We start from the raw sequence: 120,636 nt of genomic DNA on the forward strand, positions 1-120,636 counted from the left end.
ATTTTTTCTAATTTGGTTTCCTTCCCTTAACCTTTATTGTTTTTTTGTAATATGAAAGCCCAACTGATCCACCACCACTGATCTTTTACGGCTATACCGGGCAATGAGGCCTTCAACTTAAAATACCATTGAATTTAACTGTCTTCAGTAAGGAGCATATTTTTTACAGTGAACCATCAGCATCAAGAATAAGACAGTGCCCCTTAAGTTAATAGATCTTTATTTGATTTCATATCTTATGCATTTTCATTCAAAAGGCATGAAGACAGAAAAGGAGACAAAAAATGAGTCATGGATATAAATGTACAAAGAGAGGCAGAGTCTTTACAATCAGTAACATTACATAAAGGCTTAAGCTAACCATATGGGCATGGAGCACAGCACTTTGGATTACTAAAATGACTTTCACCAAAAGCCACATTGGACACAGGCTACATGGTAGTTAACACTTAACTTCATGCAACTGCCCAACATTCAACCTGTGCCTTACCTTCATCCACAAACAATAGAAAAGTTTGATTTATGTCCATTATCTTCACTCCCCCTTTGGCAATGCTGAATATACAAAACACAGCCCCGGTGTTTCCCAGAACCTGTGTGCATCATTTCACCAGTGGTAACAGAATATGGAACCGAAAATGCAGACAGTATAACCAATGTCTTTAGTCTCACTGTTAAATACAAGACGAGTACCATGACGCAGATCAAAGAACTGTAGACTGGTCCATTAAAAAGAGAAGCACAGTAGTACAGTCAAGTACGAGATGACAGAATAGGCCACATTGGTCAGAACGGAAACCAGTCTACTTCGGCTACTTCAAGTATTCAATTACATTTCAAACCCCATCTAAAATCAACAGCTTTAAGAATCCACATTCACGAACATTACAAATTATTTAAAATTGGCACAAACTCTGAGAAGGTATATACTGAACGTGCAGATAACCAAGAGTTTTTGAGAAGTGCACAGAAGTCACGATGCTAGTGCAATAGTATAATAATAATTAATAACAACATTGATTTCAACATAACATAATAAATAACGGAAAAGACTACTAATATAAAGAAAACATGGTAAGAGAGGAAACAAGAAGCTAAAGCAAACACAAATGAGAACATCCAACAATCAGCAGAAACAATGAGCCACAATCTTCAGCGGTGAACATTAATAAAGGCACACACGCAAACTCACTCACGCACGCATGCACGCTATGTACCAGCCTATATTTGCACATGCTTAGGCACAGACGTTTAGTATGGGATCTGATTTTGGTAATACTGGATCATGTCGTAGGTTCTGCTCCTGTAAGACAGAGAAGAGCAATCGGACAAATGTGAATATTGTTTTCAGGAAACCAATATCAACAAGAATAAAAGAAAAATATGTAAACTACACTGACCTGTTGCTGAGGAAGCAGTTCTGGATGACTTTGATGATGAAGGAAGCTGCATCTTTCTCACTCAAACCAGGGTTGAATCGCTGCCTAGATGTGGCGAAAGAGACTATGAGCAAAAGACGTGAAACTGCCTTTTCACATTGCTTCTTCACATTCACATTGGAAAACATATGCAGACACGTCCACACGCCTGACTCACTTGAGCAATTTGATGGTCTGTCCTCTGAAGCAGGGAAGGCCAGTGTCCAGCATGAGCGTAACTAAGGAGACCACTCCATCCATGTAGGGCCTGGGTCAACAGGGGAACTTGTCTTAATGTTACATGTTAGCCATCTTTAATGTTCAGCGAACGATTTCTTCAGAACTTCTACATGCTCACCTAACGGCCAGGTATCCTCTCACGCACATCTCCATGAACCACTTGAAGGGTGTCGCCTCCATCTTGCCACCCATGATCATCACCATCTCATCTGTTAGCTTAATATCCGGCTCCCAGCCGAGGTTCCCACCAGGAGAACTTTCAAACATGAACCCAAAGTCTGGAGACACACACACACACACACACACACACACACACACACACACACACACACACACACACACACACACACACACAGACACACAGACACACACACAAACCAAATAGCTTAGGATTTTTTTTGAATGCTCCAGTATCATGTTGCAGCATGAGGTTAAAGTCTGGCCCTATCCATACAGATACAATCACTCAAAAAGGGGGACATCAGAAGCACTGCTGTTTGTACCGTTTTTCTTCAGTCACTCAAAAGGGCAGACAAAGACTGCAGTCAGAAAGATGCAAACTAAAGGTTTGTGTTGCAAAGGGTTATAATTTTAATACTGTTTGGATGCACTTTGGGAACGACAAACTGTGGTACCCATCAATTTCCAAAGGATACTAGAAGTGTTTTAGATTTCTGAATGCATTTTCCTGCTTTCCACGCAGCCATTGGTTTCTACTAGTATGAGAGTTAGTCAAGTATAAAAGTCAGGTTGCAGAGGCTTAAAACTTTTACATGATATGAAGTTATCGTTTATGTTATTTTTATTATTTTACTATTATCATGTGGTCATGCAGTTGTGCAAGTGGAGTGATGAAAATAGGTCGAGGCTTGTTGGATGATAGGAAACACATACTGAACCATTTATCTGATTGAGCTTAGACAAAATTAAGTCTGGTACAGCCCTAAATTTACACCAGGGCCAAACATCAACTTCATTAAATGCCCACGGAAATGCGCACGATACACACCAATGTGGATGAGATGGCCCTGGCTATCCAGCATGATGTTGCCATTGTGTCTGTCTTTTATCTGCAGCAGGAAGAGCAGCAAACTGTAAGCTGCCATACTGCGGATGAAGTTGTACCGTGCCTGAAAAGAGAAGTGTGGGAAGGAATATCAGATTAAACTGTTAGTAAATACACTATGTGAGCACTGAGAAAATGGTATATGTAATTGTACAGGTATAAATGACTGATGACTGGAACTGCCTGAACAAGGTTATGAGATTTGGCATTTACCTTCTGGAAAGCTAGTGTGGATTCATCTCCATACTGGTTCCTGAAGTAGTCGTACATGCCGAAGTCTGTCTGTCGGCCCAGCTGGTCACGTGACTTGCAGTCCGGGATGCACTCGATCACTCCACACTGCGGTGAGAAAACAGAAACAGGGAAAATGAGAAAGCGTTTGATTACAGGGAAAGTTTGACTTGTGGTTTCTTCATCCTAGTAGAAAATCTGTTATGAACATTCAGTAGCTCCTGTGAGGAAGTAATAAAGAGAAAGATAGGAAAAGTTTTGTATGAACTTACTCCAGGGGCTGTGGCCACCACTCTGTAAGGAAACACGTAGAGGTCCAGGCCCACCAGCTGGAAGATGTTCTTAAACAGGCTGATGATCTGAAGAGCCAGCATGTCCTGTGAACACAAATGACTAAATGGTAATACATGGAAATTCTAGCTAAAATACTTAAGTTGAGCCAAACAAAGATATGAAATCAACAGCAGTGATAGCGGTGTGGTAAGTAAAAGGTGAGGTGTGTGAGATGGAGACCTGTCGGCAGTCGTCTCCCACTTTAAAGATGGCTGCCTGCCAGCAGATTCTTTTGGCCTCTTCTTCGCTCTTAACTTCATCCACAGAATCTGAGCGACACTGCAGACCTGAGGGGAAGATGACATGATACACTGTTTGTCCGTGCATAATTTGAGAAGTGTAAAATCTACTGTAGGTCCCTTTTAAAGTGACTATACCTTCTTTTTCCAGCTCACTGACTCCACACCTCCTAACTTTGAATTTGGCCAGGTAGGGAGCTTTGGCAGCACTAAACAGTGACATGAGGAGTTAGAAGTGGTTCAGTGAAGCTGTCACATTTCTGTGTGAATTCAGGTAACTGTTAAGCATTACTGTAATTGTTTTTGAGGCCCACCTCTGCATTGGGGTCCCAGACTTGTAGTCTATATCCAAAACTATGGCCTCTGGGTTACTTGGAAGATAACAGCCAGGTTGGACTTTGATCTGTGACATGGCTTCTAGGCAGGCCCTCTTCCTCTCCTCTCCTTTGGGAAAAGGCCTGATGAAGACAATAAAAAACAAAAAGAAAAAAAACAACTTGAACAGTTTCCACACCTCTATGACTGATTTTACTGAGAATAGCATGCATGGGTATCTCACTGGTTGACTCCAGACCACAAGTGACAGTCAGGCTCTGCTGTTATTCACAGAGGACAGTCACTGGGGTAGAAAGTAATTGAGAGTGGAAGCCAGGGGATAGTAGAATCTTCTCTCCTGACATGTTACAATTAGAGCTGTAATGAGGGCAGAGGGGAATCTTGTCAGCCTCTAGTGGGCTGAAAAAACACTCTCTGTGCGAGCTAGCAATAATGGGACCTGACGGAAAACTACTCAGCAGCTGCAGAGTATACACACTGGTGGACAGGTAGTCAGGGGCAGTGGGAACACAGCATATAATGTCTTCCGGACCAGTGCATAATCAGAGAGACAGTACACCAACTTATGGACAAATAAATGAACAACAGGGGGATTTCGGTGGCGGATCAAGCTGGTGCAAGGCAGGGAAAGAACAACACATGTAGGCTCAGGGGAAAGCTCACTCATCACTTCATAAACACCTTAAAGATTACCAAGAGATTAGTGTTATTCAGCAAGTATGACGTCCAAATAACAGAAAAGTTAAAGTGTGGTGCTACTCTGAGGCCTTTCGGCAAAGTTTGGTGTCTTAGATGTACCCCTCAATTTACGATTGTATAATGTAGTATAATGTGTTGACTGATGGAATACTCATTTCAAGCATGTTTCAAGTCTCTTCAAATAGATATATTGAACTGAAGCCAATGCTGCTTGGTAGGTAGGAAATGTGTGGTATCTAGGGAAAAGATGCGTGTGTAGTGTGCATGTATAGCATATGTGATTGTAATTAATGGCCTAAAACGTGCTCAACAGTATGGTTCCTTAGAAAGTGAAAAGCGTGTTCGTACTTGATAATGGCTGACACGTTGGTGATTTTGTTGAAGAAGTCAAACTCTCGCAGGTAGAAGTCTTTGGCCGGGCCGGACAGTGAACCAGTGATCTCCTCCACCATCTGTTCCAACAGCTCACCTATGTCAGCTACAGGGAAAGAGAAGACCAGGGGTTTGTACATCTGTGCATTGATATGCATGCGTGAGTGAGAGAGAGACATTCTGAAACAGAGATATCTTACGGTCTTTTTGGTTTCCTTCCTCATCCAGGTAAATGTTGGTCTTCATGTTCCAGATGAACTGGTGAGCCAGAAGCTGAGACTTCTGAGCTGCCCACAGGATGTACTCTCTCACATAACCCATCTACACCAGGATGTAAGGTGAAAGAAAGATAGGGGACATTAAATTAAGTTATTACTCTTTGGATATGTGGGCTTTAAATGCATTCACTGAGTGAGAAAATCTGATATTCTACCTTGTCGTAACGAAGCGCTTGGACGATTTGAGGAATATAAAACAAAATGGCATCCTAGAAACAGTGGAGAAAAAACGGTTTTACAAGGAAGAAAAAAAATAATACTGTATATGATTAAAACACAGTCCCCTACAAATACTTTGATCATCTCCTGGGCTTATCAGTCACAGTTCCATCAAATTTTATCACTGCTGTCTGAGATACTGTTTCAGCATGTGTTTAAGACTACACTATTAGGCATACAAGTGTGAATTATAGACTCCTGAACACAGAGAAGATAATCTATTTGTCAAAATTTTAGCAAAATCAGTGCTTATGGTATTTAATATTGTATGCTACTTGAGAAAATAATGGTAATTGGGTTAAAAAAAAAATCCATCAAAACAACAACAGCTGATTGTGTATGTATGAACGTACAGGAGGAAAGGAACGGAGCACTTTGACCCCATACTGGGCCGTGAGGGGGTGTGGAGGGTACATGGAGGAGAAGTAGGATAGGCCGGTCGGAGGATCTGCTGGCGCCCAGCACAGGATATGACTCAGCTCTGGAGAGTCGGCATCAATTGTGTGCCATGTCACCAGGAACTGAATAAAAACAAAAAAGAAAGAAAGAAAGATAAAAAAAATATATTAGGTAACATTTACATCAGTGCATAAATAGGTTCTACTCTATGAGCAGCATGTATCACTGGATCCATATTTCCACATCAAATATGGCAGAAATCTGATTCAAGGTTATGACCCCAGGCCTGATGGTGTGATTAACTAGCCTCCAGAAGAAGCTGTGTTTATTAAGTACTAAAGTGACTGGATTAAACAACTATGACATGTCAAGGAGGATTATCTGCTAAATTATGGTGGCCTTTGGGGAAGGCTGTGCTCTGCCTCCCCTGATTTCTTCATTAGGCAGGTAAAAGGCTCATTAAGAGTTCAGTCAGGCAGAACTAAACGAAAAGGACTAACACCACCATCATTTCTCAAGTGACAGTACATGCCTACTTAAAAGCAAAACATCAGGGGACAAAAACTTTTTCTTCTGATTTACTTTTGTTAACTTTACAGACATGCAGTAGTGGGAACTTCAAAAGCCAAGAAATGAACTACTTGAAAAGTCATGGGTGAATTTTTTAAAAGCTTAAAGCCAAAGAGAGTTAACAGACTCAAAGACTCAATGAAACCACAGTATTAACTCTGACAGGCAGAAAAAATCCCTGCCTATTAAGATGAAAGCGTATAACTGAATCTATAGTTGTGGTTATAGATGGTAATGGCTCAATATACTGTATATTCAAATGCAAAATGAGGCCCTGAAAGGATTTAAGTCACAACAAATCCTTAGAATACATAGATAAAAAAAGAAAAGGAAGCCTACTGGATCGCACATGCATGAGCAGAATTTGGTCACAAAATATGAGGGGTTCATTATACTTTAGAGATAGATATTAGAGATATTAGAGATAGAATTTTCTACTTTCCATCTTGTCCAGCCGCTTAAACCTCCACTCAGAACCCATTTACAAAAGGATGGCAGACATAACTACCAGGCTGTTGGGTTGTAGTGGCAGGCGGAGGACCTCACCTTGACTGCTTCAGGAACATCACACACAGCAGCTGGATCCATTCGCACCAGACGGGTCACCTCAGAGACAATAGCCTCTGTGTTTTTAAATCTGAGAAACAAATAAAAAAAACACTGAAAAGGAGCATGCCCAAATAAATAACTTATTCTGTTCAAATAAATTGCCCATGTCGTGTAATGAGCCTCCATGTGTGTATGGATAAAACTGATGTTTCGCAGGTCCAAGTGCCACCTTTCTTTAGTCAAAAACAAAATCACTTAAGTCAAAGGCTTGTAACTAAGTCACACTGTGTATCAGCCATTTTTTGACGAATATCGTAAGTGCACATTAAGTAAAGGGGTAATATAAAGCATTAAGCTGGCCTGTTGAGGATGTTTTCATTCAGCTAGAAACAGTAGCTGTTTACATGCACCAGTAGTATGAGATTATGCCAGTGCAAAGTGCAAAGCTGAATTCTCTCTCATGTTTGTTGTGCTGTTGCTAGAGCATCATTCAATTACTTCTCCCAGAAACAGGACAACAATGGGTAGAGAGTTATGGATTTTGGCTTAAAACTTACCAAATTGTTTGGGATACTATTATTAAATTTTGCCAATTTTTCAAATTTGTCAGACAAAATCTAATACACTGTTGCTTTGACATTGATAAAATGTAATGCATATTGTTTCTCGTTGTACCTGGCAGGCAGCTGCAGGGCAAGGTAAGGTGCTATGCTCCAGGCCAGGTTGACATTGTCCTTCCACTGCTTTTCCGTAAGACTGATGTATTTGGACCTCCAGTTTGCAATGCTGGTCTCCACTGACTGTTCAGTAGCAATAGCAAGCTCCTGAGTGGATAATGGGTTGTACCACGTTGTCAGCCGCTCTATCTCGCTGGCCTAGAGTGAGACGGGCGATTGTTTAACTAAGAAATATTTCAATTTCAGTACTGCGCTCTAAAAGTAGTGGTATAAAGAGCTTTTGCTGATTTGGATGATCAAGCCTTATCTTACTTGTAGGAATCGAAAATGTCTGACACTGGCTAATTCTGCTGCATCAAAAACAGAAACTGCAGCAAAAAGCAATGCAGGCCGCCAACCAAAGCCCCACCCCCATTAGCATTCTTAATCAATACAAAAGTACAAAAAACATTTAACACCAACACTAGTTCAGCAATTCTTTCTTCATTACCATATATATAAATTATATAAATAGTTGAGAATAAGCTGAGAAAAGGTTAATACCAGTAAAGCCAGTAGTAGAGTCCTGCGTTTCATGTAGTATTTGTGCAGCTGAGAGCCTCTATTGCTTTTTTTAGACAGTCCTGAAACAGTACAGGAGCAATACATATATCAGCAACACATCGTGGCAGAGGAAATTTCTTTTAATGAAGACCTATTTCTCAACTAATAAGAGGTATAAGGGGTTCAGTGTCACTGACTGCCTTTGCAGCATACGATGGGTTCCAGCATAGAAAGTTTCACACGCTATGTGTGTTGTCTACCTGATTTCTTGGATATGGTGGACATCCCAGAGGACAGAGGGTAGGTGTTGATCCACCCCTGAGCCACCTGCTGCCTCTGGCCCACCGCTGCATCAAGACTACTCCGGCTATCTGTCACTGCCACTACAGACAGGCTGTTCACAGACATGTCTTGGGGATCTATACAAAGAAAAATGTTATTAATTTTCCCAACAAATCCATCATCCACCTAACAAGGAAATTAGAATGTAAAGACCCAGAACACCAACTTCATTTTGGAAATGATTATGATTAGGGCTTTAAGTGAGTCACTGTGGAGAAAATATGCTTCTTTTCTTGACAAAGAAGCTCTCTGAGGACATTTTGGACTGAATATATACATTCTGACTTCCTTCTCCAACAGAAACAAGAGAGGATGTTTTGCCTGCTCCCTAATCTGTAACCTGGGCCTTCAATGCAAACAAAAAAGCCCAGGTGGTGTAACCACTACACTGCCCTTGTGGGTATAACAAAAGAACAATGTAATCAAGCTCATGTTGATAGGTTGAGAATCTCTGAACATTTCCTTGCAAATTTTACGGTTTCAGATCCAGTTAACACATTAGTATAACATCACAGATTACAAACTTGGGTCTTTGCATTGATCCGGCTGTCATACCCTCAACTACAGAGGCAATAAAAAAGCAATTAACTAAAAAAAAAGGCAGCAAAAGGGATGAAAATTCAGCCCTTAGAAACTTAAAAAAGATCAATCAAATCCACATGTAAAGTGAGATTTCTTGGGTGGTGAGAAGTTGCTCATTTAGTTTTTATTAATGAAAGATAAGGCCACTGTTTCCTAACTGCTGTACCTGGGGGGACCAGCTGGTTGGCAGCCAGATACTTCTTGTCAGATTGAAGGCTGGCATAGAACTTGATCATTATACTGATGTCTTCTCTCAGCCTCTTATCTGTCTGAGTGGGAAATTTGGGAGTGACACTACACAAAGACAGAAATGGCAAAGAAGTCAGCTTTAAATTACACTAAAATAGAGTTTTCTTTTTGTCAACAAAACACATTTAAATTTTTTTTTTTACCTGAAGTAGTCAAAAGCCGTGGAATATATCTTCTCTCGAAGCACATTTCTGATGGTGGAATTTGTCACAACATCAGCATGAAGAAGAGTCAGACCCAGAGTGAGCAGTCTGAAATAAAGCAAAGTGATGATATAATATTCTTATCAAGTTTGGGATTCAGTATTTCTCACAGCTTCTATTACAGCATTTATGATTAAACCCCTTTGCTGTTGTAACATTGAGACACAGTACCTGAATCTTGGTCCAATAGCAGCAACATGTCGGTTCAGGCTGCTTTTGGGTCCTCCGACACCCAGAGACAGAGATCTCTGCAAAATGGCAGTGAAAATCTCCACTTGGTCAGCACTGCTGTACTTGGCTATCTCAAACCTCTGCACCAGAAACTGGAGGGAGAACAGAAAGAGGGAATAAAGAGGTGACAGTTTCTAATCCTTATATCCTTAAAATAATTAGTTCAACTCCATTTCATGAAAAACTTTTTAAGTGAAAATCGGACAAGCTCAGTGTAGTAGTGAACTCCTGAAGCTACAAAAAAGCCAACATATATTCATGTTGGGGAGGTTTGCAAATGATTCTACAGGATGTCCCTTTAGTTTAGTAGCAGAGCACTACAGCCCAGTGTGTTGGTGAACATGTGCATGCTGTATTTTTGTGTATTTTACTAACAAAGGTATGTGATCTCTGGATACTGAAGTTCAAAACAACTTTAACAATAACATAAGTTGGCTATAGAGAGGACAAGAAATCGAAGCAGCAGTTTATGTCTCAGTGTCACTGACCTCTATCCAGAGAAAGTGAGGGATGACGTCTGGTGCACAGGGTGCAGGTTGACTCTCCTCTGAGACAGCAAGAGGGCCGGCCTCTACTTTAGCCTCTGAAAACAAACCCATCTTAAGCTCTACTGTCATCTGCCAAGCTCCCGCCATCTCACGCATGAACTAGACCGACGGAAAAGAGAAGATAAGAATTAAATCTATATATACAATATATGTCGAACCAAGATGGGCATTCACTTTTCATATGATTTTATGAAAAGTTATAAATATACATACTGGCACTTCCAACCCGTTGTGTGCAGCGAGGAGCCATTCCCAGCAGGCGATAGCAGTTTCCATCCCATGTTCTGTAAACATCTTCAGAGGAGACCAACAAAGATGGTGCAGGAGCTGAGGATCGCAGTCTCAAAGACAAAATATAGAAAAATACCATGACTGAATTATAACAAAAAACAAATGGGCACTATTGCTGAAAGACATTCAATATATAAAATTAAATGAGGGCAAAGCTGCTCACTTTTGGTAGTTATAAGCAGGGCGGCCATCTTGAACATGGTCTGGGTGAAGGCCTCTGGGTCTTTTCTGTCCAGAGCACTAGTCATCTGATGGATCATCAACTTGTTGAGGTCTGACTGGCTGTGAGTCGCCTCTGAGAACTGGATCATACCAGCCACCTAGACAGCACGTAAACAGACCAGTATGAACCATACTGTATGCAGAAAGTCCAGGAAAGTCTTATCATCGTAATTTTTATAACATTAAGACACCTCTCCTGTGTAGCGGTTGCGCAGGTTGAGTGATGCCATGAAGTTGGAGTAGTCTTTCTTCACACATGCTGGTCTCTCCGTCAGCTGGGTGGTCTAATAAAAAACAGAGTCAAGGGGCCACTTAGGGCCACTCAGTCACGAGCTTGAAAAGTAAGATACGTAGCTGCACTGTAAAACTTCTGGATATACTGCAAGTTGTCATGCCTGAGGCCTGTCTCTGTATTTAGTGTTGAGACCAACCTGAGGGAAAGCAGCCTATGGTTGGCCACATGGTGGAGGACAGCACCAGCATAACCAGTTAGCCAAATGGGCAACCAGCCAACCAACCCACCCGTCCATTGCAGGTAAGTAACCAGGTAACCAGCAAATCCGTAAACCAGCCAAGCAACCAGGTAGGTAGTTCGGTGCAGTTTAATAAAGACAAAATACAACAAATGAAGCAAATGAAAAGACATATATAGCAGAATGCAAGCCAAAGAACACAAAAGAAATGCATAGCAAGCAAAATAATGTCACACAGACTAGTAAGCATGCACACATGGACATATGGTACTGTAAACAACTAAACAAAAAGACTCCCAGTGTTTACAGTGTTATAGAATACATACAAAATAAAACATATAATAAAACACAAATATGCGATTTGGACAGACAAATGTTAACAAGCATCCATTCAACAAGCCTGTGAGGCCATTTGTAGGTAAACAATCTAGTTTTAAAGTTTGCTTTATGTTCCGAGTACAGTATTTTTAAAAAGTGCCTCTGGCTTCTTGATCTCTCACAAAGTGACAAGGCATTTGTCACTTCCTGAGACATCCTCCACTGCTCTAAAATAATGTGACTTCCCTTACTACAAAAAAACGAATCTTTGGTAAAACTGTAAAAAAAACAAATACTGTGCTGTGTTTTTGTGGCTTTTAATAATGTGCATGTAAACAATGTTTAGAACAATACAGTATTGTTAAGGTGACAGATTGACTTTTGTTCTGCGGTCTTTAAATATGCTTAAAATGCAACTGGTAACAAGCATTAAGACAGTTCATTCTGACCTCGCTATTAATTTGTGACATGTCATTTCCTCTGTCCTCAATCTGGGGTAAATCTGAGATTTGCGAGAGAATAACTGTGGTGATATGAAAGCGTTAGTGTGCAAACATGTATGGATGCCCACTTGTGTGTCTGTGACTCACGCCAAGTGTAGTACTCTGTCTGTTGTAGCCTGCAAAGTGCAGTATGCTCTCTGTGGCCATGGCGAGGCCTGTGTGCTGGGACAGTCCCGACACCCAGTTCTGATGCTTGTTCAGGTACTCCTGCATTATACATAACATTCAGGTAAGACTAGTCAGAAGGGAGAAAGAGGGAAAAGGAAAAGCAACAATAGAACAATAGGGATATGTTTTTATGTATTTGAGATAGACAAATATCCTCTTTTAAGTCAAAATATACAACAATTCTTTTCAAAACACTAAATTATACAGTTCATACTAATCAGGGATCTTAGATCACCAATTCTGGGTATTGTAGCCGATGTGTTGCTAAAATTAGAAAAACGACCAACATAAGGTAAATGTTTAGAATTTGAATATCTCAACTTTCAGAAAGATTCTTAAAGACTTTTCTCAGATATACTTTCAGTACAACCTAATTTTGTTAGATATTTTTTTTTAAAACTACCGTATAAGGAAATAGAGGCTACAATCAAATTTACTGCTTCAATCAAATCTGTCATGCCTCTGTTAAACATAAAGGTAAAGAAACTGACCTGTAGGTGGGACTTTGTGACTGAAGGGGCCCATTTCATTGCCTCTTTAAGGATCTCACCACAGCGAGCAGCAAAGTCCTTTACTATACTCTAAGATGAGATAACGAAATAAGGATACAACACTACTGAATGAATTACAGGAGTGCTAGCGGATATTAAATTTCAATGAAATACATCCTTGCTAAATTAAGCCAGCCCTTTCTTAGTGATGTCTATTATGCATAACATAATATAAAATAACATGTAATATGGCCATCTGCTACACAGTTTATTTTAATTTTCATTTAAATCTTACATCGTTTAATTTAGCTGAAAAATTGATTCCACTAACCAAAAAAATTTCAGACTAAGGAAGACAGAGATCACTACTGTGTTTACAAACAATACTGTGCTGCCCCCTAGTGGTCATAAGTGTAATAACAACTCAAACTCACCTCTCGGGCTTCGTAAGTGTCAGGAACAGTGATCCTGTAGGGGGTGTCTGGAATGTCATAATATGGCTGATCCTTGTGAATGTCCTAAATAAACAGAGAAGAAATTTCTTGCAATTAAAGCTTCTAGTTGCACCTATTTAAACACTTCGCCGGGGTTCGTAAACAATCACTTCAAGTAAAAATGATTTAAACTCTGCTTTTCTTCAACCACAAAAACCCTTGTGTTAAGGTTTTGACTACCGATGTTGAAAAAAGGCTGCACCAGAGGAGAATATTCCACATTATTTCATTTTCCACCTTAAGATGTTCTTGTTCATTATAGGGATTCAAACCAACAACCTGGCACCACACACTGGCTCTCTGCTTATACTTACTGCACTTAGTGACAGAGAGAGTGTCTGCAAAATATCCAACATGGTCTTTAACACACGACCACTCCAAAGCAGATGGGGGAATCTGGTTAAGGTAGAGGGACATAAAAATACAGGTGTAAAGTGATGAAAAAATGGAAGCAGACGAGGCAAATGAATGATTATTACTCACGTCTCAGCCAGACCAGAGAGGTATTTGTCTGCCACTCTGCGGATCCTCTTGTGGGTATGATTAAAGTTGACCAACAAGAATTGGGCGTGTCGCTCTAATTCCTCCTCATGGTCTTTGGTCTTTGGCTACAAAAATGAGAAGTACACTTTAAGGTTTATTCAGTGGTCATGAAGAACGAAATCTGTGATCAGAAAAATGTCCAGACCTTTAGGTATTGCTTGTTATTATTCAAAATCTTAAAAGAAAACATGCTACCTACCTTCTCAGCCATCATCTGGAGAAAGACATCAAATACCTTATCGCCAACACAAATAATGCACTGCATCATGCCTAAGAAGTTAAAGGGGGAATTTTAGAAAATGAATTCTGCAGCTTGAAGAAAAGGATAGCAAGAGGTGTGCAGGCATAAAGCCCTCACCAGATTTGTCTTTCTGGATGGCTTTGTCTTCAAAGTATCGAAACATGATCTGGAACCTGTCGGGATCATTGGATCGCAGCATCCTGAAAATGTGCAAAAGGAAAGAGAGAAATTGGAAAGTTTCACAATCACACCTCACTATATTAAAGGATTGGTTCAGATTTTTCAAGTCTATCTTAAAACAATAGTCAGGCCTATGTATACACTGAAACATACTTTGCTTGCTGTATTCATTCCTTCTGTCCATTCAGACCCTAAGGAGATCCCCTCTTTAAACAATTTCAATGTAAGTGATGGGGGACAAAAATCAACTTCTGTCCAAAAATACATTCCAAACTTGATTTGTCTTACTCAGACTGCTGAAGAGTCATATTAGCTTTAAAAGCCTTTAAACTTTGGAATGTACTTGTCCATAGAACGAGGCCTGTGGATTTTGGCCCCCATCACTTACATTAAAATAGCGTTAGGAAAAGATCTCACAATGGCATGTATGAACAGGAGGAACATTTACAGCAAGCAAACATGACTATTGTTTTAAGACAGACTTGAAAAAGCGTAAATCTACAGTCACAGTATTGACAAAAGCTGGATGTAAGCTGGATTTGTAAGCGCAATGGAGCTGACCTCATGTATTCTAATCTGTAGACTGAGAGCAGGTACGTGGACATGGCAAAGTCTAGCTTGTTAATAAGGGCAGATCCTTCAGGAGGTGGGTCGAGGAGATTGCCGATGGTTGCCCGCAGCTCGCTCAACTCAGCCTGGAGAACAGAAATGAACAATCTAAATATTGGTCCTGGCGTTGCTGTTCTAAGAAGTCCTTGAAGGACCCTAATGCAAGAAAAAAATCTAGATTTTGAACACTGTACCGGTGTTACTGTGTCATTTTTCAGAGCTGAGTTATATTGCAGTTCAGAGCGAAGAGGTTCTCCGCTGGGGAACGTGAGAAGAGGAGACTTGGTGGCAATTTCACACACGCCTTCATACCACTCCTCTGGCCAAAGCCCTGAAAGGACAAAAATACTGAGCTGAACTGCAATTACCGACACTGATATTGGTATGATGGAATGCTAATATCTCCAATTTGGATAGGTTGTTTAAGGTATGAACAACAACTCCTATGTATGTTTTTGGTTATATTTGGATTGATACTGATGATAGATAAAGGCAAACATCCATCTTTTTCTTATTTAATGAAGCTTTTTTCACATTTGGCGTAATTAATTAAAGGTACATACACCACATTATCACCACAACTTATTGTAACTCTTCTTGCGATTGGCTGGTCAAACAAACAACAGGATATGTGACCTACAAATGATGGCAGTGGGAACTTTCATGTTTTGAAACGCCACACAGGTCACAGCTGAATTTCAGAAAATCAACAGTGTACGGGGAAGAGATCTTGTGATTTGGTGAATCTATTCGCCACTAAACCGAAACCAGGCAGTGTACCTTTAAATATCCGCTCCCACTCATTTTATGAGATATAGCGCAGAAGCGCAGAACTTTCTACCTCACATGCAGCATACTGAAAACACTTCATCCCTGGCTCACCTGATCCTTCTACAGCAAAACCCATGACCACAGAGTACAGCCAGAAGTCCCTGAACAGCTTCTGGAGGCGGGGCTTTGCCTCTTTGATTGGCGGAAGTCTCCTGGTCAACTGTGAGTTTAAAAAAGGGACGCAGGAAAAGGGTGAAAAAAGTAAAGCGATTCATGTTATTACACAAGTAATCATATTCAGTTAAAATGATTTAATAGGAAAGGTAAAATGGAAATTCCTTCAAACACAAATAGAAACATACATATATATATAAACAAACAACTGCAAAACATATCTTACCGTACTATTAGCCCTTTAATAGTTAAATAATATTAAATATTCTTAACAGCTGAATTGTGAAGAGTTAAAGGTTTTAGTCAGTCACAGCACTTTTTGGTCTGTTTGATCTGGTCTATTTGTTCAGGAGGAGCCCACATCAAAGTTCAGTTCTGTATTCAATTTTTTGCTCTTAGTCCTACAGACAGAGGCAACACAGCACTTCCCACCAGCACACAGTTAAGGTAAGACATTTTACAGACTGCTATTAAGGTAATTTCACATAAAAAAATTTTAATTTTAGCCAGTGAAGACGTTATTTAATTTCTACAGATTTATTAAAACGTACTTAAATCAAATCTACTAAATGCTGAACACACCATTAACTAGGCTATACTAAATGCCCATTCCCTCTGCCTCAGCCTTCAGGATGTGGGTCATCACCGTCATCTCTGTGGCCTGTCTGTTGGTCAGTCCATCCCTGGCTGGAATCAAAGACCTCAGCTCTCACTTCACTGACTCTAAACCAGACCCCAGAGGCTTTGAACCAGAGAAGGAATTGAATATAGAGGCCCTTCCGTTGGAGTTCCACAAAGAAAACACTGTCACTAATGACCTTGTTTTTGATGGTTTTGAGGATGAAGATTATATTGATTTTGATAAGATCCTTGCTGCAGGCAATGATGATTACAAGTATGTTTTCATGGTTTTACTTCTGTTAGTTTAGATCAGAAATTTCCGCTTGAGAAAAGAACTTCTAATATAAATAATAAAGTAAAACATATTTTCATATAGAAGGCCTAAGCGAGACAGTTTTTAACATTTATACACTTGTGTTGGTGATATTTTTCTTATCAGTGCTGGGGATATATGTCTATATTAGTGCATATGAAGCTACTATATATAGGATGTATACACATAAAAATAGATACATGCTTTTATGTAATGTGCTTGATAAATTGTTTAAAAACTAAATACCAAAACAAATCTAGAGTGATTCAACTTTCGAATGATTGGATGATGAATTTATGATGTTTTTCAGTGAAGGGGATGAGATAGATGAGATTGCCACACCAGCCCCAGACATTGATATCTTTGCTGAAGTGTCCGACCCAAAGATTCGTCGTGCCAGACTCCTACGGCTGTTCCAAGGTCGTTCCCGCCTCCAACGCCTCAACATCATCAATGCCCGTTTTGGTTTTAATCTCTATCGAAGCCTTCGTAACGACGTCAACCAGACTGACAACATCCTGCTAGCACCAGCTGGAATCTCCATCGCTATGGGGATGATGTCTTTAGGGGCAGGATCTGGAACCCATGATCAGATCTACAAAGCTCTGGGATTTGCTGAGTTTGTTGATGCTAGCCACCACTACGTCAACGCAACAGTGCACAAGCTCTTCAGGAAGCTGACACATAGGCTCTTCAGGAGGAATTTTGGTTACACGCTACGCTCTGTAAATGATGTCTACCTAAAGAAGAATGTCTCAGTGAAAGATACTTTCCGTGCAGAGACAAAGGCTTATTATTTTGCAGAGCCGCAGTCGGTGGACTTCAGGGACCCTGCCTTTCTGGGAAAGGCCAACCGTCGCATCCAAAAGCTGACCAAAGGGCTGATCAGAGAACCACTCAAGAGTGTGGACCCAAATATGGTGCTGATGCTGCTCAACTACCTGTACTTCAAAGGTGGGTGAAAACAAAGACACACTGTTGATCTACTTTCAAATGATGCGTGTGATTTCAATGTTGCAGAACTCTGAGGAAAGTAAAATTACAGCACACCTGTCTGCTTTGTTTGGTTATTTGAATCAGAAAGTAAACGTATGATTCTTTGACCTTATTTGTTTGTATAAACAGGTACATGGGAACAGAAATTCCCCAAAGAAATGACTCACTATCGCAACTTCAGAATCAATGAAAAGACAAATGTACGCGTGCCAATGATGACCAACAAGGGGAACTATCTGGCTGCTGCCGACCACGAACTTGAGTGTGACATCCTACAGGTGGGGGGGCCTCAGACCGATTTGAAATTTTAACTTGGCGCCTGAAGAGTGGCAAGCTTTTTCAAAAAAAAACTTCCTGTCAAACATGCATACTGATCCATAAACAAGTCAGCTGAGCTGCATAATAATGATTGACTTGTTTTCAGCTCCCATACACAGGAAACATCAGCATGCTCATTGCCTTGCCTAGGAAGATCACTGGCATGAGGACCTTGGAGCAGGAGATCTCCCCCACCGTTGTCAACAAGTGGCTCACAAACATGACAAACAGGTCGGCAGTGCTCTTTCAACAAACTAATCAGTCGTTGAGGAAGCACACTGTAAATAAGAATATACAATAAACTTTTTAAACGGGTGCTCCTTTATAGTTAATGGCCTGGGGGAAAATAATTAAAATGTTTAAACCTAGTAGAAATTCAAGAGCTATACAATGAGGAAATTTCTCTATGCCTCCCTTCAGGACTCGTGAGGTTGTCTTACCTCGGTTTAAACTGGAGCAGACCTATGACTTGATTGAAAATTTGAAGGAGATGGGTCTCACTGACTTGTTCCAGGAGAGCGGAGATTTCACTGGAATGACCTCTGAAAAGGTTGCCATAAACTGGGTGAGTCAGACTAAATCAGTCATGATGTTACTAAGAAATAACCACACTCATCCTAAAGTCAAACATCAAAACAAAATAGAATCAACTGCAATCAATAATCCCTACTAACTATTTCAAAATGCCTTCTGATCTCTCTCTGCAGCTAAAGCACCAGGGAACCATCACTGTGAATGAAGAGGGGACCGAAGCTGCTGCTCTGACCCAGGTGGGCTTCATGCCCCTCTCCTCTCAGATCCGCTTCACCGTGGATCATCCCTTCCTCTTCCTGATCTACGAGCACCGCACAGACTGCCTTGTGTTCATGGGCCGGGTGGTCAATCCCTCACAGAGCTAAACTTTAACAAACAGCTAAACTATTCACTACAAATTCCATCTTTGGTCAGAACTGCCAACTAAGTCTTAATGAACCTCAGAAATATTACTAATTTCCATTGGTACAATATGTAAAATGTAAAAAGTAATGTGTCTTTATGTGTATTCAGTCTCTTACTGAATACTTACACTTCTCCTTCATATTGCTTAAAGTGCTGAGCTTGAATGACTCAATGAATGCTTGTTATCTGTCTGTTAATGTTTTATCTGTTGCAATGACGATAGTGGAGGAGTGTACTCAAAAAAATGAAATTACATAACGGTCATTACCCTCATGCTGTACTGTAATAATTGCAGAAAGACTATTGATGAACAACACGGGAACGGGGATAATGAAATAATACATAACACTTCTGTACAATCGACAAGAATTTCTGTGATTAAACCTAAACTCGTTACACACATTATTTTTACAAGACGAAAGCTTTGGTGTAGAAAAAAAAACATACCTTGTTATTTAATTACTAGGTTTTTCACTTAAACCCACTTTAAACTATTAATATTTCAATACAATGAAACAAGTCGCCTCAAAATTGATCTCTTAGAGAAAATAGACTGTTAAAAAAAAATCAGCAGTGAACTGGTGATAAAGATATTTGTACTGCAGCTGACAAGGTAAATATTTGTTCATAGAGTTAAAAGCTAACTATCAGCGTGGATTCATCTGTAAGACATCAAATACTCATGTAGATCATTTAACTGCACTCTATGTGGGTATTTTAACACACATCTTGAAGCAAATGAATAGGAATTGTCTCTAAAGGGGCAACAGTTTGCACTTACATCACAGCACATTGCTACTCACCACAGCAATCACTGGGATTAGGACTCCAAGATTTCCAGCACTACTTGATGCCTACAGGAGATAAAGAGTCTTTAGGAATTTATCAACATGGCTGTTATCAGTTTCCTGTTGCTTTTAGAAGTTTGTGCATGTAAGCACGTACCTTCAGTGCTGGTCCCTTGTCCGAGGCCCTCTCACTGGCTCTCTTTCCTTCCAGGCCCAGTTGGACAAACAGTTCTAAAAGGTTCACCATCAGTTCGTCCACCAGCTGCTCCCCCTGCAGGTTGGCTGCGATGTTGGCCAGAGCATTTATCACTGCCAGAGAACAGTGCCTTGGGAGAGAATGACAGCATATATGGGAGGAACAGTTAAACACCGTTATACCCCGTGTAGACATAAATGTACACAAGACCAACAACAAGTATTTACTGCAGATGTTTCTTTTCCAAATATAGAAGAACACACCAGGGAAATGTGCATTAGTGTTAAAGCCTACTACTGCTGAACACTTGGTAGAAGTGAGCCAAGAGCAACAATTAATGACATTCTCCCAAATATATTTTATCCTCCTAAGCCACAACAGTCCCCTGGTGCAACCGGTAACTCTGTAAACAGGGTAAGAGTAGACATTGACCTGTAGCCGTGATCTCTGTAGTCTTTGGTAGCTGAGTAGACCACTGAACTGGCCTTCACGCTGATCTGCTGGAACAGGTTCCACACCTCCTGATAGATGTATTGCTACGGGACAAACAGGCGGGAAGTAACAGGGAGTAAGACTGTGCAGGCACCAATAGGTTAAACTCAAGCTAAAATGCAAAACACTTTTTGTCTTAGCAAGTCTTCTACTTACTTACTACTTATTTACAAATTTACTTTTTTCTCACAATCAAAAATTCCATTGTTAGGGACAACATAAGCAAATACGCAAATTCTGTATCAGAACTGCGCAGAGCGTTTTGAAAGTTATCTGGGTCTGCTACATAAGGTAAGATCCATTTCCAAGCCTTTGTCTAGTAGCCTATTGCACTTTAGGTACACTTGCTGTCAAAAAACAGCCGGTTAGCCTCCAATGGTGTGACAGCTAAAAATATGGGAACATATTCTAGATGCACAATGTAGTGAGCAAGTAAACAGCAACCAGCAGGTTTGGAGTAATTACAGCATGTCAGCCCCTCTGGGTTAAGAAAAAGGGTTACTTTGCTTCTTTTTAAGCCACAGTGATAACAGTTGTAATTCTTCTCAATCTATACCAATAGTTTACACTTTTGAATGATCCCCTGGTAGTTACTTACTTCCCTCTTGTCCCTTCTCAACCACCAGTACATAAAAGAATAGAGGCGAGATGCTATAAATATGTGCCATCATAGTGACTTGGTACTTACATTTCCTGTAATGACCATGCAGCCAAGCTGGTCGATGATAAGTACATCTAGCTGTGATGGAGGCTGGCAGAACTTTTGTTGAAGGATTTGTAGGATGTGCTCCATGACTTTAGGAGTGTCTCTCAGGGCCACTGCAATGTGGCCCAGTGCTCGAATGGTGTGATCTGGGATTAGATGGGCCTCCCTGGCAGAAAGACAAGTGTTATTTCTAGAGTAGCTGGAGGACATGAAAATATTTTAGGTGACTACAAAGGTGACTTCAAAGCACAAAGTTGCTCACTTGTCATTCTCTTGTGAAATGTAAAGACGGTTGGACAGACTAGCCAGAAAGGCCTCCACTATCACATGGTCCATGGTCAGACCAGCTTTCAGACATCTGAGAGAGAGGAAACACACAAAGACGAAAATTGACAGTTTAAATAATAATACATAAAAATCTCCAATCACAGCTGTGCCAGGTGTTTGTGTCTGACCTGCAGATGTTGTCAATGGAAATGTCTCTGAGCTGCTCGTACATAGACGGCTGGTCTTTCCTGTTTGACAGGATGTTGAAGGTGGACTGAGAATGCTCATTGGTCACGTTTATCCTAATTTCTCCTGTGCCTTAAAAAAGAGTGATAACAGCATAGAGGTAGAATCATCAATACAAAGAAAATTCAAAACAAGTATTTTAAAATCTATTACGATTTAAAACATTGTACAAAATCTGATCCTGCACAGAAAAGGGGCGAGTGTAGAGCCAAATCTAAAGAGCATGTTATCTTTTACAATTTAACAGAGTCGCAGCAGATCTATTAAAAGGCAGTAAGTATACTGTGGAGGACAGCACAGGAAAATCAGTAACCTGAATTACATTTCCAATTGTCTGTATCTGCAGCCGCTTGTCAATGAACACTCTGTTCAGATCAATGACGGATGAGAGCCATATGTGACACTGACAATGTTATTGATGTATATTTGTCACTGTATCATCAGCTACAGCACTCTTGTCCCATTAACTGTTGGCTCTAATCTTTTGTGCTTAGGATAAGAAGGCTGCTGCTGGAAGTATTGTAAATTAATTCTAATTTTAAGCAAAATATTTTGGTTTTATTTAAGTGGGGAAATGCAAGCATTTGTTGCAGGTTTTTTCAATTGAATCATAGGACCTGGTGCTGCCATCAATCTCCAACACTGTGAACGGTCTAGCTATGAGGACAACTCTTCAAATTAAACTCAAACCACAATTATTCGCAAATCACCTTGACAAACAAAATCCTTATTATGAGTGATGGTATATTTTTGAACAAAATCATGTATGCTGATAAATAGGGTATTGCTGAATCTCAGTCCAGTGAGGTTGATTTGAAGCTATCAGTATATCTGTACCTGTGCTATACTGGCTGTGATACTTGTAGAGTTTTATAAGAACGGGGGAAGGAACCACCAGGAAATCCCTGAGGGAGGTTGTGGCAGAGTGAGCAACTACTGGAAACCTCTCACACAGATGGCCCAGGCCCTAAGACAGAGGAGATGACAATTACAGAAAACTAAAATTAATGCCCAATAAATAATAGAAAATACTTGAAACACAGCTTCAGCTTCAAAACCCAGAAATCTAAAGTACTCTCATCCCATTATCTACTACCTTGTGTAACATTTCACTTCTTTTTGAGCGAATATCTCAGTACTCCTTCTACCTTATAGTATTATACCTGTAGGCAACAGATGAGCAGGGGCATATGAGCAATGATGACTTTACTAGAGGTTTTTGACTGAAGCTTCTCTGACAGTTTGGTGCACAAATTCTCTGCCCCTGAAAAAAGACACCAGGAAGGAAAAGTGAGACAACCAGTACAAGTAAACACATCCAGTATCCCTCTGATTATAAAAACACTGCTCTGCTCACTCTCCACTACAATTGATTACCTTGCTCATCTTTGACGGCCCACACCATCAGGTCCACGCACGCAGCATTGGCTTGGCAACGAAGCTTGAGGGGGCTCTGTTCCCCCGGCAACCCCCCCGTGTCATGAAGTACCCGCTGCAGCTCTGACTGACTGCTGCTAAATTGCTCAAGTACAAAGTCATGTACTTCCCGTAAAAAAGCTGGCTGCAAGGCTGAGATACATGACGAGAGTTTGAAAGTTTGACAAAGTAACAAAATACAACAATAGCAAACGCAAGACTATGTGGCTTTCACACAAAGTAAATAAGCTCTTTATGACGTTTTACCTTTCATGTAGTATAGTGTGTCCCGCAGCATTTTGAACACACACACATAGAGAGTGTCACTGAAGGCTTTGTAATAGAGGTTGATTCCAGGATTAGACTTAACAACAAACAAAAGAGACAATGAAAGAGATGATTATTTAACTGACAATGGCATACATTTAACTTTGACTTTACCTTTTAATTTTGTACAGACAGTGAGTATACAGTATAGTTACCTCTATAACTTCCATCATAGTGGCGTCCAGAGTTTTCAAAAAAGAGTCAGAAACAAACTTCTTCACCTGTAAATCAACAATACGCACAACCGCTGGTAAAGATGCAAAATACGTATATAGGATGAGAGACAAAAGAAGAAGTATCTGCTGTTACTGTACCATGCCAAGGAGCTGTCGGAGCAGATCAACAGGCACCTCCACCTCGTTTTCTCCTGCCCCCATGAAGAGAGGAGACACTGAAAAACTGGAGCTGACTGTGGAGAAATAGTAGTCAGGGTCCACTGCACTGCTGTCTGGGAAGTAGGCACCTGAAATGAAAAGGACCACATGGCATCAAAATAAAATGTGACAAGTTGGACAACATATGACTGGTTTCCTCTGGGTGCTATGGGTGAGATTACTGTCGATGGGGAAATCAATATCTGTCTCTATAATGGGTGGATATCTGTCTCGCTATGACTGTTGATCATCAGTGCAGAATGGTGACTCTTTTATTACAGAGACTTTTTTATTCTGACACCAAAAACTGATGATGACAGCTAATGTTTTGGGGAGTTGAAATTTGTTTTGCTATCAAAGTCAGCTGAAGGGGACTGGAAATATCTCAATAATATGTCACATAAATCTTAATTTGGCAACTCACAACAATCTGACTGCTCTGCTAACTCTTGTAACAGCATGACTCCAAACCAAGATAAGCAACAGAAAAATTGATGCATGAACTATAACTAAAAACACTGATAGCATGAGACACGGGACAGCAGTTGTCTCAAGCGTGGTAAGATTACTGTACAGTAATTGCTAGGTATAACAGTTTATTTGACAATCTGGTTTGAGAAGTGACTGACCAATACAAGTGTTAGATATGAGTTGCATTATATAGAGTTGACTATACAGCTTGCTATGGTATACAAATATTTTAATTGTCATATAAAGCACACACAGGCCTTAGCACAGACTAGTCGGTACCTTTATGATGAGAAAACTGTGCCATAGCTGAGTGCACATCTAAACTGAGATTACTTCAAGGCAATGGGGTAAACACTGGACGTGCAGTATGTGTTACCAAACAGCACAAGTTTCATCCAAATTAAAATACCTTTATTATATGCATCACTATATTATTAGAGTATGTGAGATATGTCTGCAGTGTACCCTAATTAATATTTTTCATTTAGGATACATAAATGTCCAGATAAAAACACACAAGTAGCTAGCTGTTACATAATGCTGAAGGCTCACAGTGAAAAGCTAGGATGAGTGGACAGAATCCAGGTTTACATTGGCAAACACAAATTCAGTCAAAGCAGCCTGTGTTCCTTGAGTTTTACCGTCAAAGTAATGTGGGCCAGGGGTTGTAGGAGAGCAGGGTGAGTGGCCTCCTGGGTCTGTACACACCTATGAGACAGCACAATACAGAACATTTGTTTAACCACTGACCAAATATAATAAAGTAATCAAAAATTACTCTCTCTCTCTGACTTTTTAGTAAAATAAAACCACAAAGCATGTGAGAATATGACGACTCTGCAGTCACCTCTAATTGTCCTCAACAAACAAAACATGTCTTGAATCCAACCTGCTCTAACACAACATACACACACACCTGTGCAGAGGAATCCAGGTTAGTCCCGGTGCGTCTGCGCAGAGTGTCACTCTGGCACACTGTAAGCAGCGAGGATGGCAGGATAGAACGAAAGTCATTGAAGGATCTGCGCCGCACTCCATCCGTTTCCTCTGTGACGCAGCGGGCCTGGGGTGAATCTCTGGGGAACAACTTGGACAACAGGGCTTCGTCTGTTTTGCTGTAGCGGCCAAATGCTCGCATCATGCCAAGAAGGCTGGGGACAATATATCTGCACAGGTAGACTAGAGATGAGAGAGCATCTATGAAGTTTTTTCATTTTGAAGGACTGATGTTATGGACTTTTTTTTACCTTTTTGTGTGTGGGTGTGTGTGTATACCTTTGTCATGATTATCAGGTGTTTGGCACATTTCCTGAAATGCCTGCATGACCTCCATTATAGTGTTCAAGATCTGGAGGGGAAACAGTAGAAACAAAAACTTAGCACTCACATGCACCCTAACCCAAGAATCACATATTATCAACACTATCTAAGCTGACCTCTTGTCGGGAGTCTGGGTCTCTCTGAGCCACATCTGCCAAAAGAGTCACTAGACAGAAGCTGAAGTTTTCTGCAACCGGGAGAAATTCTGAAGAGCAAGAAATTACAAAAACACAAATACATACAGTTAATTGCCACATTAGTTTGCAGCAAAAAACAGAACGACAAACAGATACATCAAAAAATGAAAAGGCAAACAAAAAGTAAATACTATGTTAAAGAGGATTTACTAGTGGAATGGACAAACTCTACTGTCATATCTGGCCAATATAATTTTGCTCTTAACAAGTGGAAACTACTGTCTAATGGCAATTTACAGGTGGATCAATATGTCTCAATATATCTTGAGATAGTATTGAAAATGAATAAGAATAACTACAAATATTACATAGTGCACTGTTAGAGCAAGTAAATAGAGGCCATTGTAAAACAAAAGGCCCAACTATTACGCTAAGAGGATTGTTCTTACCTTTTCCTTTCTTTCCCAAGCTCTCTTCGATCCATTGGACCCTTGGTAGCCCTCTCAATAGGCTCAGCAAGTAGGAAACAAGTATGTCTTTGTGCTGCCACAGTAAATCAAATAATTACACACCACAAAACACAGCAGTTGTTGACAAAGAACAGCACTTTTGTTCACCTAAAAATCGCTAATAAATCAAAAGTATGAGGAATTGTTAATTCCAACACAAACTCCAATTTGGGTCAAAGAACATATATCAAACATTACTTTGACACTGAAAAGTGAAGCTACCATCTCAACATAATCAGATGGCTGAGAAGCTTTCCACACTGTGTCTCAGTGTGATGAGATTAGAGGTTTATGTGGCAAGCTGCATGCCTAATCTCCATTTTAATTATATTATGGGAATAGAGAGAATAAGCTCATCATGTTGATAAATGTGGAGTCCTGTGAGAGGCTGGTAATGAAAGTGGACTAATAGTACTAATACAATAATACTACTAATAATTTATAAATATATCATCTTACAGCATCCCTATGTAATAAACTGTGCAAACTGTGCAATGTTTGAATCTTAAATCTACCATATTATCCATTAACAGCTAGGACAGCCTAAAGATTAAATGTTTTAAGTGATGATAAAATGCACCCACTGTGATAAAAAGGCTCAACAGCTCGACATTTTTTAATGACCACCACCCACCTGTAAACCAGATTCCACCAGAAAAACAGCCAGTGCAATAACAGCATCTCTCCGACGCACATCTAGAGTGAAGACAGCACGGACTTCCAGCGGACACATACATTGTAGCTTCTGGACCTGAAAGTGCACAAAGTGGTCGTCATATATATGAACTCTGGCATAAACTCTGATAGAAATCAGACAGTCGAGGCTAATGATAAGCTCACCGCAGCTGTCTGAATTAAGTTACAGCAATAGAAAAGATAACAAATTGAATGAAAGACCTGTTTCAATGATTGCATTCTCCAACATTGAGTTCTGTTTTTTGCTAGAGTCATACTGGGAATATCAGGAAACTAGTTTTTGGTTTTGCACATGCATTACATTAATGCAAACTCGCCTAGGATAACATACTGTATATACATTTCTAACAAACCTTTTGTTATTTGTACTTTTTTTTTTCCACTTGTCTGTATTCTTTTCCTACCTTCTACCTTATCTATCTCTTTCCCTCCTGGGGATCAATAGAGTTTATTATATGTTGCTATCAAGGTGGGAACACGCTATTATGTTGCTGCCCACCATAATAATGGTATCATGATACAGGCATTTGTGATATTTGATACACTGCAAGACAGTCACCTGACTGTAGCTCGAAACTGGTCATTCCCACAAAAAACACAGCGAAACCGGACATTACAACCCATACTGGATGCTCCATAAAATATCAATCCTCAGTGCTCAGTGACAGTGTTTGATGACTGCCTCGATATCCTCTCGTATATTTTATTTAATTCCATTATTATTTGATTACTTCGTTGCCCAACACAGCTCTTTTTCCAGAGCAACTGATGTTCCTGTACTGGCCCATACAGGAACCCTTGTCAACCCTTCATCTCTCTCGCTCCTCACTTTGTAAACCTGTTTGACTGGAGTGCTCATCCAGCCTGACCACTCTGCCTGTCTGATGCAGTAGCAGGCACCACACAAGCAGCGACGCCACTTTTTCCTGCATTGCTCTCTTCCTATATTACTGGGAAAACACTGATGAGAGGACCCAGCTCCGGTGATTCACAACCAAAGACACACACACACACACACACACACACACACACACACACACACACACACACACACACACACACACACACACACACACACACACACACACACACACCACACCACACACACCTGTCAAATGTTAGCTCGGCTGTCCTTTTAGTGATCAAAATAAGCCACTGCTGTTGCGGAAGCGAAGCTACACCCTGAGCAAACGTTGACTGTTGCTTCAAGTTAGCTAATTAACAAAAAAATATGTCTTCTGGCGCTCACTCGGTTTTTCTCCTTCCTCACCTTTTCAACCGGTGCGGGACGGTGGGCGGCTAAGGAGCGGGCCAGCGACAGGACTGTGTTGAAATAAAACCCCCTCGTACCACCTCCCATTACAGACATGTTTATCCCGACATCAAACGAGCAAAATTCAGGGGAGAGGAAACAGCCGAGCAGCTGGCGCTGGCACAGCCGCAGTACGGCAACTCAGCAGGGACAAGCCTGACGAGCGCGGGTAGTTACATTAGCGGATCTGTATTTGACCACGCAAATGCTGTTTTAACTAAAGTCACTGTGGGGTAATGTCGTGTTTAAGTTCTTTTTTTCCTGAACAAATAGCAGCAACAGCCCAACAAAGTCAGACGCCGAGAGAGATATTATTCACCACGATGTCATCACAATTGTGGATCATCACAGTGGACAAGAATATTACATAAAAATATTTTTCCCGCAGCGAAATTGTTTTGGTCCTCTGCTCTGGCTGCTATACAGTGGGAGGAGGCTAGCTCTATCCAACATGAATAATGCAGTAGTAATAAAGAAGTGCCCATCGAGGTTTTACATGGAAGAACATCTGGATTATCCTTATGAATTCTGTGATTTTCGATAGAGAAATACTTTTTCTTTTGTTTTTGACTGCGTTCCCTCCTGTTCATTTTGGATCGATATGCAGAATTTTATCAAGAGGAAAGGGGGGTCTAAAGTGCAGATTGTTGTATTTGAAACGATGGTGTAACTTGTGGTCAGTGGGATGGAAGTGAACATTAAACATCTCGGTTGCTGATCAGTCTTTGTAAATTTCACATCCATGAATCTAAATGGGCTGGCTCCAAACCCTGGTTTCAACGTTTTATTGTTGAACTCAAGCAGTATGGCGCCTTAATGTAAGATCAAAACAGCGAAGAAGACTTTCAATATTTTAAATAAATATATTTTAACTTTAAATTAACATCAGGGAATGGACTTACATGGACTCACCTGGCTTGTACACAGTTTCCACAGTTTTGTTTGATTATCGTTGTATCTATTTGTTGTAAATAATACATAACAATGACATCACAGTAAAAAAAACAAACATAAAAAACATAAAATCCACTTCAAATACTAAGAGAGATGGTCTATGACTGACTTACATTTATGGATGTGCGTTTTTGTCAACAAATCAAATTAATAATATAGAATTGAATGGCTTAAACAAAAGAATAATTAGTAAAAACAAAACAAAACAAAAAAAACAGTACATGTTCAAAAGAAAGATACATTTCTGAAAAGATAAAAACAAAGATAGGGGTAATACCGATGAAATCCTAAACGGCGCCTCTTTTATCTTATTAGTAATCAAGAATTTAGACACTAAATTCCAGATTTTCTTCCGGTTAAGACAGGATATGTGAATTCCCCAGTAAGATGATACATGTGAAACGGAAACAGTCCTTCTGGAATACAATACAGTTATTACAGTTATTGGATTTCTGCAAGGAGAAACAGATTTGATCAAAGGAGTTACAGTTGGATCCATCAGTAAATCGATGTCTGAATATTTGCTGTACACCAGAAGGGATTGCGTCAAAAACTACACCAAATTCATGTGGAGGTAGTGGAGTGTTGTATTTAAAAAAAAAAATAAATAAATCATCGGAATAAGACAGAAGAGAACAGTGTGAACGTGTCATGTTTAATTACTTTTTCAGTATCGTCGTATGCGTTTCTGTTGCGCAGGAGTAGCCCTAGAGACGACACGCGGCGACGTCACCCAACGTGATCGGAAGGGGCCCACAGTCAGCTGAGCAACAACAACGTCCGCAGCTCCGACGGTCAAAGGTTTGTTGTTAAGTTCATCATACCTGTGATTTCTACAGTTTCATTTTAGTTATAACCTATTCTACAAAAAGAAAATGCCAATGCTGGCAAGGCGCCATCTTGCCGTTGGCTTATGAGCGCTGGTTATTTGTCTAGCTTTCAATCTTTTTTTCACTAGCTAGCAAGCCGACACCCCTTGAATTGCTTCAACGTTTTAAACATGACGCTAGCCATTGTAAAGTAACACTTAAATTCCGTTAATATACTCACGCGAATTATTAACGGCAAACATAGTGACAGATTGTCAATAATCTTTTTAATGTAGCTACCTGAAGACAGCAATCTACAGATAGCGTTCATATATTTTTTTCTCTGAAAGTTAGGATATCATCTGTCAAATTGGCAAAGGTAGAAGAAGTAGTCAGATCCTTTACTTAGCTCAAAAGTAGCAATACCGTAATATAAAATACTGTTAAAGTAAAAGTTCCGCATTCAGAATTCTGTTTGAGTAAAAGTACGTAGGTATTATCAGCAGAACGTATTAATAGTATCGAAAGTAAAAGTTCTCATTTTGCATAAGATTTTTAAATTATGTAATTGCCCAAAGTTATAATTTTTTATATATTTTTAAATTTTTTTTATTTCAATCTCATGTACAGCTTCAACTAACGATTGTTTTCCTTATCGATCAATCGTTTCCTCTACAAAATGCGAGAAAACCGTGAAAAAAAAATGCCCGTTATAAATTCCCACAGACTAAGATGACATCTTCTAATGTATTGTTTTGTCTGATCAGCAGTCCAAAATCCAAAAATATTCAGTTTACTATCATGTGTGACAAAGCAAGGTATCAAATCCCCATATTTGAGAGGTCTTATGCAAACAAGAGAATATTTTGTATGCAGAGGTTATTATCTTGCAAAACAAGATCAAAAACAGTAATTTTCCAGGAGTTAGCCTGATAGTTTTGTTTATCATTCTTTCTGGTGAGCTCACATAAATCCCAGCAGAGCTTTTCACAACTCCATCTTGAGCTTGTCAAATCAGCCAAAATAACTGAAAACACCTTTGCAGGTATAATAATATAATATAATAATATAATGCTAAATATGTTATAAGATCATATGTTTTGCTTGTAAAACTAACATATCCATTAACAGTAGATAGCAGACAAATGTAATGGAGTAAAAGGTACAGCATTTCCCTCTTAAATGTAGCAGTTTAGAGGTACAAGGTAGCATGAAATGGAAATACTCAAGTAAAGTACAAGTACCTAAAAAATTGTGCTTAAGTACAGTACTTGAGTAAATGTAGTTAGTTAATTTCCAACCACTGTTAACATGTCAACTGATCCTCACATAATTCTTAAACTTTTTATTACAGGTATACATCTAAGCATTGATGTCAGAATAGATTTAAGTATTCTTTATCTTCTATTTCACTAGTTAATCAAATAGTCTACAAAATGTGAAACAATATAAGCTATAAATGCAAGATACCAGAGCCCACAAATATTGTAAGAGGTGAAATTATTAATCTATCTACTCTGTGCAGCAAGCCAAACGCCACACTTTTTCATTTGTAATGATTAAAAAAAGCAACCCTTGACATTTGCGAGGCTGTATTTGAAATGTTGATCAATCAATTTTTAAAGTTAATTGGAATCTATTATTAAATCTTCTGTCAGACAGCTAATAGTTTCATTTTGTTCCAAAAAGATTTTGTTCCCATTTCAAAAAATGTCAGAATCCCCACTGTCCAGCTGCTCACAGGAGCAAAACTCTCTTTTCAGCATGAAAGTTCATTCCTGACCTTGGAAATTGTAGCTTGACAAAGATAAAGATCATGGGATAGAGTTGAGAACTCTAGAAATGGCTAGTAGAACTTGAGTTAAAACTATTTTGTCAACACATTTTGTGTCTGCTCCACAGATGGCTTACCCTAAATCCCACAACCCGTTTGCAGATGAGGACGATGAGGAAGACTTTAAGCCTAAGAGCAGGGGTTTCAGTGACGACCCCAGAGACAGTGGGATGAGTGAAGCAGAGAGGAGACAGCAGTACCTCCAGCAGGAAGTGATGCGTACAGCTCAGTCTGCTGTGGACAGCAGTTACCGCTCACTTGGCCTCATCTATGAATCAGAGAAGATGGGTGTGGAAACTGCAGAGGTATGACAAGCTAATCAGCTTTTCCCTGGAACACAAAGAATTACATTGTGTCTGAGAGGGTGATAATCAACCAGAAATTCTTATAGTTTCTTTCATTCTCCTCTCTCTCTCTCTCTCTCTCTCTCCCTCCCTCTCTCTCTGTAGGAACTGATGCGACAGGGTGAGGTTCTGAAGAGGACAGACAAGATGTTGGACAACATGGATCAGGACCTGAAGACCAGCCAGAAGCACATTAACAGTATAAAAAGTGTGTGGGGCGGCCTTGTTAATTACTTCAAGGGCAAGCCAGAGACAAAGCCACCACCTGAGCAGCCTAGGGCCTACCAGGCCAGTGACAGGTAAGATTCAGTTTGTCGATATGAATCACAACCATGTCAGATAAAACTGGTTTAAGTCAAATTTAGTAATGTATCTTTACATCATCATTTCTTCTTAGTGTCTACTTTTTAATTACTTTCATAAAATGTGTGCTTTTGCCATTTCCAGCTACTTGACATTGACTGTCCTTCACTAAGTGCTTAAACAATGCTTATCGGACTTTTGTTGTGTTCAGGTTACAGAATGCCTTGTCCAGCAGCAGAGAACATGAAGATAAGTACCAAGCCAGCCATCCGAACCTAAGAAAGCTTAATACGGAAGGTAAGAGTTTGCACAGGAACCAGAGCATGGCATAACCGCACCACAAACTGGCTACCCCAAATCTTGATTTCTGTGTTTGCAGGATTTGGAGCTGCTGCTTCAATAGATGACAGCTCATCTAGACAGAACGGGTACCCCCAGAATAGACACCTTAAGGAGGCTCACCAGACCCTTGACAAAAATTTAGGTAAAAATCATTTCTGTTTTGATTCTCTTGTATTTCTATTTGATTACATCACAAAGTTTTATACAGTGCTGTTACAAGAAAGGCACAAGGCCTTTCTTATAAGGCAAAAGACCTCTCCCAGCTTTTGGTAATGACTAAATGATGAGGTTTTATTTGCTACAATTTACCTCACATCAAAACACTGTTACAGTGAAATGGTTTATTCTTTCAAATGTATAACCACAAAATATCCACTGGGGAATCTAAAATAGCTGTGTAGTACTGAATATTCTCAGTCAGGTGTAAAATGCTATGTGTCATAATATTAAAAAAAAAAAAAAAAAAACCTAACCAAATCCCTGTCCTTTTGTGATTTACCTAGATGAGATGTCCGATGGCTTGAGAAGACTAAAGAACCTTGGACTTGGTCTCCAGTCCGAGATTGAGGATCAGGACGACTCCATTGATTCTCTGTTGAATAAAGTGGACAAGATGGATGTCAAGATCCACCGCACAAACCAACAGATTAAAAATCTCAAATAAAACAAACACTTGGACTCATTTCACAGAGACAAAGACTAGTCAACATCCTCTCACTTGGTTTCCATCCTGGCCTTTGTCGAATACACCTGTTCTTTGATTTAGTCTTTTTTTATGTGTTGGAAAATGTAACTCTAGCAGATAAGCAAGTGAATACATTTTTATTCACATTATTTTCTTCTTGAGTTAATTTGCCATTTCTGTTTCAGATTTGTCCAGAGATTGCCTTCTTCCTCCCTCCACAGACTTTTATACTGACACGTTGTATTGAATTTTGTCCTGCCCACACTTGAACATGCCTCTTAGAGTTTTCTCACCTTAAAATGTGATTAATTTACTTGTGTGTATTGGATGCAAGGGACTGTCTCTGTCCAGGCAACATCTCTTTGTTTTCTCCATCAGGCTCGACTGCACTTCTGTCTGAATGCAGTCTGAGTAGGCTGAATTTGCATTGGATGGGTGATTAGAATATCAGTTTGACCAGTTTTTCTCTCGTTCACCAAAGACGTACTGCTGCTAATTCATTCAGGCGAAGCAGATGAATGGTTTGAGAAATTAAGAGCATTCTAAATTAATTATTAATTCAGAAAACAGGCAAGAACACAACATATATCTAAAACTAGAATGTTTTGTGTGTATGATTCATTTCCTAGACCTGCCTCCACATTTGTGAAAAAAGGCTTTGCTAGTCTTGCTCAAGTCACTTTTGCCTTACATGTAATATGTATGTATGGAAGACTAGCTTTTGGTTCTGGGCCATGATTCTGTCTCCACTGGTAAATCTCATCATAATGCTTCATTTTTTTAAAAAATACTTCAGTATGAATTAAAAATGTGTTTTGTTTGAAGTATGTGCATGTCCCTCAGTGCTTTTCGTAGCTTTATATAAATTTGTTTAGATTGATATATACCATGTTGAATGCTGAAGAATGTGATGGAAGGAGTACTGCATAAATAATGTGAACAAGTTAGCTGTGAATATAAAAACTCTAGATACTGAAGGAATATCCCCAATATTCATATAATCACAAATCTTCCCACAATGTCATTACATGTATGTTTTTCAGAAATTAAAACACAAGGTTATATTGATAAAACTATAAAGAATAAGAAAATAAATGAGGATTCGTGTTCATAGTGTTTCATTTTTACCATACATATCATATCACATGTCATGTGTCTCTAATCAAAACCACATACCCAATAAAAACGTTGTCAGGGGAGTCTCAGGTGATTTAAACATTGTGTCTCTGTTAGGATTAGAGCAGGAAGTCAAGAGCACCACAAGGTGACGCCACAGTTCTAGGGTGGAATCTGCATGAAATTCTGTAGCAATATACCACCATTCATCATTTATTAGTTCATATACATTACTACAGGACAAGATTGGTTTGGTTATTCATTGACATTAAAACCTTGAAATTCATCAACTGTGTGATATTTAGAATAATGTCGTTATGGTTATGGTAGCCTACTGTATACATCAAAACTGTCCTCAGTACAGGATCAAAACAGCCAAATTATTAATGAAATGTTATTTCAGCCTATTTAAAAGATAATTATATTTTACTGTAATTGAAACACACAAAAAAAACCCTGAAATATTCTGTCTTACAATGATGCATCATGGTGAAAACAAGACATGAATGATAAGCTTCTTTCAATCGGATCATCTTAGGCGGTGTGAGTGTTTACTATACTGGCTCTGTTGTGTGCCAGCTGTGTTGCTGTGTGTAGCTCAGGTCCTCACGTCAAAGCGTCTACTCATTATCATTCCTCTGTGTTGGACCAGCTGCTCCTACATAGGCAAAAAGCCTTCATTAGGATGACTTGCTAATTACAGTACACACTTCCTAAAATACATATATAAACAACACTGGGGCAGTGCAGATGGAAAACGGGGGTACCAGCTATCCAGGGCCCCAAGCTGAGGGAGGCCCCTGCATGTCTGGACTAAAAGGCGTTTTTGTGATACCTCAAGCATGTATTTGTAAATATTGTATCTTTTTTTTATTTATATATTTGTATTTCTTTTTTTTTTTAAATTTAAAACAAGGCTTAGTTGAATCCTTTACAATCCTCCCGGAGAGAATTGGAATGAGAGACGACTGGTCAGAGCATGTCCCAATTTCCAAGGAAAGGAGAAGCATTTTGTGAAACCATTAAAAATTCTACTTGGAAGGAATACTTTAATAAGTGCAGGGCAGAAAGGACTTAAGTTTGTTAAGTGACATCCCTCGTTTCTCAAAGTTTGACTCCCTTTTTTCCCAAAAGCAGTGACCTTCTCCCATGACTTCAATGTTGTCATCACGTAGTATCAAATGTGTGAACAATTTGATTATATAAGATGATCACACTGGGGCTACAGATAAATGTGCTGAAGAAGGGGACCTCAGATCGAGGTGGCACCGCGCATCCATCGACACCACCAATAAACGGAAGTCACCTCTGGGTTCTTTCCCTTCACGCAATCCATGGGGGCCAGGAGGGCTTTGAACAGCTGTCTTGTCAAAAGCAAACAGTGGCCGTGCTGTGACAAAGGCCGTCGGTGCTGGAATGCCCCCCTTTTCAGCGTACGTAATCCCAGAACACACTGCTGTCGGAGCCCATCAGGCACTGGGCCAGAGATGGGCCTTCCTGCCCTTTGGAAAGCGGGTTAGCAGCAGAGGCAGGGCAGCCAGGGGGGTAAAGCCTGCTTCAGAGAGGATGGACTGTCAGGCTGACAGCACTCTATTGCCACTGTTGTAGTAAGAGAAAATAAAGAGTTGTGCTGACGGAGGGGAGTTTGGTAGGGAGGTGGGGAGAGGGAGGAGGGAGGGAGGGAGGAGGGCAGAGAAAGAGGGGAGGGCGGCAAGAGAGATTAATGGAGGAGGTGAAGTTCAAGTGCCTCCAAGATGAAAAACATGAACGTAGCCGGGAGTATGAGTCCCTCTCCAAGGACCAATTTGGAAAGTCTTGATTCGTTAGAGCTTGGTCATCTCACTTTTTACCATGCCATTTCTCATGTGCTTGTTATCAGTGAGATGAGTAGTGTACCCCTGAGTACACAGTGGTCAAGTGTTTGGCACTTTTCTCTTTTCATTTTCCACTTTCAGACAAAAATGCACTTCATTTATGAAGACAATGAGTGTACTTTAACATTTTCCCAACTTAAGGCCTGAACAAGTGCCCTATGTAATGTTTCAAACTTAAAAGACGTCCTTAATGTTGCTTTACCTCACCCTTCCTTTGCTGAGCTGCTTTACACTCCTGGTTACACCCCTACTTTACTGTGCAGAAAAAAAAAAACTTAGAAAAATAAAATGTAACTATCAGTGGCCGTATAAAGAAGGGTCTGGCTCTGACATTGTGGCTTGATTGGTATTGTTTGTGTGACATGTGATTGGCAAATGAGTAGAAATCTTTCTGCAAGGACAAGAAGCAATAGTTTTATAAACATAGAGAGTAACATCCCCTCCTCCACGTTCAACTAACTAGTACATATATCACATAATGGAGCAGGCAAGCTGGGTCTCAAATTGGGCTTTTTTGGTGGTTTCTCTGTCCAAAACAAATACCAGTAAAAGGTGTACTTACACATGATGTAAGCTGTCCAGTGTCTCAGGCTTCTTGTTTAGTCTGTCAACGGATCATCTCTGGCCGTTACATCACAAAAACAAACCCCAAATTACCAAATTGCCGGAGAATGTAGCTCAAGAACATGATTATACACATTAGCTGTCATTTTGCTTGTCGTCATTCCATTTATACCACAGGTAAAAATGTCAAGAATGCAACAAAAATATGTTGATGGGCACATGTTTGCATTAAGTTACGTATGTTCTCCTTTTAACTGTGAGCTGCTGCATGTAAACACTGGTCAAACTGAGGGATATACTTAGCAGTGCCGTGCTCACAGTAGTAATTGCAGAGGGGAGAAGTCAGAAATGCTTGGTCTTTTATTGCTTAATCTGAATGCAGTGATGCAATGAAATACCCACATCACAAAAATATGACAAGAGGGGGGAGAAATGACGGTATAGTTGTTTATTTTCACTAATGGACAGTGTACAGAGTATGCTGTGCTGCTCTAATAAAATCATCACTTGTTTTATAATAAATAAACACACAAACACAGACACAGACATGGGAGAGAGAGAGAAAGTCACAGCTTTCCAGAAAGACAAGCCCTTTACTGGCACTACACGTGTCCTCATCTTAAATCAGCAGTACAAGAGATGTGGGAAGGCATACAGAGCTAGTTGACTGGCTCCTGCTTTTTAAGTCAAGAAGGTAGCGCTGCGTATCTACAGTTTCTTTGAAAGAAAACACCAAGTCAGTAGAGACAACAAGAGTAGGGAAGAAAAAGAAGTGCAGGTCAAGGAGCTGTGGGGTGCGCTGGGAGGAGATTTTCTGTTCTTCAATAAAATGGGAGTAACATGGCCATATGTGATAGTTATATTGGATGATACCTTGATGGAATAAACTCCCTTGTGAAAATAATAGGATTTCTGAGCAAGGCAGGGAGTCAGAGAAAACATGGTTACGAAGCAATTCCTTTCCGCCTTGGGCACAGAGGACAGAGAAAACCACAGTGAAATTCTCTTGAATGGCTCTTTTTCCTCTCCAACAATATTAGGTCTAAACAGATGGGACTGATCTCAGCTATGAGTCACTTTAAACCACTAAAAACATCAGCGACTTACCATATGAAGAGGCAGACATGAAAGAGGAAGCTTGATGGGAGACAGTGACACAAATCTAAGCACCTGAGAATCAATACCTGATATTCACCTTGACTTGCTGGTATAAATGTGTTGTTGAAAAGAAATAATGATAGGGACAAAACTGTAAAATACAGATATATTGACTCAAGGATTCTAGCAAGGGATACAATTTGGATGAACCAGTTTCAGCATCTCTAGCCTGCAGGTGATTTAGGACCCTTTTGGATTGGGGCTTAAACTGGGTGCAGCAACTTCTGTTTGGTGTTTAAACTGTTGGATACAAATAAGTGTAGCTATATAGACACATATACATTACACATAAACAATCAAAAGTAGAAAATGTATAAAGCAAAATAATATATTTATATATTTATACATTATGCATCAACAAATGCACTTGCATTGATGGAGGTAGATAGCAAAGATTCAGAGGTAAAAAGGTATATAGATGTTGCTGTGCTTTGGAGGAGAAAAAGTACATAACGTGGCTGTATAATCTGAAGTTAAATGGAAGAATTTCTGTGTGCTTAGTAATAGTGTATACAGTACAGAGTATGAGGTGAAAGGAAAAAGTGGCAGGATGCTGCTGATCTCCTTGAGTTACCCATCCAGTAATCTGGATCGGAAGGGTCTGGCTTGGCTGGCAGGGCTCTCCACAGTTAGCAGGAGGTGCTGAGGGAAATCTTGTCCCTGCATACGGATGTCAGGGGTTTGCATGTCGGCTCACACAAAAAGCACAGAGTAGGGAGGACAGCGGCAGCCCTCAGACGATGACTCTCGTACCCAGGAACCATGACAGCCCGGGACTGAAGCTGCTGCCCAGAACGTTCTGGAAATAAAACGACTGTAATCAGGCATGTAACTAGTACAATACAGGAAATGTATTTCAAAAATATTTTCCATTCTTCATTTGAGAGAATCACATGTGATTATAGCATGTTTCAAATTATTCTGATGGCATAAGTTTTTCTTTTTGAGAAACAATGAGACTTCACAGATTGATGCCCAAATTTCGATTTATGATGTAATTTACATCATATACTTAGATTCCATTTATGATGTAATTTACATATTTGCAAATATTTAAATTACAAATTTGCAAATAATTGCACAACAACCAAAAAATAATTCATTAAAACTTTGATTCCACTTCCAGTTTACACCTTACAGGACCTGTGTTGAGGAAGGTGTTTTCGCTTCTTTCAGAAACAATGTCACTATGCCAATTGAGAATATTGTACCTTAAACTGCATGCAGAGACATAAAACATATATTCATTGGTTCCTTTTGGTGCCTAGGTGCTCTTTCACTTAGTAGCTATGAATAAAGGGATATACATTTTTAATTCTCTGTCCCTCTCTGTTTTTTTCCAGCCAGCCTGCAGCTAAGCTACTGTATGTTAAAAGCCACACAGTTCTAACCTAACCTTAGAACTGTCAGGAGTGTAATGGATGAACATATCTTTAGTTTCTTTTGGCTGTTCGGTTTACCTGGTGTTCTTTAGACCGTCCCCTCCACAGCGGTCTGACTTTGACATAGCATCACTCTGACACTCTGCACAGACCAGCCTCTCTCTGACCAGCTGAGCGCTCCACAGTTTGAGTTTACATGCTGCACTGGCCTGTTTCACCCGCAGGTACACACAGTAACTGCAAGCACAGGGAGAGGAGAGGCAAGGAGAGAAAGGAAAAGTAACAAAAAGAATTAACTCGATTTTACATATGTTTGATTCTTAAATCTGGCAGAAATGCAGAGGTCAAAAAAGTCAAATCACACATTTTTGGGTTCAAAAACCATAAACTTAACCCTGTGAGAATTAAACAGTGTGCTGCTCACACAGCTCTGTAGCCAAGAGCTTGGCATCTAGTATTTTGTTTTTGGATCTTTGGACTCTTTTTAATCATTCCCTTACATATGCCTCTCCAACATCAAAAACAAAATGTCCAGATGAAGAAACAGAGACAGAGACAAAGGCCAAGTTCTAACACTCCAACAAAAGCCTCCACCTTCTTCCCTGCCCTTAAAGCAATCCAGCTTGGCTTGACTGATAAAAGCCAAGTGGTTTTCCAACCCAGCTAGCTGATTAAGACTATAACCAGACAAAAGACAAATCAAATTTTCTGATATGGGATTTGTTCCATTTGTGGGTGATCCAGCCGTGTCACGGTCACCTGCTGTATCCTAATATCAACACAGCTCAGTCTGTACACTGGAAACAACAATAAAGTCTTGTCTTTCTGATCACTATGTTCTCTGGCAGGAACTTTAACCTCCTTCAATATTTATTTTGTCTGTGATTCAGCCAGCTGTTACAAAACACCAACCCCAGTGGGCTGGTTTGTTAAAGAAAACATGAAGCTCCGTTTTTTTCCCCCTCAGAATGATTCCTAAAGACATTGTCCGCCAGTAACATTGTATTTTTTTATTTTTTATTTTTTTAAAGATCATGCCATATCATTATTTACGTCTGATTTGGAGTTTTTAAGCTTGCGTTTTGAAGAGGGCTTTGCTAAAAGGTAAACAAGTAAATGTGAATAAAAAGGAGTGAATAAGCAAGATGGACAGGGTAGAACAAAGTGATGATAAAAGTACTAGAAATTTTCATTAGCACAGGCATTTGGGATAATCTTTACATTATGCATAAATAACAAGTGTTATGAAGTTCTACACACATAAACAGTATGTACAGACAAAATTGCTGAAGGGGGATTTCCTTATTTTTTTCCTCCCTTAATTAGGCTTCAACTTGCTGCAAAACCTACCAATGAATGCTGCAAATCCTTGATCATACCACTAAAATGCTGTCCTATAAAAACAAATATCTTAATGTCTTAATGCATGACAGATCTAATGTCTTTCAGGAATTAAGACAGGCCTGTGTTAAGTCTCTACAAGCAAAATAAGAACTGCAGGATAGCATCCATAAATTTCTCTTTGAAATATTACTCCTTCAGATAATTTCACAGAGATAACTAGAGATCCAAATACAACTACAATCATAATTTCATATCATTTTAACCTCATTTCCTGGGTCAATTTCCATTTCAACACTAGGGACCTATCAATGCACCAGATGTCTCTGTGAAACCCTAACTCTGTATCATCCGTGCTGAATTTTCCACATTTATGAGTAATGTGCGTCCAATCCCCTGATGCTTTGTGTTTCAGTCAAAACAAAGGTATCCAATGTCCATTTTAATCACTGTGGAAGGCTGTGGGCTGCCCAGCCATGATTTTATTCCTTGGTATCCAATTTTTCCATCCCTGAGAACATCTACAAATAGGCTCAGATCAAAGATACGATCTATCAAGGAGGAGTTTACCTTTTACATGGATTATGGGTGCCTCATCAGTAAAGGTCAGCTCATGATGCAAATATTCAGTGACAGTGTTGATGTAACACAGTCAAAGTAATTTCAAGGCTCTGCATGCTATGGCAACCTTGGCCTTGGTATTCTCTAATCTTCTGGAGCACAAAGTTGATCTTAATGTGACCTTTGAAACTACGTAAAAACTAAGGAAAAACTGATATGAACCTAGAGTAAAATCCAGCTCTATCAGAGAAGCTGATAGAGCTCCAAGCAGACTTGGAGCTTGGAGCTGGAATTAAAGAGGTTCATGCCAGAATCATTTTCCGACATCTGAAAGTTTTCTTATATATAATAATTGCTGGCAAGAAAACAGAGCATCTTGTTAGTTGGAATTACAGCCATGAGTACAAGTTGTGTTTTTAAAGATCCAAATCAAATATGCTTTTGAAGTATTGAGCTTTAAAATTTCACACAAAATGCATGGATAGTATTTTTTTTGTCTCCACAAAATCTCTGACTCAGTACAGTACCGGACACATGGTCATTCAACACTTCACACAGCTCAGTTGTAATTACTCCCTCTCTGCACTGATTGCACAAGAAAGCCAGTTCTACAAAGGAAATCAAAGTGGGCTGGCTGGGTCAGTAGTTACCAGTCCTGTGTGTTTGTCTGCAGTCTGATAATAGAGGCCTTACCTGGCCTTCTCCTCCTTCATCACCATGTGTGGTCGTCTCCATGGGTCCTTGAAGTTCCTCTTGAAAGAATCCGGCAGGATCTTCGCCACCTCTGAAAGTCAGGTGTGGGGATTGGAAGGTAGAAATGAAAAAAAGCAACAATAATATCAGATAAGTCTACTGAAGAGCATCTCTTCAAATTACTGTAAAGTCATTGGAAGTAGCAGCTCATTCCCTTTGTATGACTCAAAATGATTCAATGAATCGAATGACTCAAACTGGTGTGAAGTGGTACTCAGATTTCTTTTGAAATCTTTTCTTGGAAGAGTGCTTATCTGTGTTCTGGTGTTTTATTATCGCTATGATTCAGTCATAGCGGTGAGTTGGCAGCACATGGCGGTAAGTTGTGCTTCAACAGTAAAGAGCATAACTGAGGAGTTTGAAATAGTGCAGATGGAGATAAGGCTTCAGAACAGTTGTGCAAATGTGTTGCTCACAGTAAAACTATGGCATTCAAGAGAATACTAAAATACCAAATTAATATGTAACAGAGTTCAGAGCAGGAGTCCATGCATGCATAAATGCACGTATACAGGGGTACATGGAAAAGGTCACATTCTCACCTTTGGCAGTGCTGCATACAGCATTGTTTCCAAAGCATCCTCGACGCTGTTTGAGGTCTGGACAGGGCGTGCCTCCGTTTCTAGGGGGAACATATACTTGGCGACTCCTTTCCGTGCTGCCAACACCACATGGAGATGTGCATGATGACCAGGGACCCCATGATCCCACCACACAGTCAATGGCTGCTAGGGAAGCAGGAAAATACAGAGATCAGCTGAGGGTCTTTGATCAACTGCAGTAGAAACACATAAAGATCAAAAAAGAGTAAAAAAAAACGTGAAATCAAAATGTGAAAAATTCACAATTCACAACAGATCATCTGAACCCTCTTCTAGTTGTTTTAGGTTTAGGTTGTTTAGGTTTTTTCAGTGAAGATAAAGTAGTACATGTGGGGTTTTCAATAAAATATTTTTATTAGACTCTGACAAGCTCTTTCAAGCTGTGTAATCTTGATGTCTAATTCTGAAGAATGAATTCACCTTTATCCCAGATAAATTTTCCCCTAATCTGTTCTGCCATGTCTTACTACATGACTGAACTGTGAGCTGCAACACACCCAGATATAGACTTGCATAACATTGCACTGAGCATTACTCAGGTAGGTGGGTGGCAAAAGATTGACTGGGTCATTACCATCTACAAATGTAAGATCAGCCAAACCCCAGACTCAGGAAGTCTGCGACCCAGGTCATATGTGTGGGGGGGCCATTTAAATAAGGGTCTAATTTTGCATCCTGTTCTTTCTGGTTTCCCTCTGCCCCACGCTCGAACAAACACACACAAATGCAACCCAACACATAAACATGGCAGCAGCAGCAATCAGGCTTCCCGTTCAGTGGGCATTACATGGCAATTACATCAGGCTAAGAGGAAGCTGTATTAGTTAGATGGCTGCTCTGATCAAAGCCGGGAGTCTCCAGCGGTAATCAAGCCTTGTCCAACACAGAGATTTAATAGCTGCAGACATTTAACAGCCTTGTTTTAGGGAGGAAGTGCACCCTTCATAAAAACATAAACAAAGAAGGGGAGAGGCACCCAAATGCTCACATACCAATTAATAATGCAAACATATACATTTACAGCACAAGACTGTTGTTCATGAGGTCTGATATTAGTAGTGTGGAACTTCGTATTTTTGTCACTGTAGACAATAAAAGTTTAATACAATGGAAGCAGGTGCACACAGCTTAAAGCTCTGAGATGTCCTTTGTGAAATTATAGGGAGGGAGAGGACAAATATACCATAACTGAATCTAATCCTCCCTCGCTATCTAATCTAGCTCACTGTCTTTATAATCAAACTCACCCCATAGTACAATGCGGCAAGTGAATAAGTATGTGTGTGTGAACAGGAGAAAAGGGGAGAGAGAGAGAGAGCTTTCAAGGCGCCGCCTCTTCGGTTCATTCCCATGGTCCTGTTAGGGTTTCGGAGGGGGGCTGGCTGTCTCAGTGACACAGCCGAACCACAAAGCCACTGTGGAATCTCTGCATTCCTGCACATTAGTGCTGCCCACCTGACACTCGCCTTTCCCAGATCACCACACACACACACACACACACACACACACACACACGCATACGCACACATCGAAAACAATTTCTGTCAGATAGACCCACCCATTTGGGCATGTTCCATCCTCAGTCATCACCCTAAAACACATACACAGACATACACATTTCTCTGTGTAGAGTGACATGAAGTTTCTTGAAAGAATACTGAAGGGCGTGATCGAATCAGACACCACAACCATATCAACTTCCTCCTCTTGCCTCCTCCTCCTCTTCTTATCCTTACTCCTGTCTCCTCGCCTTTCCTTCCCTCTTCTACATCCTCTGACGTTCACAGGAGAAGTTTCTATTTTTCGTGTTTTTTCGTTCTCACAGTGGGAAAAAACACAACCAAGCAAAGAAGAAGGGTGAAGAAGGCTGTTGAGGGTGCGCAATGAAACCTACAGGGTCGACGAGTTCTCGCACCCAAATGGAAACAGGGCTACAATTCCTCTGATTGACACCCACATACACACAAAGGGACTAAGGCCCTGTCTGGAAGTCTCCGCCTGTTGGCCCTCGAGCCACCAGAGGTCAGAAGTTAATTACCAAACTGTGGTGGGCCACAGCTCTGTTTCTGGTACCACCAGTGCGACAGTCCCACCACCCATGTGATAACCCCGCTGACAGTCTGACACAGCCTGACCCACAGGGCTTACAGCCACTGTTGTCCCTCATTTCCATTGTTGACGAGAAAGTCCCCAGTTGGAAAGTACGCCACCACCTCTGACCTCTGACCCCAATGAGGGAAACAAATGGTACTCGTTGTCAGCATGTTAAGCTTTAGTTTTTTCAATGAGCTGATATTTATTTAGTATTTTAAAAAGTTTTATCTTAACTGAGACATTTAAGATGTGTATTCTGTTATCTGTTGGAGCACAAGGTTATTGTTAAAGTGAAACGGGGGTGGGGGTAATTTCTGTGCGTCATTCAGAATTTAACATTTGAAACCAAGTTTTTAGAGGGTATAGAGCATGATGGTTATAGAGAAGATGCTTTACACTGTGTCTGAAATGTTTAAAAATGGGGCTATTTTTAAATAAAACAGTTGAGGTTAATATGAGTTTGCTTGGACAGATATTGTGGGAGTAAGGCAAATTTTCCTGGCAGCTGGCAGGGCTTCAGACAAACACCACCAACTGAAACACAGCACTGAACGTGTGTCCAACATCCACACTTCTATCTCCCGACTTGTCAGCCCATCTCGAGCCACACTTGTTACAGTGAGATAATCTAGCTTTTCAGATTGGCATTCCTTTGCTTTTTCTTTCTATCTCCCTGAATTCCGCTTCCCTTTTAGGGTTTCATAGCAAAAGATCTGATTATCATCCCTCCCCGCCCAATTTGCTTTATCTTCTCTGTTTATTGCTTTGTTCCATACTCTCCCTTGTTCTTTCTCCTCCATCTGTCTCCTTTTTTTCGTCCTCCTGTTCACTTTCCCTACCCTTCCATCTACCCCCCCATCTCCTCTCTGATGGGACCCAGATGTCCAGCTGCTCTGGAGGACCACTGCATCTCAAAACCTCCACAGTCACCCTCCCTCCCATGTAGAGATCTGGGCCTCCGTCCCATCAGACAAGCCTTATAATGTTTGGCAACACAAGGGAGAACCATAAGCCTGTTAATAGGAGTGAAGGACACGGGACTGAGCTCTAATAACAGGTTAAAATATAAATGTTTCCTGTAGACACCTTGAAAGGAAGAGCCAAACAAACCAACTAATTAAAATGATTCATTACAAACACAGCTGAGACAGATTTTCTGTTAAAATAGCAGGGCCTAAGAAGTGTTTGCATTGCATGGCCCCCCAGCAATTTATTGTAGCTTGAGAATTATAACTAAAGACATGATACACAAACTCAATATATCAATTATGAATACTGACTCCACTTAGCAACAATAAAACACAAGGGTAAAAAAAAGAAATTAAACAGAAAATATGCTCTTGTCAGTGGAAGACTCACCTTCATACCTCAAAGACCTCATTCAAAGGCAAAGTGAACTTCATTTCCGAGTAATACACATAGTTGTGGCAACATCTGACAAATGAAAGCAACAACAAAAGTTGGTACTGTAGTGTGGTAGCTTGCATATCTGTACTGCCTCAGGTTCTAGATAAAAACAACTTGAAGAACAAAGAAAACGGCCTTTCTTGGTTGGAATTTTATCTAATGGATAACTTGTTGGTAACAAAATATTATATGAAAATTTTGGACAGACTCATAATGTCCCCCCTTTTAGACAGAGAATAACAAATCAGCATCATAAGTTAGACAGATGCTAAAGGGAATAATAAAGATGACATTTACCACGATAAACCAGGAGCATTTATCATGTTACATGCAGTACGTAATTACCCGGAGAAACTTGATGGTAGGCTGTCTTCAACAGCTGTCCTGTTTCAGTCAAGCTTGGCAAAAACATTCACTACTCATAGAGGTTAAGGTTAAAGAACATGTGGGAAGCGAGGAAGAAAAAGAGGGAGTGAAGGTAGGTGGATAGAAGCAAACATCATGACTTGACAGCATACAGTGCCCTGGAGGAAAGGAAGAGGAGCAGGAATGCCTACAGGACAGACAGATGAATGACGAGCCAATGTCTGAGGCAGAGGCACCAATACGTCTTCCTGCTGAATTGAGATTTACCAGACTCCGCAGCAGGAGAGGAAAGGAGCTGCCCCTTCCATCCTCCGGTGAGTCAGTTTGATCTCTGGAGTCCATGAAGAGGAATTAGCAATTCAAGACTTACTGTAAAGCAGCACTGAAAATGATGTGATATAAAAGAGCTCCCACAATAGGACACACCTCCCCACATGGATTCTAACACTATACATACAGTGTGAGGTAGTGAGGCTTCTGTCAATATAAAACAAATAGGAATCTTGCCTGTCTCCTCAACAATGTATTTGTCCATGTATCTGTATATCTGTATAATTGTGTGCATAGTTTTGCTATGACATGAAATTGGAAGACATCCACAGAGAATCAAGCCAAATAGCTAGAAGACAACCAATTACTAAATTATGCAAAGTGGTTTAGATGATAAAGATGATAAACAGTGTTAACTTGACATATGTGAACTCCTCAACTTCAAAACTAAACTTTGTGGACCTAAAATTCAGCCCTGCTGTGCAACTCCATTATTCAATCCAAGCTTCAAATGTATCCAGGAGCGTTTTTAGCTGGGCTGCTCTGCTGAAATTGGATGTTATCACAAACTCCACCATATTTTCCATATTAAAAAAAAACTACGATATTTTAAACACAAGAACAGCCCAGTTAGTGGTACATACAGCACTTGTCAAACATCTGCAAGCCCACTGATGATGACTTGAAGCCAAGGAAATGTCTACTGAGCCTTGCCAGACCATGATGAGGGAAGCAAGATGGGTACAGAAATGCGTGGCACTCCTGCCAAATACTTAATTTGAACATCATCTCTGGAGGGAACAATATCACACTCTGCAGAGGCTTAGGTGTTTAGGTCCAAGTGGTAACAACTGTCTGCCGGACTTTCTGTCTTTCCTCTGATGTCACCCACTCCGAGCTCTTTGCTTGGCTACAGCTGACACAAGTTAATTACAGACTGTGACAGACAGTACACAGACAAGACCCCTTGATGCGTTACAGACCTGCAGGATCAGGATCAGATAAAGTCTTAGAGTGTGATGTAGGTGAGAAAATATCAGGGCGCTTTGATGGAACGGAGCCAAGCCACAAGATGAATGCTGTGTTTACACTGTAAAGATGCTCAGGTTGCACAGGGAGGAAGTTAAGGGGTTTTTCCCAGCCTCACTCAGTGCTCAATGGTCCACACAGGGTCACTTTCATGGTCAGATTCGGCTCCCTCCATCAAAGACTGCGAAATGATTTTTTTTTAAAAACAAAAAAACACACACATCCTAAAAGTACTTTTCACTGACAAATGCTACTCCGCTGAATTGTAAGGTTTATAAACCTTAACACCTGAATATTCAGCAGACATGTCTTGATTGAGAAATATTCCGTACAGTAACCAAATTTCATCTGGAAAACATTGTCCAAACCTGTAACATCTGCATCGCACCATCAGTGCTAAAAATCCTTGTTTGACACATGAGTGAACCGATGCACATGGCAGCCCTTAGCTGACCTTTGAGAGACCAGCTGCTGTTGAACAGTACAGTGATGACTCAACACTGACCTGGGGTGCTTTCCTGTGCTTATTCTGTTAAGTTTCAGCTTGGCAGACACATGGGATGGATAAGGTGATACCTGGACTCCACTCAGCTGGCTGCTGGATGATAAAGGCTGTCTCTACATGCCTCTTCGACTGATTGGTGGATAAAAATACAAAATGACATTTAATTCTGCAATATTTCTTCCTGAGTGTGTTCATTTTTTACTAAAAAAAGTCTCAATGTTTTAGCCCATTTACCAGTCTAGAAGTCATATTTAATCTAGATTACACACAAATCTTTCCAGCAGTTGGCAACATTTTATTTATATAACCCAAAATCGCAAATTTGCATTGAAGGGCTTTACAATCTGCACAGCAAACAGATTTGTTTTTACTGAAATTCTAATGAGTTTTAACTGAAACTAAGGGATCCTCAAGTGTTAAAAATGGATTCAAACGTAAATTTGATAAAGCTATATGCTACATAAGGTCAGTTGTAACGTGAAGTATCCAAGTATTGAAGTAAATTGTTGAAAATGTGAAAAACACTTGTATGGCTCAGTTAAACAGTGATGTCTAATAAAGCAAATTACTGTTTCCATCATAGTACTTTTGTACACACTTTTAAGTGACTGACTCAAGTCTGCATGAGGCAGCCTGTTCACATCACCACACAGATACAGCACTCAAACAAAGGCTCACTATGTATACACTAAATGTGCCTAAATAGAAGGATCACTGCCGCATTGTAAGTGCTCTCTTACTTGCGGAATTGTCCCTGCAGGTGCTTGTTACTCTGCACTTAAGATGAGGGTCACACTCTGAGTGCACCTACGCACAAATAATCACTCCTTGTGAACTTGGGATGTTTCAACATACTGTAAGAGCAGCCTCAGTTACAGGCCAGAGTGTTTCCTGTGTGTCACTTCTCAGACACAGCTCCACCGTAACCCTGACCATCTTTGGCAGTCTGTTTCCATGGTGTCCATTCCCTCATTTGTCCATATATAGCAGCAGCCGGGATGATGAGGGAAGAGGTTAAACCGGACTTACATTTAAGGATTCTGTAAACAACTTAACTTTAATTTCACGATTCAAAGTGGAGTTTCTGTTTCTTTGTTCTTTGTTATAATCGCCCACTCCACTTTCCAACCACTTCATGGCCAGGTTTTGCAATCTGAAGCTTTGATGTGAAGGCCAAGGGTCAACCCTACAAACTTAAAAAAACCCATACGTACAACAACCACGAAGACAGGAGATACCCCTCCAAGCCCCCCCAAATGGTCACCTCTGGCTGGTCACTCAGAACAAACAGCCATAATCGGTGCCGTAGAGACAGCTATGTGTAGTATGTCTCACTGTCTCCGTGTCACCTCAATGCCAGCCATCACTGGCTCAAACTGGATAACAATGAACAACAGGAGTCTCTGGACGGGGCACGTCAATCCGTACAGTGCCGGTGTTCATTTTCCCCAAGCTGTGAACGTTCAAGTCTCGAAAGCATCAACAATTTCTGAAGTTATTTGATTTCAGATTTCAGTGACCACGACAGAAACAAGCAACTCACCAGATATTTGGCACACACGCTGATAGTCCTCGCAGCAGTCTCCGGTTTTCTGACAGTAGGTATCACAGTAGCACACAGTTTTTCTCTTGGTGTACTCAAAACATTCGTTATTCCGGCCGGTGCAGCAGTTTGGGCTCTCCCTCTCCCTGCAGCCCGCCTCGGCCTGTGGAACCATTTCCCCGCAGAAAAATGCCAAGTATCCACAAACGACAAGGCGCGCTGAGATCCATCCATGCGCTCCCATGACGGAAACTTCTCTGGGTCCACTCGCTCCACACTCACGCACACTCCTGCTGGTGTATGCTGCACTTTGGATGCTGTTTAAAACTGAACTATGTTATTAAGACACAGGTGGTATTTTCTATATAACATCCAAGTGCGACATGGTCCTATTTAGGAAGAAAACGAGGTAACATGTGCACTGACACCTACACGGAAAACTGATAGGTAAAAGTGGAGCCCGTGTGCGCACCAGCTCTCCTCTATCCGGCTGTCGGACACCGCCCCTTAGAGCTACTGTTGGTTATTAGGAGAGACGTACAGTACCAGCCTCTCTCTCTCTCTCCCTCTCTCCCTCTCTCTCTCTCTCTCTCTCACTCTCTCTCACTCTCTTGCATGAGCAATATGTAGAATAAAAAAAGCAAATAAGTTGCATTACGGAATCTATTCTCCCAAAATGTGTAGAAACCACCACTCGTGGCCAAGCAAGAAGACGTTCGTTTTTTGGGGGGATAGACTGGGAGAAGATACAAAATAGGCCCTGACGAAGGCATTTGTGGTGGTCTGCACCGTTGCACAAAAGCTGGAACCACAAACATTTCAAGGAACCCAAAACTGCCACACACAAGCGAAAAAGACAAGTGCATCTCATTGCATACATTCCATTGCAATATATGTAAACAGCATAGGAAAAGTGTTTAAAACCGTTCAGATCAGTTTTAGCTCCCGAATCAGAAAAATCAAATTCAGCACCACGGACAGCGGCGCAGCCACTTTATGAAACGTTAATCAGTAAATAAAAGAGAAGCTTAGATGAAAACCAGATTCAGTCTGCGGCCACTTCGGAGAGTGAAGTGGTCCTTTTTTTTGAGCTGCGGCAACAAAATGGTCTCCACTGATCCCGTAGCACTAAGAGCATCCACCCTATTGAGAGACAGTCCGGAGAACAATAACATTACTTACCCTTCACTGGTTCTGAGTGAATGGAGGCTCTGGAGGAGAAACTGGGCAGTTAGATGGGCTTTACTGTAAAAGAACATCAAGACATCCTCTATTACTGTCAGTGGCGGAGAAAATAGTCAAACCCCCTACTTTTGTTAGAGAAGAAAAAGCTTTAGTGGCAAAATATTACATTAAAGGTAAATTTACGGCTTCACATTGTATTGCATAAGCAAATATTATACAAAACAGCTAACAACAGCTATGAGACAGTGAAATATCGTGTAGAGCAGTGGTTTCTAATCTAGGGGTCTGGGCTCACAAGGCTTTTCTCTAAATTTTGTCCTTTACTCATGAAATACTGTACATTTTGACCTCTTCTGGGCTTTAAAAATCCTTTATATGAGAGGAAAAACGTTTTTAAAATTTATTATTTAATTTCGCATCCAATTTAAGGCCATGACCTGTAATGTGAGGTCACAAGAAGACACTGTTTCCAGCCAAAACGGTTGGGAACCACAGATATAGAGTGTTTCCATCTTTAAGACGCAGAGCACTGTACTTCCTTAAATGCACTTCCACCTCTAAGTATTTGTAGCCCACATGTTGGGCAAAATAAAGTTAGCTATCAAGTCACCAATGGACAGAAAAAACAGGGAAACTTAACTTTTCACATCTGGAATTCAAAGACAACATGTCTGGTCCTGAGCTGCTGTGTGGTTGACGCCTGTGAGACTTAAGATGATGAGAGATTTTTTTTTTGGCAATTTTGAACAACTCCTCTCTCCAGCAGCAGAGATGAGAGAAGGAGGAGGAGGAGGAGGAGGGAGTGATGATGTTAGGATGAAGGGAGGTTGGTGGGTGCTTTGGGCCTCCTCATAAAGCCCTATTGTGTATGAAGAGAGAGGAGGGCCCCTCTCATCACAGATGTGTGTGTGTCAGAGCAGTAAGGAGAGAGAGAGAATCGCTGATGCGTTTGAGGCTCTGGTAACAGCCCCCCCTAGTGTTTAAGATGAAGCTTTTGTCATGTGTTGTATTTGTGTTTCAGTGTAAACAGTGAGTTCACAGTTCATGCGGTCATTCCAGGTTCCCTCCTGGTAAACTGAAACTTATTAACTTAGTGTAGACCGCTATTCGATGCTGCACCACACTGCACTGGTCAACAACTTCATGCACACACCTGTGGTCAAAATAAGTATATACTGTACATTTTGAGGCACTCTACTTGAATATTTCCGATATACGCTATCTCATAATTATATTCATACTTCCACTCCACTACATTTCAGATGCAAATATTGTACTTTTTATTCCACTACATTTATTTTAAAGCTTTAGTAACCAGTTACTTTGCAGATTCTGATTATTAATACTAAATATAATCAACATATAAATGATATTGTAGGTGCACCTAGCTGAAAATAATGCACTATACCATACAGTCTTGTTACTATGCAGTAATGCAAGAAATTCTACCTTCATGATGGTTATAAAGTTCAATTTTTGCTGAAACTGTTTTGACTCTCTAAATTAGTTTCAAAAAATTTAATATTGTTGATTTAACTGTGTGGTCATTTTGGAGGCTGCATCACCCAGTATATCTAAATGGGGGTAGGCTAAATAACAGAAACACTTCTCCGTATAATGCAGAACAATTCAACAGCAGCACAAACTGCAGCCTCCAAAATGATCATAGTTGAATCAACACCTCTCTGACATTATAACCATCTTGAAAGTGTGACTGGTTGTGTGTGTGTGTGTGTGTGTGAATGAGTGAGAAAGAGACGTAGAGAGAGAGAGATAAAGAGAGAAAGAAAGAGAGATGGATTGTTGAATCACTCTGCATGAGTATCAGCCAAACCTGGAACAATGACTTCCCTGTTCAGTTCCTCCCCTCGCTGTCCCCCCATGGTTTGTCCCAACATGATCTGTTGTACCAAACGGACAGAACAACAGACCAACGAGAGAGGGAGGATAAAAACAACAACCACGCTGCATGCTTTCAGGTTTTCAGATGCTTGTTTTAATGAGTTTTCATGATCCCCTCCCACAGCTAAGGGCTTTACATTTAGCACAGACAAAAGAAGAGGACAGCGTTTATTGCACAAGATTCATCATAAAGAACCACACACACACACATTAACACACAGCCTTTGAATACATTGATTTTCAACAATAACATTTTCTCTTGGCTATTTGGCAGTTGGCTCCATAAGCATTTTTTTTTTTGCCAAACAGAAAAATACAAAAAAAAAAAAGGTGACCTTTATTTCAGCAACAGAGAAATAAAATTATCCATCAGTATTTTCATACAATCATTACGGTAAGACATATTGATTACGACTGCTTTCACGTCACTACGAGGAAAAATATTTGTTATTACAATAAATAATATTACTGAACCACAGTAATCTCAAATAGGTTGATAATAGATGAGGATATTTTTCAAGTAGCATTTACCAGCAAACACAACAGCAAAAGGCACATGAGTGAGAAGTAAAAACAAACCCTGAATGAAACATGGCACAAAAACATAACAGCACTTGAGATGGATTTGAACAGACTGTGATTCCCAACCTCTTTGGTGGTTGACCCCGTAAAAGTAAATGAAGCAGTGTTCTCTATTCGCAACCCCTTATCACAGGTTACATATCATGTCTACAAATTGTGGGAAGTTCCACCCGAGAGTGATTTCCTGAAAAACTGAACATAAATATGTACAGCAGAAGAATATTTTTCTTCTCTCCTTTCCAATTAAATGTCTTGCGACCCCTCGGATTTATCTTGTGACCAATTCCAGGGGTCCCAACCCCCAGTTTGGGAAGCACTGGTGTAGGGAACACGTGTCAAAGGGAGAATCACAGAGACTGAAAACTGCTTCTGACGTAAAACGCAGACAAATAACCATCCAGTTGTGGGAACCTGACGTTAAGATATAACCTGATGAACATAATGTTTCCACGGAAGGGGAAAAGTAGGTCTGGGTTTACTTGGCGTATGATTCAGTGTTGTTGGGTCATTTAGACTCACAGTGAAATGCAGCAATAGGATATTTTCCTTACATCTAAAAAACACCTTTACACCCAGACCCGATTACAGAAAAAAACTTACACAGGTGGCTCAAGTTATCAGCAAATAGTCTCTCAACCGTCTAGATATTCACCATTCTATTTCCAATAGATACATTTAAAAAGCATGTCACAATATAAATCAGAAATATTTGCTCTTCTCTAGTTCAGATCTTTACACTTCTAGACATGTTCTTACTCTGAACACACTTTCATAGTATAACAGGTTTGGCATTTGGCACAGGAATAAAATATATATTTTACGATAAAACTATACTGCTGGTAATAAACTAAATTAGAATCTATACTGTATAAAAATAATTGGAATATTATAAATCAAAAATCATTCCGTTAAATGGTTAGTTATGGAAGTTACTGCTTTTTATATGACTGTAAACTGCAACCAGCTGCAATCTGGGTCTTCTGGGTTTAAAAGCATCTTCGGCACAAGAGGAGACAGAGATCAACACAAGCTCAAGAAAATCCAGGATGACACCTGCATACTTGCAGTAAACATCAGCTGTGAATGAGAAACAATGTTCTTCACTGAAGGGAGTTATTTTACAGAGCAGGTTTACAAAGAAAGCGAATCAGATAACTTGAAAAAGGCGCTGAAATATCTGCAAAAACGTTGTTAATAAGCAGTCATGAAGGAATCATGTTAAAGACTCTGATATTCAGGTTTTGTTTCACATTAGAAATTGATGATGTATCTCTACGGTGAAGCATCTTTTTCACAGTTATTTGGCTGACTTTATAATCCCACTTTGTGAAGCTGACCCTTGGTCTTGCCAGATGTCTTGATACTGAGCATCAAGGCTCTGAATACACTCCGGCTGTCCAGATGTTAGCGACACTGAGCCTCTGTCAGGCTTTCTCTCTTCTCTCCTGGTTAGCATAAGACACTGATCCAAGTTCAGCTCTCTGTCCCACCCACAGCTGGTTTTATGATGCAGAAAAAGGTCTGCCTTACTCTGATCTGTGTCTGATGCCTGGGAAGCAGGAAGCCACCGCCCTTTCTATATGTCCAGCAGCTCAGTCCGTCTTCCAGACCACATTCAGGGCCTTCACCACCTCCTCATAGATGATGAAAACTATGGCCACATCCAGACACACACGGCCCAGGCGGGGAACTGTCCCTTTATAGAAACTACAGATGAACAGAGACAGAGAGGGGAGGACATAAGATATCAGTGTTCAGCAAAAAGGCACATTTATTGATAGCGGACACGCACTGTATCTATATGCAGTTTTCAGTACATTAAAATTGATTAACATTTTCCAACATCTTTGAGCATATTCTTTAAAAAAACATGAACAATTATACACATAATACTGTAGATGACCATAAGGTTTCAGGAGGTAAACATGTATAGATTTAATTTATATTCAGTGATTTTTGTTTAAAGTTAATAAATATGTTTGATACAAAGGATGAAGTAATGCCAGTAATTGCTTCTCATGCATTGTTAACAACATAACTATAATTTGAGAAAGCAGTGACGGCTTGTTATTATGAAAGGATTAAAGGGACAAGCCTGCTGTGACACCAAACTAAACAAACTGGAGGCATACTTACGCTGCCAGGCCCTCATATTTCAGGATCTTCACAGCACAGTCTAGCGTGCTTTTATATTTATGTGCTTCCAGACCCTTCAGAAAGAGAAGTAAAGACAATGTCAGCAGTCGGCGACAACTTGAGGTCAAATTAAGACACCAGCAAAACACACAAGGAAGAAACACAAACAGTGAACCTGTGCTTTTTAACAGTCTTCATATTAGGTACCTGCATCCGAGTCTTGATGACATCTAGTGGGGTGTTTCCAAATACACTGGCTGCCCCTGCTGTGGCCCCAAAGAGTCCAGTCACCAAGGGATTAATAGCTTTGTTGGGGTTATCGCCTGGTGAAAGGGCATAACAGAAGAGTCAGTAAGTGTGAGTCAGTCTATGTTTAAGCTCAAAACCAGACCTAGTTTTGAACTACCGGACAGGGTTGGTAGCTGGTTAAACCATGCAGGTGATCTGCCAGCACTTTGGACCACAGACAATAGATGTGTCCCAGTTATACTAATATTATATTAATGCTATGCCCTGTGTGCTAATCCTCATATTATACTGCACCCTTATTCCACAAGATATGCTTTGGAGACTCTATTGTTCTTGAGAGTAATGGACTTTACATATTTCTTACAAAGATTAAAAATAATTTTCTCAAGCCCCTGGCAGATTTGGTCTCTTTTGTTAAATTTGTCTTGTTGTAATAACATACAAATGCACACAGTACACAATGTCTTCATGTACACTGACCTTTATACCAGTTCTTGAGAGAGGTCATCACAAAGAACCGAATAGCCTGGTTGGAGCCTTGTTTGAGGACCGTGGCAGTGAGACCCTGGTATGTCCCTCTTAATCCTGTTCAGGCAAAAGAGGGAGAATACATTCCTCAGGCTTTCTTTCAATTAAAGCTAACAACATCATGGTCTGTACTGTGCAGTATACTTAACACTATGTTTTCGGCTGCACTACCCTGTCTGAGCAGTAGATGTCAGGTGAATTACATGTATTGAAGCCGCTCTTTACCTTGCGCTCTGACAATCTCTCTGACTCCGTGGAAGAAACCCTTGTATTTGGGGTTTGCTGAAGTCTGGTCATGAATGAATTTCACCTTGAGAGATTAAAAAAAGAAAAAAGGAACAGGATGATCACCATCCAGAATAGAAAATTATGCTATTACAGAGAAGGGAGACGCAAAAGACGGTGAAATCAACACACCTGTGTAGTCTAGCTCTCTTCGCAGAGACGTTTCAATGAAACCGTGTTCAGTGAATACATAGGGTCCACTATTGATTCATTAACCAACAGTTTCAGAAAGGCAGTAGCATGATTGCTGGCACCAGCACTTGAATAAACATCTACTAGTTAAGTATTTGCTTTCAGTGCCATATTTATATGCTTTGACCATTGTAACTCTTAAGAGAAGAGTACTTTTGTGTGAAGAAAATACTTCTGATTTATGCTAAGTAGATGCTTATCACTGTAATGTCCTGGGAATTTTTTCAGAAAACAACAGTTATAACAGATGTTACAAGTCAGACTTGGAAAAGCAATTTACTTATTTTGTCCATATTACCTGATCGTCCTGGCGGGGCACCTAGTGTGCATGACTCTAAAAATCAACACAAATGAAATCAGAAATCTGACCACAGATCAGTGAGTAACATACCTTGACAGTTTCCATGGGACAGACCACCAAAACAGCCTCCATCACCCCAGCCCCGAGTCCACACAGCAGGCCTCTGGTGCTGTCCAGTCGACCAGACTCGTCCTTTGCACGGTTACTGAGGAACTCAAACACCCCGAACCTGAGGAGGAGAACAGAGTCAGCATGGAATTATGAGAACAGCAAAAAAATCAAGCAAACAGATTTTTGTGAAAGCAGACGTTAATTCTGTTTATTTTATTACTACAGGGGTCCAACTTTTGAAATTACACAGTCAATTTGAGTACATTTCTGTGAAACAGATCTATGTGACATTTTAAGGAAAATATTCTTATTAAGATCATCTGAGTCTTCAATATTGCAGCCTGGAAGTAACATTTTCAAACTTTCGTGTTTGTACGTTTGTCCCTATTTGTTTGAGATTAATTTCTTTTCTTTAAGGCCGAGATATTAAACTACTCTGTAATTGGATTATGCTGTTTTAATCATCTGAGAGTATATTCGGTTTAATGTGTGTCTAATAAAAACGCTTTAGTAAACAAATAAAGTAAAAACAAATAGATGGTGATATTGCAGGGACATAAAATGAGGTTCCTTGTATTAAGACATTATCACTATACCTATAGCATATAGTCTGTAGTGATAGGTGTATGTGGCAAAAAAGGGCCTCATATCGCAAGATAATTACGCTGCCCCCATCAGCAGAAATCAGAGAGGAGAGGAGGACATTTGAGCAGACATTAAACTAGTTTCCTCTTCATGTCTCACTGAGTACAAATAAAAGCACAACCCGGATGCACCTCAAGGCAAAAGACTTCCTTCTAACTCGGATTTTTGTGGAGAAAAACCGCTGAAAGTGCAGAATGTGCTTAAGGCTTTTACGTTATTGTCCTGCCTACTTCCTCGTTAAAGATTCGCCACTAAAAGTGCAGTGTCTGAGTAACCAATGAGAAACCAGGAACAGCTGCAATGGATGCCAGCCCAGAAAGAGAGAGAGGTGTGGCTTATGTTTCTCTACAATCAGAAAATGTTGTGCCAGAGAGCCCTTTACAAGAAGGGTTATTTATAGATGGAATTGAATTGTGGTGAAGGCAGGACACTGCCCGGTACATTTAGCAAAGGGGTGGGGGAGGACAGACACTTGCTCTTGATGCATGCTTTGTCTTTTCATAGTCTGCTTGAACCATGTACCTGCTATCGCCAAAGGTCTGGCCAGAACAGAACACAAATCATCTCTTATCCTCGGCTCATGTGGTTTTATTTTTCTACGCCATCTGACTTTCCTTTGAAAGAATTTCCTCCCCTCATTAACCTTCCACATTTGCTCCTCTGTCTTCCTCCTCACACAGATTTAGTTTGTTTTGAAAGACAGACGCCACGCAATTAACCTGACTCCGACATGTAAACATAAATCCATTCGCCTCTGTCTTTATGCACACCAATCGCTGACTACAGACGGATTTTTAGCTTTGGAAAGAGTAGAAAATAAAAAAGTGTACTTCCCTACAGCATGCTTAGACTGCACAGAGAAGGCAGTGCACTTAATAACTAACCTTGCGCAACGAATGCTATTCATTAAAAGCTGCTGGAGAGAAATATGCAGCTGTCAGGCCTGCTCCTTTGCCAATTTACTCTCCAGATTCCCCCTATCCATTTAACAAGCAAACTATCACTGTCACATTGTGTTTTGGCCGACATCCATAGTCAGAGATAAGTCATTCTGGACAGTAGAGTGCTGCCCAATCTTCATTAGTGGGTCTTTCTACAAGGTCAATTCTGCAGATGAGAAGAGGAGGTGAAGGAGAGACGAGAAGAGTGGGCTGGATAAGAAAGGAGAGAGAAGAAAAGGAGGCTGGGTAGACAGGAGAGGGGGATGAAGACATGGATGAAGGGTTAAGAGGAGGAAAAGGTCAAACGCTCTCTTGTCTGTCCCTCTCATACTGTCCTGACAACTCTCCAGTAGACTGTATGGTGCATGATGATGCACAGGCAATCAGTTAATGGGAATGGGGAGAAATAGGGTTGGGGAGGCAAAAGAGCGATAGGAAGGGAGGAGGGGAAAAAAGATAGAGGAAGTGAGAAAAGAACGGATCGAACAAGCGACTCAGGGGAAGCGGTGGTCAATGGAAACGTGCCAAGGTATTCTCCATAAATCAAAGCTAACTGTCTAATCTTAACAGCATTCGATCTCTCCATCATGTTTCATTTTTTTTTAATTTTCCTGTTCGTTTTCTGCTATATTCCCTAAGTTATTGGTTTCCAACCTTGGGTTTAGGGACCCCGTCATAGGATCGCAAGATACATGTGAGGATTCAGGAGATGATTAATATGATAGAAAGCAGAAAAAACATATTTCTGCTCTGCAAAAACATGTATATATTTTCAAATTTGCCTCTAATCTTTGCTTTTTTCCTTGTAAATTACTGGATAGTTTTACCTCTTTATGTTTATAGAAAGCATTAAAATAAAAAAAGGGAAAACATGTTTGATTGAACAGGTCACAACCCATAAACACTATGTAAACTGTAATGATGACTCGCAAGTAGACATAGCTTTGTTTTAAGGGATCAGAAGCTGAAATGGTTGGGAACCATCCATCCATCCATCCATCCATCCATCCCTCCAACTCTTCCACTTATTCGACTCCAGATAAGTGGGAGAGTCACAGTGGCAGCAGGTTAAGCAAGGTAGTCAAGACGTCCCCTTGAACATAGACTGACTGGTAAGCCGAAAGCTTTGCCTACCGGCTCTGCTCCCTCTTCACCACAATGGTCCAGTACAATGCACACTTTAATGCTAACACTGCACCAATCCACTTGTCTAACTCACATTCCATTTTACCCTCACTCATGAACAAGATCCCAAGATACTTAAACTCCTCCACTTGAGGCAACAAACTGCTCCCAACCTGAAGGGAGCAAACCACCCTTTTCCAGGAGACAACCATGACCTCCGACTTAGAGATGCTAATTCTCGTCCCAGCCACTTCACACTCGGCTGCAAACCATCCCAGTGCTGGAGGTCAAAGTCTGACAAAGCCAACAGAACCACGTTGTCTGTAAAAAGCAGCAAGGCAATTCTGAGGTCCTGAAACCGGACACACTCCTCCATCTGACTGCACCTTGAAATCCTGTCCATGAAAATCACCATCAGGATTGGTGAGAACGGACAAGCCTGGAGGAGGCCAATACCAACTGGAAACGTGTCTGAGTTCCTGCCATGAACAGAAACACAACTCTCGCTGCAGTTAGATAAGGACTGGATGGTTCATTGTAACAGCCCGTTGCCCCATACTCCCGCAGTGTCCCCAACAATACCCCCTGAGGGACACGTTCATAAGCCTTCTCCAAGTCCACAAAATACGTGTAGACTGGATGAACAAACTCCTACGACCCCTCCAGTAACCTTGCAACGGTAAAGAGTTGGTCCATTTTTCCACGCATTTCTCCTCCTGAATCCGAGGTTGGATGATAGGTCAGAGTGTTCTTTCCAGCACCCTGAAATAAGCTACCCGAATAATTGGAGCACACCCTCCAGTCCCAATTTTTAAATATGGGAACCACCATCCCAGTCTGCCAGTCCAAAGGCACTGTGCCCCGACCTCCATGCGGCACTGAAGAGGCATGTCAGCCAAGACAGTCCAAAAAAGTCCAGAGCATTCAGCATCTCTGAGCAAATGTCATTCACATCTGGCGCCTTGCCACTTAGGAGCTTTTTGAATACCTCAGTGACCACTGCCCGCGATATTAGTGAAGCTTCCCCCAAGTCTTCAGACTCTGCCTCTCCTCAGAGGACACGTTGGCCGTGTTCAGAAGTTCCTCCAAGTGTTTCTTCCACGGCCTAACGATATCCCCAGTCAGAGTCAGCAGTTCTCCTTACCAGTTGAACACAGCCCGCGCCAAGCCCTGCTTTCCCATCCTTAGGGTGTCTGATGATTGTCAGAACTTCCTTAAGGCCAACCAAAAGTCTTTTCTCGATAGCCTCCATAGCATGTCCAAACTCCTCCCACACCCTGGTTTTTGCTTTGGCGGTCGGGAACCACCAGCCTAAATAACTGAATCTAAATGTATATACCCAGCAGACAGCAGATTACATACATTTTTATACACAATGTTGTCACCAAATAAGCAGAAAGAGGACATGGCTTAATCCTCTGTACTCCTCCATGTCATATTTCCCAAGAGAAAACTCTCCTTAGAGCAGAAACAAAACCATTTAGACTCCCTTTGGAAAGGGTGCTGAAGGTTGACTGACATACTCGTATGTGCACACACACAAACACATGGACACACACACACAAACACTGTACATAAACACCAGTACCAACACAAGTCTCCCTCTCTGTACCCCTATTGAGACCCTGCCAGTGTTTGAGTGGCATCTTTGCTCCGCCTGGCTGGGCTTGTCTCTCCATCGAACAGACAGGCTCTACCCTCCAGCATTACACACACACACACACAAACACACACACACACACACACACACACACACACACACACACACACACACACACACACACACACACACACACACACAGAAAGAAAGAGAGGGAAGGAATGAAAGAATGAGAAAGAGAACAAAAACGGTGACAATAAAAGCGTCTGACTTCATTTTGTGCAATGTGTGTGTGTGTGTGTACGTGTGTGCAATGTGCACACTTATCTGGAAATAAATGTCATGGCTGTGAAAGAATAACGTAATTATACTGAAGGCTAGTGTGGCATTTATGCCTTGCACTGTGGGTAATGGACTAGAATAATTGGAGTGTGTGAGTTAGTGGTTCCAGGTAGAAGATCATAATGACTTAGCTAAAAGTGTTCAATTTATTCCAGCCTTTAGTGCACACATATACACGCTTATACAGTTATTTAGTTATTATTATTAGTTAATTATTGGAATATGTACATAACATATAAAAAGTGTTTGTGTGTGTGTGTGTGTGCGTGTGCGTGTGTGCGTGTGCATGTGCGTGTGTGTGTGTGTGTGTGTGTTTGTGTGTGTGTGTGTGTGTTAAGGCACATGTTAATTTGGGGAGGTTGCATAATAACACACTGGTAAAGTGGTGAACAGAAGGATTTTACGTAAAGTTTATGAGTGTGTCTGTGTACAGTGTGCGTCAGCTCTGCTGCTACTATTTATTTTGAAGATCAAACATTATAGATAAATATAATACTCCAAATCACCTGAAAGTCACTGATTAGAGAGAAATACTGAAAAGCTACCCAGAAACTGGTGTTTTTACTGTCTTTATTTAGTCATTTCTAATTTTACTAATTGGGATGAATCAAGCCTGAACTCATCTTGTCCATTAAGAACATGCTTAGAAATCACATGTAACAGTGTAACAAGTTCTTCAATCAATTTCTCTCTAAGTATATTTAAGATTAGCAGCTTTTTATCTTCACATACCTGGAATTTCATATCACAATTTGTAACTGTACTTGAGTAAATGTATTAGTCTTGTACATATACTTAAATATTTCAGAGTCCTTTCAGTTATTTTACTTGCCTGACTGCAGATTTGGGTATGGAGCCATACAGCAGTGAGCTGAGTCCTCTGTACAGTCCTTTGACACCGTGACTCTGTACCGTCTGTTTCACACAGTCACCTGGAGGAACACACACACGCATGCACACAAACACACACAAACACACACAAACACATACACACACACACACACACACACACACACACACACACACACACACACACACATTATAGAATGTCCAAAATGATTGAACACTAGATAATATGTATTACTATACAATTCAGTGTTTTGCAGTTTGACCATACAGCACTCATACTTTCACATTCAATGAATTTTGAAAAAAAAACCACTGGTAATTCTTCTCAACAGCATAATCAATCAATAGTAAACCGTGTTTTTATTCTTTATTCATTTACTTATTTTGCCCAGTGTCATTCAGGATTGAACCACCCTTATGAATAATACATCCAGGAATACACCTAAAACATCTGTCCTTTGCTTTTGGTTCATCAACATCACACAAGGGAAAAGGCAACTCAATACTTTGTTAGTCTAATCATTTATGTCATGGGTAAACTGAACCACGGGCTAATTTCCCCAAAAGTTGTTGTTTTTCTTCAAACTTTCTTCTGGCTCTTGGCGACATCAGCCCAGTAATCCATTTTGTACGAGCTAGCCAAACGCACAAAAGCAACAGCTGTCAGGAGCACTCATTACCGTGGTCTCCGATCCTCAGAGCTCCAGCCAACAGTAACAGATCCTGTGTGTGTGTGTGTATGTGTGCTAGTATGCATGGATGGTGAATGTGCATGTGTGCATTGGTCTGTTCTAAGTCATATAAACAGGCACAGTGACAGCTTGCCAGAATCCCTAATGTACCTGGGGATGATGGGTAATGAGATAATGAGCTCCTGAGAGAGGTAGAGAGAGAGGATGAAGAACAATATATAGAGAGATAGATAGATAGATAGATAGATAGATAGATAGAAGATGGATGGATGGATGGATAGATGGATATATATTCCTTTAATGCCCTCATGTTTATTGGTTTTTAATTGTGTTTACGTTTTTTTTTTGCATGTGTGATTTATGTTGTTTTGCTGCAGAAAGAACTTCAACTTGTAAGACAATAAAGGTCTAAACGGGTCATACCCATGTTTTTTCAAACAACAATTTCCTCTGGTGTGACTTTTGCTGAATTTAAAAAATGAAAAGGAATGAAAAGGATATTATTTTATATTAATGGTGGGTGTCTGAGCTGGCAAATATTTGATATCAAATTAAATCCCACTTTCAGCTCAATATATTGGCAAAATAAAGGAAGACTTTTAAAAAATGTTCTAACAAGTCATACTCACCTACTCCTCTGTATTTAGGTGGATTGGCCTTCTCATCCAGCTGTAACTGGGTCTTGACATACTCTGTGGGAAAGGTGATGCAGATCTCTATGCCACCTGCAATTCCGCCTGAGAAACACAGAAAGCCACCAGTCATTCATATGAACAACATAAAGAATAGGCATAAATCAACCAATTAAAAAGCTGAAAAAAAACTGAGGATGAAAAATAAACAGTTCTCTTACTGGTCAGGCAGCTTTAGTGACATATAGCCTGAACTTAGCATACCATGTCTGCCTGGCTGCAGCCTTAACATAGCCAATGCCCTGTCTCCCTTATGAATTACAAGGAGGTGTTATTACGTCATGGATCATTGCAATGACTCCCCAAATGGCTGTCTCTCATTAACCGTTAAAAGCACTGCTGCTGTTGCAGGAAGGGTAACGAGCCAGGCGAAGATTAATCCATTTCTCCTGCCACAGCTAAACTACACAGTGACTGTGCTTTCAGAGGGATGCCCCTTAAGTGCTGGACTAATTTCTGTACCATACAGTAAGTGTTTGCAGAAAAGAAAATCTGCAGAGAGAAAGCAAGAAATCGAGTCAATGAATGAACATGTGAGTGACTGTTGGAGGGTGCAGCTGGAAATTCGCCACAGTTGATGAGTGGAGTAGATAAGGACAAGTGTCCAAAACCAAGCTAATGCAAAACACAGATGAGTCACGAGGGGAAGGAGGGGGGATGAAGAAAGGGCTGACATTAATTAAATTATCTTCTCAGTCTGCAGGGAGGGGCTCCATTACTCAGGCCAAGACCCTCCATTAACTCAGCGAAACAGACACACACACGCGCACACAAGCGAGGGAGACACACACACGCATCATGCCACGTGTTTCAACAGAAAAACCTCACAGAATTGTAGCTGATTACTGAGTCCTACAATCATATTTTCTTAAAATATGGGAATGAGAATATTTCACCTGTTTCTCTTTCCAATCAACTGTTTTCAAGATTTTTCCAAAATTGCCATTTTTATTATCCAAGCACAGAAATCTCATCACTCTTGGTTCTTGTTCAGATGAAATGAGTCATTTCTATTAAATTCTTGAAATAAGAGAACTGAGGACACAAGTAAAATGTTTCTTTTGTTTAAAGAATAAGAAGTAATAATGGCTGAATATGAAATTAAGCAGCTGTTGCTACTGGTATATTATTGTGCATTTTATATTTCTCAATATATTCTGACTCGTTCCACATACATACATTCACTTATGAATTTACATAACTGTCATTTATTGCTGCAGTTTGGCACCCCTCATATGTCACTGCTGCCAACACAACTTTTATCACCCTCGCACCTTTTCAGCATCACCCCAACCTAAGATAAAAATATATATTTAACCCATAGCATAGAGGGGGGGGGGCTACAAGTGGATGACCTTGCAATGCAAGCTAAATACCTAAAGTTTCGATAGACACTAAGTATACATAACACTAGGAATATCTTTTTGATATTATGTTGTAACCATTTTTGCATAACCCACATCTTATCTGTTTCACAGCCTAAGAAGCCTGTGACTCATCTGCTTCTCTTTAAATACATCTCCTCCTCTGTGATTGCAGCTGATTTAATAAGGAATATAAATAAGGGGCAAAAGTTTTTACTTGAGACTGCACAACTTTTTAAGATACTCATTTGTCATCTCCATATGATTGTATTATGACAAAATTCTAATATTTAAATTTTGTGATCAATATCTTTGGCATTAAATGCATTACAGCACTAGATTTTAAATACCTGAAAATGTATATTTTCTGAAAATTATATTATATTATAGTATTTTGGTCTACCTGAACATTATATCACCATGTATTTTAATCACATGAACGCAATTTCACTTTGTAGCATGTGATTTGGAGTATTTCAGTTAACATCAGTACATCAATAGTGAGATCATTCTGTGACGATTGGCGCAGTATTAATTTAGTGCTTACAAACCCATCATTGATTATACTTGGACTCACCTAATCACCACTGTTCATTAAAACTGTGAGCACCACACAGCGGAATCATGACACTCATGTGATCTCACGCACAATCTCTGTAACACACACACACACACACAAATATAAATCACCGGGCTAGTGAGCTATAAGTCTTCTAATCCTGGTAAAATGGTAAGTAAATGTTGGCCAACTGAAACGTAACAGAAATCACATGCTCCATTCCAGCAACCGTGATCCAGGATCAGTGGGTCAGTGTGTCTGGGAGAAAAAGAGATAATAAACCTCATTCATCTGTTTTCGGCCAAGACTGAGCAGCATGGGAAAACCGACGGGCAGTAACTCTCAAGCAGCGACTCAGCAACAGATATAAACACATGATCAATCCTCATCAGACACACGGCGCATGTGGAGGAGAAGCAGCTTGTTTGTCTTCTAGGCCATTTTGCAGCCTGTGTAGCTGCCAAACGTGGGTTACATGACCAAAAATGGCCATTAATCTTTATCTTCACAGGCTCGCTCTCCTCTCTTGTTCTGAATTTTTCTCTCATCAGCACCTTCCTTCCCCTCTTCTCACCCCCCAACTACTCTTCTCCACACTGTGTCATAAAATCAGCGCATCCACATAGATCTCTGACACTTGATATTACACAAAAAGAAATAGAAATGGCATTGGAGTGATATCAGAGGCAATAAAAAACAGGGTAGTGCCTGCCTCTACAGACCATTAAGAACTTGAAACTTCCACAAGCTAAGCAGCAGTTTAATAAATCAGACATATACTGACTAAGTTGATGTACTGTTTAAGGGTAACACTCACTCTCTGGCCAGACAGGGTAAGTTTATTATAAAACCAACGCCCTAATATATTCAGTTTAAAATCACATAGGACAAAGAAAAGCAGAAAATCCTCACAATTGAGGAGGTGAAATTAGGTAATGTTTAGTATTTGTGCTTGAAAAATGCCCTAAATGGTTAATCGGTTATCAGAATATTTAATTGATTTTCTGTTGAACAACAAACTGTTTCAGCTCCAGTGTACTCATACTTTTGAACACATGTTTAACAACACATGTAGAAAACACAGTATATACTGCATGCACACGTTCGCCCACATATTCATGAATGCAGGATGCTCGAAAACAAATTTGCAGCCCCTTTTTTTTTAATCCAGTACAGCAAGGCACAGAGGAAGCCAGGTGAGCAGGCAGACGGCCAGCTGACGGGGAGGGACAGTCCTGTCTGCTTTGGTGACTCTAATGAGCAACCAACACATCTGGTCTACTTAGAAACGTACTTTTTCTAAGGAAAAACCGACAATCCAACACTGTCTCTGAAGTTGGCAGGTTCTAAACATATTTGAAGCTCCATTTCCTTCAAAAAAAACAAAAACAAACATTTTTGACTTGCAGCATAGCAAGATGCTTTGGCCTGCTACGTTGTTGAGTAGCTGTGGAATAAAGATTCTATTTCAGTGATTCCATCTTCAACTAAGTTCAAATTCAAACAATAAAACTCACACAAAACAGTCAACAATGTGTATCTACATACTGTATGTGGTTGTGCTTGTGTGTATATGTGAATGTTCCTGCAAATTAAGCAGTTTTGCAACAGAATCTATCTATTATTTATCCAGATGTTCCTTATTTAGATTATTATCTCTCAGTTTAAATTCTCTGGAGTCTGAGGGAAAGATGCCATTATGTCCACATCTCCAGTCCAAATGGAGAACATAGCCAGAGGACTGATGTACTTCAAACATGAGGTGTCCTATTAATAGAGCTGTAATATTTCTGTTTGCCTCGCGCAAAACATGAAAAGAATTATTCATCTGACGTCTGGCCTTTTAGGCTTCGTCTGTCCTGAACAACACTCCCCAATGCTGTACTGATGCTTAATTACAGGAGGGATGTTGATTAATTTTACATGGAAACTGTTTTAACTGCTTGGAGCGCTGCAGCGTGCAGATTGTACACTGATTTACATAAACAACTACGCACAGGTTGTTTGACCGTGTGTACAGATGCATACGAGACTGCCAGGCTTTTTACAGTTGAGGGATAAAACCGGAGGGTTTCCATGCTTTAAATTTACATTAATTACATAATTTGTTGATGATTACCTGCCTTGATTGATGACCAGTCAGTTAACTTAACATAACAGCTATTTTTACAACAGAGTACACTACAGAGTGTATACTGAGTCTGCTTTCTGATTTTGCCCAAGTTACGTTATTACGTGTTCGTGCAATTGTGAGAATTTGAAAACTGTTCTTTGTTTGGTGCATGAAGTAAAATCCTACATCTAATATTCAAGCATTAATTGCTATTAAGCAGTGATCAGTATTCACAAACTACACTGTCTAAATTTCAAACCCCCAAAACAAAGAATAAACAGATTTTGTAAAAAGGACTGTGTGAATTTGAAGGTTAGTTTGATTTAAAGTATCCCTCAACTCTGCAGTTCCTCTCAGCTCTACAGAGCATTTTAGCTTCTTTCAGCTCTTTGTCTGGTTTGGCAACTTTACTTTTTTGGTTCTGTCTCTCTTTAGCATGGTTACGAGATGCAGAAAGCAGCTGTTTTCAATGAAAAAGATCTAAAAACTTTCCAGGACCAAAAAGCGGACAGACAAAAGTTAGCTACTAGCTGTAGTGGACCATTTAGCAGCTAAAGAGCCGGATATTTCCCTCGGGACCACACAACCCCATCGCTCATAGTATGACGCTGATTGCGAAAATAGTTATTCAAGGTCTTTAAACGATTGTTGTTGGGCAACCATCTCTCAAGTCTAAGACAAGGTAATTACTTGAAAATTATTTAATAAAATTTATAGCAACTCCTCTGATTGATTTTCTCAAACAAGCTTCAAGTCTCTGCAAGTCCATTTCTGCACAGTAGTGAAATGAACTACACTCAGGGGTTGACAGAAAGAAAGAAAATCAGTCTAAAAACTTTAGGCATGTTTAAGGAAATGGTAAGCAAAATGTTCGGTAAACTGATTTGTAATAAATGAGATAAAACATGCAAAACCACCAGTGTGGTGCGGTGATGAATCTCCGAGAAATTCACAAATGAAACAATGAAGAAAAGACCAAAAATATAATATTAAGCCGACCATCATATAGGCAAACCGTATTTTACTGCACTCATTTCTACACTCCTGTTTGCTTGTGTGTCCATGGCTGCATTATACCAACATCTAGCTGAAAAGCTGTTACAGTGGGGGCGGCTGGGAGGCTGAACAGAGGGATGCACTGTGATTTATTATCTTGCCTCCTGGTTCTCAGGGTCTGCAACGAGCAGAAACAGTGTATGGGAGTAGACCGTGTGTGTCGCCTGTGACACGGGGAAACGGGGAGTAAGCCATAGTTTGACGAGCCCTCTGAGCCTGAGAGGAGACAGCCACTCACAAAACCTAACTGGCTGCCCCGAGGCTGGAGAGAGAGGAAAAAAAGAAAAGAGAGCAGGAGAAGTGACAAAAAAGAAGGCTGTCTCAGTAGTAAACCCAATCTATCATGAAATGGAGATTTAAAAAAAGGAACTTTCTCTCTCTGTCCATCCCTCTGCTGCTCTGACTCTACTCTCCTCTGAGCAGAAAGGTTATAAATGAAATCCAGAGCAGTGTATGAATGCACAGCAGCCAGCAAATCAAGACCAGGGACCCATTTAGACCACTCTCTCACCCTCAGGCCTCACACAGATAAAACTCTCCCTCGTACCGTGTCTCAACCTCATCACCAGTGGCTGTTGAGAGAAGAGTTGAACTAACCAATGGCAGCAAAAAGAGCTCATCGCTGGCCTCTAAAAGCTTTGGAAACGTGCAATGTGCACCCCTCCTCCCCAACCACTGTCTATATGTGGGGGTCTCTAATCCAATAAGCTCTGACCTTCTACTTCCTGCTTTGTCTACTCCACAGCCATCGGGCATGTACAAGTGCCTCGCTCTCTCCCCATAGACATTCTGCTAACCATAACAGATAAATCTAAAGTAGCATGAGCATGTCAGAACTGCAGAGGAGGTGTCAACTGTATTTATGAACTGCCATAGCTGAGTGAGAAGAATTTGTATCCAGACAATATAAAGCTGCGTTTTTTAATGGACGATATCTTGGGTCAGACTCAGAGAGGCAGTATATCTATCACTGAGTCACCCCCAGTGATGCTCTGACACACTTTCATTTCCAAACTTTTGAACGACAGCGATAAATCAATGGTTTCTTGACAGTGAGGCTGGGAGGAGTCAGAGGGTGCACAGAGTTGAGACAGAGGGAATGTAATCATGCTGTGGTTGCCAAACGGGACAGACAGGCTTGAGACAAGCAAAACGCCACAGTGAAGGGGAACAGGGCGCAATACTGGGCCATATCCAGTCAATCAGGCTGCACAGGGCTGGTGGGGGAAGGGAAAGGTCTCATCATGGCCACGTTTCCATTTATCGGCAGCTGACAGGGTGACATGAGTCAGGAGAGGAGGTTTTCTTTTTTCTTTCTCCTCCTCTCAATCCACCTCTCCATCCATATACCGTAACGCAAAAGTAATATGTAAATTTGGGGCATTTATAAAGAATCTTTTACCCCTGTTTAAGTATTTTGTCTTGTGCTTTATTCCTGCCGGGTGTTATTGTTTTGTCATTAATGTATGGTATATGTTGATTGTACTTCAAATCATGTAACAATGGTGTCAAGTCATTAATCTAAGTCTGAATCTGAATTGAAAGGGAGGGCGTAAATGTATATTAAACTTTTCTGTCATTTACAGCAGCCGACACCAGCTTCAGCATATGTAAACACTGTAAACACTAACTTAGATGATTTCACTTGGCATGTATGCAAACAGTATAGAGCTGAAACATGAATTGATAATCGATTAATCATTTCAGTCAGTTTTCAGTTTTCAGAAATACCAAACATTTGCTGGGTTTAGCTTCTAAAATGTGATAATATGATGCTTTAATTTGTCACATATGATCATAAACTAAATATTGGGGGTTTTACAAGCAATTTGAAGATGTTACCTTTGGCTCTGGGAACTTATAAAGGGCAATTTTCACTATTTTTTGACATTTGATAGCCAAAATGGTCCATCCATTAATCAGGAAAATAATCAGTACAATAACTAAAACAATCGTCAGTTGCAGCTGCAAAAGAGTTTGTTTTTAAACTTCAATCAAAAGGAATTCATTCAGAAGGATAAAATATTCAGCATGTAACTGTTGCCAGAGCACAAGGCTGAAATCAACAGTGCGCTGCCAAATACCAGCATGTAGCCTTGATACAGGAGCACCTCAGAGAGCCTCTTCATCAACTGGAGCTGCTGCATCCTCATCTTCATCACAAGAGGGGGCCGGGGGGGTTTGAGGGGGGAGCAGAGCAGCAGGAAAGATGGACGGGGGTACTGAACCTGAATGACTGAAGTAGCACTGAACCAATCAGTCAATCAATTGATCTGTTAAAAAATATAATGACTAACCAATAACCAACCCTTGCTGGCCACACCTTCAGTGCAAATATGTTTTCTTATTTCTCTGTATCATATCAATATAATAACAACAACAATAATAATAATAATTTGTTTTTTTCGCTGCTGTTTAAAATGAGCAAATCTTTTGGCTCTCCTTAGTTATATATTACCGGTTCTGACATTTTATTTGAATACGTGGTTAACCCATTACTCCAAAACTAATCAACTGATTGGTCAACAGCTAAAATATTTATTAGTTTCATCCCTAGCTTGAAGCCTTGAGGTGACAGAATAGCAAAACGTTTTCTGCTTCTGTCACGGCATCAGAGAGCAGAACCACCAATAGATTGGTCACAAATGGACAGAACAACAATAAAGGTTAGGTCTATTTAACAGCTGTCCAGGAGCTTTTCAATCATATCGCCTGATCTTCATCAGCAGATTGATTTTGCCCAGCTCTGAACAAGAATTCCTTAAATTTCTCAGGAAAAAAAATACATTTTAAATATGGGTGGGGGATCATTTGCTGATGATTATGTGACATTTGATAGTTCAACAGTAAAGATGTTTTTGATGTGTTGCATCGTCTCAGTCCTCTTGCTCGATGCTTTGATCGCCGCCACCACACACCCACACACACACACACACACACACACACACAGGAGACCTTTCCGGAATGGCTCCAGTTACTGTCCCAGGAGCGAGTGTCCCCTACACCGCTGGATTCATCACTCTGCTCTAATAGCATTATGTAAAGTGCATTAGAGGTGATCTTTAGATCAGGGGGAGAAAAGCACATCAGTGCAGCAGCTAAGATCTGACCACGACAGGACAGGCCCGTTTGCCAGAGCGCAGGGACATGAGAAAAACAAAACAAAATGCAAAAAAAAAAACAAAAAACTATTGTATGGTGTGGTAATCCTGTTTGCAGTAGAGCTTATTTTTTGGGTTTCAACTATTTTCACTGCAAACAACAACACAGGCCTGAGAAAACATGTTATATCCTCATACTGTTTTCTACTAAATTATAGCGTGTATGCGTAAAATGCAGTGACGGGTGTGAGAAAACGCATGTTTTCCTTAACTCCACGCCGACTTGGTGGTTTGCCGTTTTATCTTTACAGCTACCAGCTTTCCAGCAGACCACAAGCCAGTACAGTGCACACCCACTTTGATTCGCTGCGCACCAGACACAAGCCTCCACAAAGTATCTGCGAACAGTGACACTGTTCTGTTCAACTTTGGCTTCAGTTGTAACTCGCAAAGGCGGTGTCCCTTTGGACCAACTCTGACTTTCCCGTGAGATAAAATTGTGATGAACTTACCTGCCAGAATCGCCTTCCCGGGGTGAGTTAATTTCGCTTTCCCCGCCGGCGCCGCTGCCGCCAGACACCGTGGTCTGGGGAAAGGGCTGATAAATGTGCCTTTGTCCTGCATAATTACCAGAAAACACACAGTGAAATCTAGAGAAAAGGCTTCTATTCTAACGAGGTTTATCTTCTGGCAGGTGGCTTGCAGTTCTTGTCAGGTAGACCGGAGCGCGCGGCACATGGACGGCTGCTGTCCAAACGCGCTTTCCTGGATGTAGGTGGTCTCTGGCGCGTCCCGAGACTCCGGCGGATCTGTGTTTACAGTGGGCGGACACTGGGACCGTCAAGGAAGTTGGGATTTTCCATATAATCCAGTAGCTGTTATTTGTCACTATGGTAACGCGGCGTCACGACAGCAGCACGTAAGAGAGCAGAGCGAACCGGAAGCGAGGAGGGGCGGACGAAGAGTCGTCTCCGCGCACTGCTGCCGCGTGGAACCGTCGTGGCGATCTCCCCGCGAAAGCGAGTCAACTCAAACAACGAGCGAGCCCGATGCGTGGCGGCGGTCAGCAGGTGGCACCCTGGGTGTTTATCCGAGGGGAGGTGAGCCACTTTTGTTCCGCGGCAGGAGAAAGGTGGGGCGCAGCCTTCTCCTTCGACGGGTGTTGGCGAATAAATGCGCCCCAGCGAGCAAGAATAAAAACCGATTCAACCTGTTAGTCTTTCACGACAAAAACCTGAAGCGTTTCCCCAGCAGCAGACATGGGAAAGGTCCAGGCCGCACCCTCTGCAAACAAAGAGGCGGCAGCCCCCGCAGCGACAGAGACCATCAATCGGGTCCTGGGAGCTTGGTTGACAAAATGTCAGTCTGGGTCATGCAACAGGATGGAAGTAAAGGTGGGGCAGAAAATCTCGGAGCCAAAAAAAAGACATGTGTAAACAAGTGTAACCCCCCCCCCCCAAACCTGCCCTGCCAAAAAAAACAAAAACAAACAAAACACAGAAAACCGGGTCCGAAACCACCAGAGATCTTTTATATCTTTCTCCTAATGTGAATGAAGGTGGGTAGGTGGGTGGGGGGGCAAACAACAGTGTGTAAACTTCATTCCTCTTCCTGTATGCAGCTGCGCAGATAAAGGGAGTGCTCCGTGTGCAGCTCGGGTTTTTTCTTTTTTTTTTTTTTTTGCGGTGCGTTTTGACAAATCCAAAGCTGACGCCGAGGTTGGACGGGGCTCAGTGTACCGTTCAGGGTGTGTCGGAAAGCCAAAGAAATACACGCTCAACCAAACCGTCACCACTTTGAGCGGCCTTACCTCAAGACATTGCCATTTATTAACCTGCTGTTTTTGCATTTTGTCCTTTTCTTACAAAAATCATTATACTTTTTAGACTACAACAACACACTATAGACAATACACACGGTATTCCATAATATTTGACTTCTTTGATTAGTTAGGTATTTCAATATATCTTAAATTATACACTGTTTTCAGTACAATAATGATTTTTTTTTTTTTTTTTTTAAACAACTGGCACCAGGATGTGAGCTAATGTTCCCCTGTGTTTTCATCTCAAGTCTGTTGGAGCTTCATCACTGTTTTCTGTTAGTCGGGTGAGAAAGTTTCATCTTTTGACACAACATTAGTAATACTTGATATAACTTGAGTGTAACATGAAAATTGTGCTCCTGGTTGCAGCATTATAGTTTGGCAGCACATGCACAGACTACAGCATATAGCATTTTTTTTTATTATTATTATTATTATTTCACTTTCTTTGTTTTCTTTCTTTCTTGCGTTCTTTCTTAGTCACAATCATCCTGAAACTCCAGATGTCCGGTATCAGAGTAGGAAAAGTCAACCGACGGGATCAACCGCTCTGACCCGGCAAAAGATTTGCTGCTGCAAGGGAGTGGCAATTTCATTGAGTGTCTCTTGGTTTGGTGATGTATCCCTCAAAGGCTTTAGAGGCTACGCACACGCTCATACACACACACGCGCACACACACACACACTCACACACACACACACACACACACACACCGACAGTACCGTCACCTCATAAACAAGTGTTCTTAGTCCATATACAGCAAACACTTTGTACCTGTTGTGAAAGGACAAACAAAACTATTGCACAATAACTGTCTTTCTAATCAGAGGATGAGACAGTTGTGAAATTTAACATGAACAAATGAGCCTGTTTTTTTTGCCACCTCCTCAAATGTATGTAAGGCCGTAGCAGTGCTTTAGGAGGGAGGGGGAGACACACCCACGCCCCTCCACTCCTCATAACAAAGTCTCTTCCTCATCAGTGCTGAATCTATGGGAAAAAAGAAAATAAAACAAAGGAAAAAGCAGCTCTATGGTTAGTAAATTCTACATGGAACAGCAACAGGACAGAGTGGTTTGGTGTCACTAATGTTATCTTCGGTATGTTAATTCCTCTAGGAGCTGAGAGTTGACTTCATGCCGTGTAGATCAGTGATGCATTTATAACATCCTAATGGAATAGAGGTGGGAGGGGAGGGTCCAACAGCCTTGATGCAGTCCTTCTGAAAGTGTGTGTGTGTGTGTGTGTGGAGAAAGTAGAGATGAAGGGTTTCTATTGCAGTTTCAGTGAACTTAGGTGGAGTCTCATCAGGAAACGAAGGCCCAGTTAGGTTTCGGGGGTCTCCGCACCCTCAGTTTGCCAATTGAGACCCAGAGCAGCACGGTTCAGTGTGTTTTAGGTCTAATGTGTGTGAGTGTGCGCAGGGGGGAGAGAGAGGGGAGCGGGTTGGAGGAGGTGGGGTCAGGCCTCTACATGTTGAAGCCATAAGCGGGCTGAGCAGGGTAGCCGGCGGCAGCGGCGGCCGCGGTGGCCTGCGCAGGGTAGCCCGCTGCGGTGGCGGGGTAGCCATAGCCCGAGTAAGCTGGCTGGGGAGCCACTGGAGCAGGAGAGGCAGTCAACATCAGCTGCTGGCCTGATCATACAAACACACACAAAACACACACACACAGGGTTACATGCTAGATAAAAAGCTCTCATTGCTATGATGTTTTGTTGCACAGCAAATACCTTTGATTTCTTAATGTTTTTCACTAAAATCTGTGCTGAATTTATCAAAGACTGTGCTGAATTTATCAAACTGCAAATATTGTGAATCTGTTACCAACTTAAATTTACTCCGATTGCAGTTTTAAATGAATTAATAGTTTCAATCCAATATAATTAAACTGAGAATGGCTGCAACAACAACCAACCAATCACCCCAAAGTCTAGCACATAGGTCCACAGTATTTAACCGGTTATACTGTAATTAATAAAGACTGACATTTAACAGTGAGCCAGAATGACAAAGAAAATGTCACAAACATATTGTTCAATTTATCTTTAGAGATAAAAATGACTACATAGTGTGAAACAAGATTTGAGATAATATTGTCCAGCCCTACTTTTTTGTCGTTTTCAGTAAATGAACTTTCTGTAGACGGCACTCTTGCATATTTGTTCAGCAATGGTGGTTATCACTGCTCATGCAAACTACCATCTACCTCCTGTTCATTCATTCAAAACAAAGAGGCGTTAATGTTTCGGCTAATGTAAAATAAAATCTCTTACTGAGCAGCAGAGGATTTTTCTTGATGTTTTGCCTAAATTTGAGTTCATAAGGAAAATGATCACACGGCAAAAGCACTTAATAAAAAGGGACACATTAAGTAATGTAGAGTCTAAAATAAAATTAAAAAAAAACACAGGTGTCCCGGTTTGTCCTGGATAAACAAGCTATTCTCTGTAATATTATAAAATCCCTTAAGGTACTATTTTATAATGAAACGATAATGAACCATGATAACAATAAAAATTGAAATGATATTACTTTCTTCCTCGATGTAAAATCGAGGCAAAAGCAAAAACATTTAGAGAAAACTTTTGACACAACACCATTACACAACTCCTCAACACCAGAAACGTAGGACAGTGAATGTTAACATGTTTATTAGCTACATAACAATATTGCATTATATCACCTGGCGAGTAGCAAAAGTGAAATTTATGTTAGTGAAAAATTTATGGGAAAGCACTTTCGGCGATATTTTAAACTTATATGTAAATGAGAAGAACCTCCCCCCCGTATCCAATTTATTATTAACATTTCAGTCTTTAAACCTTCATCAGCCTTTGATCCAATTAAACATTATTAATAAAAGGGAGCTCAAGTGGGAAGTGTGTGGGATTCTGTAGTTTCTTCTCAGTCAAGAGTTTTTAAATCATGTGAAAGATAAATCATAACATCTGGTGAAGCCAACATGCGTACGTTTCCCAATGACTAATTGAATATGCTCAAAACTTCACTTGCAGTAAACTGCTGTACCATCAACTTCATCCAGTGAGTAAAAATCTGGTTAATGGTGGATTTCAAGAGAAACAGACATTTTTTTTCCAACCAGGTTTAACACACAAATAGTTTCTGAGAATGGACAGTTGGGCACAGACAGATAAACACTGCAGATAAAAACAGCAGGATGTGTTCTGCTGTTTTCACAGCAGCAGGCAATTTTCTCCCATTCAGGAACCACAGCTGTCCGTCCTTCAGGGTGACTTGCTGCCTGTACACCTACCAAACACCATCGTCCCAGGCTCCGTCACCTCCTCCTCCGTTTTCCTTTGGCTTTCTGCCTCCTCCAGCTTGTCCACCTGAGGTCAAAAAAAGAAAAGAGGATAGATCAGACACGGATCACTCACGCACTGTACAGAATAAAAGAGTCTGATTTCATACATTGTAGGTATCCTGCAGAAACCTCGTAACTCCATTTGCTCAGCTTTTTAATAACAGCTCAGATATTAAAATTTAAAATGTTTCCTGGTAATATGGATATAAAACTATGTCAGCTGTAAATGAGAAATAAAACATTCTGAATAAAAGATTTTCACTGGAAACCTACAATGTAATGATCTCAGTGATGTACCGTTTTTATTTAAATGACAGTTTCTTGTTTGATGCACTACATCAGACCATAAACTCTAATGCCTCAGTCGTAAGACTACACTAAACTTTTTATTTCAGATCAAACAAATAAGTGCTGATAAATATGACTAGTCAACACAGCTGGTTTATCATACCCACTTCAGAAAGACAAAACTACACACAGTACTTCACAGTGCAGCTAAGGTTTCCCTAGAGAAGATGCCATGCAGGTTTGGTGAGAATTTCTAATACAGCGTCCAGTATAAATGTTAAGTCAACAAGTAAAAGGTCTGTTCACCCACATCACAAAAAAACGAAATAACCTCTTAACCCCAAGTGGTTTCCGACCATGCACATAGCGGCTGCTGAGACTCCTACTCCTGCTATCACCCATACTCTTACACAGTGGAATGAAATTTCTTCCATGCTGCTCAGAGCACTGAAAAATTACGTTAAATAACTCAAAAGCAATGTCTCTTTCCAGATACAATGTCCTTGCTCATCATCAAATTTTTGACAGTTGTCACCATTTTTTATATTTAGCAGTAAATAGTTTCCAGTGAAATTTGTTGACAACAAGATCTGTGGTTTATCATGAATAACAAGATAACAAGGACTTTATGTTTTGAAAGGCACTGCTTTTGAGTTTCTGAAATGTCATTTTTGAATATTTTGAGCATCAGAAATAAAAGTTGATTAACACTGATGGGACAGGGCAGTAGCAGATATCTCAAAAACTCAGCAAACAACATCAAAACTACATCATGGCCAGATACCACTGTGGGAATTTTTCTTTTTGCGATTTGTGTGAACTAGCACTTTAAAAGTAGAATTATACTTGGATTCAAGGTTAAAGAACTATTGCATTTTGCATTAAGTAAAGGAAAAGCTATACATGCCTATATTTCTAGCCATTCACAGTTAACAGTCTCATATCAGTTAATGACAATCACAGCTTCCACATGCATCCTATTCCTGGCTGTAGGCAGGCCCTGCTGGTTGATTTTCATGTGTATTCATTCCGCCGGACTAAAATCAGCTACAAATTAGAAACTGGTTAAGCTCATCCTTGCCAGGCATTACAGTATTTGCGCAGTGAATCGATTGTAGTGCCAATTTTCCTAGACACTAAGTGCAAAGAAATAATCAGACATTTTGCTTCAACTGTGGAGACAGCTGACTGCAAAAGGTTTCTGATGTAAGTGGGGGTGGAATTTATGTTCAGTAACAGTTTAATGGAATGAAGAAAAAAATGTGGGCAAAAGAGCGAAAAGGTTACCAGCACCTGTAAAGCACTTTTCTGTATATGACTACAAAAGAGTGTGAATGAAACACCATTTCTCAAATGCCCATTCAAAATACCGGATGCATCTAATAGAGATGGGTGTGATTTTAATACATAAAACAAAAGTGGTACGACCTTATTGTTGTCTCTTGGTATGTGCTCAACTACTCTGAAGTAAAAAGGAGTGGGTATTTCACTTCCTGAATGGCTGCTAGATTCCATCCCTACCAGTTTGACCAGTGACTTAGGGAACAAAGCATTTGGTCTGTAGAAAATAAACTGTCTAATTAACAGAAATAACTAATGTTCCTAGAGACAAAGGGAGAGGAGGACTCCAGCACCTTTGAAAATAGTGGTTGTAGCCCTGCACTGATCTAAACAGCTAAATGTTTGAATCTAAAACTTGTTAAACTGGAGTTAGAAACATGGGGATGCATCTAACAATCCAAGGCCTGCTCTCCTCACCTGCCTTCGTTTCTGGTCTTTGGAGAGCACCAGCCAGGAGGAAACATCACTGTTTTTCTTATATTATACCATGTTGGACCATAACATCAAACTCATGATTGTGCATTAGCACAACTGAAATTGTCAAAATTTTAAAAATGCCACTTAACACTAGATGCAGCCCCAAGAGGGAAGAGTTAGAAGGTGAGAGCTATCGGTTAGGCCAGGACAGGCTTATCCTGGTCCTGAAGAACGAGATGGTGCACAGGCTTTGGCTCAGGACAACAACACAGCATTATGGGCCACAGTCATGGGCTTTCCACTGGTCCGATTTCACGTCCATAATCAGAACACACAGCTTTTAGTTCAAATTTCCACTGCAAAACTGCAAAAGCAGACATACGTCCTTAGATTACATTGTGCCATGTACTTTTTCCACATTTACCCTGTTGGTTTTTTTTTAGTTTGCACTGAAAATCAATAAACAACAGTGCTTGTCTTTCCATTTCTTTTGGTCATATTTCATGAATTTGTTTCTGCCCAACTGCCAAAAGCCTTTATTTGAAAATGGAAATTCATTACCCATACCAATGAGACAATGAGGTTCCCCATGAGGATCATTTAAAAACTGCCTACAGAAGATAAACTCAGAGTTTTTTAAAAATGTGTTGTGTTGGTGCTGAAGTGGAACAAAAGCCTGCACACACACTACTACAGCTCTCCAGGACCAGAGCTAGTTAGGCCATACTCAATCTACAGTCCATGCTAGGTTCCTACATCAGAAACCTAAGAGATAAGTTACAACAAAAACGAACAGACAGAACACAGAAGAGAAATAAAAAGAGGGCCAGAGACCGTCACCTTCGCTGCAAACTCATCAACCTGGAAAAGAACCCAAAGAGATGACCTCAAGTGACCTCGCATGTGTACAGGTCAACATTTTAGGAAATCATGGTGGCCAGAGGGAGTTCGCTGGTAAATATACAGAACTACCATTACTTAAGAAAGCCTTTCTATCTAATATCTCTTCTCATCATATCTGTGTTAACTACAGTAAAAGTGTCGGTATGACCTATTTTTCAATACCTCTACAGACTATTGTCCACCTCTCACTTGTCAGGACAGGTTTCTACAGGAAATTAAACAATCTAAGAAAAATAAACCAATTTTAGTACAGAGTAAAAATGCAGAATTTCAAACTTATTTCTTCTATAAAAAAAAATAATATATATATATATATATATATATATATATATATATATATATATATATATATATATATATATATATATATATATATATATATATATATATATATATATATACACACACACACACACACACACACACACACACACACACACACACACACACACACACACACACACACAATAATCAAACCTACTTTTACAGTAAAGCAGAGAATAAAAATGAACAAAATTACATGAACTCTTTGTATTGCTCTTCAGTGAAGTACTAACCTTTGTGAGGTACTCCCTCATGACCTGGATGAAGTACGGCATGGCAAAGTCCATGATATTGTGCCTCCAGGCCAGCTCCAGCACCACGTCAGGGTGCAGCAGGTCATAGGAGGCGAACAGGCAGGCAGCGAAGCACTCCTTCCTGCCTTCCTCCAGGAACCACTGGAGCAGAGTCTCTGCCAGCTCAGCATCCTTAGACTCTGCAGCATACAGCATGGCATCCTGGGAAAGACCGCAGCAAAGCATATTTAATTGACTCATTACCCCTTTTTAATGGGAAACATGAAAGTTGGTGAGGAAATGGCCAACTGACATGATCTTACTGATCTTTACTTGATGTTAGATGGTTCCTATATCTCCAACTATAGCTGCTATATCTAAAGTATAAACAAACAGTGCCATCTATGGGGGCATGGAGGTACTTGGCAAATTTAAGAAACGTATATTCCAGATGTCTATGCACCCCCTTTTTGTTTTTTCAAATAATGTCCGTGAATTTTCTTACCTTGTAGAGTTTGTCCTTCTTGCAGAGCTCTACACTCTGTCTCCAGCGGTTGTTGCCCTTGTACAGGTAGGCGGCTATACGTCTAAACTCAATCAGTTCATGTTTCTCTAACCTCTGAGCCAGGCCGATGGTATCAAAGTTGTCATAGGCATCGATGGATGCTCTCAGGCCCTGTGGATAACACACATAATGGAAAATATTACATCACGGACCACAATGCGGGACAAAGGACACCGGAAGCAGTTAGCTGTAACACAAAGTCAGCAGTGCCACCTAGTGAGCACAGAATCTGGGTATATTTACTACTACTACAACTAATTTACTATTTAAAGTGTGCTCCTAAAATGCTATCTACAAAATGCAGGTGATAGACAAGATAATGTCAACCACACACACTGCTCCATACCAATGTAGGTCAAATCAGCTGTGCCCTACCTGCAGAAGCATCACTCAAATGTCTACAAAATTATTTCATATATGGCAAAACAGATAAATGGTACCATCAATAAGGAACAGCGATCACAACCTCCAACAGACCAGGTACTGGGAAAGTTCAAGTCCCCTTCGACCAAGTGTTCACATTATTTAGTCTACTTTCTATTATCAACACCAGTAACAGAATGACTGAGACCTGGTAGTCTTCCTCCTCTGTCAGCAGGTTGTTGAGAGCTTCGTTGACTGACTTGTTGTTGTGATTCTGGACAGATCTCAGGTAAGGCTTCACCAACTTCAGCTGGTTCACCTGGTGAAGCAAAAACAACCCATGTTACGCCATGTCAAAAATGTTTGGCAGCGTGTAAAATCTGTAAAGACAAATGGAGAGGTCATAATTCGTAAAGGTTGACCTCACTGCTGGTTACCTTGCTGAAAAAGGTGACAGCTCGGCTGTGGTCCAACCGTGGAGACAGAATAGTCAGCAGGTCATTCAGTAGAAGGGGTTTGTATTCCAGGTAGAAGGAAAGAGATTTATAGTACAACTCCACATTGGCAACCTGGGGACAAAAAAACAAACATAGAGATAACTAAAAAAGCTTGAAAAGGAAATAAACAGCTCAGTCACAAATACTTCTATTTACCTTAGCAATGATGTCTTTGAACAGCCCTTCTTTCCATGCATCTGTTGGATGAGACATCATTGTGATGACAGCGTTGTCGTACTCCTCGTATTTGTCGTAAAGGAAAACCAGCTCTGCCCATAAGTGAGACTGCTCCGCTGCACGAAGAACCTGGTGAGCAAAATACAGAAAACACGAAACAATGTTCAAGGTTCAATGTTAAATTTAAGATTCAAATTTGAGGACTCTTTACTTTGACTTACAAGATCTTGTTTGCTGAAATTTAAGGACAGACTTTTGGTACATTTTGGGATAAAACGTGACATTGGTAAGGAGGGACATCAGAGGCCTCTTTTTCAAGGTAATTTAATTACGTAGCCTATTCACAAGAAGAAAACTTTTGTTCCCCAGAGACAGGAAAAGACCCAACCAGCTCTAACTCATCAACAGGCAGTGGCAGGACAACATTTTAAAAAGAAGAAGAGGAAGAAAATAACACTGGAAAGACAGTAGAGGCTGCCAAACCTTCAGTTTGTTTTACTCGTGGCTTTGCCAGGTCAAGAAATGATGTTAGTATGATTCATTTTTTCTCCTATATTGGTAACAATATGTATGTTTGGGTTTTTAGTCGGGATGTGAAGTGTTAATTCATCAATGGGACAAGTTCCAACAAGCAAGGGAATACTGACCAAGACCAAGTACTTTCGAGGTAACAAATAGTTTTGAAGACTTCTCTGCAAAAGTTTTCAAGGATTTTAGGAACTGTCAGGACAAAATTCTGCCGACTAAATCGGCAGAATTGAAGCTGATTCCCACAAGACAACAGTAATATTTGTAGTTCAGCGTCAGCCAACAAAGACAAAAACAAGTCAGTATTACTTTCCTTCTAGGGTGCTGATGAGAAGCAGAAATCTTTGCAGAGTAATAAATCAAAGGAATTCATGATGCACAAGCAGCCTCCCTGTTTGTGATGCACTCTTTTATTTATTACAATAGATAGAATAGTTTTGAAACACACACTCACGTACGGACACACTCTACCTTTGGGATGTTGACTCTGGACCAGAACAGCTCAAGGTGCTCCCTCATCTTCTGAGGCTTGAACTTGGAGTAGAGGATGGCAAGCTCAGTGAACATGCCCATGTGAGCCCGCTCCAGACCCAACGCAGCCTCCAGCAGAGCAATGAGTTCCTCAAAGTACCCGCGATCCTGATAGTAGCTGATCAGGTCCTCCAGCTCGTCAGCGTGGATCACTATATGAAGGCCACAGATTTGTGCCAGCCGAAACTCCTCGCCATCCACACATGCAAAACACACCTGGGAATCGGAGGGTAACAGAGAGGAAATGAAAACGATACAAGAGGTCCAGTTAAAGCTCCTATATACCACAATTCACCAATCAGATTACACAATGATCATCACCACACTTAAGTTATGTTTCTCATACACTCCTTTCAGAGGTGCACCTTGTTGTGTAAATGTGATGGCCATTTCGCACGTTGGTCTCCCTTTTGTGTTTAACACCTTGTTCACTTAATGTGGGATGGAAGGAAGCAATGAAAAAGATTCTCCTGTTTACAACTTGAGAGCATTCATGTCACTGAAAACTCACTTTTATGATTGCAGATCTGTCCACGTGAGGGTTGAAAATACAACTCATGGTTAATTACCTTAAACAACAGGGTTTAGCCGGCACGGGGTAAATGTTTTTTTATTTCTCCGGGCATTTTTGTTTAATTGAGAGGCCAAGTCAGATATATCGGACTTCCCCGTTGTAATTGCTTACTTGGATGTTGACATGAACTGCATTTACAAACTGGTAATTACAGGAAATCCCACATGACGTGCATATAATAAGACTCAAATGGTATGTTATTTTTGAATGCTAACACAATAATTGTGCTGTCTTTTTTAAAATTTTCATGTGCTCAAATTTGAGTGCCCAATATAGTATCAGGTGCTAATTTATCTTAGAATATGGAGTATCATGTTTCAGCTTTTTAGAAAGTCTGATAAAAGATGATAAAACCTTCTAGGATGAAAAAGAAAGAATCGCAATAACCCACTGTCTGGTAAAAGCTAGTTGAATGGACGCTAAACCTGTTTGTGTGCCAATTACCTCTTTCCATGTCCGTGTGCTGTTGGCTTTCCTGGCGCTGTCCACGGCTGCCTGGTACTCTCCAAGATGGACTAGTGTCGATGCAAGGCGAGCAAAGTTGGACACATTGTTGTACAAGAGCTTGGCTGCTTCGTACATACCCTCCTCATAACATCTATCGCCCACCTGGAGGAAGAGAGAAAGAAATTAGCTGATACATGTGCAGGTGAACATCCTGGAAAAGAACGCTTACAGCTGTGATTTTTTTTCTTACCTGCTGTATGTGAGCATTGTTGGGCCCACTGACAAACTCTTCCAGCTCAGCCAGACGGTTCGTCTTAGCTAAGGCAAAGATCAGCTCTGTCTCCACGTACGACTCTCTCGCTTTCTTTCGAGCCATCTGAAGGAATTTAACCAAGTCTTCCCAGTTATCTGCAAAATACAAACGACACCTTAAAGATCCACTCAGATCAATCACTGCTGGTGTGCAGCAGAGTTATGCAGCGAAGCGCAGACTTACCGTTCTTGCTGGCTGCATTGACCACCTCCATGTACGCTGACGGGTCAACGGCTTTAATATAGGAGTCAATAGCCTCCTTGACCAGGTCTCTGTGCAGCTGAGCTCTGGCTAACTGGCTCCACACTGCAGGCTCATTACAGCGCTCAGCAAACTCATAGGCTCGATCTAAGTTCCCTATGTGCTCTATCAATACCTAGAGAAATCAGGGAAGGAGAGAGTTGGATTATAAGATCTCACATACTGTATATGTATTTACAATGAGATAAAACACCAAGAATAAAAGTTAATAAATGGAGTTTAATCATTTCACTAGACAGTGATTAAGAGATTCGGTGAATCAATTGCCAGTACAAATTCTCAATACAATCTCATACAAAGCACTGGCAAATTAATTTATCTATTTTAGATGCCAAGCTAAATACTTTAAATACTTATTTACTTTGGGATTATAAAAATCCTTTGCTAAAATTGGTCAAAGGAAAAAAATAAATATAAAATGCAACTTGTGCTGGACTGAGAAAACCATAAACATAACCGATACACATATTAATACACCTTTTTAAATTAATGTTATACTACTCAATGTCAAATAAAAGAAGTACCCTGATCAGAAATCAGCTTACACAAGCCAATACTAATTACTGAAGTACTTGGAATTCTTTCTTAAAGTGACAGTATCAGTTTGAGCAGTTATACATTAATTTCACCTGTATGGCTGAGGTGTTGACATCAAACTTCTTGAAAATGGCAAACGCTTCTTCAAAGAGCTCATTGCTGATGGCGATATTAGCAATGTCTGGGGCATCATAGTTGTCTAGTCTGTTAATGTACTCCATCACACGAGTGCGGTCTGCCTTGATGGCCGTCAAAATCAGCAGGTTCTGGAGGTTTCTGGGAAAATAACGTGGGATTATTAAAAAGGCGACAAGTATTGAGGTTAAATTATTATGACGCCTAACAAGCTGCAAGTCTGCTGTACCTGTGTTCACTGAAGACGGAGTTATCAAGCACAATCTTCTCCAGCAGTTCAATCAGCTCATTCGGCAGGTCTGCAGTCATGAAGGCCTTGACTGTGACAGACACCTCCTCTGGGTCCTGGGTCTCAGACAGTGCTGTCTGCACCACCTGAAATGAGATAAAATAAAGGAGAAAAAAATAAATAAACATAGAAAAAATACCACTCATTCACAGTCTACATCACGTCAGATGGCGAGCGGGAGAAAACCCAACCTGGTCGATGAGTTGTCTTCTGTAGGGGTTGTTTTCTTCTAACACGTTCGCCCAAAGCTCTGGATCTTTCCGTCGTACCAGATATCGAGCCTCACTCTTGAATAACGAGTTCTCATTGCACACCTGAGAAGAATAAGATAGAACGCAACTGAAGATTTATCCATATTAGAATTATGTGCGTAATCATCTATATGCTACGCAATGTGATCTACACACTTTGATGAGCTCCAGGTCACACTGTCCTCTCTCGTAAGCCACACAGGCCAGGTGGGGGTCTCTCTTCTCGCAGTATCTACCGACCACAGCACTGTCGTAGAACGGATTCTCCTTAAGGAAGCGCTCAGGTGTGTTGTTGCTGTCGATGTAGATCTTCGCTAGGGCATTGTGGGTGGCCGGCTCCTCGCAACCCTCATGGATACGGGACTCAAGCCATGGCAAAAGAAGCTTTAACCTAAGAAAAGAATGGAAAATGCAGTGTTTTGAAATATCATAAGCCTGAATGACATATGTAGCTTGATGTTTCAAAACACTAGATGGCAGAGTTTCGCATTTGGCAGTGTCATTCTTTCACGCTGTACCCGAACTAGTTATGTTTACACTTTCTCACATTCGCATTTTTTGATACAGAATGGAAACAAAGAGGATTTGTACTAGAAATAATTTCATTAGATGAGGAACAGCTAATCTGTCAAGCATTATTGAAGCATCCATGAAAAATACAGGGGGACAACAGAGCTCTGCACAACCCAGAGAGAACCAACATTAGAAGCAGCTTGCATGCTAAAATGAAAATATTTACTTAAGCGTTTGAAATGCATTAACTGCCAATCGTACACAGGGCGAAAGCCAAACATAAGAGCCGGCATTTTTCTTCATATTTATTTATAAGCACATTTCAGTCACTTCTGTTAGTTACATTTTTTAAGAGGTTCGGGTATTAGCATTTTAGTAGCCGACTGGTTACATTGCATGTCACATAACCACAATATCCATAGTTAAAATCCGGTATGGGCATGTGTTGCATGCCCAGCTCCCTCTCTCTCCCGTCATTTCCTGTCTGCCCCTTCACTGACAGCTATTTCATAAGGGCAAAAATTAAATCTCAAAAAGAACAGGTGTAATTAAACACCTTTTAGGTATCTACAGAGACACAAACGATACATGTGCAATAAGTAGCAAGTTGACAGACAAGTATTAATCAGATGTTGCATGCAATGAGACATACAGAAGCAACTATGCAAGATGACAAGAAATAGTGGAAGTTTTTATCATTTAGTCTTACCTGTTTCTCTTCTCCACCTCCTCCACAAGCTCATCGGTGGAAAACTGCCCTCTGACCACCATGATCAGGTTCTTAATGACATCCTCAGCACAGTCTACATCCAACAGCCCGCCTATCACCACTGGTAAACGACTGGGGTTCACCTGAAATGAAGTGCAACAAATTCCTAATGAAATGGCAACATGCAGCTTCAATAAAAAGAGACCTGGATTAGGTAGAAACCAGTTTTGTAAAAAGTCTCAGCAGTAGTGTTGCTCTTACCTTCTGCACGTAAATTTCAATGTATTTCTGTAAATTGTTGCGGTAGAGATAAAGCACCAGATCGTGGACGAAGTCAAAGCGATCACACACAATGATGAGAGGAAGCTGGTCTGTTAGCTTAGCCTCCTACAAAGAGAAGAAACACAGGGTTCAGTTGTGATTAAAATGGTCTGAAATGGGTATCACAGTATATCAGAAAATTGTTGCTGAATGATAAAATCAATCATTAACACTCTGAGAAAGGGGGTCATTTTACCTTGAGGAAGTTTTTAACCCTCTCTGGGTCGTAACAGTTGCTCTCTCTACAGATTCTCTCCACTTCTTTGATCTGGCCTGTCTTGCAGGCAGCCTGGATGTACTTAAAGTGGACATCAGACTCCTGGCTGAAATTCACAATCGACCCAAGGAAGTAAAACAATCCTTGAATAGAGAAGGCAGAGGGAGAAACAGCACAACAGTCAGCTCCATTTATTACCCCTTAAAACTGGCACAAAAATTAGGAAAATCACTCGCTTAACACATTCTCTCGCTTAAATCCAACATAACCTGGGTCTGCATACCACCCCGGCCCACGTGTGACACCTACCCTCATAACTCTTGAAGGATTCAAAGAGCTCCACTAATGCCTGAGTTCCCAGCTGCTCGTGATACTTAGATGCTACCTGGACACACAGCTGCAGGTTCTGTCTGATGTTAGCCGATAGCATGGCCCTTAAGCACTCCAACGAGTCTTCTACTGATAGAGAGCCGAAGAAGTTCACCAGCCACTAAAAGCAGAGTCAGAGTAAGAAAAAAGGAAGACAGGGGAGAAAGTATGACAGCAGGCTGAGCAGGGAGGAGGAAGTGGGTTCAGGCATTTTCACACATCACCAAAAAAAAATAAATAAATCAAAGAGTAAAAAGTGGCTGCTCCCAAGAGAAGAGTTTTCACAAGCCTGACTGGACTTCTACAGGCATACCTCAGGGTTGAGCAGATGTGTGTGCACCACGGCTCGTTTGATATCATATAGGTCGGTGTAGTGTTCAAGAGCTCTCTGCAGCAGACCTGCCTTCTCGCACAGCTGAGCGACGTGGGCACGGTCATAGTGTGTGAACATCTGGTTCCCCAGGATAGCATCTGCTACCTGAAAAGGTTCATACACACACATGAACACATAAATCTGGTTTAATATTATCAAAAGGTGAAGTTGCTTCTTGTAATCAGGAGAGTAAGTCTGAATGTTCACCTGCGGGGCATGTATGAGGTTCATCTCAAGCAGGCGTGTCTGTAAGTGTCCTTCAGTTGGGCGGTTGTTCTTTAAAGCATCCAATAGGAAGGACGTGCACTGCTGGATTAGGCTGCCCTCCATGAATACATCTACAATCTACCAAAGGGCAAGAAAGACCAAAAAAAGAAAAATCGAAAGAAAGAACACAGTTAGCAAAAATTGATTTCCTACCATCTGTGAGCTATAATTTGAGTTAGCATGCAACGCTAGATTAGAATCACACACTATCAAGAAACACAAGACCGTTAGCCAGATGTTTCTGCTTTTCATATTTAAGAACATCTGTGGAAGCCACAACTGAAACGGGATGGGGGTCTAAACTTAGAGAAGCAACAAGTCATCAAGTTCTCTATCTGAGACTTGGACAGAGCAGAGGGATGATGTGGCTTTACAAGGAGGAGGGGGGGTCACTGACTCAATGAATTCCTGGCATTGCTGGCACATCTGGAATAACACAGATGGAGGCTCCCACACTGGGTTCTTTGTGTGTTTGCGTGCATGTGTGAGGATAAAGGTGCGGAGGGCATGGGTAAAAGCAATATTGTATGTCTCTAGTGACTGAGGTGGTAATGTTGGTGTGTGCATTACCTGGTTGATGTTGGCCAGCGGCTCCTCATCCTGGACCAGCATCTGGGCAAACTGCAGGCCCTGGTCTGGATTGACACGCATCACATTTCTCAGTAAAAACACCCAGTCTGGGGTGTAGCCCACCTACAAAAGTACAGTTGGATACAAATGCAATTCTCAACTCAGAATTAATGATGATGATAATAAAATTAATGTTACAATTAAGGTATGTCTTTCTCTGGCTAGACAGTACTGTGTGGTTTTTTCATTATACATGCAATGATTAAATATGTATCTTTTTTTCCATGCATAATTAAATAAGGAATGGAAAAGGGAAGCGAGTTCCCCGATTACCTTTTTAGCGTACAGCACAATCTTCTGAAACTGGCCAGTCTCAGCGAAGCACTGGATGACCTTGCTGGGGACGTTAGCTCTGAGGTACACACTAAGAGCGAGTGTGGGGTCAGAGGTCTTCACCAGGTCTCCCAGCTCCTCTGAGCACTCCAGCTACAGCACATATATAGTCACATTTTCCAACTGTGAGTTAGTGATCATCGTGTAGATGATACTACATGGTAAACAAGCAAAATTTATATGTTAAGAACATTACAGAGGTATCAAATGTTTGCTAACAACCCACAACACTTTCACCGTCATCATCACTTTCAAAATGACTTTTTAAGATTTTCAGTGTGCCTGCAGATCAGCATAGAGAAGCTGCCTTGTTGTTCTAATCCTGCAGTCCTACCTTGTCCTCTTTCAGCCATTTCTCCAGTAGTTGCTTGCGGCCCTGCTGCAGGACAGGCCTGCATAGCTCCAGAGACTCAAACTTGTTTAGCTGGCCCTGGTCCAGTAGAATACCAAAGTACTGCAACAGTGGAGAGGCTTGACCCGGCTGGGCCGGGACACTCTGAAACTTACGGATGGTCTCCGCTGTCCGCAGGATACCCTGTAAGGAAGGAAAGATGGAGAAGAATGGAGGAATTATGGGTAAAGGATAAAAACGAGGAAGCAGAAAAAATAAAAGGGTAATTCCATTAAATCTTTTTCGAAATAGAATTTCATATATATTGCAGTGTAGCAACATGATGACATACAATGCCTACTGAAAATATTTACAACGTCATTTGGACTTTTTTTGTTTTATTTGTTACACCACTGAATCAATGGTATAGTTTTTTTAAATCATCAGCAGAAAAATACAAATTGATCTAAATTAAGTACAAATGTAAAAATGTGTGCAAGTACCTTTTTCTAGAGTGGTTTTTGACTTTTTACCAATGCCCCTGGTTCGTATTAGGATCTGCAAACACTACATTGTAGCAGTGGATACAGGCATACCTTGGGTGCTGATGCAGCCACCTTTGCAGCCTCTGAATAACTTCCTTGGGCAAACAAAGTGTTAAACTTCCTGGCAAAAAGCTCCTCAGCCCCAGCAAGGTTTGACCTCACAGCCATCCTCAAGGCTAGATCAGGGTTCTGCAGGACGTTAGTGGCATAGTTGACTATGTTTTCCTCTTCAACACACACTGACAAGACCTTGAAAGGAAAAGATTAGATAAACATATAAATACTGCGTAAAAGCAGCCATAATAGGAAACATGTACAATTAACAAACTTTTGAAAAACCTGTGAAAAATGTAATGTGATATTTCTGTCTGTTGAGACTGCCTCCATAGACATCAGGTAAAAATGATACAATTCAATATCCTTTAACGACAGTTTTCATAAAAACTTTTTCTGTTAAGCCAGAATAACATTTAAACGTTCATCTTTCACATCAAAAGCAGAGGCTTTTATTGAGGTTGTAACAAAAGCCTGTAATTAAAATAATTACTTATTACCCCCTTTACTGCTAGTTTCTCACCTGTCCCTTCTTGTTGACCCCAATAATTCCCGAGGTGGCTTCATGAGGAGCAGTTACAAAGATGGTCTCCGCACTGATTCGGTTCATGTAGATACACACTCCAGACTCTAGGTCGTACAGGTGAATGTAACCGTACTTGGTGATCAAATATATTACACCATGCTTACTACCAATCTGAGGAGAAGGATCAGAAAGAGAATTTAAGGGCTCCAGCGGTCACAACTAGTTTATCCAAAACTAAAGAGTAGCGGGGGTCTTTCCTTACCTGCATAGCTACAGGAAAGTCTGTCTGAGCCTCTGGAGGAAAGAACACATCCACTGCTTTCTTAGCAAATGGCTGGTTTCCTGCAGCTGGCTGACCAACTTCGATGATGTGCAACTGGAGGAAGAAAGTCCACATAAAAGAAATGACCACATTAGTTAAACAACCACAGTAAAGCAAATATGGACCAGAAGGACAGCAGAGGGGAGTGCATGCACATTAGTATACTCCGACTTTCTTGATGTCGACATTTAGGAGCTATTTTGGTGACCAAAAAGCATGAAGCATAAATGGCTCTTTCTCCTATGATCTTAACTTAAGCACAGCCCCTTTGTGCATTTCAGAGGTCTTTGTTCAGCGACTAGACTAAATACACTGTGATAGCATCATGAGTGAAATCCTTGTGTACAATCCAGAGGCCCTTACCTTTCCCCCGGCCTGTGAGCGCACAGCAAAACAGAAGAGGGTGGAGGGTTTGGCATTTCCCTCCACTTTGAACTCCCCAAAGGCAGCGGCGTGGCCCTCAATGGGCTGGGACACTTTCCTGTCAACAGAATACAGCTGCATCGCCCCAACCACACGGTTTTGCTGCAGGACAAAGAGACAAAACAAGAGTGAAAAAAAATTATTGATCCTCTAAGTCAGTAACACCACCATATTAATCAAGTGGTTAAAAATCAAAGATGATTCTAGGTTCAAGCAGGTTCATGAACAGAGCTCCAATTACTCTGCTGATCTGTTCTTTCCCTTCCCTTCCCTCAAATCACTATTTTTATGATCGCAAAATAATCCAACAAAAATGCAGATAGATACACCTGCACCCTGCGATCGACTACATCCACACATACAGTGAGTGTTCACAGAGAAAGTTAGAGGAGACTGAAAGCTGGTTTCTGCCAGACAGCCACCAACTCTGTCTGAACAGACTTCATTTTTTCCAAAAACATTTGTTTTCCACATTCACATTAAAATGCCAGGCTTGCATTTCTGCATTTATCCAGTCTAGAAAATGTCTTTTAAAGCTCTATTTTGGGGTGTGAAAATGCAGGGTTTGAGTGAAAAAAAAAGAGGGGGGGGGGGGCGAGAGAGAAATATGTGTTGACAGGTAGAGTGAGGATTTTTTTGTCTTAAGGGCACGTAGATAAGGGCTCAAACACTTTTACTGTACAAGGCATGAGTGAACATGTTCATATATGTGTGTTGATACCTGTGCGGAGATCCCTATCAGCAGCAGCCACTTCTGTTGTTCGTCAGTTCTGTAATTAATGATCTGACATCCTGCCAGACTGGCGTGCCGATCAAATACTTTGCTTGGTTGGGAATCCCCCTCCATGCTCCAGTGATAAACGGCTGTGTCCGTCACCAAGGCAACAGTGTTCACTGATATCCACTTCCAGAACATGACCTCCTCTGTCATGGTGTGAGCCTTCATCTTACTCTTCATCTCAATGTTGAAGATCTGCAGCGTCTTGGCAGCTGAGGGCAGGTACAGAAACAGAGGGGAGAAGTGAGACAGACAGGCAGCAAGAAGAAATAACTAAGGCAGTTGGAGAGGTCTGAGGTGGGTGACAAGACCTCAAATCAAAAATCATGATAATTTCACACATCCACCTCTATAATAACAAATTAATGTAAAATACCACTTTATTTACTACCAATATCGCATCCTATAACAACTACAGCTACTAAAATCTGTATTACATCATTTTTTTGTATGTGTTGAACTATATAAACTGGGCTATTTTTTTCTATCATATCTTCATTTTCAAATGACTTGTGTTTTTGGAGCTTACAGCATTGAAAAAGCCCATTAAAAACAATTAAAGAAGCCCTCCATATGAACAGGTCTGAATGGAAGTACTTTGCAGCTAGATTGAAACTACATATGACTGCTTTTTATTGGGACTATTTTAATTTGGGGAAGAGATGATGTTCAATGCTGTGACCACCACAAACAAAATAATTCCATTAAAGTCCACTGTAATGGGGAACTAGTAGAAATCTCAGACACAAATATCTCAAAACCTAGGCAAATTAAAACTATCTGCATATTTATATAGAGGACTGGGAAAGTCTGTTTTTTTTTTGTCATTTTGATTAAGAGTGTTTCAAAAGGCAAGGAAGCAATACTCCGTACACAGTAACCTGGCTGACAACTCCTGAGCGCAACTGAATTCTGGCCACAGAAAGCAGGTGGCAGCTTTAGGAAGGCCACAATAAAACTTACTGACTAAATTTTAACATACTACGGGTTTAGCTGAGCCATAACAATGTTTCTGTGCTCTAGAATATTGTACATATGAACAGGAAGAGCCTCCATTTACCGATAAAGTTACATAGAAACAAACAAGTGAGGAAATGCATGACTCAGGTGAATACTGGAGCTATCGCACAAACCGCCATGAGCACGCAAAGCTATAATGATACATTAATGGCGTCCCTTATATTCAGCAAGGAAAGATCTGAACGTTGATATGGCTGCTGGCACAGGCTCACACAGGCAGTAAAAAGACACACACAGTGCCCAAACTCTTTTCAGTGTTTAATATCTGATGATGCATACCACACATACACGCTACCAGCATACAACAAGTCATGCTAACACATGTATAGTTCTCATAAAAGGAAGGATATTGTATGGGCCTGCAGGTTAGGTTGGATAAGGGGTGTGACACTGATACAATTTACTGGCAGCAGAAGTCATTTCTAAATAGTTGTCTGTCTTTTGATTGATTGGCGGTCAAAATAGCTCTGCGTACTTGAGAGGGGTAGGTGGGAAGCTTTTATGAGAGAGACATGGCTACTGTATCATCACAACAGAGTGCCAGACGGCTAGACAGACAGAAAGCAACTCACCATCTGAGAAAGGACAGAAAGCAAGGGAGAAAAAGCAAAGCGTCAATCAGGTAAGAATGAGAAGACAAAGATAGACCATAGGGAAAGGGCAAACAGGAGCATAATATCCTCAGAGGGAGGGGGAGGAGGAAGAGAGAGAAGCATTATAGGCAAATCATCCTCATCAGCGCTTGTGTCTGTGCTCCAAGGGCTAGATTCAGGGGCAGATAATCAATTTGCACAACCAATTTAGTACGTTCAGGCAATAGAACTGAGTGCACTCTACATATTTACAGCACTCACAGAGCATTAGTCGTTGCATGACCATGGCATTCCCAGGGCAATACTAGTATATGGCTAAATCTGTTAAAACTACAGACAAATAAACAGTTTTGAATACCATGCAGACTTTATTCTGGGAACTGAAACAACAATAATAGCCTCAGCGCTCGGCATAAAGCCACTAATAATACCAGCAAACTCTTTTTTTTCCCCCTCATAAAAACACAGTATTTCTCTTCAAATAGCAAGTGGTGTGGCTGCCTGAATGTGTTGCTGTACGTCTCAACACACATACTCTTACCTTTCAGGGCAATGACCTTGCTGGCGGGGTTCATGATGGCACTGTCGGCAGAGATGGGTCTCCTGATTGGGTTGGTGGGGTCGGACATGTCCACAATCACCACCTGGTTCTGCTCGCCCACCTTCTCCCTGATGCAGATGAACTTGTCCGACTCCATGGTCAGATAGCTGAACCCAATGTTGGCTGGGTTCACGCCAAGGTTCTGCAACTGGAAATATTAATAATATGAAAAAAAAACATTAACAATGAGAATCTTTACCCTAATCGGGACAACTTTACTTTAACCCTATTTAGCATCTTAAAGTAGTATAATGCTTTGTCAATTGTTCATAACAAACTATAATGTACTTGCAAGCAGATAAGTACATTTTTAAGAGTTAATTGATGTGTTGGTCATTTGTTTGTAATTTGATGTTGTTTGTTATGATTGTTAGCACAGTCTAACAGCGGTAATGATATTAAAAGCAATAGTTTGATATTTTGGGAAATTGAAGCTACAGGCAGCAGGTGATTAGCTTAGCTAAACATGAAGACTGGAAGCAGGACGAAACCTGGCTCTGTCAATTGGTAACAAAATCCACCTAAAAGCACCTCTAAAGCCCAATAATTAACATGTCACATCTACCTTGTTTGATTCATAAAAAAAATTAATTATAAAAATGACAATTCGCTGTTTTACGGGGGTTATATATGTTTCCCCAGGCTAACTGTTTACCCCTGTTTCCAGTCTTTATGCTAAGCTAACCAGCTGCTGACTGTAGGCTTCTATTGAAGTGAAATATATCATCAATCATACATGATTACACACATGAACAAACTTACAATGTGTCTGAAAAATTTTAAAATCATTAGAATTCAGAGTTGGGTTTAAAATTGTGGATGAAGTTTGCTCAGTTGTCAGTGTGACGAAGTATTTACAAATTAATAAAATTTTCTTTAATAAATATAAAAATTACATATAATGAATATATATCTTGTAGTCACAAATATGCTGATATATGTATGATTACAACTGCGTTACATTATAGCTTAACAACTATTGGAAAGGATGAGCTATGAGCTAGTATTCAACTCAGTAGAATACTCAGTTTAAATGGTGCTTGAACCAAAACATGTTAATTGAATAAAAGCATAGATGGCTTCTCCATTACAGTGTGCCAACATTTTCTATTGGACTAAAAGTTAAAAAGTCAGCTAAAAATGGAATATTCCAACCTAACAGAGTTTTAGGACCTCTGAAGGAGTCCTGCCTCCATCACAACGGCAAAAAAAATGCAGTGGGATAACATATATGGCAGCAGCTGACATTTCTCCTTGCAAGGGAAAAAAGCAGCATGTAGCCGACCAAAACGGTGTTTCGATTAAAATAGCAGCAGGTCTGCTCCAGTTTTCCAGGAACCTTAAAGATTGTCTTCCAGAGAGGAGGTCTGGTGGTGCATGGAGCCAGGGAACAAGCGTGGGCAGACAGTGGGCAACGGGATGTTAACACAACAGAGCTTTATTTTACACTCTTATTATAGATGCTAATAATCTAATGAATTTGCTGAAGCGTTTTCAGAACTACGTATTCCTTGCAATGTCATTAGTAACCATCAGCAAATCTCAATTATACTGAAAAAGTACAGCATTACTTCATTTTAGCAAAGGCTGTGATTAAAGCCTGACACTGTTTTTAATCATCTACGCGAGCAGCCAGCTGTAAGAAATGTTTAATTAACACTAGATTATTCACTCTAAACCAGTCCAAGACAACACTGAAGAAAATCCCCAATAGAGATCCACTGAAACCAAGAATAAATTATAAATTTTTCAATGAAGCACCGTCAGCGAATCCAATTAAATATTCAGTATATTTACTTTCCTAATGACAAGAAGTCCCAGGACGCAACAAAACACAAAGACCGAGCTGATGTCAATTTCTGCTGTGTCAAGTCTTGGCAGAACTAACGTACATGAAACACTCCACCTAGGTTAGCGGCTGCCGAACAGAGGAATTACTGCGCACACTGTCAAACTAACTGTGAACTGAGAGGGCAGACCAAACTCTCCCTCTTCTGACTGAACTGACTACATTATGCAGTCTGAGGAAAGCGGAAAGGAATCCTTACGCTCATCACAAGGACTGTACTATCTTGCAGTTGGCTGGTAGAGCAGGACAACAAATCATGACTGATGAGCCATTTAAATCTTGTCATCTCCAAAACAGGAAGGATGTAACAGTCAGCAGTCAGGGGTGGACAGAGTGAGACAAGCTGTTTTCTAGCAAGTAGAGTTATTTAATTAATTATATCCAAGAAATAACATTAGGGATGTAACTAATGATTATTACAAGGATCAGTTAATCTGCTGATTACGTTCTTGATTTAACGATGAATCGTTTTGTCTATAAAATGGGGGAAAATGCCAGTAATAATCTCCTAGAGCCCAAGGAAATGTATTCAAATTGTTTGTTCTATTTGACCAACAGTCCAAAACCTACAGATATTCAGTTTCTGATCATATATGTTGAAGATAAGCATCAAATTTTTCACATTTGAGAGGATGGAACTGTCAAATATTTGGCATTTTTGCTTGATAAAGGACTGAAATTATTTTGATAACTTAATAGCTATCAAAATAGTTGCCAACAATTTTCTATCAATCAAAAATCAACTAAATGCTGTAGGTCTTATTAGCATTTTTAGATTTTGAATTTCACTAGGTAGGGCTGAAAGATAATTTAAAGCTCTACTATATTATACTACATTAAATTAAACGTGGTTCAAATCACGATGTGTATGTGAAAGGAATCACTTTCACTGACTAAAAACCCACAGAGCTCTATCACCCACATCTGCAGTTCCTCTAAGCTCTGCAGAGCTTTTTAGCCTCTTTTAGCTAATTTTTTTGTTTTGGTTTTTTGATCCCCAAACTCCACTCTTATTAACCTATTTTCAGTGGCAATTAATGCAGCTTTAATGTTATCATTTCCTCAAATTTAAACTGAAGCATATCGCAATGGTATGACTTTATTTTATTGTTCTACAAATTTCCGCTGTCCAAATCAAATCCAAGCTTGCACTAAAAAATAACTACATTTGTTCTTTATTATTTTTTTGCACATCTTGAGTTTATTCTCATACTGCATAACAATGGAACACAATTTATTTCTCTGAACATCAGTTTAAAGCTGAAACAATTAAGCAATTGACAGAAAACTAATCAGTGATTATTTCGATAATCAATTAATCGTGTAAGTCATTTTTCAAACCAAAATACCAAACACTCTCTGCTTCCAGCTCCGCAAATGTGAAGAACTGATGCTTTTCTCTCAGTTTTACGATAATAGAAACTGAATACATTTAGATTTTATCTTTACCAGGGATTTTCAAGGCATATCACTCAGTCACAACTCAATGTGGTTTCTGTGGTTATGGGGACATACAAGATAAAGGCTTCTTGAAAAAGCCGCAGAGAAGACCTGAGGTAGAACTGGGGCCATATGTTGCATCTCCCCTAGACTGCCAGAACTATTTCTGGGAGGAGAGGGGAGGGAAAACACAACAAAGATGCTGGGGGAGAAGATAAGGATTGAAGCGAAAGGAGGAGCTCGAGGCACAGTCCAGCATCCTGCTAAAAACGAAGAGAGGGTGGTCGTAAGGAGAGAACCTGTGTGAAGAAGAGGAGCCAGAGTGGTAAATGTATCTTTTATGAGAAATGAAGAGTGAGGGATGAGAGAGAGCGAGGCCTGTACACTGCAGTACCAGTAACACAGGCCTTTGGCAATTTACAGTTCAGGGTGGGGCGACTGACTCACCAGAAGACAATCCCCCCCCCCTGCTTCTTCGTAGAACATTCCAGACTAAAATCACACTTCAACTACAACTTACTGTCTCCACTGACCCATAAACTGGCCTCTAGTAATGCATCTTCACATACAAGAAGACTCCTACAAGCCTTCTTCCCTCAACAGTTGAGATCTCTAAGACGGCATTAATATCACAATAACAAAGGCAGCAGAACTTCAGTGATGATACAGCATCGCCGGTATTTGGTGAGTCATAGACTGGGTGTACACATTTCTGAGGCACTGACACGTATAAGGAGATTACACAAACACAATTAAAAATGAAGAATGGAGCAAAAAGACATGGAAGTGTTGCTACATTGCACTTTCTTGCACAAAGGGTAGGTATAGGTTAGATATAGTAGCCTACGTGTTAGGAGGTATATGGTATAGGTGATCATGAAATCTCACTCTCGTTTTTGGCAGCTGTCTTTAGTGAAAAATCTCTAAATATCCTCTAAACACAACCTGCCCAGTAGGATAAACGGCAGACAGACACCGGCATCGACTAGCTGGTGAATGTAGTGCAGAATTTAGACGCTAAAGAGCCTGAGATTTTCCTGATAAAATCAACCACTGTTGGCTACCACATTTGCCATATAACTTAAAAGGTGGCAATACTCCAGTTCTGTGCTTACAGCTTGTTTCCACTGCCCCCAAGCGGTCAAAAAAAGAAAATCAATTTAGAGCTGAAAAGATTAGTTAATTTATCGCTTAATCGAGCAATAGAAAATTATTCAGCAACTATTTTGAAAATTGAGCACTAATTTCATTCATTTTTCTAGCAAAACTGACAAACATGCACTGGTTTCCAGTTCTCAGATGTAAGCATTTAATGCTTTTGTTTTTCCTACATTACAATAAAATTAGTGTCTTTGGATTTTTGGTCAGATAAAACATATAATTCAAAGACGTGACCTCGGGTTCCGGTAAATTTTAATGGACATCTTTCACTATTTCCAGACATTTTTTTTTACGGACAAAAAACTGACAAACAATAATCAGCAAATGTATTGCAGCCCTAAATCAGACATTGCAGGTTTAACAGTTCGTGACTCATTCGATGTTACAGAAAGACACACCGTGCGTATTGTATGTGAGAATGACTGCTCTTTCAAAGCATTCATGATTGAGTTTTGGTGAATGAACACAGATGCTCGTGCTCGTCCCTAACAGCCACTGCTGCAGTCACAGATGCGTTCTACTAGACTGAGTTAGACTGTTCTGCCATCTTGCTTCCTACCCTGATGTGATTTGCTGGGCTTAAATGGGGCCCACTTCCCTCATCTGTCTATCACATCCGTTGGTTTGACGTGGTGGCATCGTTTCGTCAGTGCAGATACAGCAGCACACCGGGGTTTGCTGTAAACAGCCGCAGAGCAGCAGGCTGGACTCTGCTAACTCAACTCGACAGTACAATGTCCAGGCTCTTTGGAGCTGCAGGACATTTTTTGCACTTACACAAGCCGCTACAGCACGTAGGCCACTGCAATGGCAGCCAGCAGCAGAGCCACAGAAGCTGAAAATGACTCTCACTTTAGCACGTTCATAATTCAACAGACCGTTCTCTCTGCTTGTCGTCCTTCATCTTCCCACAAACATAATCCACCGAACTTAACCACAGTTTGGGGGCAACAGTGATGTAGCCTACATTCGGCTCCACACATCCAACTGAGGCACTGTTCCATTTGGTCAATTAATGACACACTATGACATGACAGCCTGGGCCTTGGATCATAAATCATACTATAGTAAACGAGCGAGGAAGAGAAAGAGTAATGATGGAGAGAGACTTTAGCACACAGTTAATGACAGCGTAAGCTAGGCAGGCAATGCACAGCTACAGGGGTGGAGTGAGAAAATTAATACTTTGGAATCTCTCACAGCTAAAACAATGGCTCTGGGATCCAGGCTTCATCCTCCATGTCCGCATTTAACACCAGAGTAAAAGAACTAGTTACAGAACTGTTTCGCGTGGAACAACCAAGATATTTGGAGCATTTGGTTCGCTCGCTCTCTCTCTCTCTCTCTCTCTCTCTCTCATGCAACAGCCGGTTCAATAGGCTGGTACCTCATTGTGGAGCTAGGTCCATGTTACACCCCTGAACCCAGGCCCAGAATACAGACACTGAGCTGTAAATACCAGACCAAGAAAAAAAAAAAGAAAAAAAAGCTAAACAACTTGAGGCCCAAAGTCCTGGGTTTGCAAATTCCAAGCATTTTTTACTCTGCTGGAGCCACCTAGATTCACAGGGGGATACAACTGGGGCAGAGCTGGGATTTCACGGTAGAGGTGGAACGTAAAGAAGTCTGCTGCTTATCACTATCTCAAGGCAAGATTTTCTTAGGAGATGTATAAAAGGGAAAGATATACAGAGTTGAGGGCAATTTAAACAAATAACCCAGACATTTCCAGGAACTGCACTGCCCTACATCAGCGAGCAACATTGAACAAGTCCTGTCAGTGAGGAGAGGAGCCTGGTGGCCTGCAAGCTCTCTTGGCCAGCACAGTTTTTTGGTGGATAAAGGATCTTTGGCTGACGAAAGTGGGGCTACTGGCCAGAGGAAGGGAGCAGAGAGAGAGGGGGGTGGGGGCTCTTTGCTTTTTTCCTAGTGAAAGGCCATTTCACTGCCTGCTGTTACCATAACAACAGGCTACAGACCAGGGGAGGCGGAGGGGTGCCTCACAAACTTTCTCTTTTGGCTGCAAGACACCAAGCACGGGGGCTGCTATGGGACAACGATTATCAAAGTCCAAACCAGAGAAAAAAAAGGGGGCCATAGTGGAAATAATTCCTTCACAGATGACAAAATAACTGGCTGCTTGTTTTCTTTTTTTTTGGTCACAGACTGTAAAAGGGTATTTGGTGTTGTTCTTTCCACCAAGAGACTGCCAACCGCTACAGGGCCTCTGCTACTCTTTCATGTTGATGTTGATCATTTTGAAGCTGCACAGATGTTTCTCCGGCATGAAAAATACCAACAAGCACAACCAAGAGACACATTATATCAATATAATATTGATACTGTCGTATGAGACTAGATTTCATCTGAGGTTTGGGTCATTGCGGTTTGAAGATTTTGCTCAAATGATGTGGTTTTTCTGGATTTATTACAGCTGAGTGATGCCGTTTTTCTGAACTTATTTAACTGTGGTAACTGGGTGACTGCAAAATAAATGCTCCTGCCTCTTCACACACACACACACACACACACACACACACACACACACACTCTAACATGATACCGTCTAAAGACATGATCGGTATATTATTTTGTCAGTTACGCCCAGCTCAGCGCAGAAACTGGACATTTGCAGGCACGCTGACCACTGTTGTTGCCGTCGGAGGTTACAAAGTGGTACCGTGTTGCTGCAGTACATGACAACAACATGGTAGCCACAAAGCCGGGGCGCAAGTGCCATTCAGGTCTCAGAGCCACGAACAGCTGAGCTCAGTTGTCTGCAACCGAGAGTGTCAAAACACCGCAGTTCGCATCGGCGTGGATTGAAAATGACAGCGGCGTTTTTCCACTTGAAGGGAATAAACTGCGGCGTATCCACGCACACACACACACGCGCACACACACACACACTCACACACTCACACACTCACACCGGTCCGCATTGGAGCCGTATACGATCTCAATTTTTACAAGTCATCATCTGCCCGGCAGGAGAAAACTAGGCCTGTGGCTATATTGAGCACCACCCCGCAGCCCTATTTCAGATTCCATTTAAATGCGACGTGTGCCGTGTGTTTGCGGACCTACATGGGCGAGGAGCTGCGCAAAAAAGAAATGAGCTGAAATTAAATTTAGGGCTTTTCCGAGCCCCGCTTACCTGCAGATGTTCCTGAAATCGTATCGGCAGTATCTGAGCCATTTCTGGGGGGGTTTCTCTGTCTGGAGAGTCCGTGAGGAAGGAAAGGGGAAGGGGACAACAGGAGGAATAGAGGTGGTCTTGCTCTGTATGTGCCCCAAACGTCCCCAAAAGTCAAATATGATGGGCAGTAGTAGGTAGTCTGGGGTGGCTTGCGTTGATATCACACGAATCCTGTGACTGCTCCCATTCAGCAGTCGTCCCCCCCCCCCCTTACACCAGTCCTGAATCAAAAACTACGCACCTCCGCTAAGAAAACTAGTCCACTTCAACTACTACCGAGCCCCGTGCCATAACCAGTTCCTCCTCGAGCCTTGTAAGGATACGGGGCTGTCCTAAAAAATCCGCGCTGAGTAATTGCGAGTGATGACTTCGCGAAAGCAGCCCGTGTCTGGGATTTTTGTTTTCCCCTCAGACCTGTCAAAGGGGTCGGATGTGCATTTTGTACCCTTCCGCCGCAGCCCCTTCCCCCTTCCTTTCCACCAATTTCGAAATCAGGGCTCGTAACAAGCGCCCCACCTTTGCGTGATTTCTACGGAATCACACGCACGCACGCGCACACACACACACACACACACACACACACACACACCTTTCTAAATAAAGTGTGTTGTTGTAAAGATGACGCATAGGTCCAAAGAGGGCTGCTGGCGTTTTCAAAAAGTGTTTCTTCTTAGGAGCTGAAACTGCATCTGTTGGACTTCCCTCATCTATGGCCCCCTGCTCTCATCATCGTCATCATTATCTTCATCATTTTTCTTTATGTCTGGATAGAAAAGAATCGGCGCTTTAACGGTCGGTTCAGTTTATAATAAACATTATTTCTGCGATGCACTGCACTCAGCATGTCACCAAGAAAAACCTCCTGGAAGCATGCGGTCTTGAATGCAGATGACAAGAGTGACTCTTGTGGACACATCGTGGCTCATGGAAACAAAAATGGGAAACCGTGTAAAATTCAGTGTCTGGTCTATTTAAAAATCACAATCATTTGGATTATGAACCGTCATCTTACGGTTTGTCTGAAAAGTACGTCCTGTCAGTTAACAAAGGCCTATACACTAGAGATGTGAGTCAGTATTACACACAGGATGAGGCCAGCACAGACATCATTTGAAATCAAAAGGACTACTGTTCCAAAGGATTGGGCTTGCACAATGCAGTTTTAACTTCCCGTATCGGAAGTTGGTAAATGTAGGAAATACATAAAGTGCTGTATAGACATTTATGATCACAATAAAAATGGACAACAGAAAGTTTTAACATGGAAGGACTGAAACTCATTGATGCGTAAGAGTATAAACACTTTCTTTTTTCCTTGTAAAGCACTTTGTAAATTTATTAAGAAAAGCGCTTTACAAATAAAGTTTATTATTATTTATTGGAAACAGTTGGATTTACAGTAGAATGCTTCAAATTTTTATACAGTTAATAAAGTCAATGATATGTTCCAGTTAATTTAAATAGAATAGGTCTCTATCAATCTTATTTTTTGAATGAAAATCTCTGATCTGGGGCGTCCTGGTGGCCTAGGGGTTTAAGACACTGACCATGTGATCGAATTGTCCCTGGTTCAGGTCCAGCCAGGGATCTTTGTTGCATGTCATCCCCCATCTCTCTCTCTCTCTCTCTCTCTCTCTCCCCTCACCTCCTGTCATCTCCAGTCGCACTGCCAAACAAAGGTAAAAATGCACCCAAAAAAAAAAAAACATACAAAAAAACTACAAAATCAAAATGAAATCTTTAACTTAAAACAAAATTGGGTCTCAGTGAACAAATTAAAGCGACTTCATTGTTACTTTAAAGTCATTCTGCATGATATGGATGGTGAGCTGCGTTGTTGGGGTCAGGACCCTGAGAACATATGAGTCATCCCTGCAGTAATCCTGTAACAGAGCTACAAGATGCCCCACACCCACATGCCAAATTACACTGGCTCCAGGAAGTAATTTAGTGCTCATTTACACCACAGGCCTATGCAAATACAGCCGCTCGCACGATCCTCTGCACTTTCAGCCTGTGCTGAAATCTACCACGTAATATTATCAGACAACGTAGAACTGTGTTAAAATAAGCAAGTTCGAAAAAGTAAAGGAAATGATATCATCGCAGTGTCTGATGTGCTATGATGAAACTGTATGTTGCTCACTCTGTATGTAATTTCATGACTTTTAGGCACATTACAGCCATAATTTGGCATTGCAATTTATTTTAAAGGTTGGATATAGTCCATTCAATACATAAAATCTCAATGGAAGTTATTTCAAGTTGACCTGTTTTTTTGTCCCTATACAAGCTTCAAGAGAGGGGAGACAGTTATCAAAATGATAAACTTAACTGTAATGTGAGCAGATAATGTTGATTATTTGTTTTTGCACACACTTACTATTCTGCCCTGTCGTATTTCTGTCAGGCCAAAGATTTATGGTTTGGCCAAAGAGGAGGTGGTCTCACCCTGACAGGAAGCAGGTGTAACCACCGTTGTCTGGTCAGCGGCCACTGGGAGGCAGCTCATACACACACACACACACACACACACACACACACACACACACACACACACACACACACACACACACACACACACACACACACACACTTATGGACATACACAACCACACATGTCTCCTGGGGTCTCCCTTAAAGCTACAAACCCTCAGCTCACAACACTGACCCGCACTGACCAGGAACCATGACAAGTTAAGGTCAGACACGAGTGGATGTTTGAGTTTACTCCCAGGACTTCATCAAGCACCAACCCTTTCATAATGTACTTAATCCTCTAAATGAAACCCCAAATAAAGATTATGGGTTTAGTTATAGGATCCAGGTTAACTGATGGGTGCTAGTCAGCAACAGTAAATATATACAAACTGTGGTAGAAGAAATAAAATAAAAACAATGTTAAGCAGATTCATTTTTACTTCATCATCTATACTGCACAATATCTACAATATCACACCAAAAAGACACCTGTAATATACAGTCTATTCAAAATCAAAGTCATCAAACTAAAAACTAAACTAGGGAAAAGGTACACACCAAATCTGTATTCATGATTAAAAATAGAATTACTGATTCATACAGATGTTTATCTCAACGGTTCATCATGGACGACCATGACGATGGAAATGAGTAGAGGATCAAAGCGATGGTGAAGATTATAGCTGCAATTTGGGAAGCACTCGTGATGCAGTTTCATATCTGATAACAGCAGAAATAAACTATTTGTATCTTTAAAAGTCAGCAAAATACAGGGAGCTGACGGCAAGTTCTCCATTCAAAGGTGGACACATCCAAACTGAAGGATTATTGCAGTGAAACAGTGACACATTTTCCTTCTCACTGGAGAACTAGTAACCTTGTGCAATTATTGCTAAAAATGCTGAGCCATGGTGGAAAACAGAGATGAATCCCTTTGTCAAACTGCAGAACTTGATGGTCTCTGAGCTTACGCTGTTGTCGTTTCATATGGCTGCTGAGTGTCGCGGAGCAACAGCTGGTGGGATTTACAGCATACAAAACAAAACAACAAAACTGTGCTTCAACTGAATGACCGACTTCACGAAAATTGCAATTTTACCTCCATGAGTGACACACAGTAAGCCTGCAGTATCCCCAAGTCGGAAACTTTCAAACAATGCAATTATCCCCACTTGACTCAGAGGTAAACAACATAAGAGAGGCTGTAGTAGTGTAGTTTTAAGGGCGTGCAGGGTGGGTTAAATACGCTGTGTGCTTGGACTGGCTCTTGCTGTCAATCAGAAGCAGCTGGTTATTTCTGTGGTGAGAAATCATCTCGTCGAGAGTGGTGAAAATCTGAGAGAGACAGAGAGAGAAAGATAAAGGGAGGGAGGTGATCAAATGAAAAACCTGAAATTCTTACTAAACTGCCGTCCTTTCAAGAGCTCTCTTTGTCTTCTTCTTCTCCATCTCCTTCCTGTCTCTCCTAACCTGCCTTATTTGCCCTCACCTCTTCGTTCTTCTTGCCCTCTTTTCCGAGGGCGTAGCCTTGTGTCTCCCCCAGGAAGCGGATGGGAATATTGTACACTTTCTGCTGGTAGAGCACAGCGAGGGTGTACGGCTGGCGGCCGTTCTGGGCCGAACTGTGTCGGATGAGGAAGGCGCCGTCCTGCAACAGAGAAAAAGAGCGGAGAACCAGGGCAATCTGAGAATCTGAGCCAAACTGACACGAAGAGAAGGAAATAAAAAAGGGATGGAGAGAAAAAGTTTGGGCGGCTGTGATATGAGAATGAAGGCCAAAAGAAAATAGAGTAAGTTAAATGAAAGTGAGGGATGGATTAATAATTGAGGGAAGGTAAAAGGCTGCAGAGTATCATTTAGATTAAGTCAACAAAAAGGGGAAAAAAACAGTCATGGAAGCCCTGAACGTGTCTGACGCAAGTTTGGCTTTTTTTTGGGTTTCGGGTTTGCGTGTCAAGCACAGAAAAACTCTGCGAGTTTCTGCATTGTCTGTGCAACACCCTTGCCTGAAGCCCTGGTGCTTTAATCGGAAATAAAAAACTATTTGCGGTTGAAGTAACACTCCCATCACTAGCTGTTAATTCACCATGAAGCGAAACATTAGACTAATTGTTTTACCTTGTTGACCCTCTGTAAGAGTTCCTCAGCTGTCTTTCTGTTGCAGTCTCCAGCAAACCATCCTTTGCCCTGGGATATGACATATAGTAAATATATCAATAACGGCGCTTTGAGCCAGTGTTTAACAGTGGTGTATTTAAGTTTTTAAGCTTCTTGTACTTTACTTGATGCTACTTTTATGCTACTTTATACATGTACTTCACTATAATTTAGTTAAATATTTAACTTTTTTTCGCCACGACATTTATCTGACAGCTATAGTTACTTTTCAAATTAAGACTGTACATTAAACATCGTATGTATGTACTGTACATGTACACGAACATTGAACATGTATATACACACACAGATCAATTATTCTATTATTTTATTTTATTTGTTACTTATTTCTGATGTATAGGTATTCGTTAACTAAATTCCCTTGTGTTGTTGTGTCTAATTGAATTTACCCTATGGATCGATAAAGGTACATTTTACCTGATCTTATCTTATCTTATGTCCTAACAGTCTTACTACTCTTGTGGCCCTTGTGGGGTCCTGACCCCTAGGTTGGGAACCACTGGATTAAACTACCAAACTGTATATACATAAAGTAGTTCAAAACTAATGTACAATAAAATGTTACTTACAAAATAATGCATCAGTATTAAAAATCAAATAATTTAATATATGATAACATTTCAGTCTCTAGGTGCCAAGTACTATTACTTTTGATACTTTATGAACTTTTTGCCGATAATATTTCTGAACTTTTCCTTAAGTGCACTTCTGAATGCAGGACTGCTACTTGCAATGGAATATTTTTACGCTGTTGTACCAGTACTTTTACTTGAGTAAAGGTACTTCTTCCACCACCGGTGCTTAACATGTCATGTTAGATTTTCTGTGATAGACACCATACCTCATTCCCAGATTGTTTGGTTGCCCTCATTCCACCAATGGAGGCTTAAAACAAAGAGAAAACATTTTATTTGACAAGTGCAGGGTTAGGGAAATCCATATATTAGCAGACAGATGGTTTAAAAAAAGTAAAGTATGTTCCATGTAATATTAGGATTACATTAAGTGAAGAATCTAAGCAGACCCCAAATGATCACACTCATGAATCAGGATTTTTTTTTTAAAAACTCTTTTTGAAAAGTGTGAGCTTACCCACGGGCTTAGTTCCTGCCATAGGATGATTTGCAGGGCTAGAATAAAGACAGCAAGGCTTATGTTATACACTGAATTTAATTCTGATGTATGCATGCACTTGCTGATGGGTCAACTGCAAAAACAAGCTGGAAATGAATGTAAATCATTGCAGTTTTACCACTTTTAACTAATCTTTCATCCGTCTAAGAAACCTCTACAACTTATTTGTATTAGTCACCTCTTACCTGGGTTTAGCTTCCTTCAAGTTTGCTGGAAGAGGGGGCTTAGCACTGGGAGTTGGCGGAGGGAGTTTAGTGGGAAATGTGGCACGTCTCACTTCAACTGAAGGAGCTATAGAGGCAAGATATTCACCCTTCATCATCATCATGATCAAAATCATTTCTTTCGGATGTGGTTTGCACTGATATTTCATCAGTTTTACTGAGTAAATAAGATGTGGTCTTTACCTGTTTTTACCTCATTCAAGGAAGGCAAGAATGAATTCTGAAAGGGAGACAATAAATGTTACTGCTGCGCCATACTGACAAGCTGAGCTTAATTTCCTACATAGGAAATGGAAATGCAGAGTAAAAATAAAAACTTTCGAATTCAGCTTTTATCTTGACAGTCTTAAACTTTAAATTAGGACAGAGCTTAAGCTTAAGGAAATAATAAGACTAAGCACTGAGATGAATAGACAGACTCACAGACTTTGCTCTGGGAACAGGAGGCTTCATCCTGCAGATAGAGAGAATCTTAATTTTCATTGCATGCTTAGGGCCAGGAATTTACTGTATAATGCCACCACTATATTTACCACATCTACATTTTTCTGAGAAAACAAAGCGGCATCATTGTCTGATGGGACATGGACTATGAAGCTATGCGGACTGATTATATCACGGGTTATTTCACATTTAGTGCATATCGCCTTGTTCTGGTCAGGCAGTGGGATGAAAGCAGCTTTGACTCAGGGTGAGGTGCGCTTACATGGGCATGGGAGATGGTACAAGGGCTGCCTTGGGAGATGGAGGCATCCTCATCAGCCCACGCGGGGCAGGAGCACAAGCTGAGCAGGAAGAAGGGAGATCCTCATTTTTATTCATTCTTTCCCTCATCTTGAAATGAAATCTGGTTATCTTGTCATTTGAACATTTTGAAGTAGTTCAAGACACTGTTGCCGTTGCACGATCCCTCCCTCATCAAACACTGTTCATATTTTCCCTTTACATCTCAAAGCAAGTTTCTTGTGAAGGGAGACTCAACCTACCTGCTGTTGGTTCTAAATACAGGTCATCATTATCTTCCTGAAACACAAAACCACAAATATTGTCACATCACGATAGAGCATAGGAGCATGATTATCAATATACCTGGTGAGTATAATATACCAGTTGGCTAAGCATTCCTAGTCAGTCTTGTATCAGTTGACTGACATGAGCTGTTTTATTCGTGCTTGGCAATGACTGGCTCATTCACAGCCATGTGGCTGGAAACATCCAATCACATTCGTGCAGGTGTACAGTACAGCCATGATATGCTCGTCCCATGGCCATTTGGTGCCTGTTCCTAATGTATTTAGTGTTTGGTTTTGGGGGAGAAGTTCTCTTGTTGCTGATCAGATTCTTTGAGAGTTCCCTCTTAGATCAGAGCCTTTTCCGCAAACTGTTTAACCGTTTGCTATAAATTACTGAATTCCTCGGTGTAAGTGTCTCTGACTGAATTAATGTCAAATGGTCTTATAGGCCCTGCAATAGGTATCAGGTTGTGCTGTCATAAATCTACCGCATAGCGTAAATATATTGTCCTTGAATCCCTCCCTCACCCGAGCAAACAGATAATCGACTGCCTAACTAGGCCTCACTTCTGCATTCTATGGGCGAATTATGAAACAACGGGCCCCTGGGCACAAGACATGTTTTAGGTTCCCCCTCGCACCTCCTACATTGGAGCAAGACCCTCAGCATGAAAGAGATGCTGTCTGTAGTCATTTTACGCCTTTTTCAGTGACATTTCACAGGAGTATTCTGCAGTATTTAGTTCGCACTGGTGATGAAGAGAGGCTGTCTAACACTCAGACAGCCTAACACTGCACAGATATTATACAAGATACTACAAAAGACAATACAAAATATTATAGTAAAACATTAAAAAAAACCTGAGTTGCAGGATCTAATTTTCTTAAAGCTGCTGGTTTGATTTGAATTGTTAAACTAGTTTTACTGTATTTTAATGAAATGTTACAGTAGCCTCAGTGCTGTGCAGCTGTAATATGAAGGAAAGAAGAAAAACAAATATCTGATTGGAATTTGTTGACAGATATTGAATTTTAAAAGACAAAAAACGAAAACAACAACAACAACAACAACAACAAACACGATCGGGGCATCCTACTTTAACCGGAGCTCTGTGTCTTTTCAACAAAAAAGTCAGAAAATAGTCACTTCAAACAGATGCCCTGACCCCTTGGGCCTTTGAGCCTGTGCCCGGTAGATCCGTTCACTAATCCATGCGTGATTGGCCCAACTGGCTTGATAAGCAGTTTCATCTGAATGCAATGGCCTGCACAGTTGTCCAGCCACCATCCCTGCTTATCTGGTTCCACTAGTTTTACAAATAGCCACTAATGAGCAACCCCCTCTGGTATTAGACACTTTTCCACACATGGGTCATGTCCCTTGACCTGTGTTACAAAAAAAAAAAATTAAAAACAACAATGAAGCTAGCGAATTAAACTCACCTGTTCTTCATTTGGATCCAGATACACATCTAAAATGCAGAGAGAAAATAGTGGCAGTGATCTGTGTTGTGGCCTCTAGTGGTGGGGAAAGGTCTCAAAAATTGTTTATTATTGACTACAATATGAAAAGGAATTAAAAGTGCTCGCATTCAAACACAGTAAACCAGAGAATGAATCACCTATTCAGTCACTTAATTAATTAACTATTTAAAGGAGTAATCTGAAAGTTGCTAATTTTTTCACAATACAACACCAGCGGTGGAACGTAACTAAATACATTTCCTGAAATACTGTACTAAAGTATAATTTTGAGGTAGTCCCACAACTTACTTGAGTCCATTTTCTGCTACTGTATACTTCTACTCCACTATAGTTCAAAGGCAAATATTGTATTTTTTACTGCACTACATTCATATGATATCTAGTTATTTTATAGATTCTGATTAATAATATAACATATGAACAATGAACAAATACATTAATGTATATTATTATAGGTTAAGATAAGACACAAGCTACTTAAAACTAATTAAAATGAGCCGCACCTTTACTAGCTACATAATTAAAGTGATGTACACATCAATGCATCAATAATAATAACCTGATAATCTAATATACATTATGTAGAAATGGCCAGTCATGCATAATGAGTATTCTTACTTTTGTTAAGCTACTTTAAAAGTGTTTTGATGCTACTAATTCTGTAATTTTACTTAAGTAAAATTATGAAAGCAGTATTTTTACTTGTATTAAATTTCTTCACTGCGGTATTACTACTTTTACTTAAGTAAAAGTTCTGAGTACTTCTTCCACCACTCGTTATAACATTCATTTATACATAATTTCCAGTTTTCTAGTGTTGTCTTCTTAACTACGGTTGGTTAGACTGGTTAGGAAAAGATTGAGGTATTCAGGAATTTGTAATATAGAGATGTCTCCGGGCATTGCAAGGAAAAAAACAAGCAGAGAATCTCAGGCTGACCTTTGACCTGAAATTTGGATAACTGGGCAAAGCCAGAGGTTGTAGAAATAATCGTCTCCTCAGGTGAGATGAAATGACTGGAAGCCTCATCTTTTAAATTTCATAATTCTGGCAACACATTTAGTGCAAAATGGCGTTTGCAGATGACTTTGCAAACGGTTTGCTAATGAAGGTGAGTTTCTGAGGCACCCAAGTTGCACCTCAGTGGCAGTACAGTAGGTGGCTCTCCTGTCTGTTTCTGCTGCTTCACTTCAGGCAACTGGGCAATTCTGGTTGTGTTTATTGGTGCTGGAAACAATGAACACAATATTTCTTCGCTGTGCACTTTGGCATTTTTCCAGGGAAAGATAAGACAACAGGTGGGCAGCAACAGCAAATGTAAAATCTTTTGTGGCGTGGGTTTATCAAATGACTGTATTTCTGTAAATAGCACATGACTAATAAAACAAATAGTAAGACATTTACATTCCTCTCAGTCATTTACAGTCTGGTGAATTACTTCTTTGAAAGGCTTATTTGTGTGTGATTACTGCACCTTCCTCTGTGCTGGGTGCTGGGACTGGAGCAGGAACAGAGCGGACCGGTGGAGGAGGCATCATCTTGTTTCTCCCAGGTTTCTCGTTTCTGTCTATCTCAGGTGCTGGGAGGTAGAAGGATGTCGTCGTATCACATCGAAGGAAAGGGTTAAAGAGTTGAACAGTTATACAATAAATGAGCAAAATCAGCAAATGCACTGTTTGTGTAGCTGCAGATGAATAGAGATGAATGACCCACGTTTCTTGGTGTTGGGTTCGTAGCAGAAAACCTCAGCGCGTTGTAGAGGTTTCTGAATGACAGAAATGAGATCATATAATCAAGACAAATGCAACATCTTAAAACACTCTTGAGATGTCTTGACAGATGCAGAGAAACTCAGACAAGCTACCGAGGGTTTTCCCAGCCTGGGTGGAGGAGCAGCCTGCCTCTGTGGAACGGCAGGACTGGACGTCCTCTCTGCAAAAAAGTAGCATCAGTTAACAGAATTTTAGGGAAAAGCTTAGTTTTATATTGTCCTATGTATCTATGCTGAACAGATCTTTTAACTGTTTATACCCCAACCCTATTTGCTGTAGGAACTCAGTGCAGTGCTGTTACCCAGATAAACATTCTCCTCCACTTGTCTCTGTGGGACTTTCATAGCCGGACGCTCACAAGGAGGTGCTTCGTACATGTCACCTTCCTCATCATCCTGCCATAAGAAAATATGAATACGAAATTTCTTTAAAGGTGCATTCATGTGCATGTTAAGAAAGAGTTATTACTACATTAATTCTGAGACGTTAGTATGCGTGTTTCAGTGAGACCATAGCTAAAAGGACTGGAAGCCCTATGTCTGCATTCTACAGTATATTGTGCACAGCAGTGTAAAATTGTCTAGGAAATCTGCTGTGTCTCTTTGTAGTCATTTGGTGTCTTTTTGTAGTCTTTTTGTGTCTCTTTGTTCTCATTTGGTGCCCTTTGTAGTCTTTTGAGTGTTTTTATAGTTCTTTTGTGTCTTTTTGTAGTTGTTTTGCATCTCTTTGTGTTTTTTTTGTTGCTCTTTGTAATTCAGTTGAGTCTCCAACAAGAAATGTTAAGAGAAACCACTTGGGCCCCTGGGCCTGTGCCCAGTAGGCCCATTCAGCAATCCATCCATGGGGAAATGTGGTGAAACATCATAAGAATGAGATAAAGATGTTCAAAAATGCAACGTGTAGTGCCTTTAGTAATATGTGGATAAAACCTATAACACAGCACAGAGTCAGGAACTTGTTGTCTTTCTACTTACAAACTCATCCTGTGGCCACCCAAACCCTGCCTTGTTATCTGAAACAGATTAAAATTAAGACACCAATAGACAATATAGTCTGTGATCGAGTGACGAAACAAAGACAGGATGAATTCAAATAATTCCCTTTCACTCTAAGGTGCGGTTAAATCTCACCTGTCCTTCTCGGTGGAGCTGGAGGTCCACTGTGTCTGAGGGAAAGAGGAGAGGTGAGATGCTGCAGTGGCATTTTATTTCATGTATAATATATTAACAGCAAAACTAATGAAGTTTTACTAATAGTAACTATACGTACAGGTTCTTCAGTTTTCCAAAGAAGCTCTGAAAAACACAGAAACCTCAGATTCAGAGATTTAACAGAGATAAACACTCTAAGCTGCATACCTGGCTGGTAATCATTTAGTTTGAGTAAATAGCAGTCTTTGCCTGCATTTTGGGGAGGGTCATATAATAACAATAGAGCTTTATTTGCTGCAGAAGTGGATTTACTTCAGAAAAAAAAAAAAAAACACCAAAAGTTACGTGAAACCTTATCAGAGTATAATGCAGTCATAAAAGCAGATATAAGGACATTTTAAGCATTTATTAATGTATCTGACAATAACTCCTCCTATCTTGTGAGACTTCCCCAAACTACTTTAAGTAGTTAAAATGGGCTCCAACTTAACTGGCTATAATTAGAATCAGCTTTACTGACCATTTTATTTATTTATTTATTTATTTGCAGGAATTTGACTCCAGTTTCTAGTAGCTCTTGCCATGTATATACAAAAAAATTGAAATAATACATATAAAAACATCAATCAACAAACATATACAATATATATATAAAAAAAAAAACTCTAGGTTATAAAGAGATATAACAACAGTGCAAATGTAGATGTAAATAGTTCAGGAATAAATATTAAATTGGTTAATTTAATAGGGTATTTTCAATATATACAGTAGGTGGTTATGTATAGAATACATGTATACATGTCTATGTACAGTATGTACATCCTGCTTAGTTTTATATTGTGACATAATCATAACATTAAAATAATGTTTACATGTAATAATCAAACAAAAGTAATATACTTTATAAAATAATATAATAATATACACAAACCATTCACAAGTGAGTTGTAAAGCTGTTTATATATGTAAATGTGTTTTAAATTTGTTATATATAATATTATAATATTATCGAACACACACACACACACACACACACACACACACACACACACACACACACACACACACACACACACACACACATATATATATAATTCAAGCATTCGATAACAGTTTCGACACCAGTTTGGGGAGGATTTTTAGTTATTGTTTATATTATAGTTGTTGACTAATACATCACTAAACAGATGGCAGATTCAGATTAATGCATGTAATACAACATGTCATCAACAAACCGATTATGATGTATTATTATACGTTTATATAAGATAAGACTTTTGACCACGAGGGGGGAAATTCACAAGCTCTCCAGCAGTATATAAAGTTAATAAAATTAGCCCCACCTTTATCAGCTGCAACATTAAAGTGATGTGCACATTAATGCATTAATCATTATGATGCAATTATATAATATATATGTTTCTGAAATTGGCCATTTCTGCCTGATGAACACTTTTACTCTTGGTACTCTAAGTATATTTTAAAGCCAATACTTTCATACATTTACTTAAGTAAAAATTTTGAGTGCAGGGCTTTTACATGTAACAGAGTCTTTAGACACTGCTGTCTACTTTTACTTAAGTAAAATATCCAAATACTTCTTCCACCGCTGATTATTTGTTTACATATTACTAATACATTTCAAAAGGGAGGGTAGAATTTCAGTATTCTCATAGTAACTCGTTTTGCCTTTGTGAATCTTATCTTTATCTTAGCTCTCTGAGTTTTGTTTGACGCTGCAGTTTATTTCGAAATCAATGCTGTTTCGAAGCAGAAACTCTAACATTAACAGTTAAATCACAGAAAAGTAAATTTGCGGGGATGTGACTGAGGTTAGCAGGAGGAGGCAGAGATAAACACACAACACAAGAGAAATCAGGAAGTGGAGCAATAGTAGCTCTGTTTTCCCACAGTGCCAGGCAGCCACGGAGGAAGTGTTGTGATGTAAAGTAAATGATTATAGACAGACAGAAAGGGAGACAGGGAGGAACTGCATAGTTTCTATCTCTCACACACACACTGGCAGACCAAATGTCAGAAAACAGTTGATTTTCTGTTTATAAATGAGGAGGCGGTCAGAGGTGATAAAAGAGAACTACGCTAGTGTTCTGCTATTTATGAACTTTATCTCACACAGTAACTCCAAAAATATCTACATTTCAAGGTCACGTCAAGTTAGATTGACAGTGTTCTGCTCTGTCTCAACCACTGCGTTGAACTGCCGCCGGCTGTACCTTCCTTCTGATGGGAAATTTAAAAAAAGAAAAAAAAAAAAAAAAGAAAACACCTGTATAGTCTCAGTGAAAAAAGTTGTAATTGGCTCAGAGAGCGAACAGGAGGAAAGAGGAAAAAGTCATGTAGCCATGACGTGAAATCTGATGCAAACAAGGACAAGGCACACCTGCCTGTCTGAGTAGTGAGACATTCAAATGCTTCGCTAGTCAGACAATAGAAATAGTGTATCTGTGTTATCACAAGCAATTATATTAGATATGAATAAAAATGAACCAGCTACTGTACTATAATTTAAAATTTTTATGCCCCACAGACCTTCAGATACTATATGTGCTGAATATCAGTTATTAAACTAACTCCACAAGCAAGTGCCATGAAAGTACTGACTCAAATTAGATATTTGTCAGTTTTTGGTTAGGGGCAAAGTTGACCAAACAAAGACTGTGTTCACACTGTCAATTCTTCCTTTTTCCACAATAGCTTTAGCGTATTCACACATCACAAATCTTACCTCTATTTTTTTTTTTTTACTGTTTGTTTTCAGCATGTGAACATTCAGGGAAATCTTCTGACCACAAAACGTTTATCTGCATAAACTCTTAGCACTAGTTGAAGGGACACTGACCACCTATCAGACCGGAAAAAAAAAAGTTGTGTACCCGAAACCTATCTGAGAATACTTGTACCTGTACATCTAACCTGTAGGTAGATGTCACTAATACACAATATCTGTGTGGTGTAGGTTTGATGTTACCAAATAGGGTAGATAGTGAAAACTCTATGAGCAACCATGTCATGTTCAGATTTCACTGTAAAATAAAATACAAAATTCTCTGTGATGCACAGGAGTCTCTGAGAAATCCGGGAACACACAGAATGAAAACTGTACAAAAAGATCACCACCAACATTAAAAGTGAAAATAAACAGAGAGACTCCTCTCAGAGTCAGACTCAGAGTGTTTTTTTTGTTCTCAGATAAGTTTATTTTTCCCTGCCTGAAACATTGCAGACTGAACCCCTGCACCATCTGTGCACATCTGAACAACAGCACAGACTGCTGCATGGTCATGTTTACTGAAAAGGAGTCAGAAATGTATTATGAGAAAGTGACACCACATGCAGGAAAGGTAACTAGATTTGGAATAAGAACATAGCTCAAATTCCACAACAAACTAAATATGAAGCATGACATGCTACTTACAAGTATGTTGTGAAGTGACACTATTTGGTCTACCTTAAACAAATAATGCAAATGCGGGATGTCTGTAGTGGTTTTGCTTGGTTTGCCAATTTATTTGAATTTGATATCCACAAAATGTTAAAACTTTAACATCTGTGACCAAAAAAAAAAACCAGACACTGCTTAATCTAAATCTTACACAAAACTTCAAAAGAGGGATCTCAGATATCAAAAATAACACTTTTATCAATTTCATAATCAAAAACCTAGTAAATTACACTGAAAAATATTTGATCAAAATCAAATAAATTAAACGTAGTCAGCTAAGAACCGGACAGGTTAAAGAAAGTTTGACAAACTTGACAAAGCTTTCATCTAACAAACCTTGACAAACCTTTCAGAGAACTTTAACATTACTGATGCCTATGGTTGTGTTTACTTTCAGGTCTGCAAACACTATTTAACTGTTTGTCTTCACACTCCCACACAATCACAACTATTAACAGTGTAGGTGCCATTATAGCTTTCCCCAATTCAGAGCTCCAAAAGCAAAAATGCTGAAATAAGTAACTGCATGGAAGATTTACAGAGTATTCAGTTGCACCAACAATAAAACAACACCTGCTCGCTTCCTTCTAACTTTACTTTAAGGTTATCGGACAGTACCCAAAACATGTACCAAAATATGACACAAATAAAACTGTACTTTACCATTGTCATGATTTTGGGTTGATTCTCACAGCTCAAGTCAAGAAGAATTGTCTTGGTTACGGTTGTTGGACACAACTGGTTTTAAAGATTGAAAGTGAGCGATACAGAGAGAATGTGAAGAACAGCTCTAACTGATCTCATTTGCATTTCCTACATGTGTCAGACAGCTTCACCTCCTGCTGTCTGCCACAGCTCAAACATGGCTGCAAATGTCCCTGCTGAAAAATGGTCATATAACCAATTGCATTTAATATTGTTTGCTTCAACCGGTAAATAACACCTCCTTTGCATTCCACCTGCCATCAAAAGGGGAAAATTAGTTATTAACTTTTGACTCACACACACGACACCAATGAAGATATTACTAAGTTGTCATTAAGTAGTAATAGAGCATTGAAACAAGGCTAAAAACACAAAATTTGTTGCCAGTTTATTGGGTACACATTGCTACAGTTCAACAGCACCCCAAAAGTGCAACCTCCAAAATGACCATACAGTTGAATCTCAGACAGTTCCAACTAAAGTTCAATATTTTAACATTTACGAAGGATCTTATGACGTTAAACTTTAAACACAACGGGAGGATTCATTGCAGGACTGTTGTAATTGACCTAAACTGAGTGTACGTTTTAATACTAACCCAATATGTTTCCTTTTTGGTGCTAACTGGATCACTGGACCTCAAGGGTCCTACTTTAGCCCACATGGGACAAAAGTACAGTATACTCTGGTATAGTACAACCAGACATTTTTTTTTGGGGGGGGGGTGATTTCCTATGTTTTAATGGATGAATAAATTGAACCTGAAACAATGAACTTTCAAATGAGTGTAATGTCCTACTGTTTCCTAATTTATATAATTTTCTCTTGTAATTTTAAATGTTGAACAAGTAATGGGTCCTGGCAAAGGTCCATTAGATCACAACACATGAAAGTGAAGGGGCTGTGATCTAGAAAACACAGCTGGACAGACAGGCAACCTCTCACACTCCTTATCTGTAAATGGGATTGAACTAGATCCAGCATCTGAGAGTGGGAAAGCTGTTTGATATGAATTTAACTGTGAATTCATCTGAAACGTTAAACACAAATATTAAAGAAGGAGAGTTTGTTTTTTTTTTGATTTATGGATGTTGCAGTAATGGTTCAAGAAAATAGAAAAGCTCCAATAATGTTCCCGTATGAGAGATATGGGCGAATGTTGTTATGATAAAAAAAACATTAACTCAACCAAGAAACTTTGGAATGTTTTCATTTTGCAGCATGCTGACAGAATTTCATGCTCATAGATTCATCAATTAAGAACCAGGAAAGTGCTCGATGAAACTTAATTTCATTTGGAGGCTGATAAACGTAGGCTTTTAAAAAAAAAAAAAAAAAAGTAATCCTAGTAATCCTTAAGCAGTCATAGTGTAATTAATCTATGAGGGATTTACTGGAAACAATAAAATGCCACAAAAAGGTCAAAAAACATGACACATAAAGATATTTATTCCAAATATTATTTATTTAAAAAGGAATGTGTTCTCAAATGTGGCTACAATAACAGTGACAATAAATTATTAAGATACAGTACACACAGTACGTAACAATAAAGTTTCTACAAAGCAATAAAATACATATAAATATTAACTTAGCACAAAACATCTAAAACCCAGTTTCTCTGGATAATCTATCACAGAACAAAGGGAGTTTGTTAAGCTTTGCAGTCATTAAGGAATTTAAAGTAGGACAGAAAAACC

General features: G+C 40.3%; 7 protein-coding genes across 11 annotated transcripts; 2 read left to right on the forward strand and 5 right to left on the reverse strand.

The window, feature by feature from the left end:
* Positions 1 to 231: 231 nt before the first annotated feature.
* On the reverse strand, positions 232 to 28,380 carry pi4kab (phosphatidylinositol 4-kinase, catalytic, alpha b). Of its 2 annotated transcripts, XM_040155088.1 has the most exons (55): positions 28,205 to 28,380; positions 26,873 to 26,989; positions 26,179 to 26,272; positions 25,709 to 25,797; positions 25,548 to 25,620; positions 25,189 to 25,451; positions 24,914 to 24,980; positions 23,742 to 23,890; positions 23,583 to 23,648; positions 23,368 to 23,464; positions 23,062 to 23,253; positions 22,848 to 22,948; positions 22,522 to 22,651; positions 21,627 to 21,756; positions 21,434 to 21,529; positions 21,154 to 21,337; positions 20,406 to 20,509; positions 19,935 to 20,103; positions 19,793 to 19,843; positions 15,740 to 15,848; positions 15,052 to 15,188; positions 14,810 to 14,943; positions 14,186 to 14,268; positions 14,027 to 14,097; positions 13,768 to 13,892; positions 13,599 to 13,680; positions 13,225 to 13,308; positions 12,791 to 12,880; positions 12,219 to 12,338; positions 11,269 to 11,283; positions 11,029 to 11,121; positions 10,779 to 10,935; positions 10,538 to 10,665; positions 10,265 to 10,423; positions 9,717 to 9,868; positions 9,486 to 9,593; positions 9,260 to 9,387; positions 8,430 to 8,588; positions 8,170 to 8,249; positions 7,625 to 7,824; positions 6,947 to 7,037; positions 5,785 to 5,952; positions 5,368 to 5,421; positions 5,135 to 5,255; positions 4,911 to 5,040; positions 3,842 to 3,985; positions 3,666 to 3,736; positions 3,469 to 3,575; positions 3,228 to 3,332; positions 2,938 to 3,063; positions 2,668 to 2,788; positions 1,777 to 1,936; positions 1,597 to 1,686; positions 1,401 to 1,484; positions 232 to 1,303 (listed from the first exon to the last, which is right to left on the reverse strand). In XM_040155088.1, exons 1-55 carry the CDS (start codon positions 28,301 to 28,303, stop codon positions 1,252 to 1,254), a joined length of 6,309 nt encoding a protein of 2,102 aa, XP_040011022.1. In that variant the 5' UTR covers positions 28,304 to 28,380; the 3' UTR covers positions 232 to 1,251. The 2 variants fall into 2 exon arrangements, with proteins under 2 accessions (XP_040011022.1, XP_040011023.1); XM_040155089.1 differs by lacking the exon at positions 11,269 to 11,283.
* serpind1 (serpin peptidase inhibitor, clade D (heparin cofactor), member 1) lies at positions 15,730 to 19,814 on the forward strand. Of its 2 annotated transcripts, none has more exons than XM_040155092.1 (8): positions 15,730 to 15,889; positions 16,202 to 16,249; positions 16,427 to 16,697; positions 17,047 to 17,690; positions 17,862 to 18,010; positions 18,157 to 18,281; positions 18,471 to 18,615; positions 18,758 to 19,814. In XM_040155092.1, the coding sequence occupies exons 3-8, from the start codon at positions 16,435 to 16,437 to the stop codon at positions 18,947 to 18,949; spliced, it is 1,518 nt and encodes a 505-aa protein (XP_040011026.1). In that variant the 5' UTR covers positions 15,730 to 15,889; positions 16,202 to 16,249; positions 16,427 to 16,434; the 3' UTR covers positions 18,950 to 19,814. The 2 variants fall into 2 exon arrangements, with proteins under 2 accessions (XP_040011026.1, XP_040011025.1); XM_040155091.1 differs by having other exon boundaries at positions 15,730 to 15,850.
* Positions 28,381 to 29,899: 1,519 nt separating the features above from the next.
* On the forward strand, positions 29,900 to 34,628 carry snap29 (synaptosome associated protein 29). Its single transcript, XM_040154260.1, has 6 exons — positions 29,900 to 30,001; positions 31,912 to 32,148; positions 32,293 to 32,486; positions 32,702 to 32,787; positions 32,870 to 32,974; positions 33,336 to 34,628. The coding sequence occupies exons 2-6, from the start codon at positions 31,912 to 31,914 to the stop codon at positions 33,494 to 33,496; spliced, it is 783 nt and encodes a 260-aa protein (XP_040010194.1). The 5' UTR covers positions 29,900 to 30,001; the 3' UTR covers positions 33,497 to 34,628.
* A 2,885-nt stretch (positions 34,629 to 37,513) lies between these two features.
* On the reverse strand, positions 37,514 to 50,576 carry si:dkey-178e17.3 (somatomedin-B and thrombospondin type-1 domain-containing protein). Of its 2 annotated transcripts, none has more exons than XM_040155970.1 (5): positions 50,083 to 50,576; positions 42,809 to 42,991; positions 42,207 to 42,297; positions 39,690 to 39,848; positions 37,514 to 39,028 (listed from the first exon to the last, which is right to left on the reverse strand). In XM_040155970.1, the coding sequence occupies exons 1-5, from the start codon at positions 50,324 to 50,326 to the stop codon at positions 38,923 to 38,925; spliced, it is 783 nt and encodes a 260-aa protein (XP_040011904.1). In that variant the 5' UTR covers positions 50,327 to 50,576; the 3' UTR covers positions 37,514 to 38,922. The 2 variants fall into 2 exon arrangements, with proteins under 2 accessions (XP_040011904.1, XP_040011903.1); XM_040155969.1 differs by having other exon boundaries at positions 42,809 to 42,994.
* A 2,673-nt stretch (positions 50,577 to 53,249) lies between these two features.
* Positions 53,250 to 74,047, reverse strand: si:dkey-178e17.1 (tricarboxylate transport protein B, mitochondrial). 2 transcript variants are annotated; one of them, XR_005709607.1, is made up of 10 exons: positions 73,145 to 74,047; positions 64,377 to 64,484; positions 63,039 to 63,138; positions 57,533 to 57,671; positions 56,890 to 56,974; positions 56,617 to 56,721; positions 56,095 to 56,210; positions 55,888 to 55,961; positions 55,282 to 55,458; positions 53,250 to 54,828 (listed from the first exon to the last, which is right to left on the reverse strand). XR_005709607.1 is itself a non-coding variant. In XM_040156467.1 (9 exons), the coding sequence occupies exons 1-9, from the start codon at positions 73,254 to 73,256 to the stop codon at positions 55,344 to 55,346; spliced, it is 954 nt and encodes a 317-aa protein (XP_040012401.1). In that variant the 5' UTR covers positions 73,257 to 74,047; the 3' UTR covers positions 53,250 to 55,343. The 2 variants fall into 2 exon arrangements, 1 of the variants encoding a protein (XP_040012401.1); XM_040156467.1 differs by having other exon boundaries at positions 53,250 to 55,458.
* Positions 74,048 to 74,443: 396 nt separating this feature from the next.
* cltcl1 (clathrin, heavy chain-like 1) lies at positions 74,444 to 103,807 on the reverse strand. The gene is given in 33 exon segments (XM_040154513.1): positions 74,444 to 75,948; positions 75,950 to 76,091; positions 77,731 to 77,806; positions 80,662 to 80,688; positions 81,288 to 81,509; positions 81,793 to 81,963; positions 82,424 to 82,534; positions 82,653 to 82,784; positions 82,869 to 83,018; positions 83,889 to 84,164; positions 84,967 to 85,131; positions 85,220 to 85,377; positions 85,466 to 85,658; positions 86,173 to 86,356; positions 86,445 to 86,590; positions 86,696 to 86,818; positions 86,912 to 87,146; positions 87,978 to 88,120; positions 88,239 to 88,364; positions 88,495 to 88,658; positions 88,825 to 89,005; positions 89,198 to 89,362; positions 89,465 to 89,602; positions 90,095 to 90,217; positions 90,428 to 90,580; positions 90,822 to 91,022; positions 91,415 to 91,612; positions 91,941 to 92,114; positions 92,206 to 92,319; positions 92,629 to 92,790; positions 93,410 to 93,678; positions 95,621 to 95,828; positions 103,288 to 103,807. Coding segments are annotated over 33 exon segments (5,211 nt in total). The 5' UTR covers positions 103,330 to 103,807; the 3' UTR covers positions 74,444 to 75,809.
* A 2,142-nt stretch (positions 103,808 to 105,949) lies between these two features.
* On the reverse strand, positions 105,950 to 118,993 carry si:dkeyp-117b11.1 (B-cell linker protein). The gene is made up of 19 exons (XM_040155813.1): positions 118,895 to 118,993; positions 114,887 to 114,912; positions 114,748 to 114,782; positions 114,592 to 114,629; positions 113,919 to 114,012; positions 113,710 to 113,777; positions 113,559 to 113,610; positions 113,320 to 113,424; positions 111,803 to 111,831; positions 110,333 to 110,369; positions 110,053 to 110,131; positions 109,770 to 109,800; positions 109,530 to 109,566; positions 109,308 to 109,413; positions 109,081 to 109,118; positions 108,830 to 108,873; positions 107,929 to 107,997; positions 107,300 to 107,458; positions 105,950 to 107,145 (listed from the first exon to the last, which is right to left on the reverse strand). The coding sequence occupies exons 1-19, from the start codon at positions 118,901 to 118,903 to the stop codon at positions 107,029 to 107,031; spliced, it is 1,173 nt and encodes a 390-aa protein (XP_040011747.1). The 5' UTR covers positions 118,904 to 118,993; the 3' UTR covers positions 105,950 to 107,028.
* Positions 118,994 to 120,636: the final 1,643 nt, after the last annotated feature.

This window comes from Xiphias gladius, chromosome 19, assembly GCF_016859285.1.
Source record: "Xiphias gladius isolate SHS-SW01 ecotype Sanya breed wild chromosome 19, ASM1685928v1, whole genome shotgun sequence".
Lineage (NCBI taxonomy): Eukaryota > Metazoa > Chordata > Actinopteri > Istiophoriformes > Xiphiidae > Xiphias > Xiphias gladius.

Excerpts from the sequence above, each read along its gene's own strand:
- serpind1 (XM_040155092.1), top strand. The coding sequence starts at position 16,435 with ATGTGGGTCATCACCGTCATCTCTGTGGCCTGTCTGTTGGTCAGTCCA. Across the intron at positions 17,691-17,861 it reads CAACTACCTGTACTTCAAAG|GTACATGGGAACAGAAATTC; the intron begins GTGGGTGAAAAC and ends TTGTATAAACAG. Across the intron at positions 18,011-18,156 it reads TTGAGTGTGACATCCTACAG|CTCCCATACACAGGAAACAT; the intron begins GTGGGGGGGCCT and ends ACTTGTTTTCAG.
- pi4kab (XM_040155088.1), bottom strand. The coding sequence starts at position 28,303 with ATGTCTGTAATGGGAGGTGGTACGAGGGGGTTTTATTTCAACACAGTC. Across the intron at positions 22,652-22,847 it reads TGCTCATCTGTTGCCTACAG|GGCCTGGGCCATCTGTGTGA; the intron begins GTATAATACTAT and ends CCTCTGTCTTAG. Across the intron at positions 19,844-19,934 it reads ACAAGGGACCAGCACTGAAG|GCATCAAGTAGTGCTGGAAA; the intron begins GTACGTGCTTAC and ends TATCTCCTGTAG.
- snap29 (XM_040154260.1), top strand. The coding sequence starts at position 31,912 with ATGGCTTACCCTAAATCCCACAACCCGTTTGCAGATGAGGACGATGAG. Across the intron at positions 32,487-32,701 it reads GCCTACCAGGCCAGTGACAG|GTTACAGAATGCCTTGTCCA; the intron begins GTAAGATTCAGT and ends TGTTGTGTTCAG. Across the intron at positions 32,975-33,335 it reads GACCCTTGACAAAAATTTAG|ATGAGATGTCCGATGGCTTG; the intron begins GTAAAAATCATT and ends TGATTTACCTAG.
- si:dkey-178e17.3 (XM_040155969.1), bottom strand. The coding sequence starts at position 50,326 with ATGGGAGCGCATGGATGGATCTCAGCGCGCCTTGTCGTTTGTGGATAC. Across the intron at positions 42,298-42,808 it reads TGTATGCAGCACTGCCAAAG|AGGTGGCGAAGATCCTGCCG; the intron begins GTGAGAATGTGA and ends CCTGACTTTCAG. Across the intron at positions 39,029-39,689 it reads GACGGTCTAAAGAACACCAG|AACGTTCTGGGCAGCAGCTT; the intron begins GTAAACCGAACA and ends TTTTATTTCCAG.
- si:dkey-178e17.1 (XM_040156467.1), bottom strand. The coding sequence starts at position 73,256 with ATGCAGGACAAAGGCACATTTATCAGCCCTTTCCCCAGACCACGGTGT. Across the intron at positions 64,485-73,144 it reads CGGGAAGGCGATTCTGGCAG|GCGGAATTGCAGGTGGCATA; the intron begins GTAAGTTCATCA and ends TGTGTTTCTCAG. Across the intron at positions 63,139-64,376 it reads ACCTAAATACAGAGGAGTAG|GTGACTGTGTGAAACAGACG; the intron begins GTGAGTATGACT and ends GTGTTCCTCCAG.
- si:dkeyp-117b11.1 (XM_040155813.1), bottom strand. Across the intron at positions 110,370-111,802 it reads TGGATCCAAATGAAGAACAG|GAAGATAATGATGACCTGTA; the intron begins GTGAGTTTAATT and ends TTTGTGTTTCAG. Across the intron at positions 107,998-108,829 it reads CCAAACAATCTGGGAATGAG|GGCAAAGGATGGTTTGCTGG; the intron begins GTATGGTGTCTA and ends GTCATATCCCAG.